The following is a 144,179-nucleotide window of genomic DNA, read 5'->3' on the forward strand; positions in this document are numbered from 1 at the left end:
GAAAACAAATAAAACAAAAAAAGGCTTTCTATGGCCCACTGAGTGAGAGATGACGCACACAGGAGTCAGGAGTGGCACACAAGCCCAGAGGCCAATATTTATCTCCCACTTTTTTTTTTTTGTTCCAGGGAAAATTTATAAACCCAATAAAAAAAATAATAAATAGGCTTTCTATGGCCCACTATCTGAGAGAGAGAGAGAGATGGCACGCTTAGGACTGGCACACAAGCCCAAAGGTCAATATTAATCTCCCTTTTTTTTTTTCAGGGAGAATTTATAAAACCAAAAAAAAAAAAAAATAAATAGGCTTTCTATGGCACACTATTTGTGAGAGAGATGGCACGCTCAGGACTGGCACACAAGCCCAGAGGCCAATATTAATCTCCCACTTTTTTTTTTTTGGTTCCAGGGAAAATTTATAAACCCAATAAAAAAAAATAATAAATAGGCTTTCTATGGCCCACTATCTGAGAGAGAGAGATGGCACGCTTAGGACTGGCACACAAGCCCAAAGGCCAATATTAATCTCCCACTGATTGATTTATTGATTTTTTCAGGTAGAATTTAGAACCCAAATAAAGCAAAAAAAAAAAAAAAAAAAAAGGGCTTTCTATGGCCCACTGAGTGAGTGATGATGCACACAGGAGTCAGGAGTGGCACACAAGCCCTGAGGCCAATATTTTTCTCCCACTGATTGATGTAGTGATTTTTTCAGGTACATTTTAGAACCCAAATCAAGCAAAAAAATAAATAGGCTTTCTATGGCCCACTATTTGTGAGAGAGATGGCACGCTCAGGACTGGCACACAAGCCCAGAGGCCAATATTAATCTCCCACTTTTTTTTTTTTGGTTCCAGGGAAAATTTATAAACCCAATAAAAAAAAATAATAAATAGGCTTTCTATGGCCCACTATCTGAGAGAGAGAGATGGCACGCTTAGGACTGGCACACAAGCCCAAAGGCCAATATTAATCTCCCACTGATTGATTTATTGATTTTTTCAGGTAGAATTTAGAACCCAAATAAAGCAAAAAAAAAAAAAAATGGGCTTTCTATGCCCCACTGAGTGAGTGATGATGCACACAGGAGTCAGGAGTGGCACACAAGCCCTGAGGCCAATATTTTTCTCCCACTGATTGATGTAGTGATTTTTTCAGGTAGATTTTAGAACCCAAATCAAGCAAAAAAATAAATAGGCTTTCTATGGCCCACTGAGTGAGAGATGGCACACACAGTGATGGCACTCTAGCAGAAATGTCAATCTTAATCTCCCACAAAAAAAAAAAAAAAAACAGGGAGTGTCCTTCAATTACTATCTCCCTGCAGTAATCTCAGCCAGGTATGGCAGGCAGCAATAAGGGGTGGACTGATGCACAAATTAAATAAAAAGTGTGTACAAACAAAAAAGATAGCTGTGCAGAAAGGAAGGAACAAGAGGATTTGCGCCTTGAAAAAAGCAGTTGGTTTGCACAGCGGCATACACACAGCAATGCAGCTATCAGGGAGCCTTCTAGGGCAGCCCAATGAGCTACAGCGCTGAGGGGAAAAAAAAAAAAAAAAATGTAGCTTCCACTGTCCCTGCACACTGAAGGTGGTGTTGGGCAGTGGAAATCGCTACAGCACAAGCGGTTTGGTGGTTAATGGACCCTGCCTAACGCTATCCCTGCTTCTGACGAAGTGGCAGCAACCTCTCCCTAAGCTCAGATCAGCAGCAGTAACATGGCGGTCGGTGGGAACGCCCCTTTATAGCCCCTGTGACGCCGCAGACAGCAAGCCAATCACTGCAATGCCCTTCTCTAAGATGGTGGGGACCAGGACCTATGTCATCACGCTGCCCACACTCTGCGTTTACCTTCATTGGCTGAGAAATGGCGCTTTTCGCGTCATTGAAACGCGACTTTGGCGCGAAAGTCGCGTACCGCATGGCCGACCCCGCACAGGGGTCGGATCGGGTTTCATGAAACCCGACTTTGCCAAAAGTCGGCGACTTTTGAAAATGAACGACCCGTTTCGCTCAACCCTTGTCAGTACGATTGATACCTCATTTATATAATTTTTTTATGTTGTGAAGCTTTTATACAATAAAAATAATTTTATAGAAAAAATAATTATTTTTGCATCGCTTTATTCTGAGGGCTATAACTTTTTTATTTTTTTGTTGATGATGCTGTATGGTGGCTTATTTTTTGCGGGACAAGATGACGTTTTCGGAGGCACCATGTTTATTTATATCCGTCTTTTTGATCGCATGTTATTCCACTTTTTGTTCGCGGTATGAGGATAAAAGCATTGTTTTTTGCCTCGTTTTTTTTTTTACGGTGTTCACTGAAGAGGTTAACTAGTGGGAAAGTTTTATAGGTCGGGTCGTTACAGATGCGGCGATACTAAATGTGTGTACTTTTATTTATTTTTTTTATCTACATAAAGAAATGTATTTATTGGAACAGTATTTTTTTATTCATTTAGGATTTTTTTTTTTTTTTTTTTTACACATAATATTTTTTTTTTACTTTGTCCCAAGGGTGGGACATCACTATGTAGTGTCAGATTGCTGATCTGACACTTTCCAAAGCACTGTGTCAGATCAGCGATCTGACATGCAGTGCTGGAGGCTTGCCGGCGCCTGCTCTCAGCAGGTGCTTGCAAGCCACCTCCCTGCAGCACCCGAAGGCCCCCCGCGGCCATCTTGGATCCGGGGCCTGCAGGGAGGAGGACAGAGGAGACGCTCGGAACAATGCAATCACATAGTGCCGGATGTCAGCTGTGATAATCAGCTTACACCCGGCTGCGATCGGCCGCGCTTCCCCCTTGAGAGCGGCCGATCGCCTATGACGTACTATCCCATCCCTGGGAATTAAGTCCCAGGTCACCTCAATGGGATAGTACGTCATATGGCAGAAAGGGGTTAAGCATAAAATGACATATTCTCTAGTCACTCAGGTTGGAATATGATCATTTAGGCTGTATTCACATCTGCTTTGGGACTTTGTAGCAGATTCCAGCAGGTTTGATAGGAAAATTAACATTACATGTGTGGCGCCCTGCAAAGTCAGGTATCACAATTGTGTATGAACTCTGATGGTGCAAGAAACCAGCTATTCAGCCATTTTAACACACACACATGTAATTAGGGTAAGGCCTATTGTGAATGGTGTTTGGCACCCCCTACAGGAGACCTACCGAGCCCAGTAGATGCAACCCTGCGCCCCTGGGATTGAGTGGTGGTGGAGATCAAGGAGGCCAGCCAGTGCCTTTGCTGTTGTCGCTGTCGGAACTCCAGCGAAATCTGTGCAGATGCATGGGACACAGTGTCCTGCTCGGTTCAAGAAGTGCCCAACTGTCAGACGTCACCAGGTAGAGATCAGACGATGGATGTCTTGATATGATCCTTAGTTGTCAGTGGTGGGTAGAGAGCTGAGGTACTTTTCTATAAACCTAAGGTGCCGTGGAGGCCAAGGTTCAGGCTGAGAGAAGAAGTTTTAGTGCATGTATAATGCTATATGCAGCGGGAGTGAGGAGAGCTGCTATACATTGCCAGAAAAGAGCGGGGTTCATCACACTATGAGGGGCTGTGGTCTCAGTCTATTGAATATTGTATTTTTTGGACTATAAGACACACTTTTTCCCCCCAAATTTGGGCGGGAAAATGTGGGTGCTTCATATAGTCAGAATATACTTACAAGTAGTGTGGCGGCAGCTGATGTCGGGCAATTCTGCAGTGGTCTGACGCTGCAGGGTGATGATCACACTCCCATCCCAGGCTGGTGCGGCAATATTTGGCGGTGCTCTGTAGTGTTGGGGCTCTGCCGACATTTTGTGAAAGCCCGGAGCCCCCGCACTTCCATTGCCTCAATGCCGTGGCTTCTGGGAAAGTGCCCGTTGAAGGTGGCTCATGCGCAGATTGCGCACATTTTCCTGGAGGCCAAAGCATGGAGGCAATGGGCTTTCACAAATTGTCGAAGGAGCCCCCACACCACAGAGCTCTGATGAACCTGCCCCACCAGCCTGGGATGGGATTTCCCAGAGGCCACAGCATTGAGGCAATGGATGTGCGGGGTTCCAGGCTTTCACAAAATGTCGGTGGGGCCCCCGCACTGCCGAGCACCGCCAAACCTGCTGCACCATTCTGGGTCATATCATCTCTGTGTTTTTCATTATAATCTTTGGAGCTATTTACATATGGTGTATTTTATCGATCACCCATGACAGCACCACAAGAGAGAGGATCCACCCTTCAAGGACAGGAAACCTACAAGATAAAAAGGATGGCACCTCTCCCTTTCATCAGTTAGTCTCCTGTCCTCAATGGGGGAACCTCTTACAGGCATATCTGAAGACAAAGAACCAAAGATTATCTTTTTCCCAAGTCCAGTGGGTCAGCTCAGGCAGCAGTATCTTCCCTGTCTTGGTCAGAGCTGGGTTCCTGGAAGTGTCACAGTAAATCCAGGGGAACGTTCACGTTGTGCGTGGGTGCAGGTGAGTGGCATCTCAGGCGGGGATGACCTGCTCTGGTGCGGCTCGTCGGGTGCTGGCATGTGCAGGGAGGCATGGTGGATGCACACTAGCATGTTTGGAAGTCCAGAGACGTGCTTGGCTGATAGGCGCATGGAGGCAGGTCAGGATGACGTGGGCCTAGGGGCGTTTAGGATTATGCGGCCAAGGTGCACCCAGATGACGCGGGCGCCGGGGGCGTGACTGGAAGTGTGCAAGAGCCTGATGACCCGGAACTTATAGGGGTACCAGAGAGGCCTGGAGGGGCGGACAATAGCATTGCTCTGGCATTTAAGTGCGGCAGGAGCTTGGGTTCAGTATTTCCTTGCTCAGTGTCCCCTCCAGGATAATGGATATCACCAAGCAGCTGCAGCATATGCAGCAGCAGCCTGATGAGATGCTCCAGAAGTAGGTAGAATGGCGGTGTCCCGTGTCAGTGGTGGCGAGAGATAGTGTTCTGCGAGAAGAAGCTGATCCAGTCAGAGAAACTTATGAGCGCTATGTCCCTCTTACGTTCTCTAACAGCGTGCATTTCGGCAGTCCTGTGGGCCCAGTTTAATTCTAGACCCTTGCAGTGGGATGTGCTAAAAAATTACATTTCCCTTGAAGGGAGCTTGGAAGGATTTACTTGCAGTAGAGCTGGCAGTATGAAGATTCCTTTTGTCCTTATAAAGTCATTATGTCAGAATCCTCTCTGACCCAATCCAAACCCTTAATGGAGGTGACAGATCGCTTATTCCAATTAGCGGAAGGTCATATCTTTTGTTTGACAGCTCTTCACGTAAGAGGAAAAGAAAACGTAAGGATGGACTCCCTAAGCAGCAATCATCTAAGACAAGGGGGCGGGAACAAAATCAGTCCATCTTCAGCCAAATAGAACAGATGTGGGACCGTCCGGACATAGATCATTTTGCAACCAGGTTGAACAGGAAGGTGAAAAGATTCTTTTCCCTGAATCCCAGAGAAGGTCTCCAGGGGATAGATGCCTTCTTAAGGTACCGTCACACTAAGCGACGCTGCAGCGATACCGACAACGATCCGGATCGCTGCAGCGTCGCTGTTTGGTCGCTGGAGAGCTGTCACACAGACAGCTCTCCAGCGACCAACGATCCCGAGGTCCCCGGTAACCAGGGTAAGGGTAACTAAGCGCAGGGCCGCGCTTAGTAACCCGATGTTTACCCTGGTTACCATCGTTAAAGTAAAAAAAACAAACGCTACATACTTACCTACCGCTGTCTGTCCCCGGCGCTGTGCTTCTCTGCTCTGGCTGTGAGCACAGCGGCCGGAAAGCAGAGCAGTGACGTCACCGCTCTGCTTTCCGGCTGCCCGGCGCTCATAGCCAGAGCAGAGAAGCACAGCGCCAGGGACAGACAGCGGTAGGTAAGTATGTAGCGTTTGTTTTTTTTACTTTAACGATGGTAACCAGGGTAAACATCGGGTTACTAAGCGCAGCCCTGCGCTTAGTTACCCGATGTTTACCCTGGTTACCAGCGAAGACATCGCTGAATCGGTGTCACACACACCGATTCAGCGATGTCTGCGGGGAGTCCAGCGACGAAACAAAGTTCTGGACTTTCTTCCCCGACCAGCGACAGCACAGCAGGGGCCTGATCGCTGCTGCCTGTCACACTGGACGATATCGCTAGCCAGGACGCTGCAACGTCACGGATCGCTAGCGATATCGTCTAGTGTGACGGTACCTTTAGTTCCGTGGGATTTCGACCTGAGTTATGCATTTCCACCAATAGCCCTAATCCTATTAGTTTTAAGGAAGATCAGGGAAGACAGAGAAAGGGTTGTTTAGATTGCTCCCATTTGGCAAAAAAAGACCAAAATAAAAATGTCAGTTTGTCCCGTAAAAAAACAAGCCCTCACATGACTCTGTTGGCCGAAATATGAAAAAATTATAGCTCTCAAAATATGGTGAGGCAAAAAGGAGTTTTCGTAATAAAAAGCATTTTTTAGTGTGTGACAACTGTCAAACATATAAACCCGCTATAAATCTGGTATCGCAGTAATCTCACCGACTCGAAGAATAAAGTCGCCTAATCACTTATACTGCATGAGAAACGGCATCAAAAATAAATAAAACCAATTCTTCACATGCTGTTGAGTTTTTCATTCTGCCTCCCAAAGATCGCAGTAAGGCACACATTTATCCTGCGCTCTGCGCTGAGTGCTTCCACTGGGGTTTCCGTGTAAATCTCTGAAATACGTGATTCAGACAGAACCTATTGCGGAAGATTCTCTATAATGAGGCAGATGGAGACACTGTGGGTGCCATAGGACCTGTGATCCGACGGTGTTCATCTTTTTATGATTGCATAAAAGTGCCGTCGTCCACAGTTTTGTGCACTTCTGGAAAAAAGGAAATTGTGGTCCAGAGGCCAGATGGAGTCCAGAGTAACTCTGCTGCCTCACTACTGTGAATGGATCTGCAACACCTGCTAGAGCCGTGGGGTATTCGGAACCGGGTCAGAGGGTTCTTAAAGGGGTGGTCACAGCAGCGATGACCCGGTCCGTGGCCCTGGGCGCGCAATGAAATAGGGATGGATGATGGAAAATAAAGTTTGTAGGGGATAAATGGAATGTTCGTGACGCCATCTGTGGTACTCGGCCAGGGCTGGCTGACGCTGCTTAAAGGGACCGCTGGGGATGATGGTAATGCAGCTGATATGGTTTGGCTCCCCACAGGTGGAGCGGGGGCCCCAGGGCTACCAGAACAGTCTATGAGGGGTTTTGGATGTTGGGGTGCCGGAATGATTGGAGGACACAGTAACTGTAGTTTCTTTACCTTTAATTGCAGATACAGTCCGGGGCACTGTTGACAGGTGATCTTGGAGATCCGGGCAGCCTGGAAGCAGTTCAGAATCCCCCTAGCAAGATGGGGTTGAAGGCTTCCCTACTGCGCTGATGTTTAGGTCCTTGATGCCTTAAGCTCTCTTCAAGTCCCTCTCTCATTCTGTCCCTTAAGTGGAACACTACCCGCATGGCAGGCAGCTCGATCCTTTTCCAGGTGTCACATTCTCGTGGTGACTCCGGGCTCTAGTTTGCTGCTGTGCCTTTGGGTGTTAGTTGTGGCCAGGAGACCTGCAATCTCCTGCCCTCCAGATTCGGTTGCTGGGCATGTAGTCCTCACACAACCACGGACTCCGGTGTCCGGTCTTTTACGCTCAGTCCTGGGGTGAGCTCAGTCATAGCTCCACTCTCAGGCTCTCCTCACTTGCTTCCTCCTCCACTGTCTCCCTCAGACTGACTAACTAACCCCCGCCTCCAGACCAGAACTTATAGGGAAGCTACCCTGAAACCGGATTCAGAGATCCCCCTTCTGGTCTGGAGTCAGGAAAGTGTTGTATGCCAGTGTTACCTGCTAAGGGGATCCCTTCTTGCTTCCAGGAATAACATCACCCCTTGTGAGGGAGGCACTGTGGCAACCGGACCCCCGGGGTGCCACAGATCCATCGGGGGTTTCATCTGAATCACGTCATTCAGAGATTTAGATGGAAACCGCAAAGTGATCAGCGCAGAGCGCCAGATAAATGTGATCTCAAACATTATGTAAAATGTTCCCAATAATAGCTTCCACTTAATCCACAAAAAAAAGCAAGTCCCCACTTAGATCTGTCATCTGTAAAGGGAAATATAGGGGCTTCCATGTTACTGGTAGCACAAAGGCTCTGGAAAAGCGAAATGGCTCCTCACCCGCCAAAAGAAATTCAGCAAATTCTCCACTCCCAAATCCAAATGCCGCTCTCCCTTCTGAGACCCAGTGTGCCTAAACCACATTTAGCGCCCACATGTTTGGCATTTCTGTAGTGATGAGACCCCACCTAATTTACAGGTGCGTGTCTCCAGAAGCATGAGCTGGGCATAATGTAATGGTTACTACAGCGGCAGTTTGTAATTTTCACTCAGCAACATCCACTGCTGTCTATCCCGAGTCACTCCGTATGGCAAAGTAGCACTGTACAACCACATATGGGGTATTTCTACATTCAGAAGAAATTGTGGGACAAATTCTGATGCCATTTTTACCCATTTCCCAGGATGAAAGTGTAAAACTTGGGGCTAACACACTATCTTGGTAAAAATGTAAATTATATTTTTTTCACTTCCCAATGGTATAAAAGTTTGTGACACACCTGTGGCGTCAATATAAGCACTGCAGCTCTAGGTGAATTGATTGAGAGGTTTAATTGGTAAAATGTGGTCACTTATGGGGAGTTCTGCTGTTCTGGCACCTCGGTGGCTCTGCCAATGTAACATGGCACCCTCAAACAAGTGCAGCAACATCTGCACTGTAATATGGCGCTACTTCTGAGCTTTGCACTGTGCCTCAAATACTGGGAAATAGTTTTTGACCACATATGGGGTTTCGGTGAACTTAGGAGAAATTGTACATCAAACGTTGGGGTCCATTTTCTCCTTTTGCCCTTGTGAAAATACAAAATTTGTAGCTAAAAAAGTTTTTTGTGGGAAAAATTTTATTTTTTTAATTTTTACCGCTTAACATTATAAACTTCTGTGAAGCACCTGTGGGTTCAAGGTGCTCAGTACACAAGTAGATAAGTTCCATAAGGGGTATAGTTTCCAAAATGGGGTCACTTGTGGGGGGTTTCCACTGTTTAGGCACATCAGGGGCTCTCCAAACATAACATGTCGTCCGCTAATTATTCCATCAAATTTTGCATTCAAAAAGTCAAATGGCGCTCCTTCCCTTCCGAGCCCTGCTGTGTGCAAAAACAGTAGATTTTCCCCACATGTGGGGTATCGGTATGCTCAGATAGAAATTGCACAACGAAATGTATGGTCTATTTTTTCCTGTTACCCTTGTGAAAGTAAAAAAAATTAGGTGTAAAGGAAAATGTTTGTGAGAGAAAAGTAATGTTTATTTTTTTCCTTCCACATTCCAAAAATTCCTGTGAAGCACCTGAAGGGTTAATAAACTTCTTGAATGTGGTTTTGAGCACCTTGAGGGGTGCAGTTTTTAGAATGGTGTCATTTTGGGGCATTTTCTGTCATATAGGCCCCTCAAAGTCACTTCAAGTGTGAGGTGGTCCCTAAAAAAATGATTTTGCAACTTTTGTTGTAAAAATGAGAAATCGCTGGTCAACTTTTAACCCTTATAACTTCCTAACAAAAGACAGTTTCCAAAATTGTGCTGATGTAAGGTAGACATGTGGGAAATGATATTTATTAAACTATTTTGTGTGATATGACTCTCTGATTTAAGGGCATAACAATTAAAAATTGTGAAATTTTCCACATTTTCGCTAAATTTCAGTTTTTTTCACAAACGCAAGTCATATCGAATACATTTTACCACTATTATAAAGTACAATATGTCACGAGAAAACAGTCTCTGAGAATCACCGGGATCCGTTGAAGCGTTCCAGAGTTATTACCTCATAAAGTGACAGTGGTCAGAATTGTAAAAATTGGCCTGGTCAGAATGGTGAAAACAGGATAGGTCTCAAAGGGGTTAATTTGCTGCAAAGTATTTACACTTTTTTAGCTAATGGATAATAAATGTTGCATGTCTTTACGCTTGTTTTCTCCAGATCACAATGGCATCTCGCAAATTTGGAAAGAGTTTATTAGCCTGCCTGTTAATTGTTTCCGAAGCCAGAAATAAAAATAATGTTGAGAAAATAGCAGAAGCTGCTTTATGTAATAGTTGTGGTAAGTACAGTATGACAGTGTCATTTACAATATCTCTACAGGAAGGGAACCATACGAATCACTCAGGTTTCCTGTTGGTCGGTGTCTTTTAGCTTCTAACTGACCTGGTATTACTCATCTAATCAGATATGGAGAAATCCAGCAAATAATCTTTTCAGCTAAATTACTGTACTTTGCAGGCCATGTACCTGTGTTTTCACAGGTATAGATCATATTGGCCTTATGTCCCCTTATGAAGATCTGAAGTTGTGGGATATAATAATCACCTAGGCAGGTTAACAATGAAACTATTTTTTATTCCATACAACCATGGTTGTACAACAAATCCAGGTAGATGGCAAAAATACAATGTCCTCAGTTCACAAGTTCCCAATCTGAGATCAGTAGTTCCACTGGCCCCGTACCAGGTGATACCCACTGTCTCCCAACTTTAGGTTGGCCCACAGCTTTTGGTATCTTCAGCCGGTATAGTGTGCAATCACAGCCTGTGTTCCTCCAGATGATGGATATCACGACCGAAGCTCATGGATACCCCCTCCAGCCATCAATCCATCTCCAAAAATCCACAGTCCATCCATCCATCCCAGCTCAGATCTTCTCACATGGAAGTCACTCTCACAACTGCCTGATTCAACCCATGTGCCTTTTTCTCCCGCCCTCTTAAACAGAATAAAGCATATTCCATCATCTGAGGCTGATGTGAGACCCCCTGTGGTGACAGCTCCCCTGCGTCTACTATCTCCATCCACACAATGGGCCTAGGCTGGTAGAACAATGGATGGATAGAATGATTGCTTTACATCTATACTTAAGGTACCGTCACACTAAGCGACTCTGCAGCGATACCGACAATGATGTCGATCGCTGCAGCGTCGCTGTTTGGTCGCTGGAGAGCTGTCACACAGACAGCTCTCCAGCGACCAACGATCCCGAAGTCCCCGGTAACCAGGGTAAACAACGGGTTACTAAGCGCAGGGCCGTGCTTAGTAACCTGATGTTTACCCTGGTTACCGTTGTAAATGTAAAAAAACAAACACTACATACTTACATTCCGGTGTCTGGTCAGGTCCCTCGCCTTCAGCTTCCAGCACTGACTGAGCGCCGGCCGGAAAGTACAGCGGTGACGTCACTGCTGTGCTCTGCTTTACGGCTGGCAGGCGCTCACCAGTCAGTGCGGGAAGCTGACGGCGAGGGACCTGACAAGACACCGGAATGTAAGTATGTAGTGTTTGTTTTTTTACATTTACAACGGTAACCAGGGTAAACATCGGGTTACTAAGCGCGGCCCTGCGCTTAGTAACCCGATGTTTACCCTGGTTACCAGTGAAGACATCGCTGGATCGGTGTCACACACGCCGATTCAGCGATGTCAGCGGGAGATCCAGCGACAAAATAAAGTGCTGGACTTACCCCAGCGACCAACGATCTCCCAGCAGGGGCCTGATCGTTGGTCGCTGTCACACATAACGATTTCGTTAACGATATCGTTGCTACGTCACAAAAAGCAACAATATCGTTAATGATATCGTTATGTGTGACGGTACCTTTAGAAATCTACTGACTGGCCTTAGCTATACATAAGATCTAGCCTGCTCGTCCTCCTCTACTTTCTGTCAGTGTATGTAAACCTTGATTCCTGAGGATTAATTGACGAGCAAGCAAATCACTAATAAAACACAGCAAGAAAATATAAAATAAAACACAACAAAACCGGAGCTCCATGCTGGAAAAAGTCACCGCTCTACGTCCATTTGTCCTATAGTCTTTAGTAAGCGGCCATATCCTCACACCCCCATATAGTCTCAGAATGGAAATCTATCTGCTTCTGTGCAGGCAGCTGCTTCTGCAAGGTGGTGACTGCCCATGATAAAAACATAACGGTAATATGCATGTAACAGTCCTGACTGTGGTAGACATAAAGCACCTATTCAGCTTCAGCTCCTTTGGCTCTGATCATATCGTATCACGACCTTATGCTTGGCATATAAACGTGTGGCCAAAAAGTTTGAAACTGACACAAATTTTCTCTTTCACAAAGTTCTTTTAGTCAGATGTTTCTGTGGTTAGTGAAGTACAATTATAAGTTTTGAATAGAGTTGAGCGACCTTGACCTTTTTAGAGTCGAGCCGGGTTTCGCGAAACCCGACTATCTCAAAAGTCGGGTCGAGTGAAATCGGCCAATTATGGCAAAAAGTCGGGATCGACCGAAACACGAAACCCAATGCAAGTCAATGGGGCAGCATAGTCGGCAGTGAGTGGGGGCCAGGAAAACACCTAGAGTGCCCATTTTAATGTCAAAACCATCCATTCTTCTTAATGAAGCTTGTCAAGCGTAATTTACCTTATAATAATTGGAAGGCATTTGAAATTGGGGGTCATTTGGCTAAAGTTGTGTGGGGTAGGGCTGGTTCAAGTAATTAGTGGGCCCAGGAAATCTGGACCACGTCACGGCAGTGGAGCAGGGAGAGGTAAGTATTTCAACTTTGCAAGTGATGTGATCCTGAGCAAGCAGGGGGGGCCCACTTGTTGGCATTGGCACTGGCACAGGGCCCCTCAAAGTACAGCGGTCTGTTTGCACGGCGGGGGCGCCTCCCACCGGCAGCAACACTTTTGCGTACTATGAGAGGCCCTGTGCCAGTGACGTCGCCAACTAGTATTCCTCCCCCCACCTGATGAAGGAACCTGCACTTTCATCTGCACCTTCCTCTTTGTCCCCGTGTAAGGTGGTATGGTATGCGGGAAGAGCAACCTGACTTTCAGCAGGGTCACAATGTTGTTGTGTAGCATGCACGGGGAATGTTGCGTTATGGGTCAATGTACCAGCAGACTCATCTATCACTGGCTGGGCAATGGGCACGATGAAGTGGAAACACAGATATAGGCCCAAAGAATAAAGTGGGCCAAATGCAGTTCAAAATTGGTAACACAGGAATAACCAGGGGGCATTGCAGTGGAGGACAACTGGAATGAGAGGCTGACACAGAGAGTAGGGCCAAATCAGTAAGTAGTCGAAATGCAGTTCAAAATTGGCAACCGTAGTAAACAGGCGGCACAGCTTTGTTCAGTGGAGGAGAACAGCAAGGAGTGGCAGACACCGATAGTAGGCCCCAACCCAACTAGTAGGCCAAATGCAGTCTAACATTAACAACTACTTAACGAGAGCCTGAAAATGGAATTTCAGGACAGGAAACCAGGAGAACAGCAAGGAGTGGCAGACACCGATAGTAGGCCCCAAACCAACTAGTACGCCAAATGCAGTTGTTCCATTTAACCACAATTTAATGAGAGCCTGAAGATAGAAGCTCAGGAAAGGCAACCTGGGGAACACCTTGGAGTGTAACACACCATCTCTCTCCACCCCATACCCATTTTGTAGGCCTAATGCAGTGTACTTTTCTACAACTACTAAACGAGAGTCGGAAGACCGAAGCAATGGCAAGGAAACCTGGGGAACACCTTGGAGTGTAACACACCATCTCTCTCCACCCCATACCCAATTTGTAGGCCTAATGCAGTGTAGTTTCCAAGAACTACTAAACGAGAGCCGGAAGATCGAAGCTCAGGAAAGGCAACCTGGGGAACACCTTGGAGTGTAACACACCCTCTCTCTACACCCCATACCCAATTTGAAGGCCTAATGCAGTGTAGTTTCCAAGAACTACTAAACGAGAGCCAGAAGATCGAAGCTCAGGAAAGGCAACCTGGGGAACACCTTGGAGTGTAACACACCCTCTCTCTACACCCCATACCCAATTTGAAGGCCTAATGCAGTGTAGTTTCCAAGAACTACTAAACGAGAGCCGGAAGATCGAAGCTCAGGAAAGACAACCTGGGGAACACCTTGAAGTGTAACACAACGTCTCTCTACACCACGGAAGGGCTGATTCTTAGGAAGGAAGGCTGTTGGAAATAAGCATTGCGCGTCCGAGGGTGATTATCTTCTTATTAGGTATATACTCACCCTCGGACGCGCCCTGCTTCTTTATTTGGAATGAATGTTTATTTGCAATGTGGTGTTGACTTTCTCTATTATTTTGGTAATTAATGATTTTATTATTTTCATTGTTTTGCATCTTCTCGGCAATAATATAAAGAAGACGCGACAGGACAACACTCGGTGGATGCCATATCTGTGTTTTCAATTTAAAAAACCTTTCAGTTAAATACTTGCAGGATAAAGTAATTGTAGCTGGTGGCCATTTTTAGTACTGTACCAGATTTTAGTTGTGTGTTTGTTTTTAATGTTAAAATGTCTGCATTTGATATCTCACCAGTATTTTCTTTTTTATAAGCAAAATACTTTTTTTTTTATTTTATGATGTTGGTTCAAGGGGTACACGGGCAGCAGTAGACAGGTCAGTGGAGGCCTAGTGGAAGGAGGGACCGCAGACAGGCTTCGAAGCCCTAACATAATAAATTGGGCTGCCTGTAGGCAGTTTAAAATTGGTTCCAGGGGAACACGGGCAGCAGTAGACAGGTCAGTGGAGGCCTAGTGGAAGGAGGGACCGCAGACAGGCTTCGAAGCCCTAACATAATAAATTGGGCTGCCTGTAGGCAATTTAAAATTGGTTCCAGGGGAACACGGGCAGCAGTAGACAGGTAAGTGGAGGCCTAGTGGAAGGAGGGACCGCAGACAGGCTTCGAAGGCCTAACATAATAAAATGGGCTGGCTGTAGGCAATTTAAAATTGGTTCCAGGGGAACACGGGCAGCAGTAGACAGGTCAGTGGAGGCCTAGTGGAAGGAGGGACCGCAGACAGGCTTCGAAGGCCTAACATAATAATATGGGCTGGCTGTAGGCAATTTAAAATTGGTTCCAGGGGAACACGGGCAGCAGTAGACAGGTAAGTGGAGGCCTAGTGGAAGGAGGGACCGCAGACAGGCTTCGAAGGCCTAACATAATAAATTGGGCTGCCTGTAGGCAATTTAAAATTGGTTCCAGGGGAACACGGGCAGCAGTAGACAGGTAAGTGGAGGCCTAGTGGAAGGAGGGACCGCAGACAGGCTTCGAAGGCCTAACGTAATAAAATGGGCTGGCTGTAGGCAATTTACAATTGGTTCCCTGGGAACACGGGCAGCAGTAGACAGGTCAGTGGAGGCCTAGTGGAAGGAGTGACGGCAGACAGGCATCAAAGGCCTAACATCATAACATTGGGCTGTTGGCAATTTAAAATTGGTTCCAGGGGTACACGGGCAACAGTGGTCTGGTCAGTGGAAGTCTAGTGGAAGGAGTGACGGCAGACAGGCATCAAAGGCCTAACATAATAACATTTGGCTGTTGGCAATTTAAAATTGGTTCCAGGGGTACACGGGCAACAGTGGTCTGGTCAGTGGAAGTCTAGTGGAAGGAGTGACGGCAGACAGGCTAAGAAGGCCTAACATAACAAAATTGGGCTGGCTGTAGGCAAGTTTAAATTGGTTCCAGGGGAACACGGCCAGCAGTGGCCTGGTCAGTGTAGTAGTTGTAGAAAGAACGGACCGCAGACAGGCTTCGAAGGCCTAACATAACAAAAATGTCAAAACAATGGTATTGTCAGTGCCAGGCATTGAAGGATGTCAGCGCATAGACTAAACATTGGTGAAGCTGTGAGAGATAATTTTGCTAGTGGTAGAGCACTGTTTGAGCTGGGGGGGGGGAACTGTCTTGTGGCCGGCGGTACAGGCCCAGGGCCCCTCATATTACAATGGTGTGTCTGACGTTGGGTGCGCACCACCACCGCCAGAGACACTTTATTGTACTATGAGGGACCCAGTGGCAGTGCCGTCGACCAAAAGCGGGCACACCCACCTCTTCAGACAAACAGCACTCTCACGGGTGCTGGCGCAAAGTGGCGATACCACGGCCCCGTGTGGGGAGTTTGGCCATGTTGTTAGGAGTAAACATGTCGTATGCTGGACAATCAGGTGCAGAAAATTACGAGATTGGAAAAGTCATTCAGAAGAGTCCACAGGCAAGACCTTTTCATAGGAAAGTTAGGTGTCAGCCGGGCAAGGTGGGGCAAAAGATTTCGAAATCCAGTTGTGGTTCATTTTAATGAAGGTTAGATCATCTACATTTTGGGTAGCCAGACGAGTCCTTTTTTCAGTTAGTATTGAACCTGCAGCACTGAATACTCTTTCTGATAGGACACTAGCTGCCGGGCAAGCAAGCTCCTGCAATGCATATTCTGCCAATTCTGGCCAGGTGTCTAATTTGGATGCCCAGTAATCAAATGGGAATGACGGTTGAGGGAGAACGTCGATAAGGGATGAAAAATAGTTTGTAACCATACTGGACAAATGTTGTCTCCTGTCACTTTGAATTGATGCTGCAGTACCTGTCCTGTCTGCGGTCATAGCAAAATCACTCCACAACCTGGTCAGAAAACCCCTCTGGCCAACGCCACTTCTGATTTCTGCCCCTCTAACACCTCTGGTCTGCTGGTCCCTGGAGCTCGTGTGAGAACGATCACGGGCGCTGTGTGCAGGGAATGCCAGAAGCAAACGGTCAACAAGAGTTGATTGTTTTGTTGCTAATATTAGTTCCAAGTTCTCATGTGGCATAATATTTTGCAATTTGCCTTTATAGCGAGGATCAAGGAGGCAGGCCAACCAGTAATCGTCATCGTTCATCATTTTTGTAATGCGTGTGTCCCTTTTGAGGATACGCAAGGCATAATCCGCCATGTGGGCCAAAGTTCCAGTTGTCAAATCTGCGGTTGTGCTTGGTTGAGGGGCAGTTGCAGGCAAATCTACGTCACTTGTGTCCCTCAAAAAACCAGAACCCGCCCTTGCCACGCCACCAATTTCCAATGACCCCGGGAAAGCTTCCTCATTAAAAATATACTCATCCCCATCATCCTCCTCATCCTCCACCTCCTCTTCGCCCGCTACCTCGTCCTGTACACTGCCCTGACCAGACAATGGCTGACTGTCATCAAGGCTTTCCTCTTCCTCTGGTGCAGACGCCTGATCCTTTATGTGCGTCAAACTTTGCATCAGCAGACACATTAGGGGGATGCTCATGCTTATTATGGCGTTGTCTGCACTAACCAGCCGTGTGCATTCCTCAAAACACTGAAGGACTTGACACATGTCTTGAATCTTCGACCACTGCACACCTGACAACTCCATGTCTGCCATCCTACTGCCTGCCCGTGTATGTGTATCCTCCCACAAAAACATAACAGCCCGCCTCTGTTCGCACAGTCTCTGAAGCATGTGCAGTGTTGAGTTCCACCTTGTAACAACGTCTATGATTAGGCGATGCTGGGGAAGGTTCAAAGAACGCTGATAGGTCTGCATACGGCTGGAGTGTACAGGCGAACGGCGGATATGTGCGCAAAGTCCACGCACTTTGAGGAGCAGGTCGGATAACCCCGGATAACTTTTCAGGAAGCACTGCACCACCAGGTTTAAGGTGTGAGCCAGGCAAGGAATGTGTTTCAGTTGGGAAAGGGAGATGGCAGCCATGAAATTCCTTCCGTTATCACTCACTACCTTGCCTGCCTCAAGATCTATAGTGCCCAGCCACGACTGCGTTTCTTGCTGCAAGAACTCGGACAGAACTTCCGCGGTGTGTCTGTTGTCGCCCAAACACTTCATAGCCAATACAGCCTGCTGACGTTTGCCAGTAGCTGCCCCATAATGGGAGACCTGGTGTGCAACAGTGGCAGCTGCGGATGGAGTGGTTGTGCGACTGCGGTCTGTGGACGAGCTCTCGCTTCTGCAGGAGGACGAGGAGGAGGAGGAGGAGGAGGGGGTGCGAACGGCTACAGCCAACTGTTTCCTAGACCGTGGGCTAGGCAGAACTGTCCCAAACTTGCTGTCCCCTGTGGACCCTGCATCCACCACATTTACCCAGTGTGCCGTGATGGACACGTAACGTCCCTGGCCATGCCTACTGGTCCATGCATCTGTTGTCAGGTGCACCTTTGTGCTCACAGATTGCCTGAGTGCATGGACGATGCGCTCTTTAACATGCTGGTGGAGGGCTGGGATGGCTTTTCTGGAAAAAAAGTGTCGACTGGGTAGCTCGTAGCGTGGTACAGCGTAGTCCATCAGGTCTTTGAAAGCTTCGCTTTCAACTAACCGGTAGGGCATCATCTCTAACGAGATTAGTCTAGCTATGTGGGCGTTCAAACCCTGTGTACGCAGATGCGAGGCTAAGTACTTCCTTTTTCTAACCATAGTCTCATGTAGGGTGAGCTGGACTGGAGAGCTGGAGATCGTGGAACTAGTGGGGGTGCCGGTGGACATGGCAGACTGAGAGATGGTGGGAGATGGTATTGTTGCCGCCGGTGCCCTAGATGCAGTGTTTCCTACTACGAAACTGGAGATTCCCTGACCCTGACTGCTTTGGACTGGCAAAGAAACCTGCACAGATACTGCAGGTGGTGCAGAAAATGGTGGCCCTACACTGCCGGAAGGGATGTTGCGTTGATGAGTAGCTTCATTGGCCGAGGGTGCTACAACCTTAAGGGACGTTTGGTAGTTAGTCCAAGCTTGCAAATGCATGGTGGTTAAATGTCTATGCATGCAACTTGTATTGAGACTTTTCAGATTCTGCCCTCTGCTTAAGGTAGTTGAACATTTTTGACAGATTACTTTGTGCTGATCAATTGGATGTTGTTTAAAAAAATGCCAGACTGCACTCTTTCTAGCATCGGATACCTTTTCAGGCATTGCAGACTGAGCTTTAACCGGATGGCCACGCTGTCCTCCAACAGGTTTTGACTTTGCCACGCGTTTTGGGCAAGATACGGGCCCGGCAGATGGAACCTGTTGCGATGTTGATGCCTGCTGCGGCCCCTCCTCCTCCGCTTCAGAACTGCTGCCGTCTGCACCCTGTTCCCCCAATGGCTGCCAATCGGGGTCAAGAACTGGGTCATCTATTACCTCTTCTTGTAGCTCGTGTGCAACTTCGTCTGTGTCACCGTGTCGGTCGGTGGTATAGCGTTCGTGATGGGGCAACATAGTCTCATCAGGGTCTGATTCTTGATCAGCACCCTGCGAGGGCAATGTTGTGGTCTGAGTCAAAGGACCAGCATAGTAGTCTGGCTGTGGCTGTGCATCAGTGCACTCCATGTCAGATTCAACTTGTAATGGGCATGGACTGTTAACTGCTTCACTTTCTAAGCCAGGGATGGTATGTGTAAAGAGCTCCATGGAGTAACCCGTTGTGTCGCCTGCTGCATTCTTCTCTGTTGTTGTTTTTGCTGAAAAGGACAAGGAAGTGACTTGTCCCTGACCGTGAACATCCACTAACGACGCGCTGCTTTTACTTTTACCAGTTTCACGAGAGGAGGCAAAAGAGCTAGAGGCTGAGTCAGCATGATAAGCCAAAACTTGCTCTTGATGCTCCGGCTTTAAAAGCGGTTTTCCTACTCCCAGAAAAGGGAGGGTTCGAGGCCTTGTGTAGCCAGACGACGAACCTGGCTCCACAGCTCCAGACTTAGGTGCAATATTTTTCTTCCCACGACCACCTGATGCTCCACCACTACCACTACCCTCATTACCAGCTGACAATGAACGCCCCCGGCCACGACCTCTTCCACCAGACTTCCTCATTGTTTTAAAAACGTTACCAAACGAACGGTATTTGTTGCTGTCACACAACTTACACGGTGAGCTATAACTTCAGTATGATTTATCTACCCCTTTACAGGTGGGTGAGACCACAACGAAAATCAGCCACAATGTTACACACTCTGTTGTTGTTGGCAACAAATGAGATGGCACACACGCAGGACTGTCACTGAAGTGCAAATGTAAATATTTATCTCCCACTGATTTGTGTTTGTTTTTTTTAAAAGGGAGACTTCAGAAAAAAAAAAAATTAAAAAAAAATTATTTTTTACAGAAGAATTTATAAAACAAATAAAATGAAATGATTGTTTCAGGGAGAATTTAGGAAAAAAAAAAAAAAAAAAGGCTTTGTAGGGCCCACTGAGTGAGAGAGGACGCACACAGGAGTCAGGAGTGGCACACAAGCCCAGAGGCCAATATTAATCTCCCACCGATTGATTTAGTTATTTTTTTTGGTAGATTTTGGAACCCAAATCAAGCAAAAAAATTAATAGGCTTTCTATGGCCCACAATTGGGGAGAGAGAGAGAGATGGCACACCCAGGAGTCAAGACTGGCACACAAGCAGAAGGGGCAATATGAATCTCCCACAGATTTTTTTTTTTTTTTTTTTTTTCAGGGAGACTTGAGAGAAAAAAAAATACAAAAAAAATGATTTTTTTCAGGAATAATTTAGAAACCAAAGAAAATAAAATGATTGTTTCAGGGAGAATTTAGAAAACAAATAAAACAAAAAATAGGCTTTCTAGGGCCCACTGAGTGACAGATGACGCTCACAGGAGTCAGGAGTGGCACACAAGCCCAGAGGCCAATATTAATCTCCCACTGATTGATTTAGTTATTTTTTTTGGTAGATTTTGGAACCCAAATCAAGCAAAAAATTTAATAGGCTTTCTATGGCCCACAATTGGGGAGAGAGAGAGAGATGGCACACCCAGGAGTCAAGACTGGCACACAAGCAGAAGCGGCAATATGAATCTCCCACAGTTTTTTTTTTTTTTTTTTTTTTTTCAGGGAGACTTGAGAGAAAAAAAAATACAAAAAAAATGATTTTTTTTCAGGAATAATTTAGAAACCAAAGAAAATAAAATGATTGTTTCAGGGAGAATTTAGAAAACAAATAAAACAAAAAATAGGCTTTCTAGGGCCCACTGAGTGACAGATGACGCACACAGGAGTCAGGAGTGGCACACAAGCCCAGAGGCCAATATTAATCTCCCACTGATTGATTTAGTGATTTTTTTTGGTAGATTTTGGAACCCAAATCAAGCAAAAAAATTAATAGGCTTTCTATGGCCCACAATTGGGGAGAGAGAGATGGCACACCCAGGAGTCAAGACTGGCACACAAGCAGAAGGGGCAATATGAATCTCCCACAGATTTTTTTTTTTTTTTTCAGGGAGATTAGAGAGAAAAAAAAATACAAAAAAAATGATTTTTTTCAGGAATAATTTAGAAACCAAAGAAAATAAAATGATTGTTTCAGGGAGAATTTAGAAAACAAATAAAACAAAAAATAGGCTTTCTAGGGCCCACTGAGTGACAGATGACGCACACAGGAGTCAGGAGTGGCACACAAGCCCAGAGGCCAATATTAATCTCCCACTGATTGATTTAGTTATTTTTTTTGGTAGATTTTGGAACCCAAATCAAGCAAAAAAATTAATAGGCTTTCTATGGCCCACAATTGGGGAGAGAGAGAGAGATGGCACACCCAGGAGTCAAGACTGGCACACAAGCAGAAGGGGCAATATGAATCTCCCACAGATTTTTTTTTTTTTTCAGGGAGACTTTAGAGAAAAAAAAATACAAAAAAAATGATTTTTTTTCAGGAATAATTTAGAAACCAAAGAAAATAAAATGATTTTTTCAGGGAGAATTTAGAAAACAAATAAAACAAAAAATAGGCTTTCTAGGGCCCACTGAGTGACAGATGACGCTCACAGGAGTCAGGAGTGGCACACAAGCCCAGAGGCCAATATTAATCTCCCACTGATTGATTTAGTGATTTTTTTTGGTAGATTTTGGAACCCAAATCAAGCAAAAAAATTAATAGGCTTTCTATGGCCCACTATTTGTCAGAGAGATGGCACGCTCAGGACTGGCACACAAGCCCAGAGGCCAATATTAATCTCCCATTTTTTTTTTTTCCAGGGAAAATTTATAAACCCAATAAAAAAAATAATAATAAATAGGCTTTCTATGGCCCACTATCTGAGAGAGAGAGATGGCACGCTTAGGACTGGCACACAAGCCCAAAGGCCAATATTAATCTCCCACTGATTGATTGATTGATTTTTTCAGGTAGAATTATGAACCCAAATCAACCAAAAAAATAAATAGGCTTTCTATGGCCCACTATTTGTGAGAGAGATGGCACGCTCAGGACTGGCACACAAGCCCAGAGGCCAATATTAATCTCCCACTTTTTTTTTTTTCCAGGGAAAATTTATAAACCCAATAAAATAATAAAAAAAATAGGCTTTCTATGGCCCACTATCTGAGAGAGAGAGAGATGGCACGCTTAGGACTGGCACACAAGCCCAAAGGCCAATATTAATCTCCCACTGATTGATTTAATGATTTTTTCAGGTAGAATTTAGAACCCAAATCAAGCAAAAAAATTAATAGGCTTTCTATGGCCCACTGAGTGAGAGATGGCACACACAGGAGTAAGGAGTGGCACACAAGCCCTGAGGCCAATATTTTTCTCCCACTGATTGATGTTGTGATTTTTTCTGGTAGATTTTGGAACCCAAATCAAGCAAAAAAATAAATAGGCTTTCTATGGCCCACTGAGTGAGAGATGACACAGACAGAGATGGCACTCTAGCAGAAATGTCAATCTTAATCTCCCACAAAAAAAAAAAAAAAAAAAAAAAAGGAACTGTCCTTCAATTACTATCTCCCTGCAGTAATCTCAGCCAGGTATGGCAGGCAGCAATAAGGAGTGGACTGATGCACAAATTAAATAAAAAGTGTGGACAAACAAACAAGATAGCTGTGCAGAAAGGAAGGAACAAGAGGATTTGTGCTTTGAAAAAAGCAGTTGGTTTGCACAGCGGCGTACACACAGCAATGCAGCTATCAGGGAGCCTTCTAGGGCAGCCCAATGAGCTACAGCGCTGAGGAAAAAAAAAAAAAAAGGAGCTTCCACTGTCCCTGCACACCGAAGGTGGTGTTGGGCAGTGGAAATCGCTACAGCACAAGCGGTTTTGTGGTTAATGGACCCTGCCTAACGCTATCCCTGCTTCTGACGAAGCGGCAGCAACCTCTCCCTAAGCTCAGATCAGCAGCAGTAACATGGCGGTCGGCGGGAACTCCCCTTTATAGCCCCTGTGACGCCGCAGACAGCAAGCCAATCACTGCAATGCCCTTCTCTAAGATGGTGGGGACCAGGACCTATGTCATCACGCTGCCCACACTCTGCGTTTACCTTCATTGGCTGAGAAATGGCGCTTTTCGCGTCATTGAAACGCGACTTTGGCGCGAAAGTCGCGTACCGCATGGCCGACCACGCACAGGGGTCGGATGGGGTTTCATGAAACTCGACTTCGCCAAAAGTCGGCGACTTTTGAAAATGTTCGACCCGTTTCGCTCAACCCTAGTTTTGAAACTTGAATTGACAAATACATAACACTTGTGTAAAGACTAAATATACAGAGTTGACTTGTTTTAGGCTATGTGCACACGTCAGGATTCTTTGCAGAATTTTCCTGAACAAAGCCGGACTTTTTCTGCATTAAATCCGCACACGTTTTTATCGCATATTTTTCGTGTTTTATTCGCGCTTTTTTATTCGAATTTTTCCAGAGCTTTCCACTACTATATTATATAGTGGCAAATCCGGAGATTTTCCTCAACATTAACCCCTTAAGCCCCGAGGGTGGTTTGCACGTTAATGACCGGGCCAATTTTTACAATTCTGACCACTGTCCCTTTATGAGGTTATAACTCTGGAACGCTTCAACGGATCTTGGCGATTCTGACATTGTTTTCTCGTGACATATTGTACTTCATTTTAGTAGTAACATTTATTCGATATAACTTGCGTTTATTTGTGAAAAAAACGGAAATTTGGCGAAAATTTTGAAAATTTCGCAATTTTCCAACTTTAAATTTTTATGCCCTTAAATCACAGAGATATGTCACGCAAAATACTTAATAAGTAACATTTCCCACATGTCTACTTTACATCAGCACAATTTTGGAACCAAAATTTTTTTTTGTTAGGGAGTTATAAGGGTTCAAAGTTGACCAGCAATTTCTCATTTTTACAACACCATTTTTTTTTAGGGACCACATCTCATTTGATGTCATTTTGAGGGGTCTATATGATAGAAAATACCCAAGTGTGACACCATTCTAAAAACTGCACCCCTCAAGGTGCTCAAAACCACATTCAAGAAGTTTATTAACCCTTCAGGGGTTTCACAGGAATTTTTGGAATGTTTAAATAAAAATGAATATTTAACTTTTTTTCACACAAAATTTATTTCAGCTCCAATTTGTTTTATTTTACCAAGGGTAACAGGATAAAATGGATGCCAAACATTGTTGTACAATCTGTACTGAGTACGCTGATACCCCATATGTGGGGGTAAACCACTGTTTGGGCGCATGGCAGAGCTCGGAAGGGAAGGAGCGCCATTTGACTTTTAAATGCAAAATTGACAGGAATTGAGATGGGACACCATGTTGCGTTTGGAGAGCCACTGATGTGCCTAAACATTGAAACCCCCCACAAGTGACACCATTTTGGAAAGTAGACACCCTAAGGAACTTATCTAGATGTGTGGTGACCACTTTGACCCACCAATTGCTTCACAGAAGTTTATAATGCAGAGCCGTAAAAATAAAAAATCATATTTTTTCACAAAAATGATCTTTTCGCCCCCAATTTTTTATTTTCCCAAGAGTAAGAGAAGAAATTGAACCTCAAAAATTGTTGGCCAATTTGTCCTGAGTACGCTGATACCCCGTATATGGGTGTAAACCATTGTTTGGGCGTATGGCAGAGCTCGGAAGGGAAGGAGCGCCATTTTACTTTTCAATGCAAAATTGACTGGAATTGAGATGGGATGCCATGTTGCGTTTGGAGAGCCCCTGATGTGCCTAAACATTGAAATCCCCACAAGTGACACCATTTTGGAAAGTAGACCCCTTAAGGAACTTATCTAGAGGTGTGGTGAGCACTTTGACCCAACAAGTGCTTCACAGAAGTTTATAATGCAGAGCCGTAAAAATAAAAAATCATATTTTTTCACAAAAATAATCTTTTCGCCACCAATTTTTTATTTTCCCAAGGGTAAGAGAAGAAATTAGACCACAAAAGTTGTTGTGCAATTTGTCCTGAGTGCGACGATACCCCATATGTGGGGGTAAACCACTGTTTGGGCGCATGGCAGAGCTCGGAAGGAAAGGAGCGCCATTTGACTTTTCAATGCAAAATTGACTGGAATTGAGATGGGACGCCATGTTGCGTTTGGAGAGCCCCTGATGTGCCTAAACATTGGAACCCCTCACAAGTGACACCATTTTGAAAAGTAGACCCCTTAAGGAACTTATCTAGATGTGTGGTGAGCACTTTGACCCAACAAGTGCTTCACAGAAGTTTATAATGCAGAGCCGTAAAAATAAAAAATCTTATTTTTTCACAAAAATGATCTTTTCGCCCCCAATTTTTTATTTTCCCAAGGGTAAGAGAAGAAATTAGACCACAAAAGTTGTTGTGCAATTTGTCCTGAGTGCGACGATACCCCATATGTGGGGGTAAACCACTTTTTGGGTGCATAGCAGAGCTCGGAAGGGAAGGAGCGCCATTTGACTTTTCAATGCAAAATTGACTGGAATTAAGATGGGACGCCATGTTGGTTTGGAGAGCCCCTGATGTGCCTAAACATTAAAAACCCCCACAAGTGACACCATTTTGGAAACTAGACCCTCTAAGGAACTTATCTAGATGTGTTTTGAGAGCTTTGAACCCCCAAGTGTTTCACTACAGTTTATAACGCAGAGCCGTTAAAATAAATTTATTTTTTTTTCGCAAAAATTTTTTAGCCCCCAGTTTTGTATTTTCACAAGGGTAACATAATAAATTGGACCCCAAAAGTTGTTGTCCAATTTGTCCTGAGTACGCTGATACCCCATATGTGGGGGGGAACCACTGTTTGGGCGCATGGCAGAGCTCGGAAGGGAAGGAGCGCCATTTGGAATGCAGACTTAGATGGATTGGTCTGCAGGAGTCACGTTGCATTTGCAGAGCCCCTGATGTACCCAAACAGTACAAACCCCCCACAAGTGACCCCATATTAGAAACTAGACCTCCCATGGAACTTATCTAGATGTGTTGTGAGAACTTTGAACCCCTAAGTGTTTCACTACAGTTTATAACGCAGACCCGTGAAAATAAAAATTCTTTTTTTTTTCACAAAAATGATTTTTTAGCCCCCAGCTTTGTATTTTTACAAGGGTAACAGAATAAATTGGACCCCAAAAGTTGTTGTTCAATTTGTCCTGAGTACGCTGATACCCCATATGTGGGGGGGAACCACTGTTTGGGCTCATGGCAGAGCTCGGAAGGGAAGGAGCGCCATTTGGAATGCAGACTTAGATGGATTGGTCTGCAGGCGTCACGTTGCATTTGCAGAGCCCCTGATGTACCCAAACAGTAGAAACCACCCACAAGTGACCCCATATTGGAAACTAGACCTCCCATGGAACTTATCTAGATGTGTTGTGAAAACTTTGAACCCCCAAGTGTTTCACTACAGTTTACAACGCAGAGCCGTGAAAATAAAAATCCTTTTTTTTCCCACAAAAATGATTTTTAGCCCCCCAAATTTTTATTTTCCCAAGGATAACAAGAGAACTTGGACCCAAAAAGTTGTTGTCCAATTTGTCTCGAGTACGCTGATACCCCATATGTTGGGGTAAACCCCTGTTTGGGCGCACGGGAGAGCTCGGAAGTGAAGGAGCACTGTTTTACTTTTTCAATGCAGAATTGGCTGGAATTGAGATCGGACGCCATGTCGCGTTTGGAGAGCCCCTGATGTGTCTAAACAGTGGAAACCCCCCAATTATAAATGAAACCCTAATCCAAACGCACCACTAACCCTAATCCCAACTGTAACCCTAACCACACACCTAACCCAGACACACCCCTAATTCTAATCCCAACCCTAATCCCAACCGTAAATGTAATCCAAACCCTAACCCTAGCCCCAACCCTAGCCCTAACCCTAACCCTAACCGGAAAATGGAAATAAATACATTTTTTTTAATTTTATTATTTTTCCCTAAGGCTAGGTTCACATTGCGTTAGGGAAATCCGTTTAGCACTAGCGGATTGCGCTAACACAATGTCTTTTTAGGTGTCGTGTTTAGTGGTCGCGTTAACGTCCCCGCTCTGGAAGATCGGGGATCGGACCTCGGGCGCGCCGCGGACGCTGCAAGCAGCGTCTGAGGCGCGCCACAAAAGAATGGCACCTTGCTAGCGCGAGCCGAAAATGGCACGCTCTAGCGATGCGCTACACCTGAAAATCACATTGCTGTCAATGGTTGTGCTAACGGACCCGTTGCACGGCGTTAATTGTGACATTTTCGCCGTGCAACGCTGTCCGTTAGCGTTAACCCATTAACGCAATGTGAACCTAGCCTAACTAAGGGGGTGATGAAGGGGGGTTTGATTTACTTTTATAGCGAGTTTTTTAGCGGATTTTTATGATTGGCAGCCGTCACACACTAAAAGACGCTTTTTATAGCAAAAAAGTTTTTGCGTCTCCACATTTTGAGACCTATAATTTTTCCATATTTTGGTCCACAGAGTCATGTGAGGTCTTGTTTTTTGCGGGACGAGTTGACGTTTTTATCGGTTACATTTTCGGACACGTGACAGTTTTTGATCGCTTTTTATTCCGATTTTTTTGTGAGGCAGAATGACCAAAAACCAGCTATTCATGAATTTCTTTTGGGGGAGGCGTTTATACCGTTCCGCGTTTGGTAAAATTGATGAAGCAGTTTTATTCTTCGGGTCAGTACGATTACAGCGACACCTCATTTATATCATTTTTTTTATGTTTTGGCGCTTTTATACGATAAAAGCTATTTTATAGAAAAAATAATTATTTTGGCATCGCTTTATTCAGAGGACTATAACTTTTTTATTTTTTTGGTTATGATGCTATATGGCGGCTCGTTTTTTGCGGGACAAGATGACGTTTTCAGAGGTAACATGGTTATTTATATCCGTCTTTTTGATCGCGTGTTATTCCACTCTTTGTTCAGCGTTATGATAATAAAGCGTTGTTTTTTGGCTCGTTTTTTTTTTTTTTTTCTTACGGTGTTCACTGAAGGGGTTAACTAGTGGGCCAGTTTTATAGGTCGGGTCGTTACGGACGCGGCGATACTAAATATGTGTACTTTTATTGTTTTTTTGTTTTTTTTTTATGTAAAGAAATGTATTTATGGGAATAATATTTTTTTTTTTCTGCTTTATTTAGGAATTTTTTTTTTATTTTTTTTTTTACAAGTGTGGAAATTTTTTTTTTTACTTTTTCACTTTGTCCCAGGGGGGGACATCACAGATCACCGATCTGACAGTGTGCACAGCACTCTATCAGATCGGTGATCTGACATACAGCCGGGCAGGATTAGAGCTGCAGCTGCAGCCTGATCCTGACCCGGAAGTGCTCCCTGCAGGACCCGGATGCAGCCCGGCGGCCATTTTGGATCCGGGGACTGCAGGGAGAAGATGCTCGGTACACGGTGAGCACATCACCGTGTACCGATCGTCTCAGGGAAGCCCGCAGGGAGCCCCCTCCCTGCGCGATGCTTCCCTGCACCGCCGGCACACCGCGATCATCTTTGATCGCGGTGTGCCGGGGGTTAATGTGCGGGGAGCGGTCCGTGACCGCTCCTGGCACATAGTGCCGGATGTCAGCTGCGATAGGCAGCTGACACCCGGCCGCGATCGGCCGCGCTCCCCCCGTGAGCGCGGCCGATCGCATATGACGTACTATCCCGTCCATGGGAATTAAGTCCCAGGTCACCTGGACGGGATAGTACGTCATATGGGATTAAGGGGTTAACCCCTTCATGACCTTGGGATTTTCCGTTTTTCCGTGTTCGTTTTTCGCTCCCCTCCTTCCTGGAGCCATAACTTTTTTATTTTTCCATCAATATGGCCATGTGAGGGCTTATTTTTTGCGAAACAAGTTGTACTTTTGAACGACATCATTGGTTTTACCATGTTGTGTACTAGAAGACCGGAAAAAAATTCCAAGTGCGGTGAAATTGCAAAAAAAGTGCAATCCCACACTTGTTTCTTGTTTGGCTTTTTTACTAGGTTAACTAAATGCTAAAACTGACCTGCCATTATGATTCTCCAGGTTATTACAAGTTCAAAGACACCAAACATGTCTAGGTTCTCTTTTATATAAGTGGTGAAAAAAAATTCCAAACTTTACTAAAAAAAAAACAATTGCGCCATTTTCCGATACCCGTAGCGTCTCCATTTTTCGTGATCTGAGGTCGGTTGAGGGCTTATTTTTTGCATGCCGAGCTGACATTTTCATTGATACCACGTTTGTGCAGATACTTTCTTTTGATCGCCCGTTATTGCATTTTAATGCAATGTCGCGGCGACCAAAAAAACATAATCTGGCGTTTAGAACTTTTTTCTCGCTATGCCATTTAGCAATCAGGTTAATCCTTTTTTTTATTGATAGATTGGACGATTCTGAACGCGGCAATACCAAATATGTGTAGGTTTGGTAGGAGGTCTGGGAGGAGATTCCTCAGGAGACCATCTGCCGCCTCATCAGGAGCATGCCCAAGCATTGTAAGGAGGTCATACAGGCACGTGGAGGCCACACACACTACTGAGCATCATTTCCTTGACTTGAGGCATTTCCACTTAAGTTGGATCAGCCTGTAACTTCATTTTCCACTTTGATTTTGAGCATCATTCCAACTCCAGACCTCCGTGGGATATTAGTTGTGATTTATGTTAATCATTTTTAGATTTTATTGTTCTCAATACATTCCATTATGTGATGAATAAAGATTTACAACTGGAATATTTCATTCAGTGATATCTAGGATGTGGGATTTTAGTGTTCCCTTTATTTCTTTGAGTAGTGTATATATAACACTACACTGCCTTGCACCCACTGTGAAATTTATTGAAGGATCGGTGATGATCTGGGGATGCTTCAGCAAGGCTGGAATTGGGCAGGTTAATCTTTGTGAAGGACGTATGAATCAAGCCGCATACAAGGTTATCCTGGAAAAACAGTTGATTCCTTCTGCTCACACAATGTTCCCCAACTCTGAGGACTGGTTTATCCAGCAGGACAATGCGCCATGCCACACAGCTAAGTCAATCAAGATGTGGATGAAGGACCACCACATCAAATCCCTGTCATGGGCAACCCACTCTCCAGATCTGAACCCCATTGAAAACCTCTGGAATGTAATCAAGAGAAAGATGGATAGTCACCAGCCATCAAACATAGAACTGCTTACATTTTTTGTAAAAGGAGTGACATAAAGTCACCCAAAAGCATTGTGAAAGACTGGTGGATGCATGAAAGCTGTGATTAAAAATCATGGTTATTCCACAAAATATTGATTTCTGAACTCTTCCTGAGTTAAAACATTAGTATTGTTGTTTCTAAATGATTATGAACTTGTTTATTTTGCATTATTTGAGGTCTGAAAGCACTGTTTTTTTTGTTATTTTGACCATTTCTCATTTTCAGAAAATAAATACAAAATGTATTGCTTGGAATTTCAGAGACATGTTGTCAGTAGTTTATAGAATAAAAAAACAATGTGCATTTTACTCAAAAATATACCTATAAAGAGAAAAATCAGACAAACACAGTTGCACATGCCACTGTGATCTGCCTGTGGAGTCAGACCCTGCAATACAGATTAAGTATACAGAATTCTCCCCCTGACATCACTAGAGGCTGTGGCTTAGTAGCTTTAGGTCTTGTCTGTAATGTTGGAGATTTTGAGTTCGAGACCTTGAGAGACTCGCAAAAAATAGATAAGATAACATATTTTTATTGCTTTTTATTATTTTTAGTAGTTTTACACGAACAAAAAAATCTTACTTTTTTTCACCTCAGTATACAAGTGCAAAGAAATACAATATGCATGTATAATCTGCATTTGGGTTGACTGCTGCAATACGTCTCAAGATTACCAAAGTCTCGTGTGTTTATTGTTATGTGCTGTGACTCATAGCTAGAGCTGCTGCCTGAGGGTATGGAGATGTGAGTTTGCATCCTGGGGAGACCTGATCATAGGAGAAGTGTGAATATTATAATTGAAGTTATCTCAGTACAGAGATATGTGGCCACGCTCCCCGAGGAGGAGCTATGGAGTAATGAAGACACAAGAGTGAGTAGTGGAAGCTGGAACTGAGCCCTCAAATTGGCACAGATCTAAGATCAACTGTTCTGATTTTTTCATTACAGATCTTTAGTGCTTATTTCCACCACAATATGGTTTATTATCAAAATTGTGTTCCATATATTTATTGCCTCTAATATTCAATTTTTTAATATACAGACTATATTGTTTGTTATATTAAGGTATGTTTGCAGGGCCAGATTTTTGTTTATTGCTTGCCAGTTTATACATTGTTTGTAACTGGCACTTACAGGTCCTTTGGATCAGTACTTCACTTAAAGGGGTATTCCCATATCCAAGATCCTATCCCAATATGTAGTAGGTGTAATAATAATAATAATAATAATATTAGCAAATGCTTCCAATTAGAAATGTAGTATAGTTTTTCTGATTCGCTATGTCTCTTTCCTCATGTGCAGGCATTGCAGGACCTTAGGTGTCCATGGTAACGACCACTGATATAGTGACAGTTAGCTAGTTACTAGTGGTTGTAACCATGGCTATCTAACGTCCTGCAATGCCTGCACAGGAGGAAAGAGACATAGCGAATCAGAAAAATGATACTACATTTCTAAAATTGGAAGTATTTGCTTATATTCAGTAGCATAGCTACCAGAGGGGCAGAGGGTGCGGTCGCCCCGTGCCCGGAGCTCAGAGGGGGCCCACCTGGAGCTAGGCTACCCTTAACTATATACAGTGGGGCAAAAAAGTATTTAGTCAGTCAGCAATAGTGCAAGTTCCACCACTTAAAAAGATGAGAGGCGTCTGTAATTTACATCATAGGTAGACCTCAACTATGGGAGACAAACTGAGAAAAAAAATCCAGAAAATCACATTGTCTGTTTTTTTATCATTTTTTTTTGCATATTATGGTGGAAAATAAGTATTTGGTCAGAAACAAACAATCAAGATTTCTGGCTCTCACAGACCTGTAACTTCTTCTTTAAGAGTCTCCTCTTTCCTCCACTCATTACCTGTAGTAATGGCACCTGTTTAAACTTGTTATCAGTATAAAAAGACACCTGTGCACACCCTCAAACAGTCTGACTCCAAACTCCACTATGGTGAAGACCAAAGAGCTGTCAAAGGACACCAGAAACAAAATTGTAGCCCTGCACCAGGCTGGGAAGACTGAATCTGCAATAGCCAACCAGCTTGGAGTGAAGAAATCAACAGTGGGAGCAATAATTAGAAAATGGAAGACATACAAGACCACTGATAATCTCCCTCGATCTGGGGCTCCACGCAAAATCCCACCCCGTGGGGTCAGAATGATCACAAGAACGGTGAGCAAAAATCCCAGAACCACGCGGGGGGACCTAGTGAATGAACTGCAGAGAGCTGGGACCAATGTAACAAGGCCTACCATAAGTAACACACTACGCCACCATGGACTCAGATCCTGCAGTGCCAGACGTGTCCCACTGCTTAAGCCAGTACATGTCCGGGCCCGTCTGAAGTTTGCTAGAGAGCATTTGGATGATCCAGAGGAGTTTTGGGAGAATGTCCTATGGTCTGATGAAACCAAACTGGAACTGTTTGGTAGAAACACAACTTGTCGTGTTTGGAGGAAAAAGAATACTGAGTTGCATCCATCAAACACCATACCTACTGTAAAGCATGGTGGTGGAAACATCATGCTTTGGGGCTGTTTCTCTGCAAAGGGGCCAGGACGACTGATCCGGGTACATGAAAGAATGAATGGGGCCATGTATCGTGAGATTTTGAGTGCAAACCTCCTTCCATCAGCAAGGGCATTGAAGATGAAACGTGGCTGGGTCTTTCAACATGACAATGATCCAAAGCACACCGCCAGGGCAACGAAGGAGTGGCTTCGTAAGAAGCATTTCAAGGTCCTGGAGTGGCCTAGCCAGTCTCCAGATCTCAACCCTATAGAAAACCTTTGGAGGGAGTTGAAAGTCCGTGTTGCCAAGCGAAAAGCCAAAAACATCACTGCTCTAGAGGAGATCTGCATGGAGGAATGGGCCAACATACCAACAACAAAGTGTGTCAACCTTGTGAAGACTTACAAAAAAAGGTTGACCTCTGTCATTGCCAACAAAGGATATATTACAAAGTATTGAGATGAAATTTTGTTTCTGACCAAATACTTATTTTCCACCATAATATGCAAATAAAATGTTAAAAAAACAGACAATGTGATTTTCTGGATTTTTTTTTCTCAGTTTGTCTCCCATAGTTGAGGTCTACCTATGATGTAAATTACAGACGCCTCTCATCTTTTTAAGTGGTGGAACTTGCACTATTGCTGACTGACTAAATACTTTTTTGCCCCGCTGTATGCCTACTGTGCATGCCAATATAGTTGAGCTCTGGGTACAGCAGGGACAGAATCTCCCTGCACTGCTGCGGTCTGTTCTGTAGAGGAGCATGTGTCCTCAGACGCTGGGTGCCGGCACTGTACCTGCTGCCTCCAGCAGAGCATACTGCAGACACGCACACATTGCCGGCTGTGTGGTGTCTGCTGAAGAGACTTCAGGACGCTGCTTCTTCCCTCCCTGAGCCCTGCATACAGGAGCAGGACAGGAGGTAGGATGATGTAGGAGCTCAGGCTGCAGGGGGCTGGAGGTGACAGTGCAGTGCGGAGGAGGCAGGACACTGTTCCCCTCCTGACAAGTCCCTGAGGTTTCTTGCATCCGTTTTGCTCTCTCTCTGTCTGTCTCGCTCTCTCTCTGTCTGTCTCGCTCGCTCTCTCTCTGTCTGTCTCGCTCTCTCTGTCTGTCTCGCTCTCTTTGTCTGTCTTGCTCTGTCTGTCTCGCTCTCTCTCTCTGTCTGTCTCGCTCGCTCTCTCTGTCTGTCTCGCTCGCTCTCTCTCTCTGTCTGTCTCGCTCTCTCTGTCTGTCTCGCTCTGTCTGTCTGTCTCTCTCTGCCTGTCTCGCTCTCTCTCTGCCTGTCTCGCTCTCTCTCTGTCTGTCTCGCTCGCTCTCTCTCTGTCTGTCTCGCTCTCTCTCTGTCTGTCTGTCTCGCTCGCTCTCTCTCTGTCTGTCTCGCTCTCTCTGTCTGTCTCGCTCACTCTGTCTGTCTCGCTCAGTGTCTGTCTCGCGCTCTCTCTGTCTCGCGCTCTCTCTGTCTCGCGCTCTCTCTGTCTCGCGCTCTCTCTGTCTCGCGCTCTCTGTCTCGCGCTCTCTCTCTCTGTCTCACGCTCTCTCTCTGTCTCTCGCTCTCTCTCTGTCTGTCTCGCGCTCTCTCTCTATCTGTCTCACTGTCTCTCTGTCTCTCTCTGTGTGTCTCTCTCTGTCTCTCTCTGTGTGTCTCTCTCTGTCTCTCTCTCTGTGTCTCTCGTAATGTGGTCCTGTAGCTGGGGTCAGGGTCCTATCAGTCCAATGTGTCTCATCTCATATCAGTAAATACAAGGTAACAAACATGAAAATGCCATTTATATAAACAATAAAAATCCCCATAAAGTTGAGGATACATATATATGACTAGATGGTGGCCCGATTCTAACGCATCGGGTATTCTAGAATATGCATGGCCACGTAGTATATTGCCCAGTGACGTAGTATATTGCCCAGCCACATAGTATATTGCCCAGCCACATAGTATATTGCCCAGTCACGTAGTATATTGCCCAGCGACGTAGTATATTGCCCAGTGACGTAGTATATTGCCCATCCATGTAGTATATTGCACAGCGAAGTAGTATACAGCACAGAGCCACGTAGAATATTGCCCAGCTACGTAGTATATTGCCCAGTCAGGTTTGTCACAGGTCAAAAAATAAAAAATAAACATATACTCACCTTTCCGAGGGAGCCCTTGTAGTCCACGGCAGGTTTCGGTCCCAGGGTTGGTATTAGCGCAGGACCTGTGATGACGTTGCGGTCACATGACCGTGATGTCATGGCAGGTCTTTGTAGTGCAGGCGCGCAGGGCCTGTGATGATGTCGCGGTCACATGACCGTGATGTCATGGCAGGTCTTTGTAACGCTGGCGCGCAGGGCTTGTGATGACGTCGCGGTCACATGACCGTGACGTCATGGCAAGTCCTTCTGCCCCCGGAACCTGCAACAGAAGATGGTTAGATTGGTCACGGCAGCCATGACAGGCAGCTGGCGAGACCAATCAGCGAATGAATACCCGTGACAGAAGGACAGACAGAAAGACGGAAGTGACCCTTAGACAATTATATAGTAGATGAAGAGCCAAATAGAATAAAAATGGGAACAGCCAGTAGGTGAGTGTAGATAATCACAATCACATATAGATGCATATGTATACTCAGTCTGAATAACATGGCCCACAAATGGGGAGAAGGGAAAAAAAGAAGAGATGAAATACAGGGGGGCGCACTTTCTTCTTTCATTGTGTGATATTTTACCTCCTCCCTTTCTTCTGTTTTCCTCTTTCTATCCATTCACCTCTTTAGGCTCTTGTCCAGACAAGAGTATTCCTTTTAGGGTTACCTGGATTCATTCAGGGACCTATTCCCATATGGTGGACTCTATACGCATTTACTGGTTGTTTTTATTTTCTGCAATTTGCAGTCCACAGAAAGGGGCAGAGACCAGAATCCAAGGGAGATACAACGTGGGGGCTAATGCGGGGGCCATTATACATTTTCGATTACAGCAGGATCATCTGCTGAGGTTCCCCCTATACCCATGATTAAAGTGTGCCACCATAGTTGTAATCAAGGTTTAGGGGCCCACTCAGATGGTTCGCCCCCCCTGAGCTGAACCCTTAGCTACGCCTCTGCTTCTATTATTATTATTACTACACCTACTACATATTGGAATAAGATCTTGAAGATGGAAATACCCATTTAGTTTTAAAGGGTACTCTATGTGATACATTTTTGGCATGGGGTAGGTTATCTTATTGAGGGTAAATTGAACTGATTGCTGCATATGGGCTTTTTAAGTGTTTTTATATTTGTCCTTTTTGTACTTTTTCTTAATAACATTTTTACTTATGGAGATCCCTTTTGCACTTGCATACTCCTTTTTCTCTTAAATGGTTAATTACTAAGTATGCGTTAGGTTGATCTTCTTAATAGTGGTGCTTCCTTAGTTTGCATTTTTCTGTACCCTTACCCCATAGTGAAACATGTGTGAGCTTTTCATAGTCACCATTCCTACAATTTATATCCACTTAACAACCTGCAGAAGGTCATGTGACTAGAAGGTCCCGCTAAAAGTAATATAATGCTATCCATAATATAGTTTGACCACTGGGTGGCAGTGCAACATAAGGAATATGCCCTATAGACAAAAGTATTGGGTCACCTTCACAGTATGCCGACAAGACTAGCGATGAGCAGATCTTTTGAAATTTAAATTTGCCGCCTTTGCAAAACTTTCAGAAAAAAATTGATTTACCTAAATCTTAATACTGCATTGAGAACCAGAGCCACCATCAGGGCATTACTGGTCTTAGTGTTGTATGGGACCCAGTGAGCAGAAGAGAAAAGGGAGGACCTCAACCAGTCTGGGTTCTGCTCACCGGGCCCCAGGGTATAACAAAGCATTGTGTATCGGCGTGCCATCATAGGTAGTGCACATCTCAATGAAGGGAACTTTCCTGGAGCTCCATGGATAGCCGTGCATCTGCAAGGGAGTCCCTTCACCTCTTCTGTGACGTGCTGGTGATGGCGCATACGTGATGACATCATCACGTACGTGCCAGCATGTACTCCCCACTCGCTAGAAGTGGCACTGCTCCTGTAAGGGATCGTATGAGAATTAAGTATGAAAAACTTTTTTTTTTTAATAAAATGAATTAAATGGGCTTGGGGGAGCAAATTATGATAAATTGATGGTGGGGACAGCAAATAATGACTTGAGGTTGGTGAGTGGGGAGAGAAAATAATGATTAATTTAGGGTGGGGAGAGCAAATGATGATGAATTGAGACTGGGTGATGGGATATGCAAATGAAAATGAGCTGAGGGTGGAGAGAGTACATGATGATGTATTGAGGCTGGTGGTTGAGGGACAGTAAATGATAATGAATTGAGGGTGGGGGACAATAAATGATTATATATTGGGGGTGGGTGAGAGTAAATGATACATTTGTAGGAGAGACCAAATGATGATGAATTGAGGGTCTGGGTGGCTGGGAGAGAGGACATGACATAATGAATTGGGGTGGAGGGGGCATGTAAATATAATGAATCGGGGGAGCAGGAGTGGGGAGCATTGAGGCTGCAGAAGTAAGACTGGTAGTGAATTGGGGGAAAGAGTACAGGTTCTAATTAATTTATATATTTATTGGGTGGGGAAAGTGGCTAGTTAGTGAGGGCAGAATGGTGAATTACAATTTACATTTGGAATGGTGGGTTGCATAACAACTAATTAAATCTAATTAAATATTAATGGTGGATGCAAGTCTGTTACCAGCTGCATAGTGTACAGGTTGGGGAAAAAGTGGGGAATGTGCTCTGGAAGCAGTGCTATAGATCAGGGGTCCCCAACTCCAGTCCTCAAGGCCCACCAACATGTCATGTTTTCAGGATTTCCTTAGTCTTGCCCAGGTAATAATTGCATCACCTGTGCAATGCAAAGGAAATCCTGAAAACATGACCTGTTGGTGGGCCTTGAGGACTGGAGTTGGGGACCTCTGCTATAGATAACTGTGTGTCTTTGTTACACCCAACAGTGGCGCATGTAGATTTGTCGACCCACTGTGCCAGAGGGCAGGGCATGCCCAGGAAGGGGATTAGCTAAGGGACTTCCTGGTGTTCACTGGAGCTCCTGATGGTGGGTACAGACTGGGCTGCAGGTAGCCACCAGGTACGACTCTAGGGCAGAGCCAAGCTGCTTACTCCAGGGTATGATGACACCGATTTGGGCTAGGTCTCCATTCAGACTAGTAAGTTCTGGCAACTCTATTGACATGGCTTCGGACTCAGTTCACACATGCCAGACTAGGATACTGGATCAGGGTTTGGCTGCATATGGACCAGTGAACAATGTTGAGGCACCTGCCGCTCCGGGAGCGGGGGACAAAGTTGAGGCCCTGTCCACTCCAGGACCAGGGGACGAGGTCGGCATTGGCCACCCAGGGACCAGTTGACTTAGGAAATATGACTGGCTGATCTGGGACCGGGGGATTTCAGATACAGGACTGGTCACACCGGGACCAGGGGCCTGCAAATATACAGGACACCGGGACCAGGAGACCTCACACCTCACTAGTAGTACACATTACTTACTAATCATTCTACACATTGCTTGGCGACTCCCTAAGGGAGTCTTTTAGCTATTGGCTGGGAGACATCTTGCAGGGGTACGCATTATGCAAAATGCCTCTCAGCAACAGGCTGAGGGCATTTAGCAAAATGCGTGCTGCCCCTTCAAGAGCACGGGAGTGTGCCCTCGTGTGTACTAGGCACGCCGCTGGGATCTGTGGTGAGCACACACAGATCAGGAACAAACAGGAAGCAGGAGCACGGCGGGACCGCACCGATAGCCAGGGCTGTAAGTCGGCATCCCTGCATGGAAGGAGAAGGGGGCAGTATGCAGGGGTACCAGTAATAACGCTACAGTACCCTCTCATTATGCCCCCTCTTCAAGTCCACAAAGACTTTCTGCAGAGAAGTTGGAGGCCGACACCTCTTAACGAACTTTCACGACTTCTCTTCAGAACAACGACTTCTGTCCACTAGAAGAAAAGTGACACCTCTCACCATCTTCATGACTAGGATGCTGCTTCTCTCCATCAAGCTATCCTCAGCATAGGACAAAGCAGGCATAGTACCAGGAAGTGAGCACTGGAAAGTCTCTCCCTGTATGTTGAGGTTAGCTACCACCCTGGAGGATTCAAGGACCAACTGGAGTTCCTCCACCAGGTTGGTGGACTGCAGAGCCTTGACAGATGACACTGCCCTGATGTTCTCTTCTCCACATCACCTAGAGACTGAAAATACCCCCTGTGGTCCTGTCTTGTCTGGTCTCCAAGATGACACATCCACAAAGTGGGGATGTTCCTCTGGGCAGATCATTAGTACAACAATTGCCAGTACTGTGTGGGAACATTGCCTCCACTTCCCTTTCCTCAGAGACACCAGCGCACAGCGACTCAGTGGCTAGCAGACTTAATGGAGAAGGTGGCCACATAGCTGGCTGACCTAGATGTATGGGGACACCTATTGTGACTCGGCTGTCTCCAACGAAGCACCTTGCAGGGTCTCCAGTCTAGGACTTGCATCTATGTTCTCCGAACTGGATGGCCAATGGGAATACCAGACCGTACATGGAAGGCGATCTTCTCCAAGTATAACTGTGATGTTTCTGTTGTCTGATAACCTGGTTTGGAACAGTAGAGTTTGGGAGACTATGTGCCTCTGCACCCAAGGACCCCTCTTTGTAACTTAACATGGCCTGCACTTCATGGATGAGTTGCTGTGGTTTCAAAACACTTCCACTTTCTAATAATACCAATCATAGTTGATCATACTGGGCATCCTATAACTGTTCTTTGCTCGAACTTGATGAGCTCTTTAGAGTAACCTATTCTTTCATAAATGTTTGTGCAGGCAAACTGCATGGATAGGGAGTGGATTTTATACACATGTGGCAATGGGATTTAATGAAAAATCTGAATTAATTGATTAAGACATTTGTAGATACTTTGGGAAATGCTCTGAGTGTGACAGAGCAATTCCCAAGTCTCTGTATTTAACTCCTAATTTGCATATGATTAACAATGCTTATTGGTTTAAGTGTTTTTATTAAACTTTTAAACATAACAACAAACTTTATGCATTAATTGTGTGTTGAAATATGCTTCATCCATAGATACATATAAAGGAACATGGGGGACGGGAGTGGTGAGGTGGGGGAAGGGGAAGAGAGGGGGAAGGAAAGGTAAAAGAAATTAACCATAGTGTAGACAGATTTGTTATTGCTTGTAAAGATTTGTCTCCTAATCTGTCTTGTTGTCACTAGCTTCAATTTCCCTATATTAAAAGTAAACTATATACACACAAGGAATGTCTCAACATTCCGTAACTCCACATTTAACAATTAACTTTGGTAGATGGTGGTCCAAATATTCCACTTCTTTTCATATTTATGTATACAATCGTTCATTATAGCAAATTTAAGATCAAGCGCATTGTGTGTTTGTAACCTGTCCACAACGTCAGGGAGTTTTGGGGGATCAAGTCTCCTCCAGAACGCAGCAATCAGATTTTTTGCTATTAACAGGATGTGGATGATGACATGTCTTGTGGAAGGGTGGATGTCCTCCAAGTTCAATGAGAACAGTAGATTTAGCGAAGAGAAAACAAAGTCTCTGCTGATAAGTTTGCTGATGTAATTAACAATGCTTATTACTCGGGAATGCAACAACAGATAAAATATTTAAAGGTGTTGGTGGATTTACTTTACAAAGACCTGCATGCCCATATGTGCTGTTTGGGGGCTTGATCTTACTGACAGATTCCCTTTAAGGTTGTTACACTTCTAAAGGAGCCCGCAGAGAGAACATTTTAAGATTTGGTGTCACACAGTCACATAGTTTGGGGGAACTACAGGAATGGTTGCCCTGAGCATTAATCTTTTAGGGGAACAACATTTCATAAGAAAAAAGAGAACGTATTTGTTTTTTGTTTTTCCTTTTGAAATTTTTGCACATATAAGAATTGGAATTGCTACTGCCAAGGTTCAGTACGTACGGTATGTCTCGGCTCTCCGGTCAGAGTCACTTTTATATAGCTGGATCCTATGGTGTAACAGACTTTCTGCTCCACCTCTCTCTGTCTGGAGAAGAGGATGTGGAAAGTTGGATTAGATGAGTATAAACTCTACTTATTTATGGGTAAGATGGCATAAATATAGCATAATGATGATTGGAGGAGGCACTCTGGCTAGCATTACCACTTTCTAAATGCGACATTGTTTTAAGGGCATTCATGGGCATTATTATTAGGTTAGGTAGGTGCAATGCCTACCTTGTCCTGGGCACCGACAAACCGTATCATGACACTGGGGTCATTTTTCCAGTTCACATATGACGAAAAAATCATTGTGGAATGGCTGATGTCATAAAATTTTGATGCAATTTTATCTCTATAATGTAGTAGTGACTTCCTTCCTCAGAAAGCGATTGCTATTGTGTTGAACTTTTGTATTGCCCATAAGTTTTTATGGAAGCCAGATTGACAGAATCATTGCCTCATCACTCACAAATTAGATCCTCTCATTTAGAACATAAAGAAACATCATAAAGAATATTTGCTGCAAAACGCCTCAGGCTCTTAATTTTTAGAATTTAACAATTTTTTTAATGGTGCAAATTCCTGCTCACTGGTAGCAGACTGCTTTTTTTTCGCTGAGCTGGGGACTACAAAGAAGCTAAGAAGTCAATTTGGGTTGTGTTACATTTGGATGTTAAATTCCCAAAGTCTGGAGATATCTATTTTTCCATTTAGTCCTGCACAAATGTAGAATTTCTATGGTGAATTAACATATAGTTAGATATCTTGATATACATTAGTTGTAGGATGATGAGTTATGTTACTCTTTTCACAATCAGCCTCCTGACACTAATTTAGAAATGTACAGAATATCTATTTATGCAGAAAGCAGGGCGACTCTGGGGTTTTGAGTTTAGATCTGACTACAGAAGTATCTGCTTCTCATAAGTCATAAACATTTGACTGTAATTTTTTCGAGAAATGCATAAGATACATTTATTAATGCAGCACAGGGTTCATAGTGATACCTCTCTGGAGTCTTTCTATTTTTATGTAATTTTGCAATTCTGGCATTTCCTATTACATAACAAACTCTGACTCAGCTCTGACCTGTGCTATGCTGATCTTATGTGGGGCACATCTTCAACCATGAAACACCCATTTTAAAAAGACAAAGGTATCTTAATTATTTGGTAAATATATTGCCAAGATCATACTTTGCTCTTTTATCTGTGTAGTTTTTTGCAAAGATAGAAGTAGAGTTCACAGGGTGAAGAAGCCTCATAGTTGGATCCATTTCCAGCTTCGCCTACAAAAAATTGTCTCAAAATAAAAAAGAAGGTAGGTCTAAAAATCTGATGGTGGTCATGGATCATTGAGATAGATACTAAGGTATTTTTTTTTTAAGAACAAGGCCAACTTTAGTCATTCCAGTTTCCTGTTCTTTGTATGGGCTTGAATTTTTTATTCCAGCTGCAGTTCTCTTGACCCAAAGTAAACAGCCTCATATATTCTTACAAAGAAGAATTGCCCTACGGTCACTTCCCTACAGCTTCTATTACCCCCTCAACCCCTGAAACAGGACATCATCAGGGTGCGGCACTGCGATTACTTACCACAGCTACTGTGTCTCTACATTCCCCTAATGATGTTCCAAATCAATAGTGGTGATGAAGTTGGAGGCATCGTCAGTCACCAGTGACACACAGCTTCCGCCACCACCACCCTGCAGCTTTAGCCCTCACTGCCATATCGTCTCTTTCACTGCTGCCATTCTTCTCCTGCCACCACTGCTATTTTCACTGAAACAGAATTTCATCAGAAGGCGGTCATAGAAGCACCTAAGTGAAGCTAATCGTCATCATGGGGCACTGCTAGTGTCACTGACACTGCTTCTATCACCGCACCCTGATGACAATTTGTGCAGCTGTCACTAACACTGCTTCAATCGCTGCTCCCTGATGAAGTCTTATTTCAGTGAGCAAGGTGGCAGGAACAGAAGCTGTGGAAAGGCTTTAGGGGGTGATGGTGACAGTAACTGGGGTATGTGACCGCAGCGTGGCCCCTGATGTTCTGCAGGAAAGTGACAGCAGGGCCATCCTCCTTTGACGTTTCATTTGAGACTATCCTCATATGGAACGTCACAGGAAGTAAAGTAAATAAAACAGTTATAGGGATTAGCACGATAGGAAGAATACTAGGGAATTTTAAGATAAAGCAAATTGGAGAAGTGGCTAGAACTTAAAGGTATTCATACATGGAATTCTATGTGCCGGTGTGTCGGACAACACCTTTAATAATAATAGGTAAACAAAGAAAAACTGTGTATGTGGACCTACTCTAAAGCGCGCCACACATTAGAGATTTTGAATCACACAAGTGAACAAAGCATATGAAAGTAGATATGTGTTAAGAAGGATTTTTGGCTGATATCAGGTTCTATGGTTGCAATGATGTCTATGCAAAATAACAGCTCTGTATCACATCAATGGAAGCCTAGACCAGCCAAAGATCATGGCAAAGATTAAAAACAGCATACCATTATCTTCCAAAAATAACCTTTACAACCATAAAAAACATTTAGAAAATGGCTTTATATCTGAAATCACTTACAATGAATTCATGCCTCTCAACATTTTCCAACCTTATCAGAATAAGGATAGGGTAGGCAAAGAACCCATATATCACCAAAAGGACACATATACACATGGGCCTGTCTTTTTATGCACTAAAGACCTTATACACATTATATAGCTGTTAGCCAAATATTGATTGAACGATGGTTTAGCCAGCTGCTATCTCGCCCAATTCTCCCACACAAGGGCGCTCTGCCGTGCGCTCCCATGTTCTGTATGAGAGAATGAGAGATCGCAGGTGCTGGTGACGTCACGAGAAAGAGAAGAGGTGCATGGAGGACAGAACTGGATGATGGACGGCTGCGAGGCGGTTGAGTCAGGGGGAGAAAACATACCTCCCTGACTCAACAGAGGTATGGCAGGAAATTTATAAAATCATTATTTCAGTGTTCCTAGGGATAATAAACATAAGAGCCACCTTCACAGAACGCAGCCTTAGTGCTGCTGAAGGTGGCTATTTTACTTTAATAGGCCCTGGGGGGTGACAGGCTCCCTTTAAATAGCTGGTGAGATGAGAATTATTTTGGTCTTGGACCCACAAGGACAGGCTGTTTTAAAAGCTAAAAATATCTCACTTGAAAGGTGAAAACAGGTCCTAAAGCTCCAGAAACAATTTACCAGAACCTTATATTCTACTTTTAAATCTGCTCATTGGAAAACACAATTTTCGTTGAGTTAGATCTGACACTTGTTTTTGACTAACTTTTGGCTTCTGAATCCAAAACCTTTTAAAGCTACAGGATACCCTCCCTTTGTCTCCAAAACCACACAAGAGGTACATACAATGGAAAATAATATAAAAATTACCTGAATGTAATGTTTATTTAAAGCTTTTTTGTTCATAAAAAGAATATATTGTTACTGTAATTCAAATTGTGTGCAAGTAGTAGAGGTCAATATGAACAAAATCATCAGAACAGAAACCATATTTCTGAAAAATAGTAATAATCAAGTTGAGGACAAAGCTGAATAGTAAATATCACAGGTGTAAGACACAGAGTCCACCTTTATTTAAGTGGAAGGGATGGGCAAAGTATAGCAGCGGGTAAAGTGAAGTGCAAGTGCAAAAACTGGAGGTTCCCAACTATGAGCAGTTTTCACTAAGGGCTCAACCAATCACCATCACATACTATGTGAGTAATCAAGGGGTAACCAAGCGTATTACAGGATGTAGATCATTGAAACAATGAGTGGCGTAATCAACACTAGAAGATCATGTATAATCGGTTATCAGGAAAAGGGGTGTATACCACTTTAAGAAAACGAAAAAAGCTGCCCTTACCCATAGTTTCCACTTTGGGACCCAATGTACGCAGCCCCAACGCGCGTTTCGTGTGGGCTTCCTCTGAGGGCTGCAATGAATATACACCCTTTTTTCCCCTTCATCCACATCCATATAGTCTCGACACGCTGCTTGCACACCCTGTGAGGGGCCCAAGACTTTATCACCACGTTTTACTTTTAAATATGCAAATTAGGCTTGCTTGACAAGCGTGCTGATGTTCGTCCTTTAACTAGTAATGGCGAAATTGCCACAGATATAACTAAAGGAATCATGGCTGTTTAGGCACTTATTACGAAAAAATAGCAGACAGGCATGATCTGAAAGAAAGGAATTAAGTGTGTAAATAAAGAAATAAATTATGCTAACCCCCTGTATACAGAAATTCTGAATATTTTGCAGTATGAAGAGGAGCACACAATCTCGCCACACTGTCTCAAATGTAACTGAATAGCCAAGACAAATAACAATCTGATGTCGTTTGCCAAAGTCATCCTCCACCCATCCCCAGTCAAGGGCGTTTCACTTTCGGCTAATAGGAGAAGGGAAGGAAAACATACATTTTTGCCAAGGTTTTGACATGCGTTTTTGTTGAGGATTTTTCCCCACTCATTGGGATGGGTCAAATTTGTGGCAAAAACGCTGAAAGAATTGACATGCATTAGATTTAACCCCTTCCTATATTCAATTTTTTTGTTTTTGTTTTTTCTTGTCCTTCTTCCAAGACCCATTTTTTTCTGTCTACATAGCCATATGAGGGCTTTTTTTGTGGGACATGTTGCACTTTTGAATGACACCATTCATTTTATCATGTGATGCACTTGAAAGTGGGGAAAAAATCCAAATGCACTGAAATTGCAAGGAAAAGTGCAATTGCACAATTGCTTTTTGAGTTTTTATTTACCATGTTCACTATAAAGTAAAACAGACCTGACATTATGATTCTCCAGGTCAGCATGATTACGCAGATACCAAACATGTATAGTTTGTTTTTTTAACTGGTGAATAAAATTTGGAAATTTGTAAAAAAAAAATAATAATTTGCTTTTGTTGCCATTTTCCGTGACCTGTAACATTTTCAATTTTCAGGAAATGGGGCTGTATTAGGGCTTAGCTTATTTATTTTATATTTTAATACATCGGACTTTTATTCATGCAGAGATACCAAATATGTGTATTTTTTATTGTTTTATTTTTAAAGGGAATCTGTCACCCCAATTTTCACCTATAAGATGCGGCCACCGCCATCAGGGGCTTATCTACAGCATTCTGGAATGCTGTAGATAAGCCCCACGATGTAACCTGCAAGATAAGAAAAACAGGTTATATTATACTCACCCAGGGGCGGTCCCGGTTCGGTCCGGTCCGATGGGCGTCGCGTTCCGGGTCCAGCGCCTCCCATCTTCATTCAATGAGGTCCTCTTCTTTGCTTCCTGCCATGGCTCCTGCACACGTGTACTTTATCTGCCCTGTTGAGGGCAGAGCAAAGTACTGCAGTGCGCAGGCGCCGGGCCTCTCTGACCTTTCCCGGAATGCTGTAGATGAGCCCCTGATGGCGGTGTCTGCATCTTATAGGCGAAAATTGTGTGTGTATATATATATATATATATATATATATATATATATATATAAAGAAAAAAAAACAACCAGCACTCCCAATGTGAACACATGCAAGCTGCAAGCTGTATCATATAGATATAAAGAAACACAGCAGCACATGTATATGAATCTAGGCCATGTGAAAACACAGACAAATATTCGATATGAATCATACTACTCAAAAATATTTTTTCATAAAAAATTTTTTCAAAATTTTTTTTTCATAAAACTTACAGTTATAGATAAAATGAAGATTCTTAGCGCATAAATTGGCCAATTCATGTGTGCCCATCAACCGCGGCAAGGTGATCTCCCTCTGATGGGTCCTACTCTACTGTGCATGCCACCCTGCTTGTGAATCCCAGCCCCGCACTGTGCATAATGCATAACACACTGCGGGGCTGGGATTCACAAGCTGGGTGGCCGCACAGGCGCAGTCTGCGAAACTGCATCTGAGGTCAGACGGGCAGCGCTCACTGCGCCTGCCCCAGGCAGAACAAAACAGCGCAGGCGCCGGATTTGATTTGAAAACAGCACGGAGGGGGCGGTGCCCGGCGCCGAGGAAGCCTTGAGTGACGGCAGTGTGGCGTGTGCAGCAGGGGGGTTAACACCTGCCTCCACGACTAAAGACAGGTATTTTTGCGAAATTATAAAACGCTTTATTTCTGCTTTGACTGCACCAATAACTACAAGAGCCACCTTGTCAGAATGCAGCATTACTGCTGCACAAGGTGGCTCTTTTAGTTTCTAACGGCTGGAGGGGGTGACAGAGTCCCTTTAAGGTGCTCAAAACCACAATCAAGAAGTTCATTCACCGTTCAAGTGCTTTATATGAATTGATGGAATGTGGAAGGAAAAAGTAAACATTTAACTTTTTCCCACAAAAATCTTACTTTACCCCAAATTTTTCATTTTCTCAAGGGTAGCAATAAAAAAATGGACCGGAAAATTTGATGTGCATATTCTCCTTAGTACGCCGATACCACATACAGTTATATGAAAAAGTTTGGGCACCCCTATTAATCTTAAGCTTAATGTTTTATAAAAATTGGGTTTTTTGCAACAGCTATTTCAGTTTCATATATCTAATAACTGTTGGACACAGTAATGTTTCTGCCTTGAAATGAGGTTTATTGTACTAACAGAAAATGTGCAATCTGCATTCAAACAAAATTTGACAGGTGCATAAGTATGGGCACCCTTATCATTTTCTTGTTTTAAATACTCCTACCTACTTTTTACTGACTTACTAAAGCACTTTTTTGGGGTTTTCTAACCTCATTGAGCTTTGAACTTCATAGCCAGGTGTATACAATCATGTGAAAAGCTACTTAAAGTGGCCACTTTTAAGTTGTTCTCCTGTTTGAATCTCCTCTAAAGAGTGGCGTCATGGGCTCCTCAAAACAACTGTCTAATGATCTGAAAACAAAGATTATTCAACATAGTTGTTCAGGGGAAGGATACAAAAAGCTGTCTCAGAGATTTAACCTGTCAGTTTCCACTGTGAGGAACATAGTAAGGAAATGGAAGAACACAGGTACAGTTCTTGTTAAGGCCAGAAGTGGCAGGCCAAGAAAAACATCAGAAAGGCAGAGAAAAATAATGGTGAGATCAGTCAAGGACAATCCTCAGACCACCTCCAGAGAGCTGCAGCATCAACTTGCTGCAGATGGTGTCACTGTGCATCGGTCAACTATACGATGCACTTTGCACAAGGAGAAGCTGTATCGGAGAATTATGTGAAAGAAGCCGTTTCTGCAAGCACGCCACAAACAGAGGCGGCTGAGGTATGCAAAAGCACATTTGGAGAAGCCAATTTCTTTTTGGAAGAAGGTCCTGTGGACTGATGAAACCAAGATTGAGTTGTTGGTCATACAAAAAGGCGTTCTGCATGGCGGCCAAAAAACACAGCATTCCAAGAAAAACACTTGCTACCCACAGTAAAATTTGGTGGAGGTTCCATCATGCTTTGGGGCTGTGTGGCCAATGCCGGCACCGGGAATCTTGTTAAAGTTGAGGGATGCATGGATTCCTCTCAGTATCAGCAGATTCTTGACAATAATGTTCATGAATCAGTGACAAAGTTAAAGTTACGCAGGGGATGGATCTTTCAGCAAGACAATGATCCAAAACACCGCTCCAAATCTACTTAGGCATTCATGCAGAGGAACAATTACACTGTTTTGGAATGGCCATCCCAGTCCCCAGACCTGAATATCATTGAACATCTGTGGGATCATTTGAAGAGGGCTGTCCATGCTCGGCGACCATCAAACTTAACTGAACTGGAATTGTTTTGTAAAGAGGAATGGCCAAAAATACCTTCATCAAGGATCCAGGAACTCATTAAAAGCTACAGGAAGCGACTAGAGGCTGTTATTTTTGCAAAAGGAGGATCTACTAAATATTAATGTCACTTTTCTGGTGGGGTGCCCATACTTATGCACCTGTCAAATTTTGTTTGAATGCAGATTGCACATTTTCTGTTAGTACAATAAACCTCATTTCAAGGCATAAACATTACTGTGTCCAACAGTTATTAGATATATGAAACTGAAATAGCTGTTGCAAAAAATACAGTTTTTATAAAACATTAAGCTTAAAGTTAATAGGGGTGCCCAAACTTTTTCATATAACTGTATGTGGAGGAAAACTAGTTTTTGGGCACATGCTAGGGCTCGGAAGGGAAAGAGAGCCATTTGACTTTTGGAATACAGAATTGGCTGGAATCAATAGCGGACACCAATGTTGCATTTGGAGAGCCCCTAAGGTGCCTAAAGAATGGAAACAACCCACAAATTACACTATTTTGGAATCGACACCCCTAAATTTATCTAAATTTGTAATTGAGCACCTTGAACCCTCAGGGACTTCACAAAATTGTATAACGTTGAGCCGTGAAAATTAAAAAACACATTTTTCCCACAAAAAATTATTTTAGCCCCAATTTTTTTATTTTCACAAGGGTAGCAAAAAAAAAATGGACCCCCAAATTTGTTGTGCAATTTCTCTTGAGTATGCCGATACCACAAATGTGGAGGAAAACTAGTTTTTGGGCACACTCTAGGACTCAGAAGGGAAGGAGCGCCATTTGAATTTTAGAATACAAAATCTTCTGGAATCAATAGCCGATGCCATGTCGTGTTTGGAGTGCTCCTGAGGTACCTAAACAGTAGATACCAACCCCACAAATTACGGTGCCCTATTTTGGACACTAGACCCTTAAGGAATTTAGCTAGATATGTGTTGAACTCTCAGGGGCTTCACAGAATTCTATGATGTTGAGCTGTAAAAATAAAAATCACACTTTTCACAAAAAATTTTTTGTTTTAGCCTCAGTTAATTTATTTACACAAGGGTAACAGGAGAAAATATATGCCAAATTTTGTTGTGCAATTTTTGCTGAGTAAGCCCATACCCCATATTTGTTGGAAAAAGACTGCTTGAGCACACAGCAGGGCTGGATAGGCAATGAGCCCTATTTTGGCTGCAGATACCATGTCATATTTGAAGAGCTCCTGACATGCCAAAACAGTAGAAACTCCCACAAGTTATCTCATTTTGTAAACTATACCTCTCAAGGAATTCATCTAGGGGAGTAATGAGTATTTTTAACCCTCAGGCGATTCACAAACTTGAATAACATTGGGCTAAGTAAATTACATATTACTATTTTTCCACTAAAATGTTGCTTTGATCTCAAGTTTGCAATTTTCAAAAGGGGTAATGGGAGAAAACGAACAGTATAATTTCTTACGCAATTTCTCCTAAGTACATCAATAAGAGGTCGAAAACTACTTTTGAGGCACAGTGCAAAGGTCAGAAGAGAAGGAGCGCCATATTACAGTGCAGATTTTGCTGCACTAGTTTGAGGGTGCCATGTCACATTGGCAGAGCCCCTGAGGTGCCAGAACAGCAGAACCCCCCATAAGAGACAGAATTTTACAAACAAAACCTCTCAATGTATTCATCTAGGGGTGGAGTGATCATATTGACACCACAGGTGTGTCACATAATTTTATACCATTGGGCAGTGAAAAAAAATAATTACACTTTTACCACACAAAAATTGTTTTAGCCCCAGATTTTACATTTTCTCACTGGGAAATGAGTAAAAATGATGCCAAAATGTGTCACACAATTTCTGCTGAACTTATCAATACCCCATATGTTGCTGTACAGTACTGTTTAGCCACACGGCGAGACTCGGGAGGGAAGGAGCACTATTTGACTGTTGGAGAACAAATTATTATACAATAGTTTACGGACTCCATATACAGAACCCCTATGTGCCAGAAGAGCAGAATCCCCTCTCAAGTGACCCTATTTTGAAAATTACATGCCTCTGGGAATTTACAATTTTGACTCTATAAGTGTTTTCCAGAAACATACAGCAGTGTATGTGGCTGAGTGAAAATTTCAAACTGCCATTGTGACCAGCAGTGACATCATTGAGGCCAGGCTGAACTGCGGTGACCTCAGGACCATGGGAAAATGGCAGTCATGATGTCACCGCTGGTGAATGATGCTGTGCTCTCAGCAGCTCATTCACCAGTGGTTTTCAGCCTGGACGGTCGCATCTTGGCACCATCCAAGCTGAAAACTATTTAGCCCTCAGACATGGATTATGGCATGGGACAGAACGATGGACAGGTATGGTATATTGTTGTTTTTTTTATTTTATTTTTATTACAGGAGATCAAGGGCTTTGGGGAATTAGGCATTGCAGTAAGTATGGTTTAATTTAGAATATTAAAGGAGTCTGTGTCATTTTTCAAATAAAGGATTTTTTTCTGGCCGTGTTTTTATTTAACATATAACTATAGGATTCGTAATGGAGAGGTGTCTTATAGACGCTTCTCCATTACTAAGCCGTGGGCTTGATGTCACCTGTCATTACAGAGGTGACATTAACCCCACAAATATTACCCCACTTGCCACCGCTACAGGGCAAGTGGGAAGAGCCGGGGAATTCTCCAGAATTGGTGCATCTAATAGATGCTCCTTTTCTGGGCAGTTGAGAGCTGCTGTTTTTAGGCTGTGGGGCCAATATCCATGACCCCTTTGCAGCCTTAGAATACCAGCCCCCAGCTGTGATCTTAAACAATGCTGGTTGTCAAAAATGGGGGGCCCCATGCCGTTTTTTTAAATATTTATTTAAATAATTTAAAAAACAGCATTATGGAGACCTCTTTATCTTGACAACCAACTTTGCAGAAGTTGCAGCCCCCTTTTGGGAGCTTTGCCTGGTTGGTTCAAGAAAATAGGGGGGGACCCACGTCTGGCTTTTCATTCATTAATTTCATTAGATCGCAGGCAGTGGCTGAGGAATACCCCGATCACCCGCTCCTGTTGTCACAGTTATTAGCGACAGCAGGTGTCGGATGATGGGTGTAAGAGTCCCAACAGCTCCCACCTGCTGTCATCGTTCAGACTTTATTATATCTCTCATTATTCTCCTCTGCTTGTGCCGATTGCCGGTAGAGCAGGGGAGAATGATGAGAGCCGGCTTCAGCACCAGCTTCTTTCCCCGCCGATGCGTGTCACATGGAGGACATCAATGTGTGTTCTCAATGTGCATGTGTGCGGGATGTTTTGCCGTCCATGCTGACGGTAAAAAACGGACATGTCTATGTGTGGCGCACATGGACACACGGTCTGTGGAAAGACACAGATGTGTGCACAGACATTCAAATGAATGGGTCTATGTGTGTACGTGTCTCCGGTATGTGCAAAAACTGTCACCACCCGTACCAGACACACTGACATGTGAAAGAGGCCTTACACTGGCAGATCACCTGTTAGACTCAGTGGCATCTAGAAGATAGCAAAGGTTTTAAATAATTGGGGCCTGATCCAATCAGGTCCCGATGATGTCACTTGTCAGAGCTACCAATCTGCACCGGAATCGCAGCGCTTGCAGAATTCTGGGGGGGTCTACAGTGAGAGGTCGGGAACTGGTTAAATGCCACTCCACCCATGACTGTTAAAGGCACATGATGGCTGATTAAATACGCTGGGAAAGATGTGGAATCGGCGTGCGACCCGGCATCAAAGGCACAGAGCCGGTATATGACGCAGCAGAACGTCATTTGTCAATAAGGGGTTAAATCTCTTGCAAATGTGCGAGAAAAAAATAAGCAAAGTGTGGATGAGATTTCCGAAATCTTTGCTGGTACGGTAAACCGCTGTGTATTTTCGGCAACAATTACGTGCAAAAAAAACCCATAACTTGTGCACTTAACCTAAAAATGGAACATGTGGTTAAAATGCCTTGAGGAATGTATGACAAAATCACAAAACTGAATTATTAAAATTGGGCAAGGTACGCAAAGGTTTCCATTATGTTCACCATGTGGATTTGGTTATATACGTGCTTAGACTGCATTGGTAGGTAACATGAAAAAATATTATGGAAGGAATAATAGCCAAGGACATCTTTTTCTGTGAGTGTGGTTGGCAGCAGAAAACATGTTGGGTATTCGACAATACGACTTATTATTCATTACACTTAGTAGTTTACTTAACACAACTTCACTGCCTGGCAAAAGCAGTGGAGGCCAATCTTTTATTTCCTTGGCTCCTTAGTGGTTTTATGGGATTAGGTTATCAGCCTAGTGATTAAGCGATTGCACCCAGCAATCTGCCAGCCGTGTGCTGGTGGGATACCCTGGGCCTTAGATAAACGGTTTGCAGTCTTATTAGTGGCTTTGGTTCAAGTGAAATTACAGCTATTATACTCCATTACGCAGACAAAACAATTTACTTCTGCAGAGGATCACGCTGACAGCACATTCCGCCTGCAGTTCTATTCATTCTTGTTCTTTTTCCTGGATGGAACCTGAAGACATTGTCAGAAAACGTGTTTTCTTTTCTGAGAATTACTCTGAGCACATCATAAACTGAAGTCATGTGGTTCATGAGTATCTATATTCGTCTTCAGTGTTCTTGGTGGTCAGGATGCCGTGTTCACGTTTTCTAGTAATATATATCTGATACAGGTACATGCCGCGATCACAAGTGTGGGGTCTCACGCTGATACCACATACTCAATTGCTGCTCATCTTTTTTTTTTTACCAATCTTCTAAGTAAATATATTTCCAAGGGTGCTATTGACATGACATTTTCACCAGATGTTGGAAACAACCCATCCAATCCACGCAGGCAGAAATCAAACCATAGATGTCAATAAACTAAATTTTGTGTAATAATGAGAAACGACAGGGATAAAGTATTGAACAAACTTACTAAAATTTATTTACTACTTCACACAAAATCCTTTGTTGGTGATGACAGCTTCAAGACGCCTCCTGTATGGGGAAACAAGACACAGGCATTGCTCAGGTGCGATTTTGAAACACTCTTCAAATCCTAAAGGTTCTGTCGGCTCCTTCTATGAACTCTGAGCTTTAGTTCCTTCCATAGATTTTCTGTTGTATTCAGGTCCGGTGATTGGTGGGGCCATTCCAGCAGCTTTATTTTCTTTGAACTCAATTGAGAGTTTCATTGGCAGTGTGTTTGGGATCATTGTCTTGCTGAAATGTCTATCCTCGTTTCATCTTCATCATCCTAATAGATGACAGCAGATTTTTTTCAAGAATGTCTTGGTACATTTGGGATAAGGTTTCTCCTTATGGAGAGTGACATACTAGCTCTGGCTTGTCAAGGTAAGGAGGCTTATTCGCTGTGCAATGCTCCTCTGGGAAATTTAATATGCAAATTGCCTCTTCAGAGAAAAAGAGAACTTGAAATCTATAGCGCCACCTGTTGGAAGTAGCAATCCTACCAGTCACAATCAACCCTTTAGCGAGTCTTGCAATATGACTTAGGATAAAAGCCAAATCAGTATCTCAAATTGCAGACACGGTGTTTCAGGCTGTTGACCTAAAAGCAGCACACCATGTGGTCGCTATGGGGCCCATGAGTAAGAGGGGCCTGGCACCACCCCCTGTGCATTCAACTTATTGACATCATAGATATGGATACAGTTAAAAGCAGTGATTGAGGAGAGAGCATCAGATGTGGCTCCCTCTCCCATCACTCCCCTGTTACCTCTGACTCAGCGTGTGCCACCAGTGGAGCTGATGAGATGCTCTGCAGAAGCCAGAGCAGCAGAGGAATGAGGAGGAGAGTTAAGTATTGTGTGTGTATGCATTATAATGTGTGTGTGTTATGCACTATACTGTGTGTGTGGGGACTGCACTATACTGTGTATGTGGGGTGGCTGCATTATATTGTGTATGGGGGGCTGCATTATATTGTGTGAGGGGGCTGCATTATACTGTGTGTTGGGGGACTGCACTGTACTGTGTTTGTGGGGGAGTTGCATTATACTGTGTGTGGGGGACTGCACTGTACCGTGTGTGTGGGGAGGGTGCATTATACTGTGAGTGGGGGGCTGAATAATACTGTGTGTGTATTTGTGTGGGGGCTACATTATATTGTGTGTGTGGGGCTTCATTATACTCTGAGGGGGACTATATTATACTCTATGAGGGGGCTGCAGTATACTTTGAGGGGGCTGCAGTATACTTTGTGGGGCTGCATTATACTCTATGAGGGGGGCTGAATTATACTCTGAGGGGGGCTGCATTACACTCTATCAAGGACATTGGGTAGAGCATTCTACTATAAGTACTATATGGGACCTGCATTATATTGTATCGAGGACTATCTGTACCCATCATTCTTCCTCAGCCGGAGTAAAGAGGCTGGGAATAAAGTGTTGAACGACCTCAATATTGTATATCACACTCGTTTAGCTGCCTGAACTCAGCGCATGTAAATACAATTGAAATGTTTGTGTGATGGTGCAATATGTTAGCATTTGGGGCCCCACTTTAAACTTTTGCCCATGGCCCCACTTTGTCTAAAACTACCTTGACCATAAGAATGATATCATTAGGCCATATGGAAGAGAACAAAGTAGGAAAACTAAGTCACAATGTTATTGCACAAGAACCCCTGTAATATTACGCTCCATGAAATGCCTTTGTCTATGAATGGATTAGATAATATTACAGCACCTTGTTCTGCTCCATGTCTCCAGTGTCTGTTCTTCGCAGATCTGAAAAATGTACACTAATTTACCAGCTAATGATTGCACACATGATTTACATGATTAAGTATCATTATTGGAAATTTTTAGCAGGAGAAAAGTAATTTATTTTCTCATGACATGTCAGAAACATCCAGATACAACTGTGTTGAATGTGATTTCCAACTATGACTACAACAGGTCGGTTCTTACCATCGTTTCTACCACTGAACAGATATCTAAGTTCTTTAAATAATTTATATCTGCGCTGAAGAACGCTCCTCCCTTAATATGTAGGTCGATAGATAGTGCCAGTATTAGAAATATTTTAAAAGCAAAAAAAAAAAAGGGGGGGGGAAGCAGCTAGAAGCAATGTATAATTAAACTAATAAGTGAATACAGGACCTTGCGTGACATCACGGTCACGGGATAGATCACGTGACTGGCTAAGGAGGAAGGAATACGTCTATTCTGAAATGCGTAGGAATTGGTCCACTGCGCTCTACTTAGCCAGTCACGTGACGTCACGCAAGGTCCTGTATTCACAGTGCACCGAGCGGCTGTACAGCGCAACGTGCATTCACTACACACCGGCAGACACTACAGCGGCATCCTGTCACCGGCCGGGGCAGAGGAAATCAGTGCCACTACCTGAAGTACTTAAACCGGACCTCCAAACAAAAGACATTCAATAAAGGCAAGCAGCAGACAAGAGTAAGACAGCACGCAACACCATCAAACACATCAGGTAAACCGCCTTCATCTATACCTGAAGTTGTTGCATGATCATGTATGCTTGATGCCTTTATGATTTTATCTCATACTACTGGGTGCCCCTACCATAATAACTTTTTCGGTAATGGCATTCATCTTATTAGGTTAATTATACCCTGCTTCTAGCTGCTTCCCCCCCTTTTTTTTGCTTTTAAAATAGTTCTAATACTGGCACTATTTATCGACCCACATATTAAGGGAGGAGCGTTCTTCAGCGCAGATATAAATTATTTAAAGCATTTATAGATATATACGCAGTAGAGTGGTACTGCGCTACTATCTGCTGCAGGAACATTGGTGCTGTTAGCGCCACTTGATCTGTATTTTTATTGTGTTAGATATCTAAGTTCATCAAGTATTAACTTGAAGTACAAAATTAAAGAAGCAGTCCATTCAAAGATTTTATCCTCTTAATGTATTGCAATCATCATATTATATAGCACTGTGTACTTACTATTGCTCATTTTGCTCTTCTACCCAGATAATTATTATTTTTTCTCTCTTCTATGTAGAATCATGAAGTCTCTTTTCCTGCATTTATCTTGGACGTACTGAGTATGTTTTGGTGATTTTACATGCACAGGAGCATCATAGCTAACACCCAACTCTCACTGCCAGGAGCGATGCCTGCGCCACTCTTGGTAGTTTAACCCCATAAATGCTGCAATCGCTATCGATCGCGGCAGTTAGAAGTCAGTGAGAGTGAGGGGGCTTCCTCTGCCCTCTATGGGGGAACCCTTAAAAAAATGACTTTGGGTCTCCCTAAAAATTAAAATTAGCAAAAGTCTAAACAGATAGCTGTGGGTTGATATTAATTACCTGGGAAGGGTCCAGATATGGTGCCCCCTGTGCTACCAAAATCAGCCCTCAGCTGCCCCAGAAATGGCGCATCTATAAGATGCGCCAAATCTGATGTTTAGCCTCGCTCAGTTGCCTGATGCTGGTGGCAGGTGGAGTAATAGGGTTGGGGTTGAGGTCAGCTTTGTATTGTCAGCTAGTAATGAAGAGGCGTCTATAAAATTTGAAATCAACAAACAGCAGTAATAAATCCTTTATTTGAAATAAAAGTCAACACCCTGTTTTAAAAAAAGTCCAAGTGCAGTGAAATTACCATGTTCACTAAATGCTAAAACTGACCTGCCATTATAATTCTTCAGGTCATTACGAGTTCATAGATACCAAACATGTACAGGTTCTTTTTTAATTTAAGTGGTGAAAAAAATTCCAAAGTTTCTTTAAAAAAAAATTTGTGCCATGTTCCGATACCTGTAACGTCTCCATTTTTCATGATCTCGGGTTGGGTGAGGGCTTATTTTTTTGCGCACCAAGCTGACATTTTAATGATACCATTTTGGTGCAGATACGATCTTTTAATTAGCCCGTTATTGCATTTTAATGCAATGTAGCGGCAACTAAAAAAATTTAGTTCTGGAGTTTTGTCTTTTTTTCTTGTGACACCATTTAGTGATTGGGTTAATTCTTTTTTTATATTGATAGATTGGGCTATACCAAATATGTGTATGATTGATTTCTCTTTTATTGTTTTATTTTTAATGGGGCAAAAGAAGGGTGATTTGAACTTTTATATTTTTTACGGGCGGGTTGTACTCATAGCAATCCGGCCGTGACAACCATAAAGGTCTGCTGGAGATCTCTGGTTGTCATGCCAACCCATCGGTGACCCGTGATCACGTGACGGGTCACCGATGGGTGGGATATCCAGCGTGCTTGCCGGAAGCGCATGTTAAATGCCTTTTTCAAAGATTGACAGCAGCATTTAACTAGTTAAGAGCTGCGGGTGGATTGTGATTCCACCCACGGCTGTTGGAGACACATATCAGCTGTTCAAAACAGCACCAGAGGGAGTCCAACATCAGCGTACTATTACGACAGATGTCAGAAAGGAGATAAAAGCAAAGTTATACTCACCTTTATATCTAAAATCCATTGAAGCCTATGTCCCCTGTAAAAAACATAAATAATAAACAACCATATAAATCACCGATCTGTTGTGAAGATAATCCTCCGATGCCCATTTCCTCTCTAAAAAAGTAAAAATAATAGACAACCATATTCCTCACCTGTCCGATGTGAAGATAATACATAATGCCCCACTCCGCAATCCATTTGTGCGACAAACTAAGCTGTGGCATGATGCGACCATTCAGGCTGAAAACCAGGAGACAATGAGCTGCTGAGAACGCAGCTTCAGTGACGAGCAGTGACATTATAGAGGTTACTGCCGGTCACTGAAGCTGCATTCCTACGCTCAGTTAACTGTGAGCCAGGAGGATGAACTACAGTGACCTCATTAAAATCACTGCTAGCACCATTAGAAAATTAATTGAGGTCACCGCAGTTCATCAGGCCGCTCACAGTGTACTACCTGTGGGAACTGCATCTTCAGTGACCGGCGGTAACCTCTATGGCATGGGACAGTATGGATTATCTTATGTCGGACAGGTGAGGGATGTGTTTGTTGTGAACATTTTTTATGGGTTTAATAGAGAAAAAATATCAATCATGCAATTCTTGATATGTCAATTGCCAATTACAATTACAGGGACACCAAATATGTCCATTTTATTTGCTGATTTGTGATGTTTATTATTTTTTAGTAAATTTATAGGAAGAAAAAAAACTTTTACTCTCTCTCTAGAATAGAGACATAAAAACACACTGCTATGTACAGATGTTTCTCTGTGCAGTGGCATGTAAAAGTTTGGGCACCCCTAGTCAAAATTGTTATTGTGAACAATTAAGCAAGTTGAAGATGACATGATCTCTAAAGGCCTAAACGTAAAGATGACACATTTCCTTTATAATTTAAGCAAACAAATAAATATATATAAAATTACAAAAAGGAAAAAGGGCCGATGCTAATGTTTGGGTACCCTTGGAGATTTTTGTGCTCAGATAACTTTGGAAAAAAAAACATCTCGCAACCATTAAGCATGGGGGTGGATCAATTATGCTTTGAGATTGTGTTGCATCTAAAGGCACAGGGAACATTTTACAGGTAGAGGGAAGAATGTATTCAATTAAATTTCAACAAATTCTTAATGCAAACATAACCCCATCTGTAAAAAAGCTGAAGTTGAACAGAGGATGGCTTCTACAAATGGATAATGATCCTAAACACACGGCAAAATCCACAATAGACTGCCTCAAAAAGTGCAAGCTGAAGGTTTTATAATGGCCGTCACAATCCACTGATCTGAACATCATTGGAAATCTGTAGCTAGACCTCAAAATAGCAGTGCATGCAAGATGACCCAGGAATCTCACAGAACTGGAAGAATTTTCCAAGGAAGAATGGATGACAATTCATCAAACAAGAATTGAAAGACTTTTGTCTGACCACAAAAAGCTGTGATACTTTCAAAATCGGGTGCTTCTAGGTACTAACTATGTAAACTTTTAAATCTGGCCATTTTCTTTTTTGTAATTTTTAAAATATCAATTTTATGAAATGTAAAAGATGAAAAGAAAAATTAATAAATGAAAATATATATATGTGTGTGTGTGTGTATATATATATATATATATCTATAATATAACGCTGGGAGCGTCACTCTGTCTGAAGCCTTTATAGACTGCACAGGCGCAAGCGCCGGCGCAGTCTGGCCCCCACAGAGTAACGCTCCCAGGAGATCGCGGTATGCATATGCACTGAACGCATACTGCGATCTCCACCGGAGTGTCAGGGACCGCCAGGAGGGTAAGTATATTCACCTTTCCCCGTTCCAGCGCTGCGTGCGGCTCCGTCTCCTGGCTCCTCTGCTGTGACAGTTCAGAGGGCGCGATGACGCGCTTAATGCGCGCCGGCGCCGCCCTCTGACCAGTCACAGGCAGAGGAGCCGGAGTGTGTCTTCAAGAAAATGGCGCCGGAAAGCGCAGACTGCGCAGGCGCCGATTCCGGCAGCAGGAATCGGCGCCTGCGCAGTCCACGCTTTCCGGCGCCATTTTCTTGAAGACACTCCGGCTCCACTGCAGGTGTGTCTTCAAGAAAATGGCGCCGGAAAGCGCGGTCTGCGCAGGCGCCGATTCCGACAGCAGGAGGACGAAGAAAATGGGCAGAAAGGAATGGCGTAAGTAACAAATTGCTGTGGTATGAAGCTGTGACACTTCATGCCACAGCAATTTGTTATTTACGCCACCTGATTCCTTTCCGCCGCCATTTTCTTGGTCCTGCTGCCGGAATCGGCGCAGGATGGGAGCAGCACATGACAGAACTGGGGCGCAGGATGGGAGCAGCACATGACAGAACGGGGGCGCAGGATGGGAGCAGCACATGACAGGATGGGAGCAGCAAATGACAATGGAGGCGCAGGATGGGAGCAGCACATGACAGAACGGGGGCGCAGGATGGGAGCAGCACATGACAGAACGGGGGCGCAGGATGGGAGCAGCACATGACAGAACGGGGGCGCAGGATGGGAGCAGCACATGACAGAACGGGGGCGCAGGATGGGAGCAGCACATGACAGAACGGGGGCGCAGGATGGGAGCAGCACCTGACAGGATGGGAGCAGCAAATGACAGAATGAAGGCGCAGGATGGGAGCGCACATGACAGAACGGGGGAGCAGGATGGGAGCAGCACATGACAGAACGGGGGCGCAGGATGGGAGCAGCACATGACAGAACGGGGGAGCAGGATGGGAGCAGCGCATGACAGAATGGGGGCGCAGGATGGGAGCAGCACATGACAGGATGGGGATGCAGGATGGAGCAGCACATGACAGAATGGGGGCGCAGGATGGAGCAGCGCATGACAGGATGGGGACGCAGGATGGAGCAGCACATGACAGGATGGGGACGCAGGATGGAGCAGCACATACCAGGATGGAGACCATATACCAATATAAATGCTCGCCACCCGGGCGTAGAACGGGTTCAATAGCTAGTATTTATATATATTTGCCTAAAATACAAAGAAAATGTGTCATCTCTATCTTTAGGTCTTTTCTAGATCAGTTCATATTCAACTTACTTAACAACTGTTCATAAAAACAGTTATTTTGACCAAGGGTGTCCAAAGTTTTATATGCCAATGTATGTAGGTAAACTAAGAATTTTAAACAATAAAGAAGCTGCAAGGGGCCACATAAATAGCTGTGATTGTTACGGAGGGCTAAACATTAAGATGAACTTAAAGGAGTACTCCCATCTCCAAGATCCTATCCCAATATGCAATTGGTGTAATAATAATATTAGCAAATACCTTCCATTAGAAATGTAGTATAGTCTTTCTGATTTGCTAGCAATTAGCTAACTTTAACTTCATCAGTGGATGTAACGATGGATACCTAAGGTCCTGCAATGCCTGCACATAAGAAAAGTGACATAGTGAATAAAAAGAGATGTTTGCTAATATTATTATTATTACACCTACTACATATTGGGATAGAATTTTGGAGATGGGAATACCCCTTTAAATCCTGTCAATATTAATTTTGTCATTTATTATTGAGCAAAATTAAGAATATGGGTTAGCTGCTACTACTAATACATGGCCCCCTCGAAGAAGCCTACACGAAACGTGCGTAGGGGCTGGCTTTCTCCTTCCACACTACGACCATAATGGGTGAGGTCCTGTCCTATACATGCAATTATTATGGGGTTTTCTAGTGGGACATTTAGTGCTTAATATTACATGAACTACATGAACTATATACTCTATTGAACCTGGGACATCGGGTCGGACTACAATTTAGTGTGGATTTGTGGATATGTTACTGGTATCCTTTGCCTATGTAGTAACCCTTTATTGACTGTGCATTTTTTACTAATAGTCTATATGGTGACTTTAATATTGATATCTAATAAATGTTACAATTTTTTATACCAAAAAAGACAGTTTTCTGACTCCATTTCTAATTATTTATATTTACAATAATCCTAATGTGTTATTACCAGTGGCAGCTAAAGAAAACCATATAATTTACTGTGCTTTATACAGTTTATAGAAAACAATAAATCATACTGCTCATATTATTGAGCCTTATGTATAACTATGACTATTTATTATGTTTGCATATTAAGTGCCATTAATTTTCACAGCAGTTTACAGACGTCATCATCATGACTATCTCCATTGGGGCTCACAATGTAAATTCCCAATTAGTATTGTGGTAGATTGGTTCACTTGGCTGCACACGTAGGTAGAAACAGGTACATTGTCTCTTTAAATCTTCTGTTAGTTTATTATACATAAACCAACTCAACACAAAGTGAAAATAAGCACAGTCCTTTTGGCAAAACAAGAAAACAAGCCAAAGTATATACAGTCTCCACATCTGCGGGGATCCGCCTGCTCAGGATAATAACCACTCACCGATTCCGTTTTTCTTTCTCAGGACACAAAGCACTGGAGATCCTCTCTACAACCCTACTGAACACTGAATGCCTCTGGCGGCTGACTAATTAAGCCCCAGACCACACCCCGGGGTGGAGATAAGATGGAAAACCTCTCACCCGCTCTATTGTTGTCCAGAAAAGCCCAGCCCTTAAAATGGCCGATTAACCCCTCTCAACACATAGTTTGCTGGAGGAAACTTCGGGGTTTCAAATCACTGAAGCTAATAGCCTCAGTGAAACGTATCTTCCCTCCAACATTTTGCCAAAGACTTTGTCACAGTATGTTTTTGGAGTGGGGTGAAAACCAGGACCCTTGTGCCAAAAAGCAACAGTGTTAAAGGGAATCTGTCAGGTCATTTTTGCCCACCTTACTAATAGTATCTTGAAATAAGCTTGGGCAGCTCTTTCAGGATATGTAACTTTTGTTCATGTATGTTGATCCTTTGTGTTGATGTAAGCTCCTGAAAATGTATTGTCTCGCATAGGCTAGTCAAACTTATGTTAATGCCAAATGAATATTCACCCCTCCCCCATAATCCTTCCCACTCCTGCCATTGTCAATGATTAAGTCAGACTGCCATAGACTCCTGAATCACATCCCAATCCTTGGACTGGTTGTCTGCTCCCCTGACCTGAGTGTGACTGCTTCATAGAAATACATGCTATCACACTCATGTCAGGAGAGCAGAGAGCTAGTCTGAGGATTGTGATACGATTCTCAGGCAACTAATATGGCAGTCTGACTGAATCGGTGATGCCGGCCCAGAGGGGTGGAGAGGATTATGGGCGGGGTAACGATGAATATCCATTTGGCATTTACATACTGTATACTTGAATAGATGGCTCTTGACAATAAATTTTCTGGGGCTTACAACAACACAACGGGACAAGGTACATAAATTAAAGTTACCGTACATATCTTGAAAGAGCTGCGCAAGCCTTATTTCAGGATACTGTTAGTAGGGTATGCAAAAAAAACCTGACAGATTCCCTTTAACCACTGAGCCACCAAGCTGCCAATACACTAAGCACAGACATACCTTGATTGGCTGCAATTCTTACTATGATCTGTCCGACGATCTGAATCCTTGGCACGATCTCTGTCTCTAGCATGGTACCAATCTTTTTTCTTTGTCTCTGTTTTTGTTACTGTCAAAATCCCGCTTATTGTTTTCCTTCTCCAATGCTTTGACTTAGGCCATGTTCACATGTTCAGTACTTGGTCAGTATTTTACATCAGTACTTGTAAGACAAGATCGGGAGTGGAACAATTAGAAGAAAATAATAAAAGTCACCACTTCTGCATTTATCACCCACTCCTTGTTTTGGCTTCAAAATACTGATGTAAGATACTGACCAAATACTTAACATGTGAACGAGGCCTTATTCTCATTCTTGCTCACTTATCTCTTTTGCTCAGGTCCCCTCTGCTTTTTCCTGCCGGTCTCCATCGTTTGTTGTGCACCTGACCTGCCCTTACTCTGTGCACAGTACATCTGAGCAGCCAAAGCAACATATCTGGTCTGGAGATGGAAATTTACCTAGTTCTGGTATAGGCGATCAGTATTACAATCCTAGGAAAGAACATTTAATTCACTAAATGAAAAGGTTATCCAACCTTCACAGTTTAATAAAAAAACATATATATTTATTAAAAAAATAAAAAATAATAAAACTAATAAAATAAAAAATAATAATAATAATAATCTTTAATAAAGATTATTATTATTATATTATTATTATTATTAAAAAAATAAAAAATAATAAAACTAATAAAAGAAAAACACTATTACCTGTTATATCATAGTGAATCTATTCATCTGTATGTTCTCTGCATGGTGACCATAGAGCTATAGATCATTACAGGATTTCTACAGTTAATTAGAAATATAGAATATAAATGTACGATTTCCAGCCAAATATGTAGGAGAACCTATGCCGCGTCTTCCAAGATACAATGGCATTGTACAATTTGTAGAATAAAGGCTTTTGCTTACTGTGCAGCGCTGAACCAAAAGTCACGAGATGTAATGAATAGGCCATAAAAGGCCTCATGACATCCCATGATTTAATAAATATTTCCGCTGTTGCTTTAAGATCTCAACATCATTTGTGAACATTATTTTAGCTGAGCAAGTAAAAAAGAGATCCCAAGGGAATTAAAAAAAGCTGTTAATTAAATTACTTCATTTGCTAGGGAAATGAGGAGCCTATAAAATGCTTAACGCTTTGTCTGGACCCATGAATTTGTGCATGTATTTGTTTAATCCAAAATACATTTTTTGTTTAACCCTAATATTGGCAAGAATAAAGAATTATATTGTCGTGTATAAATTAATTATATGTGCATAGTATACAGTGTTTTATTATCTTAGGCTTGTTAGATAGCTTATACAGTAAATCACAAAAGTGAGTACACCCTCACATTTTTGTAAATATTTTATTATAGCTTCGCATGTGACAACACTGAAGATCTGACACTTTGATACACTGTAGAGTAGTCAGCGTACAGCTTGTATAACAATGTACATTTGACGTGCCATCTATATAACTCAACACAGCCATTAATGAAAACCACTGGTAACAAAAGTGAGTACACACCTAAATGAAAATGGACAAATTATGCCAAATTATCCATTTTCCCTCCCCGATGTCATGTGGCTCAATGGTGTTACAAGGTCTCAGGTGTGAAAGGGGAGCAGGTGTGTTAAATTTGGTGTTATCGTCCTCACATTCTCTCATAATGATCACTGGAAGTTCAATATAGCACCTCATGGTAAAGGATGGTCTGAGAATCTGAAAAAAAAGAATTGTTGCTCTACTTAAAGATGGCCTAGGCTATAAGAAGATTACCAGCACCCTGACACTGAGAAGCAGCACGGTGGCAAACACCATAGAGCTGTTTAACAAGACAGGTTCCACTCAGAACTGACCTTGCCATGATCGACCAAAGAAGCTGAGTGCGCATGCTCAGCGTCATATCCAGAGGTTGTCTTTTCAAAATAGACATATGACTGCTGCCACCCTTGCTGCAAAGGTTACAGGGGTGGGGGATCTGCCTGTCAGTGCTTAGACCATACGCCACACACTGCATCAAATTGGTCTGCATGGCTGTCATCCCAGTAGGAATCCTCTTCTAAAAATGAAGCACAAGAAAGCCCTGATACACTTTGCTGAAAACTAGTAGTTTAAGGATATAAATTGCTGGAGCCGTGTCCTGTGGTCTAATGAGGCCAAGATAAACTTATTGGTTCAGATCGTGTCAAGCGTGTGTGGTGGCAACCAGGTGAGGAGGACAAAGACAAATGTGTCTTACCTACAGTCAAGCATGGTGGTGGGAGTGTCATGGTTTGGGGCTGCATGAGTGCTGCCAGCTGTTATGAGCTACAGTTCATTGAGAGAACCATGAATGCCAACATGTACTGTGACATACTGAAGCACAGCATGATCCCCTCCCTTGAGAAACTGGGCTGTAGGGCAGTATTCCACCATGATAACGACTCCAAATACACCTCCAAGACCAGCACTGCCTTGCTAAAGAAACTGAGGGTAAAGGTGCTGGACTGATCAAGCATGTCTCCAGACCTAAAGCCTATTGAGCATCTATGGGGCATCCTCAAATGGAAAGTGGAAAAGCACAAGGTCTCTAACATCCACCAGTACTGTGATGTCATCATGGAGAAGTGGAAGAGGATTCCAGCGGCAACCTGTGAAGCTCTAGTGAACTCCATGCCCAAGACTGTTAAGACAATGCTTGAAAATAATGGTGGCCACACAAAATATTGACACTTTGGACACAATTTGGCCATTTTCAGTTAGGGGTGTACTCACTTTTGTTGCCAGCGGTTTAGACGTTATTTGCTGTGTATTCAGTTATTGAGAGGACACACCAAATTTAGACTGACTGCTAAACAAGCTGTACACAGACTACTTTACATTATATCAAAGTGTCATGTCTTTAGTAGGGTTGAGCGAAACGGGTCGAACATTTTCAAAAGTCGCCGACTTTTGGCTAAGTCGGGGTTTCATGAAACCCGATCCGACCCCTGTGCGGGGTCGGCCATGCGGTACGCGACTTTCGCGCCAAAGTCGCGTTTCAATGACGCGAAAAGCGCCATTTCTCAGCCAATGAAGGTAAACGCAGAGTGTGGGCAGCGTGATGACATAGGTCCTGGTCCCCACCATCTTAGAGAAGGGCATTGCAGTGATTGGCTTGCTGTCTGCGACGTCACAGGGGCTATAAAGAGGCGTTCCCGCCGACCGCCATCTTACTGCTGCTGATCTGAGCTTAGGGAGAGGTTGCTGCCGCTTTGTCAGAAGCAGGGATAGCGTTAGGCAGGGTCCATTAACCACAAAACCGCTTGTGCTGCAGCGATTTGCACTGTCCAACACCACCCTCGGTGTGCAGGGACAGTGGAAGTTTTTTTTTTTTTTTTTCCCCTCAGCGCTGTAGCTCATTGGGCTGCCCTAGAAGGCTCCCTGATAGCTGCATTGCTGTGTGTACGCCGCTGTGCAAACCAACTGCTTTTTTCAAAGCACAAATCCTCTTGTTCCTTCCTTTCTGCACAGCTATCTTTTTTGTTTGTCCACACTTTTTATTTCATTTGTGCATCAGTCCACTCCTTATTGCTGCCTGCCATACCTGGCTGAGATTACTGCAGGCAGGGAGATAGTAGCTGCCTGCCATACCTGGCTGAGATTACTGCAGGCAGGGAGATAGTAATTGTAGGACATTCCCTGTTTTTTTTTTTTTTTTTGGTGGGAGATTAAGATTGGCAATTTGGCATTTCTGCTAGAGTGCCATCCCTGTGTGTGCCATCTCTCTCACATAGTGGGCCATAGAAAGCCTTTTCATTTTTCTGTATTTTTTTTTGTGGGGTGTATAAATTCTCCCTGATAAAAATACAGTGGGAGATTAATATTGGCCTTTGGGCTTGTGTGCCAGTCCTGAGTGTGCCATCTCTCTCACAAATAGTGGGCCATAGAAAGCCTATTTAAATATTTTTTTGGTTTTATAAATTCTCCCAGAAAAAAAGGGAGATTAATATTGGCCTCTGGGCTTCTGTGCCAGTCCTGAGCGTGCCATCTGTGCCAGTCCTGAGCGTCCCATCTCTCTCACAAATAGTGGGCCATAGAAAGCCTATTTTTTTTTTTTTTTTGGGTTTTAGAAATTCTCCCTGAAAAAAAAGGGAGATTAATATTGCCCTTTGGGCTTGTGTGCCAGTACTAAGCGTTCCATCTCTCTCTCTCTCTCAGTCAGTGGGCCATAGAACGCCTATTTTTGGTTTTATTTGTTTTCTAAATTCTCCCTGAAAAAATCATTTTATTTTATTTGGTTTCTAAATTCTTCCTGATAAAATCATATTTTTTTTATTATTTTTTTTTCTAAAGTCTCCCTGAAAAAAAAAAAAAAAAAAAAAAACAGTGGGAGATTAATATTGGCCTTTCTGCTTGTGTGCCAGTCTTGACTCCTGGGTGTGCCATCTCTCTCTCTCTCTCTCTCTCTCTCTCCAATTGTGGTCCATAGAAAGCCTATATTTTTTTTCCTTGATTTGGGTTCCAAAATCTACCAGAGAAAATAACTACATCAATCATTGGTAGAAAAATATTGGCCTCTGGGCTTGTGTGCCACTCCTGTCTCCTGTGTGCTTCATCTCTCAGTCAGTGGGCCATAGAACGCCTATTTTTGTTTTTATTTGTTTTATAAATTCTCCCTGAAAAAATAATTTTATTTTATTTGGTTTCTAAATTCTTCCTGATAAAATCATATTTTTTTTATTATTTTTTTTTCTAAAGTCTCCCTGAAAAAAAAAAAAAAAAACAACCAAAAAAAACAGTGGGAGATTAATATTGGCCTTTCTGCTTGTGTGCCAGTCTTGACTCCTGGGTGTGCCATCTCTCTCTCTCTCTCTCTCTCTCTCTCCAATTGTGGTCCATAGAAAGCCTATATTTTTTTTCCTTGATTTGGGTTCCAAAATCTACCAGAGAAAATAACTACATCAATCATTGGTAGAAAAATATTGGCCTCTGGGCTTGTGTGCCACTCCTGACTCCTGTGTGCGTCATCTCTCAGTCAGTGGGCCATAGAACGCCTATTTTTGTTTTTATTTGTTTTATAAATTCTCCCTGAAAAAATCATTTTATTTTATTTGGTTTCTAAATTCTTCCTGATAAAATCATATTTTTTTTATTATTTTTTTTTCTAAAGTCTCCCTGAAAAAAAAAAAAAAAAAACAACAAAAAAAAACAGTGGGAGATTAATATTGGCCTTTCTGCCTGTGTGCCAGTCTTGACTCCTGGGTGTGCCATCTCTCTCTCTCTCTCTCTCTCTCTCTCTCCAATTGTGGTCCATAGAAAGCCTATATTTTTTTCCTTGATTTGGGTTCCAAAATCTACCAGAGAAAATAACTACATCAATCATTGGTAGAAAAATATTGGCCTCTGGGCTTGTGTGCCACTCCTGACTCCTGTGTGCGTCATCTCTCAGTCAGTGGGCCATAGAACGCCTATTTTTGTTTTTATTTGTTTTATAAATTCTCCCTGAAAAAATCATTTTATTTTATTTGGTTTCTAAATTCTTCCTGATAAAATCATATTTTTTTTATTATTTTTTTTTCTAAAGTCTCCCTGAAAAAAAAAAAAAAAAACAAACAAAAAAAACAGTGGGAGATTAATATTGGCCTTTCTGCTTGTGTGCCAGTCTTGACTCCTGGGTGTGCCATCTCTCTCTCTCTCTCTCTCTCTCTCTCTCTCTCCAATTGTGGTCCATAGAAAGCCTATATTTTTTTTCCTTGATTTGGGTTCCAAAATCTACCAGAGAAAATAACTACATCAATCATTGGTAGAAAAATATTGGCCTCTGGGCTTGTGTGCCACTCCTGACTCCTGTGTGCGTCATCTCTCAGTCAGTGGGCCATAGAACGCCTATTTTTGTTTTTATTTGTTTTATAAATTCTCCCTGAAAAAATAATTTTATTTTATTTGGTTTCTAAATTCTTCCTGATAAAATCATATTTTTTTAATTATTTTTTTTTCTAAAGTCTCCCTGAAAAAAAAGAAAAAAAAAAAAAAGAAAACAAACCCCCCCAAAAAATGGGAGATTAATATTGGCCTTTCTGCTTGTGTGCCAGTCTTGACTCCTGGGTGTGCCATCTCTCTCTCTCTCTCTCTCTCTCTCTCTCTCTCTCTCTCTCCAATTGTGGTCCATAGAAAGCCTATATTTTTTTTCCTTGATTTGGGTTCCAAAATCTACCAGAGAAAATAACTCCATCAATCATTGGTAGAAAAATATTGGCCTCTGGGCTTGTGTGCCACTCCTGATTCCTGTGTGCGTCATCTCTCACTCAGTGGCCCATAGAAAGCATATAGTTTGTTACATTTGTTTTCTAAATTCTCCCTGCAAAAATCTATTTTTTTTTTTTGGGGGGTTTCTAAAGTGTTCCTGAAAAAAAAAAAAATAAAAAAAAAATAATAGTGTGACATTAATATTAACATTTGTGCTTCAGTGACAGTCCTGCGTGTGGGGCATCTCTCTAATTTGCAGCCACCAAAAAAAGAGTGTGTAACATTGGGCCTGATTTTCGCTGTGGTCTCACCAACCTGTAAAGGGGTAGCTAAATCATACTGAAGTTATAGCTCACCGTGTAAGTTGTGTGACTGCAACAAATAACGTTAGTTTGGTTACGTTTTTAAAACAATGAGGAAGTCTAGTGGAAGAGGTCGTGGCCGGGGGCGTTCATTATCAGCTGGTAATGAGGGTAGTGGTAGTGGTGGAGCATCAGGTGGTCGTGGGGAAAAAAATATTGCACCTAAGTCTGGAGCTGTGGAGCCAGGTTCGTCGTCCGGCTACACAAGGCCTCGAACGCTCCCTTTTCTGGGATTAGGAAAACCGCTTTTAAAGCCGGAGCAGCAAGAGCAAGTTTTGGCTTATCTTGCTGACTCAGCCTCTAGCTCTTTTGCCTCCTCTCGTGAAACTGGTAAAAGTAAAAGCAGCGCGTCGTTAGTGGATGTTCACGGTCAGGGACAAGTCACTTCCTTGTCCTCTTCAGCAAAAACAACAACAGAGAAGAATGCAGCAGGCGACACAACGGGTTACTCCATGGAGCTCTTTACACATACCGTCCCTGGCTTAGAAAGTGAAGCAGTTAACAGTCCATGCCCATTACAAATTGAATCTGACATGGAGTGCACTGACGCACAGCCACAGCCAGACTACTATGCTGGTCCTTTGACTCAGACCACAACATTGCCCTCGCAGGGTGCTGATCAAGAATCAGACCCTGATGAGACTATGTTGCCCCATCACGAACGCTATACCACCGAACGACACGGTGACACAGACGAAGTTGCGCAGGAGGTACAAGAAGAGTTATTAGATGACCCAGTTCTTGACCCCGATTGGCAGCCATTGGGGGAACAGGGTGCAGGCGGCAGCAGTTCTGAAGCAGAGGAGGAGGAGGGGCCGCAGCAGGCATCAACATCGCCACAGGTTCCATCTGCCGGGCCCGTATCTTGCCCAAAACGCGTGGCAAAGCCAAAACCTGGTGGAGGACAGCGTGGCCATCCGGTTAAAGCTCAGTCTGCAATGCCTGAAAAGGTATCCGATGCTAGAAAGAGTGCAGTCTGGCATTTTTTTAAACAACATCCAATTGATCAGCGCAAAGTCATCTGTCAAAAATGTTCTACTTCCTTAAGCAGAGGTCAGAATCTGAAAAGTCTCAATACTAGTTGCATGCATAGACATTTAACCACCATGCATTTGAAAGCTTGGACTAACTACCAAACGTCCCTTAAGGTTGTTGCACCCTCGGCCAATGAAGCTAGTCATCAACGCAACATCCCTTCCGGCAGTGTAGGACCACCATTTAGCGCACCACCTGCTGTATCTGTGCAGGTACCTTTGCCAGGCCAAAGCAGTCAGGGTCAGGGAATCACCAGTTTCGTAGTAGGAAACACTGCATCTAGGGCACCGGCGGCAACAATACCATCTCCCACCGTCTCTCAGTCTGCCATGTCCACCGGCACCCCCGCTAGTTCCACAATCTCCAGCTCTCCAGTCCAGCTCACCCTACATGAGACTATGGTTAGAAAAAGGAAATACTTAGCCTCGCATCCGCGTACACAGGGTTTGAACGCCCACATAGCTAGACTAATCTCGTTAGAGATGATGCCCTACCGGTTAGTTGAAAGCGAAGCTTTCAAAGACCTGATGGACTACGCTGTACCACGCTACGAGCTACCCAGTCGACACTTTTTTTCCAGAAAAGCCATCCCAGCCCTCCACCAGCATGTTAAAGAGCGCATCGTCCATGCACTCAGGCAATCTGTGAGCACAAAGGTGCACCTGACAACAGATGCATGGACCAGTAGGCATGGCCAGGGACGTTACGTGTCCATCACGGCACACTGGGTAAATGTGGTGGATTCAGGGTCCACAGGGGACAGCAAGTTTGGGACAGTTCTGCCTAGCCCACGGTCTAGTAAACAGTTGTCTGTAGCCGTTCGCACCCCCTCCTCCTCCTCCTCCTCCTCGTCCTCCTGCAGAAGCAAGAGCTCGTCCACAGACCGCAGTCGCACAAACACTCCATCCGCACCTGCCACTGTTGCACACCAGGTCTCCCATTATGGGGCAGCTACTGGCATACGTCAGCAGGCTGTATTGGCTATGAAGTGTTTGGGCGACAATAGACACACCGCGGAAGTTCTGTCCGAGTTCTTGCAGCAAGAAACGCAGTCGTGGCTGGGCACTGTAGATCTTGAGGCAGGCAAGGTAGTGAGTGATAACGGAAGGAATTTCATGGCTGCCATCTCCCTTTCCCAACTGAAACACATTCCTTGCCTGGCTCACACCTTAAACCTGGTGGTGCAGTGCTTCCTGAAAAGTTATCTGGGGTTATCCGACCTGCTCCTCAAAGTGCGTGGACTTTGCGCACATATCCGCCGTTCGCCTGTACACTCCAGCCGTATGCAGACCTATCAGCGTTCTTTGAACCTTCCCCAGCATCGCCTAATCATAGACGTTGCAACAAGGTGGAACTCAACACTGCACATGCTTCAGAGACTGTGCGAACAGAGGCGGGCTGTTATGTTTTTGTGGGAGGATACACATACACGGGCAGGCAGTAGGATGGCAGACATGGAGTTGTCAGGTGTGCAGTGGTCGAAGATTCAAGACATGTGTCAAGTCCTTCAGTGTTTTGAGGAATGCACACGGCTGGTTAGTGCAGACAACGCCATAATAAGCATGAGCATCCCCCTAATGCGTCTGCTGATGCAAAGTTTGACGCACATAAAGGATCTGGCGTCTGCACCAGAGGAAGAGGAAAGCCTTGATGACAGTCAGCGATTGTCTGGTCAGGGCAGTGTACATGACGAGGTACCGGGCGAAGAGGAGGTGGAGGATGAGGAGGATGATGGGGATGAGTATATTTTTAATGAGGAAGCTTTCCCGGGGGCACGGGAAATTGGTGGCGTGGCAAGGCCGGGTTCTGGTTTTTTGAGGGACACAAGTGACGTAGATTTGCCTGCAACTGCCCCTCAACCAAGCACAACCGCAGATTTGACAACGGGAACTTTGGCCCACATGGCGGATTATGCCTTGCGTATCCTCAAAAGGGACACACGCATTACAAAAATGATGAACGATGACGATTACTGGTTGGCCTGCCTCCTTGATCCTCGCTATAAAGGCAAATTGCAAAATATTATGCCACATGAGAACTTGGAACTAATATTAGCAACAAAACAATCAACTCTTGTTGACCGTTTGCTTCTGGCATTCCCTGCACACAGCGCCCGTGATCGTTCTCACACGAGCTCCAGGGGCCAGCAGACCAGAGGTGTTAGAGGGGCAGAAATCAGAAGTGGCGTTGGCCAGAGGGGTTTTCTGACCAGGTTGTGGAGTGATTTTTCTATGACCGCAGACAGGACAGGTACTGCAGCATCAATTCAAAGTGACAGGAGACAACATTTGTCCAGTATGGTTACAAACTATTTTTCATCCCTTATCGACGTTCTCCCTCAACCGTCATTCCCATTTGATTACTGGGCATCCAAATTAGACACCTGGCCAGAATTGGCAGAATATGCATTGCAGGAGCTTGCTTGCCCGGCAGCTAGTGTCCTATCAGAAAGAGTATTCAGTGCTGCAGGTTCAATACTAACAGAAAAAAGGACTCGTCTGGCTACCCAAAATGTAGATGATCTAACCTTCATTAAAATGAACCACAACTGGATTTCAAAATCTTTTGCCCCACCCTGCCCGGCTGACACCTAGCTTTCCTATGAAAAGGTCTTGCCTGTGGACTATTCTGAATGACTTTTCCAATCTCGTAATTTTCTTCACCTGATTGTCCAGCATACGACATGTTTCCACCTCACGAAATGGCCAAACTCCCCACACGGGGCCGTGCTATCGCCACTTTGCGCTTGGACCCTTGAGAGTGCTGTTTGTCTGAAGAGGTGGGTGTGGCCGCTTTTGGTCGACGGCACTGCCACTGGGTCCCTCATAGTACAATAAAGTGTCTCTGGCGGTGGTGGTGCGCACCCAACGTCAGACACACCGTTGTAATATGAGGGGCCCTGTGCCTGTACCGCCGGCCACAAGACAGTTCCCCCCCCAGCTCAAACAGTGCTCTACCACTAGCAAAATTATCTCTCACAGCTTCACCAATGTGTAGTCTAGGCGCTGACATCCTTCAATGCCTGGCACTGACAATACCATTGTTTTGACATTTTTGTTATGTTAGGCCTTCGAAGCCTGTCTGCGGTCCCTTCTTTCTACAACTACTACACTGACCAGGCCACTGCTGGCCGTGTTACCCTGGAACCAATTTAAAAGTGCCTACAGTCAGCCCAATTTTGTTATGTTAGGCCTTCGAAGACTGTCTGCCATCACTCCTTCCACTAGACTTCCACTGACCAGACCACTGCTGCCCGTGTACCCCTGGAACCAATTTAAAAGTGCCTACAGCCAGCCCAAGTTTGTTATGTTAGGCCTTCGAAGCCTGTCTGCGGTCACTCCTTCCACTAGACTTCCACAGACCAGACCACTGCTGCCCGTGTACCCCTGGAACCAATTTAAAAGTGCCTACAGCCAGCCCAAGTTTGTTATGTTAGGCCTTGGAAGCCTGTCTGCGGTCACTCCTTCCACTAGACTTCCACTGACCAGACCACTGCTGCCCGTGTACCCCTGGAACCAATTTAAAAGTGCCTACAGCCAGCCCAAGTTTGTTATGTTAGGCCTTGGAAGCCTGTCTGCGGTCACTCCTTCCACTAGACTTCCACTGACCATACACTGCTGCCCATGTACCCCTGGAACAAATTTAAAAGTGCCTACAGCCAGCCCAAATTTGTTATGTTAGGCCTTCGAAGCCTGTCTGCGTCCCGTTCTTTCAACTACAACTACACTGACCAGGCCACTGATGGCCGTGTTCCCCTGGAACCAATTTTAACTTGCCTACAGCCAGCCCTATGTTATTATGTTAGGCCTTCGAAGCCTGTCTGCGTCCCGTTCTTTCAACTACAACTACACTGACCAGGCCACTGATGGCCGTGTTCCCCTGGAACCAATTTTAACTTGCCTACAGCCAGCCCAATGTTAGGCCTTTGATGCCTGTCTGCCGTCACTCCTTCCACTAGGCCTCCACTGACCTGTCTATTGCTGCCCGTGTACCCCTTGAACCAACATCATTAAATATAAAAAAAATTAATTTGATTATAAAAAATAAGATCGTGTTGAGATCTCAAATGCAGACATTTTAACAATCAAAACAAACACACAACAAATATCTGGAACTGTACTACAAAGGTCCAACAGCTACAATTTCTTTCTCCTGCAAGAAGTTAACTGAAAGTTTTTTGGAGTTGTTAACACAGATATGGCATCCACCGAGTGTTGTCCTGTCGCGTCTCCTTTAAATTATTTCCAATAAGATGTTAAACTATTAATTTAATAAAATCAATAATTAAAAAAATAATTGAGTAAGTCAAAAGCACATTGCAAATAAACATTAATTACAAATCAAGAAGCATGGCGCGTCCGAGGGTGAGTAGATACCGAATAAGAATATAATCACCCTCGGACGCGCAATGCTTATTTAAAACAGCCTTCCTTCCTAAGAATCAGCCCTTCCGTGGTGTAGAGAGAGGTTGTGTTACACTCCAAGGTGTTCCCCGGGTTGCCTTTCCTGAGCTTCGATCTTCCGGCTCTCGTTTAGTAGCTGTTGGAAACTACGCTGCATTAGGCCTACTAATTGTGTATGGGTGAAACAGTGGCGCATCTGCGGTCCCTCCTTCCACTAGGCCTCCACTGACCTGTCTACTGCGGCCCGTGTACCCCTTGAACCAACCTAATAAAATATTTAAAAAATTAATTTGATTATAAAAAATAAGATCGTGTTGAGATCTCAAATGCAGACATTTTAACAATCAAAACAAACACACAACAAATATCTGGAACTGTACTACAAAGGTCCAACAGCTACAATTTCTTTCTCCTGCAAGAAGTTAACTGAAAGTTTTTTGGAGTTGTTAACACAGATATGGCATCCACCGAGTGTTGTCCTGTCGCGTCTCCTTTAAATTATTTCCAATAAGATGTTAAACTATTAATTTAATAAAATCAATAATTAAAAAAATAATTGAGTAAGTCAAAAGCACATTGCAAATAAACATTAATTACAAATCAAGAAGCATGGCGCGTCCGAGGGTGAGTAGATACCGAATAAGAATATAATCACCCTCGGACGCGCAATGCTTATTTACAACAGCCTTCCTTCCTAAGAATCAGCCCTTTCGTGGTGTAGAGAGAGGTTGTGTTACACTCCAAGGTGTTCCCCGGGTTGCCTTTCATGAGCTTCGATCTTCCGGCTCTCGTTTAGTAGTTGGTGGAAACTACGCTGCATTAGGCCTACAAATTTGGTATGGGGTGTAGAGACAGGTTGTGTTACACTCCAAGGTTTTCACCAGGTTGCCTTTCCTGAGCTTCGATCTTCATGCTCTCGTTTAGTAGTTGTAGAAAAGTACGCTGCATTAGGCCTACAAAATGGGTATGGGGTGGAGAGAGATGGTGTGTTACACTCCAAGGTGTTCCCCAGGTTGCCTTTCCTGAGCTTCGATCTTGATGCTCTCGTTTAGTAGGTGTCGGAAAGTAGGCTGCATTAGGCCTAAAAAATGGGGAATGGGGTGGAGAGAGATGGTGTGTTACACTCCAAGGTGTTCCCCAGGTTTCCTTGCCATTGCTTCGGTCTTCCGACTCTCGTTTAGTAGTTGTAGAAAAGTACACTGCATTAGGCCTAAAAAATGGGTATGGGGTGGAGAGAGATGGTGTGTTACACTCCAAGGTGTTCCCCAGGTTGCCTTTCCTGAGCTTCGATCTTCATGCTCTCGTTTAGTAGGTGTCGGAAAGTAGGCTGCATTAGGCCTACAAATTGGGTATGGGGTGGAGAGAGATGGTGTGTTACACTCCAAGGTGTTCCCCAGGTTGCCTTTCCTGAGCTTCGATCTTCATGCTCTCGTTTAGTAGGTGTCGGAAAGTAGGCTGCATTAGGCCTACAAATTGGGTATGGGGTGGAGAGAGATGGTGTGTTACACTCCAAGGTGTTCCCCAGGTTTCCTTGCCATTGCTTCGGTCTTCCGACTCTCGTTTAGTAGTTGTAGAAAAGTACACAGCATTAGGCCTACAAAATGGGTATGGGGTGGAGAGAGATGGTGTGTTACACTCCAAGGTGTTCCCCAGGTTGCCTTTCCTGAGCTTCGATCTTCATGCTCTCGTTTAGTAGGTGTCGGAAAGTAGGCTGCATTAGGCCTAAAAAATGGGGAATGGGGTGGAGAGAGATGGTGTGTTACACTCCAAGGTGTTCCCCAGGTTTCCTTGCCATTGCTTCGGTCTTCCGACTCTCGTTTAGTAGTTGTAGAAAAGTACACTGCATTAGGCCTAAAAAATGGGTATGGGGTGGAGAGAGATGGTGTGTTACACTCCAAGGTGTTCCCCAGGTTGCCTTTCCTGAGCTTCGATCTTCATGCTCTCGTTTAGTAGGTGTCGGAAAGTAGGCTGCATTAGGCCTACAAATTGGGTATGGGGTGGAGAGAGATGGTGTGTTACACTCCAAGGTGTTCCCCAGGTTGCCTTTCCTGAGCTTCGATCTTCATGCTCTCGTTTAGTAGGTGTCGGAAAGTAGGCTGCATTAGGCCTAAAAAATGGGGAATGGGGTGGAGAGAGATGGTGTGTTACACTCCAAGGTGTTCCCCAGGTTTCCTTGCCATTGCTTCGGTCTTCCGACTCTCGTTTAGTAGTTGTAGAAAAGTACACTGCATTAGGCCTAAAAAATGGGTATGGGGTGGAGAGAGATGGTGTGTTACACTCCAAGGTGTTCCCCAGGTTGCCTTTCCTGAACTTCGATCTTCATGCTCTCGTTTAGTAGGTGTCGGAAAGTAGGCTGCATTAGGCCTACAAATTGGGTATGGGGTGGAGAGAGATGGTGTGTTACACTCCAAGGTGTTCCCCAGGTTTCCTTGCCATTGCTTCGGTCTTCCGACTCTCGTTTAGTAGTTGTAGAAAAGTACACAGCATTAGGCCTACAAAATGGGTATGGGGTGGAGAGAGATGGTGTGTTACACTCCAAGGTGTTCCCCAGGTTGCCTTTCCTGAGCTTCTATCTTCAGGCTCTCATTAAATTGTGGTTAAATGGAACAACTGCATTTGGCGTACTAGTTGGTTTGGGGCCTACTATCGGTGTCTGCCACTCCTTGCTGTTCTCCTGGTTTCCTGTCCTGAAATTCCATTTTCAGCCTCTCGTTAAGTAGTTGTTAATGTTAGACTGCATTTGGCCTACTAGTTGGGTTGGGGCCTACTATCGGTGTCTGCCACTCCTTGCTGTTCTCCTCCACTGAACAAAGCTGTGCCGCCTGTTTACTACGGTTGCCAATTTTGAACTGCATTTCGACTACTTACTGATTTGGCCCTACTCTCTGTGTCAGCCTCTCATTCCAGTTGTCCTCCACTGCAATGCCCCCTGGTTATTCCTGTGTTACCAATTTTGAACTGCATTTAGCCCACTTTCTTCTTTGGGCCTATATCTGTGTTTCCACTTCATCGTGCCCATTGCCCAGCCAGTGATAGATGAGTCTGCTGGTACATTGACCCATAACGCAAAATTCCCCGTGCACGCTACACAGCAAGATTGTGACCCTGCTGAAAGTCAGGTTCCTCTTCCCGCATACCATACCACCTTACACGGGGACAAAGAGGTAGGTGCAGATGAAAGTGCAGGTTCCTTCATCAGGTGGGGGGAGGAATACTAGTTGGCGACGTCACTGGCACAGGGCCTCTCATAGTACGCAAAAGTGTTGCTGCCGGTGGGAGGCGCCCCCGCCGTGCAAACACACCGCTGTACTTTGAGGGGCCCTGTGCCAGTGCCAATGCCAACGAGTGGGCCCCCCCTGCTTGCTCAGGTTCACAGCACTTGCAAAGTTGAAATACTTACCTCTCCCTGCTCCACTGCCGTGACGTGGTCCAGATTTCCTGGGCCCACTAATTACTTGAACCAGCCCTACCCCCCACAACTTTAGCCAAATGACCCCCAATTTCAAATGCCTTCCAATTATTATAAGGTAAATTACGCTTGACAAGCTTCATTAAGAAGAATGGATGGTTTTGACATTAAAATGGGTACTCTAGGTGTTTTCCTGGCCCCCACTCACTGCCGACTATGCTGCCCCATTGACTTGCATTGGGTTTCGTGTTTCGGTCGATCCCGACTTTACGTCATAATCGGCCGATTTCACTCGACCCGACTTTGGACATAGTCGGGTTTCGCAAAACCCGGCTCGACTCTAAAAAGGTCAAGGTCGCTCAACTCTAGTCTTTAGTGTTGTCCCAGGAAAAGATGTAATACTGTAAAATATTTACCAAAATTTGAGGGGTGTACTCACTTTTGTGATATACTGTATGTGTTACAATCTTAGACATACCTAGTGTTTACACAGCATGGCGAAATATCCCACTTAATTCTTATATGGAGTATGAAAAATATTCTTATCTAGGGGTATGTTCCTTTTTTCACTATCTATAAACATATTGCGGCTTGTCTATGTAACTTTTACAATGTCCAGTTGCACTTAATTTGTTTTTCTTTAAAGGGATTGTCCACTACTAGGACAACCGCGTCTTTATTTAAATGTTTGACCCCGATAAAATAAAAACACTTATACTCACCTCCCATGCTGGTGCCTTTCCAGCACTCACGGTCCCGGGCACTTGTGCAGTTGTTATGACACGTGAGCCCGGCGCCCAACCAGTGCTTGCATCACTGTTCCCACCTTCTTATGAATTGAACATGAAGAGGAAGTCAGAGATCAGCTTTAGCCCTGACTTCCTCTTCATGTTAAATTTGTACGAAGATGGAGACAGTGATGTCAGTGCTGATTGGGCGTCATGCTCACTTGCGGCTGTTATGACGGGACCGTGATTGCCGACACCGCTGGAACGTGGTCGGCACGGGTGGTGAGTATAGGCTTTTTCACTTTTTTGGGGCCAAACATTTAGCTCAATAAGAGGTTGGCCTAGTAGTGGAAAACCCCTTTAAGCAATGGTGTTGTCTTTGACCTTTGCTCATAGACTCCTGATGTCTCTAGCTAAGTGTGAAGTTCATTGGGCGTTGTTCTTGGCATCTTTGCCATATTTCAAACCTGTTTGCTTAGGGACTTCTCATCAATCCCCCTCTGTTTTCACTATAACTTGAATGGTGCTTGACTGTACCATGAATGGCAAATTTCTTGATAACATTTCGAGCTCTTGAAGCCAAATGGGGCCAGACATCTCTATTTCGATCTCATCTGTCCAAACAACATTGTTCTAGAAGTCTAGAGTTTGTTCAGATGCCACTTTACAAACCTTAGGTATGCTGCCACAGCTGGCCAGATGCTGTGTATCCATTCAGCTTCAGGGGGCACTTATAAAACCTTTCCCGTTTTAGGTCAATTAGGATTACCATAATTATTAATATTTACCAAATGGAAGAATAAGGAGAGAGAGAGAGAATGTTTTAAGGCATTTTTATTACTTACTGCAAAGTTAAAAGTTTACATACATTTCATTAGTATTTGGTAACATTGCCCTGAAACTGAATGGGTCAAACGTTTGGGATATCCTTCTACAAGCTTCTCACAATAGTTGGTCACACTTTGTGCGCGTCACCAGTGCGTTCCATGGTGGCGTGCACAGGATATGATGTCCTCGCGCACCGGATATGATGTTCATACCACCCTATTTGGAGGTCTATTTAATACCGGCATACTGCTGGTACAACATACAGAACTATCCCCTGCATTTATGATGGGTTTATATCTTTAACAACAGATGAATATCCCCCTCTCTGCACAAAGTCTACTTTCCCCGATGCATCTGACCAATGAAACACGTCTGGAGGCAGAAATTCTGGGGTAATGGTATGAAGGGTCCTAAATGATGTCCTTTGGTGGGGTAATGTATGGATGGAAGTAAATACTTCCCCCTCTGTCAACAGGAATCATGGTCCCACTAAATTTTGATAAATAAGGAATAGTATGAAGTGAGATCCTTCCTTTATATGTATTCTATACTGTATTGAATTTTTATACCAGAGCATTAGATTTGATTGGTTTTGTGTCCTGCTCTTTGGTTTTTTGATGGGTCTAACTCTATGAATTGGCATACCCTGACATTTGTCTGGTCATCACCTCGGCTGAGTGATGTTTCATGTGAATTTTTTTTGTTGTCTATAAATTGTATCTTTTCTCTTATGTGATACTATAGGGCTATTTTAAATTTACCATTGAAAGTTATATTTTAATAAGTAATCATACCCTGCTTTTCCATATATCACTTTAGATTGGTGGTCATTGTGTTTTGAAAGTCAAAAGTTTACATACACTAAGATTACACTGTATTTAAACAATTCTGGACTGTCCATATGATGATGTCATGTGTTTGGAAGTTTCTTATAAATTTTTTGGGCTACATCTGAGTTAATTAGAGACACACCTGTAGGTGTATTTTAAAGCACACCTGAAAGAAACTGCTTCTTTGTGTAGCATCATGGGAAAGACTAAAGATATCAGCCAAGATATCAGGAAGAGAATTGTGGTCTTGCAGAAGTCTGGCTCATCATTGGGTACAATATTAAGATACCTGAAGGTGCCTCGTTCATCTGTGCAAACAACTATATGCAAGTACACACAAGATGGGAATGTCCAGCCATCATACCGCTCAGGAAGGAGATGGGTTCTGTGACTTTGTGAAGATGATGGCGGAAGCTGCTAAGATTGTGTCAATATCCACAGTGAAACGAGTACTGTATCAACATGGGCGAAAAGGCCACATTGCCATGAAGAAGCCATTACTCCAAAAGAAACATAAAAAAGCCAGATTCGTGTTTGCAAATGCACACAGGAACACAGACCTTAATTTTTGGAGACCTGTCCTGTGGTTTGATGAAACTAAAATTAAACTTTTTGGGCATAATTACCATCGTTATGTTTGGAGGAAAAAGGTATGCTTGGAAGCCTAAGAACACCATCCCAACTGTGAAACACGGGGGAGGCAGCATCATGTTGTGGGATTGTTTTCCTGCAGGAGGGACTGGTGCACTTCACAAAATAGATGGTATAATGAGTAGTGATGAGCGAGTGTACTCGTTGCTCTGGTTTTCCCGAGCACACTCAGGTGACCTCCGAATATTTATGAATGCTCGGAGATTTTGTTTTCATCCTGGCAGCTGAATGATTTACAGCTACTAGCTAGGCTGAGTACATGTAAATCACCACATGTAAATCATTCAGCTGCCGCAATGAAAACTAAATCTCCGAGCAGTCATAAATACTCGGAGGTCACCCGACCGTGCTCGGGAAAACCCAAGCAACGAGTGTACTCGCTCATCACTAATAATGAGAAAAGAAGATTATGTGTTAATACTGAAGCAACATCTCAAGACATCAGCCAGGAAGTTAAAGCTTGAGCGGAAATGGGTCTTCCAAATGGACAATGATCTGAAGTATACTGCCAAAATGGTAGCAAAGTGGCTAAAGGATAACAAAGTCAATGTTTTTGAGCCCTGATCTCAATCCTATTGAAAAGTTATGAGCAAAGCTGAAAAGGCAGATGTGAGCAAGGCGACCTACAAACCTGGATTAACTACACCAATTTTGTCAGGAGGAATAGACACAAATTCTGACCAACTATTGTGAAAAGCTTGTGGAAGGATATGCCAAACGTTTGACCCATTCAGTTTCAGGGCAATGGTACCAAATACTTATGAACTGTATGTAAATTTTTGATTTTGCAGTAAGTAATGCAAATGCCTTAACCCCTTAGTGACCGCCAATGCCTCTTTTAACTGACCTGAGATAAAAGAGAATAGCATCCTCAAACAGGTGACAATCCAGCAGCTGTCGGCTGTGCACTATAGCTGACAACTTGCTGTATCAGCCATGATCAGTGTTAGCCCCGTCCATATCTATTTAACCCCTAAGATGCTGCTGTCAATAGTGACTACATAATATAAATGGTTAACAGTGTGTGGGAACTTCCTCTTTATCCCCATCAGCACCCTGAGACCATGATTGTGTGGTCCTGATATTTGCCATGGCAATTCACGACCAAATAGCGGCCTTAGGCTGCCATCACACTAGCAGTATTTGGTCAGTATTTTACATCAGTATTTGTAAGCCAAAACCAGGAGTGGGTGATAAATGCAGAAGTGGTGCACATGTTTCTATTATACTTTTCCTCTGATTGTTCCACTCCTGGTTTTGGCTTACAAATACTGATGTAAAATACTGACCAAATACTGCTAGTGTGACGGCAGCCTTAGAGTCTGACGGGTATAGTGACCTGTTCAGAAGTTAGCGGCCTTTAGGTGGTAAAAATACACATTTTCATTTCTGTCATGCCCCTTTGCATTAATTCCTGAAAATCACCTGAAGGGTTAATAAACTACTGCAGTCTTCAATATGTCTGGGGGTACTGTGTTCAAAATGGTATAATTTTGGGGGGTTTCCCAATATATGGGACCCCTAAAGTCTCTTCAAACATGGATAGGTCCCTTAAAAAATAAATGTTGTAAATTTCCTTGAAAAAATGAAAAATTGCTGCTACATTTTTAAGCCTCCTAAAACGCTAACAAAATAAAATAACATTTTACAAATGCTGATGTAAAGCAGAAATGAGAGAAATGTTATTTATTAATGGTTTGCTGTGGTATGGCTATCTGGATTAAAGGGATAATCATCCAAAGTTTGAAAATTGCTATTTTTTTTAACAATTTCTGATATTATAAATAAACACTAAACATATTGATCTAAATTTACAATTATCATAAAGTATAATATGACACTTAAAAACAACCTCAAAATCACTGGGATTTGTTGAAGCGTTCCAGAGTTCTTACCACATAAAGTGACACTGGTCAGATTTAAAAAAATTGGCTCCGTCATTAACCCCTTTACCCCCAAGGGTGGTTTGCACGTTAATGACCGGGCCAATTTTTACAATTCTGACCACTGTCCCTTTATGAGGTTATAACTCTGGAACGCTTCAATGGATCCTGGTGATTCTCACATTGTTTTCTCGTGACATATTGTACTTCATGACAATGGTAAAAATTATTTGATAGTACCTGCGTTTATTTGTGAAAAAAACGGAAATTTGGCGAAAATTATGAAAATTTCGCAATTTTCCAACTTTGAATTTTTATGCAATTAAATCACAGAGATATGTCACACAAAATACTTAATAAGTAACATTTCCCACATGTCTACTTTACATCAGCACAATTTTGGAACCAAAATTTTTTTTTGTTAGGGAGTTATAAGGGTTAAAAGTTGACCAGCAATTTCTCATTTCTACAACACCATTTTATTTTAGGGACCACATCTCATTTGAAGTCATTTTGAGGGGTCTATATGATAGAAAATACCCAAGTGTGACACCATTCTAAAAACTACACCCCTCAAGGTGCTCAAAACCATATTCAAGAAGTTTATTAACCCTTCTGGTGCTTCACAGGAATTTTTTGAATGTTTAAATAAAAATGAACATTTAACTTTTTTTCACAAAAAATTTAATTCAGCTCCAATTTGTTTTATTTTACCAAGGGTAACAGGAGAAAATGGACCCCAAACATTGTTGTACAATTTGTCCTGAGTATGCCAATACCCCACATGTGGGGGTAAACCACTGTTTGGGCGGATGGGAGAGCTCGGAAGGGAAGGAGCGCCGTTTGACTTTTCAATGCAAAATTGACAGGAATTGAGATGGGACGTCATGTTGCGTTTGAAGAGCCACTGATGTGCCTAAACATTGAAACCCCCCACAAGTGACACCATTTTGGAAAGTAGACCCCCTAAGGAACTTATCTAGAGGTGTGGTGAGCACTTTGACAGCACCAAGTGCTTCACAGAAGTTTATAATGTAGAACCGTAAAAATAAAAAATCATATTTTTTCACAAAAATTATCTTTTTGCCCCCAATTTTTTATTTTCCCAAGGGTAAGAAAAGAAATTGGACCCCAAAAGTTGTTGTACAATTTGTCCTGAGTACGCTGATATCCCATATGTGGGGGTAAACCACTGTTTGGGTGGATGGGAGAGCTCGGAAGGGAAGGAGCGCCGTTTGACTTTTCAAAGCAAAATTGACAGGAATTGAGATGGGACGCCATGTTGCGTTTGAAGAGCCACTGATGTGCCTAAACATTGAAACCCTCCACAAATGACACCATTTTGGAAAGTAGACCCCCTAAGGAACTTATCTAGAGGTGTGGTGAGCACTTTGACCCACCAAGTGCTTCACAGAAGTTTATAATGCAGAGCCGTAAAAATAAAACAAAATTTTTTTCCCACAAAAATTATTTTTTTAGCCCCCAGTTTTGTATTTTCCTGAGGGTAACAGGAGAAATTGGACCCCAAAATTTGTTGCCCAATTTGTCCTGAGTGCGATGATACACCATATGTGGGGGGAACCACTGTTTGGGCACATGGGAGGGCTCAGAAGGGAAGGAGTGCCATTTGAATGCAGACTTAGATGGAATGGTCTGCAGGTGTCACATTGCGTTTGCAGAGCCCCTAATGTACCTAAACAGTAGAAACCCCCCACAAGTGACACCATTTTGGAAAGTAGACCCCCTTAGGAACTTATCTAGATGTGTGCTGAGCGCTTTGACCCACCAAGGGCTTCACAGAAGTTTATAATGGAGAGCCGTAAAAATAAAACAAAAATTTTTTCCCACAAAAATTATTTTTTAGCCCCCAGTTTTGTATTTTCCCGAGGGTAACAGGAGAAATTCGACCCCACAATTTGTTGTCCAATTTGTCCTGAGTGCGCTGATACCCCATATGTGGGGGGGAACCACTGTTTGGGCGCATGGGAGGGCTCGGAAGGGAAGGAGCTCCATTTGGAATGAGGACTTAGATGGAATGGTCTGCAGGTGTCACATTGCATTTGCAGAGCCCCTAATGTACCTAAACAGTAGAAACCTCCCACAAGTGACACCATTTTGGAAACTAGACCCCCTAAGGAACTCATCTAGATGTGTTGTGATAGCTTTGAACGCCCAAGTGTTTCACTACAGTTTGTAACGCAGAGCCGTCAAAATTAAAAAAAAAAATCTTTCCCCCCAAAATTATTTTTTAGCCCCCAGTTTTGTATTTTCCCGAGGGTAAGAGGAGAAATTCGACCCCAAAAGTTGTTGTCCAATTTGTCCTGAGTACGCTGATACCCCGTATGTTGGGGGAAACCAACGTTTGAGCGCATGACAGAGCTCGGAAGGGAAGGAGCGCCATTTGGAATGCAGACTTAGATGGAATGGTCTGCAGACGTCACATTGCGTTTGCAGAACCCCTAATGTACCTAAACAGTAGAAACCCCCCACAAGTGACCCCATATTGGAAACTAGACCCCCCAGGGAACTAATCTAGATGTGTTGTGAGAACTTTGAACCCCCAAGTGTTTCACTACAGTTTATAACGCAGAGCCGTGAAAATAAAAAATCTTTTTTTTTCCCACAAAAAATATGTTTTAGCCCCGAGTTTTGTATTTTCCCAAGGGTAGCAGGAGAAATTGGACCCCAAAAGTTGTTGTCCTATTTGTCCTGAGTACGCTGATACCCCATATGTTGGGGTAAACCCCTGTTTGGGCACACGGGAGAGCTCGGAAGGGAAGAAGCACTGTTTTACTTTTTCAACGCAGAATTGGCTGGAATTGAGATCGGACGCCATGTCGCGTTTGGAGAGCCCCTGATGTGCCTAAACAGTGGAAACCCCCCAATTATAACTGAAACCCTAATCCAAACACATCCCTAACCCTAATCCCAACAGTAACCCTAACCACACCTCTAACCCTGACACACCCCTAACCCTAATCCCAACCCTATTCCCAACCGTAAATGTAATCTAAACCCTAACTGTAACTTTAGCCCCAACCCAAACTGTAGCCCTAGCCCTAACCCTAGCCCTAGCCCTAATCCTAACCCTAGCCCTAACCCTAGCCCTAACCCTAGCCCTAACCCTAACCCTAGCCCTAGCCCTAACCCTAGCCCTAACCCTAGCCCTAACCCTAACCCTAGCCCTAACCCTAGCCCTAACCCTAACCCTAACCCTAACCCTAGCCCTAACCCTAGCCCTAACCCTAGCCCTAACCCTAACCCTAGCCCTAACCCTAGCCCTAACCCTAGCCCTAACTCTAACCCTAGCCCTAATGGGAAAATGGAAATAAATACATTTTTTTAATTTTTCCCTAACTAAGTGGGTGATGAAGGGGGGTTTGATTTACTTTTATAGCGGGTTTTTTAGCGGATTTTTATGATTGGCAGCCGTCACACACTGAAAGACGCTTTTTTGCGTTACCACATTTTGAGAGCTATAATTTTTCTATATTTTGGTCCACAGAGTCATGTGAGGTCTTGTTTTTTGCAGGACGAGTTGATGTTTTTATTGGTAACATTTTCGGGCACGTGACATTTTTTGATCGCTTTTTATTCCGATTTTTGTGAGGCAGAATGACCAAAAACCAGCTATTCATGAAATTCTTTTGGGGGAGGCGTTTATACCGTTCCGCGTTTGGTAAAATTGATGAAGCAGTTTTATTCTTCGGGTCAGTACGATTACAGCGACACCTCATTTATATCATTTTTTTATGTTTTGGCACTTTTATACGATAAAAACTATTTTATAGAAAAAATAATTATTTTTGCATCGCTTTATTCTCAGGACTATAACTTTTTTATTTTTTTGCTGATGATGCTGTATGGCGGCTCGTTTTTTGCGGGACAAGATGACGTTTTCAGCGGTACCATGGTTAGTTATATCTGTCTTTTTGATCGCGTGTTATTCCACTTTTTGTTCGGCGGTATGATAATAAAGCGTTGTTTTTTGCCTCGTTTTTTTTTTTTTTTTTTCTTACGGTGTTTACTGAAGGGGTTAACTAGTGGGCCAGTTTTATAGGTCGGGCCGTTACGGACGCGGCGATACTAAATATGTGTACTTTTATTGTTTTTTTTTTTTTATTTAGATAAAGAAATGTATTTATGGGAATAATATTTTTATTTTTTTTTTCATTATTTTGGAATATTTTTTTTTATTTTTTTTTTACACATTTGAAATTTTTTTTTTTTACTTTTTTACTTTGTCCCAGGGGGGGACATCACAGATCAGTGATCTGACAGTTTGCACAGCACTCTGTCAGATCACTGATCTGACATGCAGCGCTGCAGCCTTCACAGTGCCTTCTCTGAGCAGGCTCTGTGAAGCCACCTCCCTCCCTGCAGGACCCGGATCCGCGGCCATCTTGGATCCGGGGCTGGAGGGAGCAGGGAGGGAGGTGAGACCCTCGCAGCAACGCGATCACATCGCGTTGCTGCGGGGGGCTCAGGGAAGCCCGCAGGGAGCCCCCTCCCTGCGCGGTGCTTCCCTGTACCGCCGGCACATCGTGATCATGTTTGATCGCGGTGTGCCTGGGGTTAATGTGCCGGGGGCGGTCCGTGACCGCTCCTGGCACATAGTGCCGGATGTCAGCTGCGATAAACAGCTGACACCCGGCCGCGATCGGCGGCGCTCCCCCCGTGAGCGCTGCCGATCGCATATGACGTACTATTGCGTCCTTGGGAAGTAAAGCCCACCCCACATGGACGCAATAGTACGTCTAATGGCAGAAAGGGGTTAAGGGATTAAAACATTCTTTCTCTCATTATTCTGGCATTTGGCAAATATTAATAATTATGGTAATCCTAATTGATCTAAAACGGGAAAGATTTAGTCAGATTTTTTGTCAGATATTGAGAAAAACATGCATATGTATCTTCTTATATAGTGTATGTAAACGGTTGCAACTGTATGCGTTGAATGATAAACTTAGGGATCCACCTTTGACCTAACAACCCCTCTCACCCAACTCTATTTGTTAAGCTATTTTTGAGTTGGGGAGGCTCGGGTGGCCTTTGCTTGGTCAATGCACGCACGGTGGGCAGCACGGTGGTGCAGTGGATAGCACAGCAGCCTTGCAGCGCTGGAGTCCTGTGTTCAAACCCCACCAAGGACAACATCTGCAAAGAGTTTGTATGTTCTCCCCGTGTTTGTGTGGGTTTCCTCCGGGTTCTCCAGTTTCCTCCCACATTCCAAAGACATACTGATAGGGATTTTAGATAGTGAGCCTGATCGGGGACAGCGATGATAATGTGTGCAAACTATAAAGCGCTGCGGAACATGTTAGCGCTATATAAAAATAAAGATTATTTATTATCAATGCGGATCCAAAAGGTATCCTGACGTCTGCGGGATTTCTTCTTTGATGTCATCTGCCTCTGTACCATTGTGTCACCCATTTCTTCTAGGACCTTACGGTCCTTCCCAATTGGCATCCCATGGTCCAGATTGGGCCAAAGATTTTCACCATTACCGTTTTCCATAAAGAGGGCATAGGTGTCTTCCCTTGTAGGCACAGTTTGTCTGTAAAGCTGCATGAGGCAGTAACTACTTCAGGTTCTGTTGAACCTGTTGGAGGAGCATGTCTCTGCAATGGCATTCTTCATTGACTCATTGGCTCATTTTGTAGACACAGTGGTGTTTTGCTTCCTGTAATCAGCTCAATTAGAGTGATACCGATACTGGTCGCCTCTGTCTCTTGGATACCCATCAGCATTGCAAAAAGGGACGTTCAGGAAAGAGAAGGAGATCCAGCTCAACAAAATAGTGAAAAATCCATAGTTTATTTCACTTAAAATATAGTGAAAGGACAAAACATCAGCATACAAAAAAATATTTTAAAACCAAGGTCAACGCGTTTCCGGTGACTAAGCACCCTTAATCATGATACCTGGTACAAGACATGTCTATACTTTTAGGCTATGTGCACACTTTGCAGATTCCACTGCGGATTTTTCCGCAGCGGAATTGCAAAATCCGCAGTGAAAACCCATCGCGGTTTTTACTGCGGATTTATCGCGGTTTTTACTGCGTTTTCTTCTGCGGATTTTCAACTGCAGTTTTCTATTGGAGCAGCTGAAAATCCGCAGAAAAGAAGTGACATGCTGCGGAATGTAATCCGCAGCGTTTCCGCGCGGATTTTTCTGCAGCATGTGCACAGCGTTTTTTGTTTCCCATAGGTTTACATTGAAATGTAAACTCATGGGAAACTGCTGCGGATCCGCAGCGGTCAAATCCGCTGCGGATCCGCAGCAAAATCCGCAAAGTGTGAATATAGCCTTATACTAGTATCCGGTTATCGCTCCGGTGCTGCAATTGGTGGAATTGTCTAATCAAGCAAAAATAGACACACATGATAATGGAAGCAAGACAAGCTTGATAGAAGCACAAAAACAAATGTTTAAGTTATACAAAAAAGCAGAGAAAACAGAAATAGCATAAGATACAAAAACTATATACAAAATGAAAAATGAAATAACATTACCATAATCATTGAATAAATCCAAAAATATAATGGTAAAATAATATGTACAGTGTCATATGTTGTGAACCCACATAACAATATAAAGCTTGAGTTGCTAGATATTATTTGTAAACCCTCGGAATACTAATAAAAATGCCCTAGTACCTTTATAAATAGCGGGTTCACAAACAACTATGAAAACAGCCAAAATAGGTTGGAGCAAGTAGGTAAAAGCACAGCTGCAGACGCCGTGACAATGTAACAGCAGTCGGCAAACAGGGGGAAACAAAAGGGCAGATTGATAACTATTAGCCTCACAAAAGAGTCGATAATTATGTGGGAAATATAAACTACAAATTTAGTAACTAGATGTCAAAAAAGCGACTTAATTGTTTGCAAACCCTCGGAATACTAATAAAATTCCCTGATACCTTTGAAAGTAGCAAGCTCACAGACAACCATGGATGGAAAATAAAACAATCAATGGCAGAGATCTCCCAAACAGGGAGTTGAAACAGCCGAAATAGGTAGGAGCAAATAGGTAAAAACACAGCTGAAGACGCCGTAACAATGTAACAGCGGCCGGCAAACAGGAGGGAACGGAAGGGAAAATAGATAGCTATTAGCCTCACAAAAAAGTTATTGATTATACAGAAAGTATAAACTACAAATTTGGTTACTAGATGTTAGAAAAACAACATCCTTATTTGTGAACCCTCAGAATACTAATAAAATTCCTTAATATCTTTGAAAGTAGCGGGCTCACAAGCAGCTATGGATGAAAAAGCAAAACAATCTATGGCAGAAATCTCTCAAACAGAGAGCTGAAACAGCCAAAGTAGGTTGGAGCAAAATGGGTAGAAGCACAGCTGAAGACGCCGTGACAGTGTAACAGCGGCCTGCAAACAAGGAAAAAAAAAAAAAAAGGGCGAGTAGATAGCTATTAGCCTCAAAAAAGAGTCATTTATTATACGGGAAATATAAACTACAAATTTAATTATTAGATGTCAGAATAGTAACTTCATTGTTTGTGAACCCTCAGAAAACTAATAAAAGAGCATGAGATCTTTCCGTTTATTTAGACCATGTGGAATTCTTGTACCAAGTTTAAAGATCCACCATGATTCCCTGTTTCTCAGGGTCACCTCAATGTCTCCTCCTCTAAATGGTTTATGAATTTTTTCTATCGCATAAATTTTAAGTGACTCAAGGTTAGAGTGATGATAATTAATAAAATGTTGTGAAACTTGTGAGGTGTTCCTATTTGCACTAATATTTTCAACATCATTAATATGTTCACGAATACGTGTTTTTAAAGACCGTATGGTACTCCCCACGTACTTAAGATGGCATGCCATGCACTCCATGATGTATACCACATTTTTGGTGTTACAGTTCATGAAAGTCTTAATGGGATAAACATTTTGATTACTGGCATCAGTGAAATTATGGCATTTACCCGAAAATTTGCAAGTTTTACATGCCATCGCACCACATTTAAAAAAGCCTTTCGTGCTGAGCCAATGAGAGGGTTGCGCAGAGTGGGCATGAAGAGAACTCGGAGATAAGCTCGAGCCTAAAGAGGGGGCTCTTCTGGACACAATTCTGTATCCATTACTCAAAATTTGAGCTATATCAGCATCCTCCTTCAGAATAGTCAGATTATTAGTCAAAATTTTCCTGATTGTATTAAATTGATTACTAAAAAGGGACGTTACCCATGAGAAACCGCTCTCCAACAGTGCTGTAGAAAGCTGTGTTTTGAGGGTATGATTCAATCGCTCCACAATGCCCGCTGACTTAGGGTGATATGGGACATGAAACCTGTGCTTTATGTCTAGAAATCCACAAAGCACTTTCATGAACTTATCCGAGAAGTGTGTCCCTCTGTCAGATTCTATCACTCTGAGGATACCCCATCATGACAGAACTTGTTCCTATGGATCCCAGACAGTAGTGGTAGCTGAATCATTGACCATGGGAATGGCTTGTACCTATTTGGAGAATACATCCACCACCACCAGTGTGTTACGGCGGTTACGGCTTGCTGTTAGTAAAGATCCAATGAAATCAATCTGGATTGCAGACCATGGACCCTCTGCTGGCGGAACTCGCTGCAACACTGGCTTCAGGCCGATTTACTTGGGTTAACCTGAACGCATACCATGCATTGTTGGGTGACCATTTTGAACATTCTAAACCAGTATAGTTTTTTTCTCAGGAGGGACAGTACCTTGTCCCAGCCAAAGTGTCAAAACAATTGATGGTTTAGTTTTGTCAGCTCTGCCTGCTGATGCTGCCTGACTACTGGTACAGGAAGTTTTTGTGTACCCATATAATAACACAGGATGCCCTTGCTTATTGTCCAGGGATGCTGTGGAGCTGTGATGTTTGTCAATAGAAAGGGATATTTTGCCTGTTCCTCTTCAAATGACACAGGGCCATCTTTGAACTTTGTCTTTGTTACTGCAATCTGGAATGCAGGAATCCGTTCAGTTCCTTGGATACCGAAGGACCCCAGAAACTATGGGAAACTTGGCCAGTTCATCAGCCTTGTTGTTCCCTAAGGTCAAAGTCTGTTCTCTTCTCTGGTGTGCTGAGACTTTAATGATTTCAGCCTCAGCCAGACATGCCATGCCACATTACCACAATTCCTTCAGGACCATTATGTGGGCCAGGGATTTATTCTGGCCGTCCATGAATCTTCGTCTCTTCTATGTGTCCAGGTGTAGTATGAGAGATCGAACTACATATGGTCTGTCACTATATATAGTTAGATTCCCTGAAGGTCAAAGAAGAAAAGCCTCCTTGAGAGCCTCCAGTTCAGCACATTGTGCTGACATGTGACCTGGCAACTTGACAAGACTCTGGATGCCTGTGGTCTCATTCAGCATTGCAAATCTTGTCACATAGGTGCCATCCAGACAGAATGGAGAGCCATCAACAAATATGACTTTGTCTTCCAGATAGCTGTCAGTCCTGACCATTTGTGATGTGGAGTGATGCAGTGGTGACATCGAATTTGTGCCAGGACTCTGATGTGCTGTGCGTTCTCTGCTGTTTGTAGGCTGAAGGTCAAAAGTGACCTGAGCCTACAAAATGAAGAGTGGTAGGGCAGGGAGACCAATGCTCCCTGTGCTAAAGCAGGGTTGAAAGTGTTGTTCCCAAGTAATTAAATTGCTTTAATTAGTTAGACAACATGAAAATAAATTTGCAATTGACTTGCTTTTTCTTCCTGCTGTCATTCTCCTCTAATGAGAGCTTTTATCTTACATAGTATGCAGTTGGTTCCATGTAACTCAGCCACCAGTGCCTGCCCAGATCTTGACCAAGTGTGTGCAGTAGCTACATTCCGCGAGAGGTGTTAACGCTTAACATACCAGCCACTTCTCTCCAGCCCAATGATTTACATACAGTAGTTAGGAGCTCATGTACCTCCCCCTCCCTTTCAGTTCACGACAAGCTGTTGTTATCAATATTGCAAAATCCCTAGCCCAGTAGCACTGACTGTTTTCAGAGCAAGTCTCTTAATTATGGATCTAACTTTCCTGAGCCATGTGCTTGTTTAAATGTCCTGTTATCTCTATGTGTAAATATAGTGATATCAATGTAGACTCAGAACTAAACACTGACAGCTGAATGTGCTGACACAAATAAAAGTGATGGTCCCTCTGAGTAGGCCCTATCATGCAAGTACAGTGAGTGGGCCCAGGGCAACTTCCCCCTCTCCAACACCAATAGCTACACTACTGTGTACAACGGATGTATGAATGCAGCCTTTAAAGGGTTAAATGGTCAGCAAGTCTGCAGCATTTCCACAGTTAAATACTGGATCACTCTGGACTTTTTGAGACTAAAATTTCACAATAGAATTGTCACACAGCAACATACCCTTAAACTGAATGTGAGTGTATTCATATAGCTCCGACTGGTAAATGGCACACAGTTTATTAAGCCATATGGGCTGCAATATAATCAGAAACTCTCTGCTTCTTGCCTCATGTCTTTCTACAGATAATAGGAGAGATTCGTGTATATAAAATATTGATTACATTTATGCTACTTTATTAGTTGAAGCACGTGTTAATGCACTAGTAATGAAATCAATCTTGTGATTTATTCTACCATTTATTAAGGTACATCTGCTGTGGCTTCCTGCGTGCATTGACTATTCCCAACATGATGGTGTACACCCGTCTTGGAGCCATTGACCTGGTATCCATCTATCCGTCATCAGGAGTTACATTAGATCAATGTGGTTAAATTGCGAGAGGTATGTCCTCCTAAACTTTAGATAACAGCATTGAGATTTTAACATTTGTACTATTTTAAGATGATGACAAATAGTAATGCCAGGTAAAGTTGTATGAGCTTATTGTCAGAACCTGGCAGCAGCCAGTCAACAGAGCTTTAGTGTTCTCTTTGTACACTTCATACATCCGGCCATGGCTGGAGCTGCTAGCAGCTGATTGGTGGTGTTACGGGGATCGGATACTCCCCAATAAAATATTGATACCTAGCCTAATGAAAGGTCATCAATATTATAGTAGTAGAAACACAATTGAAGTTTTTATTCAGTTATTTTATCTTACACAATACCAAAACAGCAACCTCCATTATTTAGCTCTAATGGAAGTATCATTGTTGTGGCATATAGCTAGTGGAACATCAGACAGACAGAGCGGGTGGACCAGCAGACAGACAGAGCGGGTTGGCCAGCAGACAGACAGAGCGGGTGGACAGCAGACAGACAGAGCTGGTGGACCAGCAGACAGACAGAGCTGGTGAAGCAGCAGACAGAGCTGGTGAAGCAGCAGACAGGCAGAGCTGGTGGAACAGCAGAAAGGCAGAGCTAAAGGGACAGCAGACAGACAGAGCTGGTGAAACAGCAAACAGACAGAGCTGGTGGACCAGCAGGCAGACAGAGCTGGTGGACCAGCAGGCAGACAGAGCTGGTGGACCAGCAGGCAGACAGAGCTGGTGGACCAGCAGGCAGACAGAGCTGGTGGACCAGCAGACAGACAGAGCTGGTGGAACAGCAGACAGACAGAACTGGTGGAACATCAGACAGAGCTGGTGGAACAGCAGATAGACAGAGTTGGTAGAACACAGAGTTGGTGAAACAGGAGACAGTTGGTGGGACAACAGATAGAGTTGGTGAAACAGCAGACAGGCAGAGCTGGTGGAAGTGCAGACAGGCAGAGCTAGAGGGACAGCAGACAGACAAGGCTGGTGAAACAGTAGATAAGCAGAGCTGGTTGAACAGTAGAAATACAGAGCCTGTTGGACAGCAGACAGACAGAGCTGGTAGAATAGCAGACAACAGAGCTGGTGGAACAGCAGGCAGACAGAGCTGGTGGAACAGCAGTCAGACAGAGCTGGTGGAACAGCAGACAGACAGAGCTGGTGGAACAGCAGGCAGACAGAGCTGGTGGAACAGCAGGCAGACAGAGCTGATGGAACAGCAGATCGACAGAGCTGGTAGAACAGCAGACAAAGTTGGTGGGAAAACAGATAGAGTTGGTGAAACAGCAGACAGGCAGATCTAGTGGGACAGCAGACAGACAGAGCTGCTAGAACAGCAGACAGACAAAGCTGTTGGAAGAGCAAACAGGCAGAGCTGGTGGAAGAGTAGACAGACAGAGCTGGTGGAACAGCAGAAAGGCAGAGATAGAGGGACAGCAGACAGACAGAGCTGGTTGAACAGTAGATACGCAGAGCTGGTAGAACAGTAGAAATACAGAGCCTGTTGGACAGCAGACAGACAGAGCTGGTAGAATAGCAGACAGAGCTGGAGGGAAAGCTTACCATTTTTTTTAGCTGCTGAACTGAAAATCATCTAGTCTAAGGCTAGGGTCACATTGCGTTATGTGACCCAGTTTAACGGACTACATTACACCGCGGCATAACGCGGTATAACGTAGTCCGTTAATGCCGCCATTGATTGTAATGGCGAACGCATCGCTAGCGCACGCCCACATTGGGCATGCACTAGCGATGTGCCGTCATTTGAGTGACGGACCGCGAACGCTGCTTGCAGCATTCGTGGTCCGTTCCTCACTAGCGCAGATCGGGGATCTGTGCTAGCGGGATCAGCAAACGCGATCCCTTTTGGGACATTGCGTTAGCGCAGTCCATAGCGCTATGCACTAAACGGACTGCCCTAATGCAATGTGACCCTAGCCTAACGCTGCTTACACACATCAGTTTTTTGCCGTCAGTCACAATTCGGCGAATTTTTAAAAAAAACGATCCAGCAAAAGTTGCCGCCGGATCCTTTTTTTCACCTAGACTTGTATTACCGACGGATTGTGACAGATGGCCTCACGTTTCATCCGTTTTTCAACGGATCCATCGAAAAGGTTTATCTGGCGACCGGAGAAAATGGACATAGTAACGTTTTTTGTGTACGTCGAAAATCCGTCGTAGTCCATCATTTGCTAGAATTGAAGCCTATGGGCGCCGGATCCGTCAAATGACGGAATCCGGCGACGTTTTTTTTTTTTTTTAACTGAGCATGCTCTGATTTTTTTAGGATCCAATTAGCTGGATCAGCTAGTCGGATCTGGCGAAAAAACAAATCCGTCGCATGAGTTTTGCACAATCTGTGACGGATAGGTTTTTTTCAAAATTCGACAGATTGTGACTGATGGCAAAAAAACTGATGTGTGAAAGCAGCCTAAGCCACAATGCATTACAATTAGTGATGAGCGAAAGTGCGGGTAAGACTCTGGTGTTATCCGAGCATCTGGGCATATTTGTATATTATGTTCAAGTCCCTGAGGCTACATGATTTGTGGCTGTTAGACAGTCTGAACACGTGGGGATTGCCTGTTTATTAGGGAATCTCCACATTTGATCAGGCTGTCTAAGGCCGGCGTCACACCTAACATATCAAAATACGTTCCATTTTTTACGGACCAAATACGCAGAAATGTTCCCTGAACAGTGATCCGTATGTCATCCGTAGGCAACGTGTGGCTGCCTATTTTGTGCATGTAAATCTCTGTATGTCATCTGTATGGCTTCCGTATAGCATTTTTTTCTCACAACCTTGCAAAATGGACATATAATGCATCCATGGGCTCAAATATTCGTGAAAACATATATACAGTTATATATATATATATATATATATATATATGTATATATATATATACAGTTATATGAAAAAGTTTGGGCACTCCTATTAACCTTAAGCTTAAAGGGACTCTGTCACCTGAATTTGGAGGGAACAATTTTCAGCAATAGAGGCGGGGTTTTCGGGTGTTTGATTCCCTCTTTCCTTACCCGCTGGCTGCATGCTGGCTGCAATATTGGATTGAAGTTCACTCTCTGTCCTCCATAGTACACGCCTGCGCAAGGCAAGATTGCCTTGTGCAGGCATGTACTACGCTCAGGTCTCCTAACCATCATAGGTACCCTTGAGATAAGGGAAAGCCATTATAGTGGCAGCGACAGGTGCGGGTCCAGGTATGCCGTCCTGCCCCTTTATAGCTGTTATTGGCGTGACAGTGCAGCTTCGATGATGGCACCGCAAGTCCCCAAAGCTCCGTTACCTGCATTCCATTCATTCCCCAGTCTTTTACAGCCATGAGCAGTTGCATTAGCACCGCTCCTGGTTGTAACTGTATTTAACCCCTTCAGATCGATTTACAGTGTGGGACAGGTATGGGATATTGTTGCTTTTTTATTTTGGAATTTTTTTCAGTAGAACGAGGGTCATCAGTTAGATTGAGCATACAATAAAGAATAATAAAACCCTATAGTAAGGTGACATTAACCCCTTATTACCGCAAATCCCACCGCTACAGGGGAGTGGGAATAGAGTGGCTAAGTGCCAGAGAAGGCACATCTTACAGATGTGCCTTTTCTGGGGTGGCTGGGGGCAGATGTTTTTAGCCAGTGGGGGGCAATAACCATGGTCCCTCTCTAGGTTATTAATATCTGCCTTCAGTCACTGGCTTTCCCACTCTGGCGGAGAAAATTGTGCTGGAGCCCACGCCAGTTTTTTCTGTGATTTAACCCTTTATTTTAACACCTAGAGCTCCCAAATTTTGCACACACAAGCTACTAACATTATTAGTGAGGGATATGTAAAATATAATGTATATGAAATGGTTCACTGTATGTAAACCATGTCTCATATACTGTTGGGTTTGGTAAGCAGTTAGCAAAGCCGACAATTGAATTACCGACTTTTATGCTATCTAGCTCTGTATTAAATATATATATATATATATGTGTGTGTGTGTCAATGACATATATATATATATATATATACCTATTCTATGTGTAGATATTTATTCTATCTATTCTTTTCTAACCTGTCAGTTTGATTTTACTGTACACTGCACTGTATTGCCAGCTTTTCTGTAGAACACCGCTGCGTATTTCTCGCAAGTCACAAGTGTGGACCATGTGTAATCCATATTTTTCTCGCCTTCATTGACTTTCATTGGCGGATTTTTCTCAGAATACGCTGACAATCGCATTCTGTTTTTTTCTCAGCCCGTAAAATACGGCCGAGAAATATACAGCAGATAGGAGCTGCCCCATAGAGAAACATTGGTCCGTGTGCAATGCGTTGTTTTTCTGCCTCTCATACGTCCATATTTCTCTCTAGTGTGACGCCAGCCTAGCAGCCACAAATCATGTAGCCTCAGGGACTTGAACATAATATAAAAACACGTCCAGCTACTCGGATAACACCCGAGTGTGGATAAGACCTTATCTTATCACTAATTAGCATTGGCTTAGGCCTCTTTCACACTTCCGTCTTGAGACGGCCGTCATAATGCGTCAGAGCGATGCATCGACGGACGTTGTGAAAAGATCGCCAAACGGATTAAACGCATCCAGTAACCTGATGGATACATCGAATTTGTCAGTATTTGAATTTCAATGCATAAAATTCTGAAATTCTGGGGAGAGAGAGAGAGAGACAGAGAGATTTTTTTTTTTCCGGACTTGGAAAATGGTTCCAGGCATGCTCAGAATGAAAAAACGTGATACATCACTGGATTCCTGTGTTTGACGGTCAGCGATGGATCCTGCGTCCATAGGCTTCCTTTATAGCCAACGATGGACAGTGCAGAACCCGTCGCTGAGCGATTTTCCAATGTGCACAAAAAACGTTGCTCTGAAGGTTTTCTCCGCACGACGGACTGCTATTTTCCGACGGATGAAACGGATGGCCACCCGTCACAATCCATCGCTAAAACAAGTCTATGGGAAAAAACGGGATCCTGCAGAAAAATTTGCAGGTTCCTGTATTTTCAAAACTTGACGGATTTCGACGGGAGGAAAGAGACGGAAGTGTGAAAGAGGTCTTAACCTGAAGGACACGTTCAGTATTTGGTCAGTATTTTGCATCAGTATTTATCAGCCAAAGTCAGGAGTGGAACAATCAAAGGAAAAGTATAAGGTCGGGGTTACACTTGCGAGTTCAATGCGTGAATCTCCCGTATCAATTCCCGGCACTGCCGTCGGCACTCGGGACCGGAGCGTTCAGCTGAATAGAAAACCATGCAGCCACACGCTCCGGTCCACAGTGACGGCGGCAGTGCCGGGAATTGATATGAGAGACTTGTGCGAGTTTATCGTCTTGAACTCGCGAGTGTGACCTCGGCTTCATAGAAACACGTGCACTACTTTTACATTTTTCACCCATTCTTGGTTTTTGGCTTACAAATACTGATGTAAAATATTGACCAAATACTGAATATGTGAATGTGGTCTAAGGCTCAGTTGCACAGACTGATAATCTGCAAATGAGCGCTCATAAGAATGTTCATTGTCGATCATCCTCCCACATCAACATGCCATTGATCAACTATAGAACAAGCAAAATACAAGGTTGTCAGGTGATCAGACTGGTTATGTCCTCATAAAAATCATCATTGTTGGCAGAACATTGCCCCATCTAATCAGGAGATGTGCTGCCGACTTCATGCATGTTGTATGGGGACAGAATGATCGTACTAACAAATGTTTTGCCCCCATACAGATTTGTTGGCCCGTGTGAATGGGTTATTCATTGAGCAATGGTTGGCTTATATAAAGCTAATAAGCAGGAGCTGAATCCGGCATGCACCTATAGGAAAACGCATAGAAAGTGATTACAATAGAAAATACATTTTTTTACTTTTTTATTGTATGCAGCTCGTAGCCACAAGATGTCAGTGTCGTTTCTCTGTTTCATCTGCTTTGTATATAGTTACTTTTAATGTCTTGCAGGGAGGCAATTACATACAGAATTAACCCAGACATAACACAAGGCCAAGTGTATTAATCAGCACTGGTAGTTAGTACTTACTAGCTCTAAGAGCCAGCATAAAGCCAGAGCTCAGCTAGTCAAAGAGTTGCTGGCTGCACTCTAAGTCAAAATAATTATGATAAAAATAGCACATACTGAAATGATTTGTAGAAATAAATATAGAAATACATTTTACCTGCAGTAATAAAAAACTAAGACTTTGGAATTTTGGAAACTAGTTACCTAAACAGCTAAGCAGTTTGTTTGGAAATGTTGTCACTTTGTTTCCTTTAATTTTCCCTATGTACAATAGAAACAGTAATCTCTCAGGTCTTAGCAAGTTGTGAGCACAGGGGCTGAAGATGGCAAATGCAGCCCCCACGTACACTTTATACCATATATGCTTCCCAAGAAGAAAAATTTCTAGAGCAAAATGAATACCTTAATAATATGGCGTCTGTTGTATCATGACTAGTAATGAGCGAACGTGCTCGGATAAAGTGTTATCTGAGCATGCTCAGGTGCTAACCGAGTGTATTCCGCGTGCTTGAAAAATATGTTTGATTCCCTGCGGCTGCATGGGTCACATCTGTTCAACAGCCGAACACATGCAGGGATTGCCAGTATGTTAGGAGATCCCTGAATGTGTTGCGGCTGTCAAACAGCCTCGGGACATGCAAATGAAGGGACTCGAACATATTATTAGAGTACGCCGAAGACTAAGGCCGCCGTCACACTTGCGAGTTTTACGGATGTAAAACAAACGTCCCAATTATTCTCTATGCCTCTGCTCCTATCTGCCGTATTTTACTGATCAGCATTATACGGCTTTCTACGGCCGTAGAAAATCGCAGCATGCTGCGTTTGTCACCGTATTGCGCAAATAAAACGTCAATGAAAGTCTATGGAAGCCCCAAAAATACGGATTACACACGGACCAGCAGTGTGACTTGCGAGAAATACGCATCGGTGTTAGCGAGAAAAGCCGGTAATTCAGTGCGGTGTACAGTAAAATCACACTGACAGCTTACAGTAGAATAGGTAGAATAAATGTGTACACATAGAATAGGTATATATATATATATATATATATATATATATATATATATTGTAGCATGGCTAAAGGGTTTGTAGTCGATGGGAGGTATGTGCCACATAAGTGCCTGGTTGCTGTAATGTAGCCCGGAGTATTCCTTTCTTGCACATAATCTTGTATATGTGTTTCAGGACCTGTGGAAATGTCAGACCACATGGCTAATCATGTGATGGGTTACTGGGTGGGGTTAGCTCTTTATAAGACTGGCTAATCCTTTACACAGCAGATATGTGTGGAGGTGAAACCCTCCTGAGTGTGTTACGGCTTCAGGACTGAGCCGGATGAACTGGACACTTGCTTTTCTTTGCCTGAACCAAAGGCCCATTTTGCTTTCTGTTATTTGCCACATGGTTTATGAAGCAATAAACCCAGTGAACTTTAAAGGAACACGTCTCCTGAGTGTCAGCCGTCGCAGCTGAGTGAGTGAAATCCTTACAATTGGTGGTAGACGTGCGAGCAGCGTTCCCAGCGGAGATGTGAGTTTATTTTTGAATGTCCTGGGTCAAGGCTGTTGCAAGCCAGCAAGCATTGCCGGAGAAAATGGAGGACCTGCTGAAACACTTGGTCCAGATGCAGTCACAGCAGGAGCATAGGCAGCAAGAGACCAACAGGCTGTTGATGCAGTAGATACAACAGAGCCAGCAGGAGCAACGGCAGAGTCAGCAGGAGCAACGGCAGCAGATGCAGCAGAGCCAGCAGGAGCATCAGCAGCAGATGCAGCTTCTGGCAACCGCCATCCAGGGCAAGGCGAGCGCCCCAACCCCAGGTTTGGCTGATGACACCCACGTCCGGAAGACGGTAAGACGCGCATTGCAGAAAATGACTCCCGGGGATGATGTTGAGGCCTTCCTGACGGTGTTTGAGAGGGTCGCTGAGAGGGAAAAACTTCCGCCAGAGCAGTGGGCAGAGGTACTTGCGCCATACCTGACGGGAGAACCCCAGAAGGCGTACTATGATTTGACCTTGCAGGATGCCAAAGAGTATCACAAATTGAAAGCCGAGATTCTCGCACGTTTGGGGGTGACACTGACTGTCAGGGCACAGCGAGTTCACTCCTGGGGCTATCACCGGGACAAACCACCTCGTTCCCAAATGTTTGATCTGTTGCACCTGGTCCAGAAATGGCTGCAGCCAGAATCCTCTGCGCCTGCACAGATGGTAGAACGGGTGATGATGGATCGGTTTGTCCATTCCCTCCCGAGGCCTATACAGTCTTGGGTTGCCCAGGGTGATCCCCAGAATGCCGACGAGCTGATCGGACTGGTTGAGAGATACCAAGGGTTGGAAGGCTCCTTCGGGAGGCAGCCCATGCCGTACTGGGGGTCCCAGAAGGCAGCTGAGTCCCAAAAAGGGGTGGTGCGTCCAAGGTCACAAAGGGCGGGGGAGGTGGTGCCCAAGGTCCCCACGGGTGATATTATTTGTTGGAGGTGCCACAAGCCAGGACATATAGCTGCCCGTTGTTCCCAAACCACTGAGCAGATGGACTGCAGCATGGGACGCCGTTGTTCATACTATGCGTATCCAGCCTGTAGTGTGAACTCTCCATCCAACGAGGGACCTCAAGCGTGTCCCGTAAAGGTGAACGGTCGAGCAGTAACGGCACTGTTAGACTCGGGGAGCCTAGTGACCCTGGTGAGGGCCACTTTTCCTCTCCACCTGCTCCCAGGAAAGAAGGTCGGAGTGCGGTGCATACATGGTGATGCAAAGGACTACCCTATGGCCAGGGTGGACATTGAAACGGCATGTGGCACTGAGTCCCACATAGTCGGCGTGGTTCAGGACTTGTTGCACCCTATAATTATTGGCCGGGATTTCTGTTTGTTTTGGGATTTGTGGGGAAATGGTTCTGAGCTCCCTGGCAGGGAACCAGTGAACCCTGGAAGAGTATCGCCACACCCAGAGGCAGACAGTTTTCCTTTTTGTGTTCTGGTTGGGGATGAGGAGGAAGTATCCCCTACATCTGACATTCTGGAGTTAGAAGTTACCGGTGAAAATTTTGGGACTGCCCAACATAGGGACCCCACTCTGAGGGAAGCCTTTAATAATGTCACAGTTATTGACGGGGTGGTACAGGAGCCGGGGGCAGACACAAGATTTCCCCATTTTCTGTTGAGGGGGGAGTTGTTGTACCGTGTCACGAAAATACGGGAGGAGTTGGTAGAGCAGTTGATAGTGCCGGGTCCGTATAGACGGAAAGTGTTGGACATGGCCCATTCACACATCTTGGGTGGACACCTGGGGGTGGAAAAAACGCAGGAACGGGTTGTGCAGAGGTTCTATTGGCCTGGGTGTCACCGGGAAATAGTGAACTATTGCAGGTCCTGCCCTACATGTCAGCTAACTGCTCCTACTCCTCATTTCCGGAACCCCCTTGTGCCACTGCCCATTATTGAGGTACCGTTCGAGAGAATTGCCATGGACTTGGTCGGTCCCTTAGTTAAATCAGCTCGGGGCCATCAGTATATATTAGTCATCCTGGACTATGCCACACGCTATCCTGAGGCAATTCCCTTGAGAAATTCTTCCTCAAAAAGCATAGCCCGCGAGTTGGTCCATGTCTTTTCCTGGACAGGTCTGCCAAAGGAGATCCTGACTGACCAGGGTACACCTTTCATGAGCAAGGTGATGAGGGAGTTATGCAAAGCCCTGAAGATCTCCCAGTTGAGGACCTCGGTGTACCATCCCCAGTCAGATGGCCTTGTTGAGAGGTTTAACAAGACACTAAAGAGCATGCTGAGAAAAGCTATAGAGAAAGACGGTAGAGACTGGGATTGTCTCTTACCCTATCTGATGTTTTCCATTCGTGAAGTTCCACAGGCCTCCACAGGGTTCTCACCGTTTGAGCTTCTATATGGCCGACATCCACGAGGACTCCTGGATATAGCCAAGGAAACCTGGGAAGCCGAAGTCACGCCCCACAGAAGCGTCATTGAGCATGTGGCCCTGATGCAGCAGAGGATTGCAAAGGTGATGCCTATCGTGAAAGAACACCTTCTCCAAGCACAAGAAGCTCAAGCCAGGGTCTACAACCGGTCTGCAAGAGTGAGGCAGTTCAATCCGGGAGACCGAGTTCTTGTGTTAGTTCCAACGGTGGAAAGCAAGTTCTTGGCCAAATGGCAAGGGCCATATGAGGTTGTTGAGAAACTTGGTGAGGTAAATTATAATATTCACCAACCAGGAAGACGGAAACCATTCCAAGTTTACCATGTCAACCTCATCAAGCCATGGCAAGATAGAGAGCCGACAGCAACTCCATCATTGTTAAGCAACCCAGAAGGTGAGGTTGGAGCGGTTACTATAGCAGAGACGCTATCAAAGACCCAGAAACAGCAGTGCCGGGAGTTACTCCAGAAAAACAGGGACCTGTTTTCAGAATTGCCAGGATACACGAAGGTCATAGAGCACGAGGTCCTAACAGAGCCACATGTGCGGGTGAATGTGAAACCTTATCGTATTCCTGAGGCTCGTCGAGAAGTTATCTCCAAGGAAGTGGAGCGTATGTTGAGGCTTGGGGTCATTGAGGAATCCAAGAGCGGTTGGTCGAGCCCAATTGTCCTGGTCCCAAAACCTGATGGAGAGTGGAGGTTTTGCAACGACTATCGGAAGTTGAATGAAGTCTCCAAGTTCGACCCTTATCCCATGCCCCGTATTGATGAGCTCATCGAAAGGCTTGGGCATGCCAGATATATATCCACCTTGGATTTGACAAAGGGGTATTGGCAGATCCCCATGGCACAGGAAGCCAAGGAGAAGACGGCCTTTTCGACACCTGATGGATGCTTCCAATATGCCCGGATGCCGTTTGGCCTACAGGGAGCTCCGGCGACCTTCCAGAGGGCTATGGATAGAGTCCTTGCACCCCATAAGGCCTACGCTGCTGCGTACCTAGATGATATCGTCATCTTTAGCCCGGACTGGGAGAGTCATCTGGAGAAAGTCCAAGCGGTGTTGGATGCTATAAGAGAGGCCGGATTTACTATAAACCCGAAGAAGTGTGCCTTGGGTAAAGAAGAAGCTAAGTACCTTGGATACATAGTGGGTCATGGAGAAATAAAACCCCAAATCAATAAAGTGGAGGCAATCCAAACATGGCCAAAACCAGTTTCCAAGAAACAAGTTAAAGCCTTCCTGGGAATCGTGGGATATTACAGGAGGTTCATCCCAAACTTCGCCACGATGGCTGCGCCTCTGACTGACCTGCTAAAAGGGACAAAATCAGTAATGGTTAAGTGGTCCGAAGAAACAGAGTCAGCCTTCCAAGAAATGAAAAACGCTTTGTGTAAGCAACCCGTTCTGATGGCCCCAAACTTCAAGAAAGAGTTTATTCTTCAGACAGATGCCTCAGATGTTGGGGTGGGAGCAGTCCTTTCCCAAGAACTACATGGGGAGGAGCATCCTGTTCTCTATCTGAGTAGGAAGCTGTCCTCATATGAAAAGAACTACTCAGTCGTTGAGAAGGAGTGCTTGGCCATAAAATGGGCAGTGGACACATTGCGGTACTATCTGCTGGGACGTAAATTTAGACTGGTATCTGACCATGCCCCGCTTAGGTGGATGAGAGAAACGAAAGGAAGAAATGCTAGAGTCACCCGTTGGTTCTTAGCCCTGCAGGACTTCAGTTTCCATGTGGAACATAGGGCCGGAAAGCTGCACGGTAATGCGGATGCCCTATCGAGAATCCCTTGTTTAGTGGGGGAAAGTGCCAAGCCCCACGGCTTTAGGCAGAGGGGGGAGGTATGTAGCATGGCTAAAGGGTTTGTAGTCGATGGGAGGTATGTGCCACATAAGTGCCTGGTTGCTGTAATGTAGCCCGGAGTATTCCTTTCTTGCACATAATCTTGTATATGTGTTTCAGGACCTGTGGAAATGTCAGACCACATGGCTAATCATGTGATGGGTTACTGGGTGGGGTTAGCTCTTTATAAGACTGGCTAATCCTTTACACAGCAGATATGTGTGGAGGTGAAACCCTCCTGAGTGTGTTACGGCTTCAGGACTGAGCCGGATGAACTGGACACTTGCTTTTCTTTGCCTGAACCAAAGGCCCATTTTGCTTTCTGTTATTTGCCACATGGTTTATGAAGCAATAAACCCAGTGAACTTTAAAGGAACACGTCTCCTGAGTGTCAGCCGTCGCAGCTGAGTGAGTGAAATCCTTACAATATATATATGTCAGTGAGACACATATATGTATATATATTATTACTTCATACAGCGCTAGATAGCTTTAAAGCCAGTAATTCAATTACCGGCTTTAAAGCTATCTAGCGCTGTATGAAGTAATAATATATATACATATATGTGTCTAATGACACAGACAATATATATATATATATATATATATATATATATATATATATATATATATATATATATTTTTTTTTTACACATGGATCGCTTGTATAGCCGTGTGTTGGTTTTGCAAGCCTGCGATAAAAACACGCAGTACGGATGCCATACGGATTACATACGGAGGATGCCATGCGCAAAATACGCTGACACACCCTGCCTACGGAGGAGCTACGGACCACTTTTTTGGGGACTTTTGAGCGTATTACGACCGTAATATACGGACCGTATTGTCTTACGCCAAGTGTGACGCCGGCCTAAGATGACACCCGATCAAGTTCGGATTAACACCTTACCCGAGCACGTTCGCTCATCACTAATCATGACACTTTTTTTTTTTCTTATAAAGCCTAACTTTATTGCAGTTATTGACCTGACTTAATATGGATTACAACTGTATACCGCAAACATGCTGGAAGAGAAGATTTAGAAAGGCTGAGAATCAGTGAAATGGTGTTCATAAGGGTACGTGCACAAGAACACACAAAAAATCGTGCAGCGTTTCATCCAGATAAGTGATGAAAATACTAATCTTGTAGTTATGATACCTTTTAATGGATAACAAAATAAATTAAATGATGTTAGAAAGCAAGCTTTCGAGACTTCTTAGGTCTCTTCATCAGACATGGGTATAACAAAGTATGTGAAAAAACTCAAATATATGCAGAAAAAGAGCACAAAGCATGGCATAATAAATGGACACTTAAATGAACAAATAATCTTTTTTCAACTGGCTAAGGAAGGTTTCACACTAGCGTTCGGCAAGCTCTGCGGACGGCAGCCTTCTTCCTCTGAAGCCCTGCCCACTGCCGCGCCTCTTCCTTCAGCTCCGTCCACTTCGGCATGCGTTCTGCATATCCTATCTTTAACATTAAGTACGCAGGCCATGCGGATGTATGCGGATGGCTCCGCATGCGTCGTCTTAACGCTGCGCTGACCTGCGTCAAACGCCACATGTTAGGATTTTGTTGTGGTCGGCGCATCTTCAAAACAATGCATGCAGAGGCATCTGCATACATCCGCATGGCCTGCATACCCAATGTTAAAGATAGGGTGCGCAGAACGCATGCACACATAGGCGGAGCTGAAGGAAGAGGCGCGGCAGTGGGCCGGTCTTTATGGGGGAAGAAGGCTGCCGTCCCCAGCCCTGCCAAACGCTAGTGTGAAGCTAGCCTAAGGACGGTTTGACACGTCCATATATTTCTTGTACTGTAAAAATCGGTACCAGAGATATCCGTGTCCGTGTGCTCATGTAGTACATCCGTGTGGCACACATACGGCAGCTGTGGGCCACCCGTGTGCTGCATCAGGACTACAGAAAGCACTGTTCCCCTGCTTGTGGTACTGAATCCGGCGGTCATCCGCTCTCCCCTTCCTCAGCTGAAAGCAGCGCAAGAAGGGGAGAAGGGATCAAAGAAAATCTGATTTGCGGTCCCCCCTATATTTTCCAACCAACCCGGCAAAACTCACAGGTGCTGGCTGCTATTCTCAGGCTGGTAAGGGGCCATGGCTATGGGCCCCCCAGCCTTAAAACAGCAGCTGCCCAGAAAAGGTGCATCTATTAGATGTGCCAATTCTGGAGCTTTGCCCAGTTCTTCCCACTGCCCTGTGGCATTGGCATATGGAACAATAAGGGGTTAATGTCACCTTGCTATTGTAAGGTGACATTAAGCCGGCTTAGTAATGGAGAGGTGTCAATAACACACCAATCCATTACTTATCCCACAGTTGTAAAAGAGTTAATAAAACACACACACTTAGAAAAAAGTTCTTTAATGAAATAAAGGAACACACAGGTTTTATTACCTTTATTGGACGCTCAATCCAACCGAAGCCCTCATTCTCCTTTAATAAATTTAAAAAAAAGCAACAATATCCCATACCTGTCCGCCGTACAGTCAAGTCCCAAGCTGTAAATCCATCTCAAGGGGTTAAATCCATTTACAACCAGGAGCACTGCTAATGCAAGCGCTCCTGGCTGTAAAAGACTGGGGAATGAATGAAATGAAGGGAGCGGAGCTTCGCTGACTAGCGGTGCCATCACCAAAGCTGCGCGCCCTGGCGGCATGAACTCATTTGAACTCTGTAGCGTGGGAAAGTATTCAGAAACTTTCCCAGGCTGAAGAGTTCATTTGAGTTCAAATGAATGTCGGGTCTTCTTTGATCCCGTCTCCCCTGCTCGCGCTGCTTTCAGTAGTAGTAGTGCTTACTGTAGCGCTGTTTCTCCCGCAGCCGTCCGTGCACACGGAGGAGAGTGTACACTGTTCTCCGTGTGAACGTGACGTACTAAGGTACATGCTGCCTGTAAAAAAATGGACATGTTTCCATGTTTTGCACACGGACACACAGTCCATGAAAACCCGCTGACATGTGCATAGACCCATTCATTTGAATGGGTCTACGTGTTTCAGTGTGTCTGGTACGTGGGAAAACTGTCACTACACGTACCGGAGGCACTGACGTGTGAAACTGGCCTAAGACAGTTCCAAAACATTTTTTTACTTTCATCCAGATAAGTGGGACGATTTTTTCCTGCTTGTCATTCATGTGTTGTCCGTAGTCAATCTGTTTCTTTGCAGCAGCAGCTATTGATCATTTGCAGTTTCCTATTTTACAGAATTGCAATATCTGTAAAAATCAGATGCTATACTGTCTACCTGTTTGGCATCCAATTTTTTTTATACACTCATAGACTTGAATGGGCGAGTCTCATCTGATTCACGTTAGAAACTAGTGCACGCTGCGATTTTTTTTCACGCGCAGATTCGGTCAGTGAAAAAGATCGCTCATCACACTGCCCCATTGAATCACATTTTTTCATGGACAGCAGTCAGACCGAAAATACGGTTGTGTGAACAAACCCTTAGGCCATGTGTACATCTTCACTATTTGGTCAGTATTTTACCTCAGTATTTGTAAGCCAAAACCAGGAGTGGAACAAACAGAGGAAAAGAAAAGTATAACAGAAACATATGCACCACTTCTGTATTTATCACCCACTCCTGGTTTTGCCTTATAAATACTGATGGAAAATACTGAACATGTAAATGTGGCCTTAGACTGCTTTTACCTGATTGTCATCCCATGTAAACCTACTTGCGATTGGGTGATTGGATCTTTGATTCCGACGTGAAAGTCATTGTTATCGGCAGCACATCGCCCAGTGTAAGGTCTCATTCAGACATCCATGCTGCACGCATTTGTGTTCTAGCTGTGGTTTTCACCGATAGAACACATATCCATTACTAGTCTATGGGGCTATTCACATGTCCATATTTTTTTGACAACAGTGTGTCAATGCAAAGTAATGGAGATGGCCATCTTTTATCAGCGTCACATATGAAAAGTATCAATACAAGGGTACAGTCTGTGAAAATCATGCACACCACAGAGATGCATGGGCTGTGTTATATACTGCATGGGCTGTGCTATATACTGCATGGGCTGTGTTATATACTACGTGGGCTGTGTTAGATACTACATGGGTTGTGTTACATACTGCATAGCTGTGTTATATACTGCATGGGCTGTGCTATATACTGCATGGGCTGTGTTATATACTGCGTGGGCTGTGCTATATACTGCATGGGCTGTGCTATATACTACGTGGGCTGTGTTAGATACTACGTGGGCTGTGTTACATACTGCATGGGCTGTGTTATATACTGTGTGGGATGTGCTATATACTATGTGGCTGTTATATACTGCATGGGCTGTGTTATATACTGCGTGGGTTGTGTTATATACTATGTGACTGTGTTATATTTTGCGTGGGCTGTGTTATATACTATGTCTCTGTGCTATATACTATGTGGGCTGTGCTATATACTACGTAGCTGTGCAATATAAGTGGCTGGGCAATATACTACGTGGCTGTGTTATATACTACATGGGCTGTGCTATATACTATGTGGGCTGTGCTATATACTATGTGGGCTGTGTTATACACTGCGTGGGCTGTGTTATATACTATGTGGGCTGTGTTATACACTGTGTGGGCTGTGTTATATACTACGTGGGCTGTGCTATATACTATGTGGCTGTGCTATATATTACGTGGCTGTGCTATATACTGCGTGGCCTGTGCTATATGCTACGTGGCTGTGCTATATGCTACGTGGGCTGTGTTATATGCTACGTGGACTGTGTTATATGCTACTTGGCTGTGGTATATTTCTCTGGTGTATCTGTGAATCATGAATTGTGGTATGTGTTAAAGAGGGGGTCCCATTGAGACTGTTTCGCCCGGGGCCCTAAAAACCTGGAGCAGGCCCTGGCTTCACTGATTGGTCACGCCCGGCCGGGCGTGACCAATCAGCGGTAGGCGTAGTCTGTCCGCGAATTGGCGTGAAATTTGAACCATTCTTCGCTAATTGGTCGCGCCTGGACTGCCGAATTCTGTGTATAAATTGCATTATTCTGAAAACTTCATAAATAAACTACATACATATTCTAGAATACCCGATGCGTTAGAATGGGCCACCATCTAGTGTACTACAAAATGAGTTGTGGATTAGTATATGTTCACACTCAGCGTTTTTTTTTACACTGGCACTAGGTCACTAATAATGATTCTGTTTTTAGTTATTGCTGGCAGCTGGTCAATCAAGTGCCAGGGTGCAGTATGTTTCTTTTTGGATATGCAGATGTACCTGAGATGAGAACTCTAGCAGATAAAATGCGATCTCTGGGTTGGTTTAGAAAAAAATTGGATGTGGATACAATAAAAGCTGATGTTGGAATGACACCATCTAAAAAATATGGAATAACAGGTTAGTATGCACTGATACAACAGTGATTATGTGACTGAATACATTCTGTGTGACCTACAGAAGACTTTATTTAAATATATGGGAATAGAAATCACAGTAAGGTGTTAGAAGCTCCCTGCACATCTCATTTTACTAGATAATTTAATTTCCCATAGCATTTCTGCATCATAGTTCCTTGGAAACTCTACTATTTCATTAGCCTTTGACCTTAGTATAGATACATGTATTAGCCCTGATTCATCAAGAACCGTGATTTTCTCGAAAGTCTTGATGACGGAACATGGCAGAGTCAGAAACTACTGATTCAGAGACGCTCAGTAAGTACACTCGGCGTTGAATGTGGTCAAAATATAAAATTATTGGAAATATAAAAAATTTAAATAAATGAAACGATATACATTCATTAGAACTGTCACAAGATACACAATTGCATAACTCCTCACTTCCCACCCCTGAAGTGTAAACCATATTAGTTATAAAGGTCACCAGAATACAGATTTGTGGAGTAGACTCCACCCTCTGGACAGGAATGGGTTACCCTCTGGACAGGAATGGGTTAAGCACTTAGACAAATAATGATTAGATCTGGATGCTTGAAACATTGTTTACAAGTGTTTCTTCAGAAAGAATACCAATATGGGCTGTTCTACTATTAACATCTATGTTGAGGATGTTTGCGGTGCAGAATATTATTGGAGTCATATACACAGAATCAGAGGAAGACAAAACAAAGATGAAGAACACAACGAGAAACAGAAGGCTGGAAGTGGGGCCCGGAGACATATAAATAGGCTGTTTTATTGTCCCCTCATAACAAATTCTCCCACTATCAAAATCAATTGTACATCAGGGCTAAATAAATAAAAGAATAAGCAACTTTTTCTCCATAGAAGATGATGAGATTAGCTCCACATGCGTGCTCTGTTTCTGTGCCACCACACAGGAAGGATGTGAGCTTATTTACAGTTGGGAGGAGGACACGCTGTTTTTTGACTAGCCATGGAGAAAATGATTAGGACACGCCAGGGACAGATTAGATCAAAAAGACAGATTTTGGAAGTTTCAAGGTGTCTATTATTCTTTAGTAGCAAAACACCATAAAAAAGTAACAAACATCCACTCATCTGTGGCTACTAGTGATGAGAGAGTGTGCTCGTTACTCGAGTTTTCCGAGCACGCTCGGGTCGTCTCCGAGTATCTTGGGCGTGCTTGTAGATTACGTTTGAGTCCCCGCAGCTGCATGGTTTGCGGCTGCTAGACAGCCTGAATACATGTGGGGAATCCCTAGCAAACAGGTAATCCCTGCATATGTTCAGGTTGTCTAACAGCCGCAAATCATGCCAGCTATGGGGACACAAACATAATCTACTAGATGGTGACCCGATTCTAACGCATCGGGTATTCTAGAATATGCATGTAGTTTATTTATGAAGTTTTCAGAATAATGCAATTTATACACAGGATTCGGCCGGCTGGCCGTGACCAATTAGCGAAGCATGGTTCAAATTCCGCGCCAATTTGCGGGCGGACTGCGCCTGTCACTGATTGGTCACGCCCGGCCGCGAACAATCAGTGAAGCCAGGGCTGGCTCCAGGCTTTTGAGGGCCCCGGGCGAAAGAGTCTCAGTGGGCCCTCCTCTTTAACACATACCACGATTCATGATGCACAGATACAGCAGAGAAATATAGCACAGCCAAGTAGCGTATAACACAGCCCACGTAGTATATAACACAGCCCACGTAGTAAATAGCACAGACATGTAGTATATTGCCCAGCCATGTAGTATATTGCCCAGCCATGTAGTATATTGCCAAGCCACATAGTATATTGCCCAGCCATGTAGTATATAGCACAGACATGTAGTATATTGCCCAGCCACTTAGTATATTGCCGAGCCCACATAGTATATTGCCCAACCCACATAGTAAATAGCACAGACACGTAGTATATTGCCCAGCCACTTAGTATATTGCCCAGCCCACATAGTAAATAGAACAGCCACATAGTATATTGCCCAGCCACGTAGTATATAGCACAGCTATGTAGTATATTGCCCAGCCACGTAGTATATAACACAGCCCACATAGTAAATAACACAGACACATAGTATATTGCCCAGCCATATAGTATATTGCCCAGCCAGGTAGTATATTGCAAAGCCACGTAGTATATTGCCCAGCCACATAGTATATAGCACAGACACGTAGTATATTGCCCAGTCACGTAGTATATTGCCGAGCCCACGTAGTATATTGCCCAGTCCACATAGTAAACAGCACAGCCACGTAGTATATTGCCCAGCCACGTAGTATATTGCCCAGCCCACGTAGTAAATAGCACAGCCACGTAGTATACTGCCCAGCCACGTAGTATATAGCACAGCCATGTAGTATATTGCCCAGCCACGTAGTATATTGCCCAGCCACGAAGTATATAGCACAGACACATAGTATATAGCACAGACACGTAGTATACAGCACAGACACGTAGTATATTGCCCAGCCACGTAGTATATAGCACAGACACGTAGTATATTGCCCAGCCACGTAGTATATTGCCAAGCCCACGTAGTATATTGCCGAGCCCACATAGTAAATAGCACAGACACGTAGTATATTTCCCAGCCACGTAGTATATAGCACAGCCATGTAGTATATTGCCCAGCCATGTAGTATATTGCCCACCCGCATAGTATATAGCACAGGCATGTAGTATATAGCACAGACACGTAGTATATTTCCCAGCCACGTAATATATTGCACAACCACATAGTATATAGCACAGCCACGTAGTATATAGCACAGAGACGTAGTATATAACACTGCCCATGCAGTATATAACACAGGCCACGTAGTATAGAACGCAGCAGCGATGTAGTATATTGCCCAGCCACGTAATATATACCTGTTATGACCTGGTGGTCAGGACAATAATGGACCTGGTGGTTAAGAGCACACGGAATGACCTGATAGTTACTGATAATAAAGGACGAGCTCTGGGACGTGGGAACTCTGCTGACCGCAATCCCTAAACCTATCAACCACACTAGAAATAGCCGTGGATTGCGCCTAACGCTCCCTATGCAACTCGGCACAGCCTAAGAAACTAGCTAGCCCTGAAGATAGGAAAATAAAGCCTACCTTGCCTCAGAGAAATTCCCCAAAGGAAAAGGCAGCCCCCCACATATAATGACTGTGAGTAAAGATGAAAATACAAACACAGAGATGAAATAGATTAAGCAAAATGAGGCCCGACTTACTAAACAGACCGAGGATAGGAAAGGTTGCTTTGCGGTCAGCACAAAAACCTACAAAAAGACCACGCAGAGGGCGCAAAAAGACCCTCCGCACCGACTCATGGTGCGGAGGCGATCCCTCTGCGTCCCAGAGCTTCCAGCAAGCAAGACAACAAATTAAATAGCAAGCTGGACAGAAAAATAGCAAACCAAAGAAATACAAGCTGTAACTTAGCTTCTGATGGGAAGACAGGTCACAAGAACGATCCAGGAGTGAACTAGACCAATACTGGAACATTGACAGGTGGCGTGGAGCAAAGATCTAAGTGGAGTTAAATAGAGCAGCAGCTAACGAATTAACCTCGTCACCTGTGAAAGGAAACTCAGAAACACCCACCAGAGGAAGTCCATGGACAGAACCAGCCGAAGTACCATTCATGACCACAGGAGGGAGCCCGACAACAGAATACACAACAAGTACCCCCCCTTGAGGAGGGGTCACCGAACCCTCACCAGAGCCCCCAGGCCGACCAGGATGAGCCAAATGAAAGGCACGAACCAGATCGGCAGCATGAACATCAGAGGCAAAAACCCAGGAATTATCTTCCTGACTATAACCCTTCCACTTGACCAGGTACTGGAGTTTCCGTCTCGAAACACGAGAATCCAAAATCTTCTCCACCACATACTCCAACTCCCCCTCAACTAACACCGGGGCAGGAGGATCAACGGATGGAACCACAGGCGCCACGTATCTCCGCAATAACGACCTATGGAACACATTATGGATGGCAAAAGAAGCAGGAAGGGCCAAACGAAATGACACAGGATTAATAACCTCAGAAATCTTATACGGACCAATGAAACGAGGCTTAAACTTAGGAGAGGAAACCTTCATAGGAACATAACGAGACGACAACCAAACCAAATCCCCAACACGAAGTCGGGGACCCACACAGCGCCGGCGGTTAGCGAAACGTTGAGCCTTCTCCTGGGACAATGTCAAATTGTCCACCACATGAGTCCAAATCTGCTGCAACCTATCCACCAGAGTATCTACACCAGGACAGTCTGAAGACTCAACCTGCCCTGAAGAGAAACGAGGATGGAAACCAGAATTGCAGAAAAACGGCGAAACCAAAGTAGCCGAGCTGGCCCGATTATTAAGGGCGAACTCAGCCAACGGCAAAAAGGACACCCAATCATCCTGATCAGCAGAAACAAAGCATCTCAGATATGTTTCCAAAGTTTGATTAGTTCGTTCGGTTTGGCCATTTGTCTGAGGATGGAAAGCCGAGGAAAAAGACAAATCAATGCCCATCCTTGCACAAAAGGATCGCCAAAATCTTGAAACAAACTGGGAACCTCTGTCAGAAACGATGTTCTCCGGGATACCATGTAAACGAACCACATGCTGGAAAAATAATGGCACCAAATCAGAGGAGGAAGGCAATTTAGACAAAGGTACCAAATGGACCATCTTAGAAAAGCGATCACAAACCACCCAAATGATCAACATCTTTTGAGAGACGGGGAGATCCGAAATATAATCCATAGAAATATGCGTCCAGGGCCTCTTCGGGACCAGCAAGGGCAAAAGCAACCCACTGGCACGAGAACAGCAGGGCTTAGCCCGAGCACAAGTCCCACAGGACTGCACAAAAGAACGCACATCCCGCGACAAAGATGGCCACCAGAAGGATCTAGCCACCAAATCTCTGGTACCAAAGATTCCAGGATGCCCAGCCAGCACTGAACAATGAATCTCAGAGATAACTCTACTAGTCCATCTATCAGGGACAAACAGTTTCTCCGCTGGGCACCGGTCAGGTCTATCAGCCTGAAATTTTTGCAGCACCCGCCGCAAATCAGGGGAGATGGCAGACAAAATTACCCCCTCTTTGAGAATACCCGCCGGCTCAGGAACACCCGGAGAGTCAGGCACAAAACTCCTTGACAGGGCATCAGCCTTCACATTCTTAGAGCCCTGAAGGTACGAAACCACAAAATCAAAATGGGAGAAAAATAACGACCATCGAGCCTGTCTCGGATTCAACCGTTTGGCAGACTCAAGATAAGTCAAATTCTTGTGATCTGTCAAGACCACCACGCGATGCTTGGCTCCTTCCAGCCAATATAAATATAGAATCACTGCACTCAATGGAAAAATATGCTTTCAAGTGAATCAATTTTATTTACGGTGGTAGGTGAAGCGACAATTTTGACGTTTCGGCCGGACCCCGGCCTTTATCACATAGTCGCTGGAAAAAATATAAAACAATATATACAATCAGGATGTTTCATATATAAATATACAAACTATTTACAAAAATACAAGAAAGCCAGCATATCCAAGTTTGTGTGGGCGTAAACATGCAGATGCATTTGGGCTGGCGACATCAAAGAACAGAAAATACTGGGTATCAGTAGTACAAGCAAATGGCATAGAACATAAATTTCAAGACGGAAATAATAAAATAGACATGGAGCATACCCTTTAAGGTCACCGAAAGATTGTGGGCACCGTTTTTTTGGGATATCTCAAATCGGTGATGTAAATCCTAGAGGTAAAATGATAAGGGGAAGAGTTGTTAAGAGGATGGCTTAGATATCCCTAGCAAAGTGTAACACTGGGGACAGGATCTATGCTGTAGTCTGTGTGGTGCATCCATCAATGATGGAATGTAACGTGACCAAGGGTAAGGATAGAAGGAAGGAAAGAAGAAGGGAAAAAAGGAAAAAAAAGAAAAAAAAGGGGGAAATTTTTTTTTTTTATAAGATATATATACCAGTTTAATGGATGGTCCCGGGGGGGAGTTTTTTCGGTAAGTCAAGGGAGCACTGTCCTGACTGAGACAACTGTGCTACAGTGGATGAAATGGTCAGGGTGAGAATATGGCATATAATAGTGCTGCACATCCCTAGCAGGGACATCAAGACGAAAGACTGGGAAAAGGAAAGAAAGAGACTGATAGCATACGATTTACATTGCGCGACTCTGGGAGAATACCACAGACAGGGCAAGATACCTCGGGGATTAAGGTGCAATCTACGACCAACTCTGTTTTCTGATAATAACAAATATTGTGCTACTTTTCAGAAAATCCTGAACAAGTGCTCTTTCGATATTATTCTACTCACAATCGAATATCTTCAAGAAGCCATTAAAGAGACTGAGGAGAAAATTTCCACCATCGAAACACAACTCACTTCAACCTTGAGCACTACAGACTTTAATACCCTGAAAAGTAAGATCGATTCAGCACTCGTAACACATCAAAAGACCTTAGAAGACAGGAAGAGGTCTAAATTTCAACGCGACACTGAAGATTACCTCAATAATAGAGTGTATAGATGGGAGGATACAGCTCAGAGACGCTATCGTCAGAGACCCCGCTACCAACAGGGGGGATACACAGCTTCAGGGGGCTCCTCTCCTGCCGGGGGTTCATCTCCAGGATCCAGGAGCGACACTGGCAGAGCTCCCCCCTCCAGACCGGCTTTTTTAGGCCAAAGCATGCACCAACGAGGCGGTCGAGGAGGAGGAGACGAGAATCGGCAGATGGTCCTTCGCTCTCAGGTAGGAGTCCAAACATAGTTGTCAACATTTCTGACTATTCACTCTCTCCCCTAGAGCTTAAAGTTCTTAATCTTGGTCTCTCCTTCTGTCCAACACCTAAATGGAATGCCTTCCAATTAGAGAAAGATCTCCAGCAATTCTACCGCAACATCAGATTGAAGGTACACTTCGAAAACATCTCACCACACGTACCCAACTCCTTAGGTTCTATCCCTGATAGTGAATCTAGTCCGTCCATCTCAATTAGCTCCTTGGGTCTAAGGAATCCAAGCAACTTTATTCCCCCCAGATCCAATCATGCCGTTGAGACATTTGTGGACCTGGTAGATAGAGACATCAAACAAACCATCCATACTCAACGGTTGGGCCTACTCCCCATCCGCCATAACTTATCAGCACTAGAAAAACAAACATTGAAATCCTTACAGGACAATACGAATATCATTATTAAGGCAGCAGACAAGGGAGGGGCCCTAGTAGTCATGAACAAAAGCCAGTATGTGGGTGAAATTAGGAGACAATTAGCTGACACCAAAACTTATAGAAAAATCCAATCTGACCCCACATTCACCATACGTAGAAAAATTGACAATATCCTCAATAAACATCTAGAAAACAAGACAATTGATAGTAAAACAAAAACTTTCTTAATCAACCAACACCCGGTTACCCCAGTGCTGTATACTCTACCTAAGATTCACAAAGACTTACATAACCCACCTGGTCGTCCTATTGTTGCCTCAACGGACTCAATTCTGAACCCTCTGTCAATATTTCTCGAAAAAATACTAACACCATACACTCACAATACCAAATCCTTCATTTTAGACACAGGCGATTTTTTTTGAACAAAATCCGCACTCTTGACACAGTTCCATCCACCAGCATCCTCTGTACTCTCGATGTGAACAGTCTGTACACATCTATTGCTCACGATAAGGGTATACAAGCGGTTTCACAAACTCTTGAGGAAAGAAACACTGACACAAGGTCACAAGAACTATGCCTTGACCTTCTCAACATAGTATTGAGGGAAAATTTCTTCCGTTTTGAGGACGACTTTTTTGTCCAGACGTGCGGGACTGCCATGGGCTCAAATGTTGCCCCCGCCTACGCCAATTTATACATGGACAGATTCGAACGTGACCACATCTACTCCAATACATCATTCCAGCAACATGCCATCACATGGCTCCGCTATATTGATGACATTTTTTGTATCTGGCTTGGAGACCTTAATAGCCTATTCACCTTTTTCAATACCCTCAATAGCATCAGGGAGGAACTCAAATTCACACTCTCTCATAACTTAGAGACTATTACCTTTCTAGACACACGGGTTCAGAAGGACTCCCAGGGCAAATTGACTACCGACATCTACACCAAGCCCACTGACTGTAATAATCTTCTTCGTTATGACAGTTGCCATCCCAAATCCACAAGGGACAGTCTTCCACGGTCGCAATTCAAAAGGGTTACGAGAATTGTATCCGATAGTGCCACAAGAAAAACCAGATTGCAGGAAATGTCAGACAAATTCAAGTCTAGGAATTATCCATCCACACTACTAGCCACGGAAATGTCCAGGGCCCTTGAGGATACGGAAATCAATACTCCCACCACTAAACCACCCAGGTTACCTTTTGTTCATGACCATCACCCATCCATGAACAAAGTCCACAATCTGATTCAGAAACACTGGCCTCTCCTTACGAAAGCATACCCCAATATCACCGTATTCAGAAATCCACCTTTAATGTGTCTCAGAAGACCTCAAAACATCAAAGATAGAGTGGTCAGAGCTGACGTAGGACATACCAACAAAACATCCACACGTACCCTCACAGGACTTCGCAGAACTGGCACTTTTCCGTGCCTTAACTGCATGAGTTGTTCAAACATCATTAAAGGCAATGAAGTTGTACACCCCCGAACAGGCAAATCATACCCTATTAGGGATTTCTTCACATGTGAAACAAACTTTGTTGTATACATCATAAAATGCCCATGTGGATTGCTATACGTGGGAGAGACCACCCAGGCCATACGTGACCGTATTTCTGGACACAAGTCCAATATTCGATGTGGTAAGACATGGCTACCCATACCAGCACATTTTAAAGAGGCAAAACACAATATATCTCAATTAAGGTACCAGATTATTGAAAAAGTGCCAAGACCAAAGAGAGGTGGAAACCATATCCGCTTATTGAAACAAAGGGAAACATATTGGATTTACACCTTAGATACCCTACACCCCAGAGGGTTAAATCGAGAAATAGATTGGCTAATCTGATATATTTCTTTCCCTAGACCCATTGAGAAATCATGTGAAAAAAGTCGTTTGTCTCAGTCTCTTCATTCTTCTTCTGGGGCGGTAAGACCAACCTGCATCCTTCTTGTTGCCCTTCCCCCTTCCCCCCCCCCCCCTTTTTTTACTTTATGTTCCTTTTTCCCCCTTTTTCCCTCTTTTGGTTTTCTTTAATTTGTTTCCTTTACCTCCCATGTTTTTCTTTTGTTTGGACTCCTACGAATGCCGATTATTATTATTGTTTATTTATTTATTCATTTGTTCAATTGTCTATTGTATCATTCCCATTGTACTGACTGCCGATTGTACTATAGATAGTCATTTTAGATACACTATCAACATTTACATATTTGTACGGACCGCTGATTGTGCTGTATATTGTTACCATTGTTACACTACCAGCATTTTCCTCATATGGATAAGGGGATTCTACTTCCATCTCTAGCTACTAGTGCCTCTCTCTCTCTGGTATAGTACTAATGCGGCCCCGTCGCCCACGCAGGCGCAGACATTGCTTGCTAGTGCGGTCAAAGTGGCGTGTGCGCTTTATCGTCAGTTATCAGGCCCTCCCTGACCGCAAACTGCCATGGTATTTTGTATCATGGCAGGGAGCGGTCTCACACCCTATACGCAGGCGCAGGGGTACATAGACACCATGCTATGGGCTTGCGCAGGCGCAGTGGCTCCGCACTCACTTCCGGTCACATGACCGGACGGCGCGATATGAAAAGGGCTCCCCCTCCGATGCAGCACACACACGCTGCACCGGCACGCTGTTGTTCCCGCAGGACTACTGCGCCACCAATCCTAGTAAGTACGATTCTACTATTCACTCAAACTCTAGCGGTTTGGTATACCATATTTTTACCCTTACCACTCTACCCTCCATAGCTCATTTGCCACTGACAGGACAGCGCTCCCCTAGCTGGCTACTCCTGTTCCTCCTCCCGTGCAGCACACATATACTGCACGAGCACGCCATTGCTCCCGCAGGACTACTGCGCCATCAATTCTTGTAAGTACTACTTTGCACATTTACCGCTCACTTGGACTTCAGCACTATTATATGCCATATTCTCACCCTGACCATTTCATCCACTGTAGCACAGTTGTCTCAGTCAGGACAGTGCTCCCTTGACTTACCGAAAAAACTCCCCCCCGGGACCATCCATTAAACTGGTATATATATCTTATAAAAAAAAATTTTTCCCCCTTTTTTTTCTTTTTTTTCCTTTTTTCCCTTCTTCTTTCCTTCCTTCTATCCTTACCCTTGGTCACGTTACATTCCATCATTGATGGATGCACCACACAGACTACAGCATAGATCCTGTCCCCAGTGTTACACTTTGCTAGGGATATCTAAGCCATCCTCTTAACAACTCTTCCCCTTATCATTTTACCTCTAGGATTTACATCACCGATTTGAGATATCCCAAAAAAACGGTGCCCACAATCTTTTGGTGACCTTAAAGGGTATGCTCCATGTCTATTTTATTATTTCCGTCTTGAAATTTATGTTCTATGCCATTTGCTTGTACTACTGATACCCAGTATTTTCTGTTCTTTGATGTCGCCAGCCCAAATGCATCTGCATGTTTACGCCCACACAAACTTGGATATGCTGGCTTTCTTGTATTTTTGTAAATAGTTTGTATATTTATATATGAAACATCCTGATTGTATATATTGTTTTATATTTTTTCCAGCGACTATGTGATAAAGGCCGGGGTCCGGCCGAAACGTCAAAATTGTCGCTTCACCTACCACCGTAAATAAAATTGATTCACTTGAAAGCATATTTTTCAATTGAGTGCAGTGATTCTATATTTATTTTGGACTTTACGGAACTTATTGTTCCTTTTCACTGGCACCTTTTCTCTACGTGGTCGAGTGCTAACCATCTATACTAGAATTCCTTCCAGCCAATGACGCCACTCCTCGAACGCCCACTTCATGGCCAACAATTCACGATTACCAACATCATAGTTACACTCAGCAGGCGAAAACTTTCTAGCCGAGCCATCACCGAGCCATCAGAACTTCTTTGCGACAAAACAGCCCCTGCTCCAATCTCAGAAGCATCAACCTCAACCTGAAACGGAAGCGAAACATCTGGCTGGCACAACACAGGGGCAGAAGAAAAACAACGCTTCAACTCCTGAAAAGCCTCTACAGCCGCAGAAGACCAATTGACCACATCAGCACCCTTCTTGGTCAAATCAGTCAACGGTTTAGCAACAGTAGAAAAATTAGCGATGAAGCGCCGATAAAAATTAGCAAAGCCCAGGAACTTTTGCAGGCTCTTCACAGATGTCGGCTGAGTCCAATTGTAAATGGCCTGGACTTTAACAGGGTCCATCTCGATAGTAGAAGGGGAAAAAATGAACCCCAAAAATGAAACCTTCTGAACTCCAAAGAGACACTTTGACCCCTTCACAAACAAGGAATTCGCACGAAGGACCTGGAACACCATTCTGACCTGCTTCACATGAGACTCCCAATCATCCGAAAAGACCAAAATATCATCCAAATACACAATCAGGAATTTATCCAGGTACTCTCGGAAGATGTCATGCATAAAGGACTGAAATACTGATGGAGCATTGGAAAGCCCGAATGGCATAACCAGGTACTCAAAATGGCCCTCGGGCGTATTAAATGCTGTTTTCCATTCATCGCCTTGTTTAATACGCACAAGATTATACGCCCCTCGAAGATCTATCTTGGTGAACCAACTAGCCCCTTTAATACGAGCAAACAAATCAGACAGCAACGGCAAAGGATACTGAAATTTGACTGTAATTTTATTAAGAAGGCGGTAATCAATGCAAGGTCTCAAAGAACCATCCTTCTTGGCCACAAAAAAGAACCCTGCTCCTAACGGTGATGACGACGGGCGAATATGGCCTTTCTCCAAGGATTCCTTTATATAACTCCGCATAGCGGCGTGTTCTGGCACAGATAAATTGAACAATCGGCCCTTAGAAAACTTACTACCAGGAATCAAATTAATTGCACAGTTGCAATCCCTATGAGGAGGTAGGGCACTGGCTTTGGGCTCATCAAATACATCCCGATAATCCGACAAAAACTCTGGAACTTCAGAAGGAGTGGAAGACGAAATAGACAAAAATGGAACATCACCATGTACCCCCTGGCAACCCCAGCTGGACACAGACATAGATTTCCAGTCCAATACTGGATTATGAACCTGTAGCCATGGCAACCCCAAAACGACCACATCATGCAGATTATGCAACACCAGAAAGCGGATATCTTCCTGATGTGCAGGAGCCATGCACATGGTCAATTGGGTCCAGTACTGAGGCTTATTCTTGGCCAAAGGCGTAGCATCAATTCCTCTCAATGGAATAGGATACTGCAAGGGCTCCAAGAAAAAACCACAGCGCCTAGCATACTCCAAGTCCATCAAATTCAGGGCAGCGCCTGATCCACAAATGCCATAACAGAATAGGATAACAAAGAGCAAATCAGAGTAACAGACAATAGAAATTTAGACTGTACCGTACCAATGGTGGCAGACCTAGCGAACCGCTTAGTGCGCTTATGACAATCGGAGATAGCATGAGTGGATTCACCACAGTAAAAACACAGCCCATTCCGACGTCTGTGTTCTTGCCGTTCAGCTCTGGTCAAAGTCCTATCACATTGCATAGGCTCAGGCCCATGCTCAGATAGTACCGCCAAATGGTGCACAGCTTTACGCTCACGCAAGCGTCGATCGATCTGAATGGCCAAGGACATAGACTCATTCAGACCAGCAGGCATGGGAAACCCCACCATGACATCCTTAAGGGCTTCAGAGAGACCCTTTCTGAAGATTGCTGCCAGGGCACATTCATTCCACTGAGTGAGCACAGACCACTTTCTAAACTTCTGACAATATATCTCCGCTTCAGCCTGACCCTGACACAGAGCCAGCAAGATTTTCTCTGCCTGATCCACTGAATTAGGTTCATCATAAAGCAATCCAAGCGCCAGGAAAAACGCATCAACATCACGCAATGCCGGATCTCCTGGCGCAAGGGAAAATGCCCAGTCTTGAGGGTCCCCACGTAACAAAGAAATAATGATCTTTACTTGTTGAACAGGGTCACCTGAGGAGCGAGGTTTCAAGGCAAGAAACAATTTACAATTATTTTTGAAATTCAAGAACTTAGATCTATCACCAAAAAACAAATCAGGAATAGGAATCTTAGGCTCTGACATCGGATTCTGAACCACAAAATCTTGAATGTTTTGTATCCTTGTAGTGAGATTATCCATCCAAGAGGACAGACCTTGAATGTCCATGTTTACACCAGTGTCCTGAACCACCCAGAGGTACAGGGGAAAATTGAGACAAAACACACTGCAAAGAAAAAAAAATGGTCTCAGAACTTCTCTTATCCCTCTATTGAGATGCATTAGTACTTTGGGCCACCTGTACTGTTATGACCTGGTGGTCAGGACAATAATGGACCTGGTGGTTAAGAGCACACGGAATGACCTGATAGTTACTGATAATAAAGGACGAGCTCTGGGACGTGGGAACTCTGCTGACCGCAATCCCTAAACCTATCAACCACACTAGAAATAGCCGTGGATTGCGCCTAACGCTCCCTATGCAACTCGGCACAGCCTAAGAAACTAGCTAGCCCTGAAGATAGGAAAATAAAGCCTACCTTGCCTCAGAGAAATTCCCCAAAGGAAAAGGCAGCCCCCCACATATAATGACTGTGAGTAAAGATGAAAATACAAACACAGAGATGAAATAGATTAAGCAAAGTGAGGCCCGACTTACTAAACAGACCGAGGATAGGAAAGGTTGCTTTGCGGTCAGCACAAAAACCTACAAAAAGACCACGCAGAGGGCGCAAAAAGACCCTCCGCACCGACTCATGGTGCGGAGGCGATCCCTCTGCGTCCCAGAGCTTCCAGCAAGCAAGACAACAAATTAAATAGCAAGCTGGACAGAAAAATAGCAAACCAAAGAAATACAAGCTGTAACTTAGCTTCTGATGGGAAGACAGGTCACAAGAACGATCCAGGAGTGAACTAGACCAATACTGGAACATTGACAGGTGGTGTGGAGCAAAGATCTAAGTGGAGTTAAATAGAGCAGCAGCTAACGAATTAACCTCGTCACCTGTGAAAGGAAACTCAGAAACACCCACCAGAGGAAGTCCATGGACAGAACCAGCCGAAGTACCATTCATGACCACAGGAGGGAGCCCGACAACAGAATTCACAACATATACCACAGCCACGTAGTATATAGCACAGCCCACATAGTATATAGCACAGAGATGTAGTATATAACACAGCCCACGCAGTATCTAACACAGCCCACGTAGTATATAGCAATGTGGGCACCATAACCCTGTTAAAAGCAGAATGAAAATAAAAAGATAGTTATATACTCACCCTCCGTCGGCCCCCCGGATCCAGTCCAGGCGTTTACCGATGCTCCTCGCGACACTCCGGTCCCAAGAGTGCATTTCGGTCTCGCGAGATGATGATGTAGTGGTCTCGCGAGACCGCTACGTTATCATCTCGCGAGACCGCAATGCATGGACTGGTCACCGGAGCGTCGCGAGGAGCGGGAAAAGCCTGGGCTGCATCCGGGGGGAGGGGGCGACGGAGAGTGAGTACATAATGATTTTTTATTTTTTTATTATTTTTAACATTAGATATTTTTACTATTGATGCTGCATAGGCAGCATCAATAGTAAAAAGTTGGTCACACAGGGTTAATAGCAGCGTTAACGGAGTGCGCTACACCGCGGCATAATGCGGTCCGTTAACGCTACCATTAACCCTGTGTGAGCGCTGACTGGAGGAGAATATGGAGCTGGTGCCAGGCACTGACGGCAGGGGAGAAGGGAGCGGCCATTTCACCACCGGACTGTGCCCATCGCTGATTGGTTGTGGCCGTTTTGCCTCGACCAATCGGCGACTTGGGATTTCCATGACAGACAGCAGACAGACAAACAGACGGAAGTGCCCCTTAGACGATTATATATATAGATGAGCACACCCAAATACTCCCAGAACACCCGAGCATGCTCAGAAAACCCGAGTAAAGAGCACAGTCGTTCATCACTAATGGCCACTAATCAATGGTTGGGGCTCCTGAGTTCATGGCTTAATTTTGGCTACTGCCGGTCAGTTTACAGCTGATCAGTGGGTGTACCAGGCGTCAGATCCCACCAATCTCATATTGATGACCCGTCCAATGAATATGTCATCAATCATCAAGACCTGGAGAACTGCATTAAATAGTTTCTCCCCTCTCCAGCAGTTCCATACATAATGACACTAACTCGTTTGGGTATGCTGTGGGGTTCAGAAGCTGGCCCATTAGCTATGAGAGTGTGATTTTACTGGACTGGATTTTGGAAACTATGTTGATTTTCTAGAGCCTTTGAGCTTTTAGGAGCATAGAAGACATCTATTTTTCCATTTTCCAAATAGGGACTTTTTGTGAGATGAGTTGAAGTTTTTATGGACACGGCTTGGGGCTACAAAATATATTTATTCCTATTTTTTAATGATGTTCACCTTATGGTAAAAATTATAACCTTTACTTTTCAGATCAGTATGATTACAGCAAAATCTGTATTATATAGTTTTTTATATTTTGGTATTTTTGCACATAAAAACACTTTTTTTTCTAAAACGTATTTGCTTTTGCATCACGATATTCTGAGATCTATAACTTTGTTATTTTTTCATCCAAAGTGCTATGTGACTACATAACATTTTAGCTTTTTTTAAGATTTTTTTGTTTCAAAGTAACTAAAAACTCGCAATGCATTATTCTTTTTTCTACGCCATACACCACGTGGTAAAAGTCATAAGACAGCTTTATTCTTCTGGTCACATACACACCATAGGGATATCCAATTTAAAGATCAGCTGTCACTAAGTCAAAAGTGGCTAGTTTTTTCTCTTACTTCAATTCTATACCTCTGGAATCGTATATACCGTATTTAACCGGAACTTGTCACCCAGGCGAGAGAATTGGACCTTATGTGCCAGTGACCCTCAGCTCAAATTCTGCTGCGAGTGTGAGTAGACTGTCATTTTACTTTGAACCCATTCTTTTGCATGTGAGAATCGGATTACAGCTGCGGAGAAGATGAAGAACTTAATTTCAACTTCTTCTCTATTCTGTGACTCGGTGTACAGTGGGGAAAAAAAGTATTTAGTCAGCCGCCAATTGTGCAAGTTCTCCCACTTAGGCTGCCGTCACACTAGCAGTATTTCGTCAGTATTTTACATCAGTATTTGTAAGCCAAAACCAGGAGTGGAACAAATAGAGGAAAAGTAAAACAGAAACATATGCACCGCTTCTGCATTTATCACCCACTCCTGGTTTTGGCTTACAAATACTGATGTAAAATACTGACCAAATACTGCTAGTGTAACGGCAGGTTTATAAAGATGAGAGAGACCTATAATTGACATCATAGGTAGACTACAACTATGAGAGTCAAAATGAGAAAACAAATCAAGAAAGTAATCTTGTCTGATTTGGCAAGATTTATTTTGCAAATTATGGTGGAAAATAAGTATTTGATCACCTAAAAACATGCAAGATTTCTGGCTCTCACAGACCTGTAACTTCTTCTTTAAGAGGCTCCTCTGTCCTCCACTCATTACCTGTAGTAATGGCACCTGTTTGAACTTGTTATCAGTATAAAAGACACATGTCCACACCCTCAAACAGTCACACTCCAAACTCCACTATGGTGAAAACCAAAGAGCTGTCGAAGGACACCAGAAATAAAATTGTAGCCCTGCACCAGGCTGGAAAGACTGAATCTGCAATAGACAAGCAGCATGGGTGTGATGAAATCAACCGTGGGAGCAATAATAAGAAAATGGAAACCATACAAGACCACTGATAATCTCCCTCGGTCTGGGGCTTCACGCAAGATCTCACCCCGTGGGGTCAAAATGATCACAAGAACGGTGAGCAAAAATCCCAGAACCACATGGTGGGGACCTAGTGATTGACCTGCATAGAGCTGGGACCACCGTAACAAAGGCTACCATCAGTAACAAAACCTTTATTAAAAATTAATGACATAAAAGGCAATATAAAAATCAATGTGTGACAGGGGCCCAGAATGTCAGATGGACCAAAATTTTTTTTTATATATGCTGTATCTGAGAAAGTCTCACTGAAATAATTATTATAAAATTGATATGGTACAAAATGAAAATAACACCAAAAGCAACTCCATACCCAGTGATTATAAAAATATTGTGTCACAATATATAATGAATAAAAAATACCACGTGGTAACTGTTGTGATCAAAAAAGTGCACCCACAGCCATGATTCTTCAATTCATGAAGTAAAATTTATATAATAAAAATCAATCAATAATAAATATAACCATAAAGTGAAGCAGTGCAATTAATAAAAAGTAAATGAAGTGAGCATATTTAAGTGGCCATATGGCAAACATAGAAAGCTATCTAAGGTGAATACAATGGAAATGCAATGGAGGTCACATACCAAGCAGTCTGACACTGTACTGTCCTCTGCACACACCACTCCAACGCTTCGCTTCCACTTAATCAGGGAGTTTTATATTGCCTTTAATGTCATTATTTTTAATAAAGGTTTGATTACATAAATTTTCCTGTAATATAATGTGCTTTTAGGCATTTTTGTGTGTAATCATGTAATATTAATTGTAAATAAAATAAAAAAAATTTCCATTAAAAAAAATGTTTTTCAATGAATACTTTTTTGGGTGATATATTATGCTTGGTATTCTTTGCTTTTTATGATCAACTAGATGGTGGCCCAATTCTAACGCATCCGGTATTCTAGAATATGTATGTAGTTTATTTATGAAGTTTTCAGAATAATGCACTTTATACACAGGATTCAGCCGGCCGCGACCAATTAGCGAAGCATGGTTCAAATTCCGCGCAAATTCGCGGCTGGACTGCGCCTGTCGCTGATTATTCGCGGCCGGGCGTGACCAATCAGTGAAGCCAGGGCCGGCTCCAGGTTTTTGAGGGCCCAGGGTGAAAGAAGTCTCAGTGGGCCCCCCTCTTTAACACATACCATGATTCATGATGCACAGATACAGCAGAGAATTATAGCACAGCCAAGTAGCGTATAACACAGCACACATACTATATAACACAGCCCACGTAGTATATAACAGAGCCCATGTAGTATATAACACAGCTACGTAGTATATAGCACAGCCACGTAGTATATAACACAGCCATGTAGTATATAGCACAGTCGCATAGTATATAGCACAGCCATGTAGTATATAACACAGCCACGTAGTATATAGCACAGCCACGTAGTATATAGCACAACCCACGTAGTATATTGCCCAGCCACATTGTATATTGCTCAGCCACATAGTATATTGCCCAGACATGTAGTATATAGCACAGACACGTAGTATATTTCCCAGCCATGTAGTATATTGCACAGACACGTAGTATATTGCCCAGCCATGTACTATATTGCCCATCCATGTAGTATATTGCCCAGCCATGTAGTATATTGCCCAGCCACGTAGTATGTAGCACAGACACGTAGTATATAGCACAGATACGTAGTATATTGCCTAGCCACGTAGTATATAGCACAGGCATGTAGTATATAGCACAGACACGTAGTATATTGCCCAGCCACGTAGTATATTGCCCAGCCACGTAGTATATAGCACAGACACGTAGTATATAGCACAGACACGTAGTATATTGCCCAGCCACATAATATATTGCAGAGCCACGTAGTATATTGCACAGCCCATATAGTATATAGCACAGAGATGTAGTAAATAGCACAGCCCATGCAGTATCTAACACAGCCAACGTAGTATATAGCAATGTGGGCACCATATCCCTGTTAAAAAAAGAATTAAAATAAAAAATAGTTATATACACACCCTGCGTCTGCCCCCCGGATCCAGCCGAGGCATTTACCAATGCTCCTCACGATGCTCCGATCCCAAGAGTGCATTGCGTTCTTGCGAGATGATGACATAGCGGTCTCGTGAGACCGCTACGTCATCATCTCGCGAGACCGCAATGCATGGACCGGTCAACGAAGCATCACGAGGAGCGGGAAAGGCCTCGGCTGGATCCGGTGGGCCGACGGATGGTTAGTATATAATGATTTTTTATTCTTTAATTATTTTTAACATTAGATCTTTTTACTATTGATGCCGCATAGGCAGCATCAATAGTAAAAAGTTGGTCACACAGGGTTAATAGCAGCTGTAACGGAGTGCATTACACCGGGGCATAACGCAGTCCGTTAACACTGCCATAAACCCTGTGTGAGCGCTGACTGGAGGGGAGTATGGAGCGGGCACTGACGGCAGGAGAGTAGGGAGCGGCCATTTTGCCGCTGGACTGTGCCCGTTGCTGATTGGTCGTGGCCGTTTTGCCGCCACCAGTCAGAGACTTGGGATTTCCGAGACAGACAGACAGACAGAAGGACAGACAGAAAGACGGAAGTGACCCTTAGACAATTATATAGTAGATATTTATGGTATTTCTTTTCTATATAGGTTTTTTAGCGTCAATAACACACTACGCTGCCTGGGAATCAGATCCTGCTTAAGCCAGAACATGTCTGGGTACATCTGAAGTTTGCTGGAGAGCATTTGGATTATCCAGAAGTGTATTGGGAGAATGTCATATGGTCTGATGAAACCAAAGTAGAACTGTTTGGTAGAAACAAAACTCGTCGTGTTTGAAGGAGTCAGAATGCTGAGTTGCATCCAAAGAACATCATACCTACTGTTAATCATGGGGGTGACAACATCATGCTTTGGGGCTGTTTCTCTGCAAAGGGACCTGGACGACTGATCCATGTACATGAAAGAATGAATGGGGCCATGTATCATGAGATTTTGAGTGCAAACCTCCTTCCATCAGCAAGGGCATTGAAGATGAAATGTGGATGGCTCTTTCAGCATGATAATGATCCCAAGCACACCACCAGGCAACAAAGGAGTGTCTTTGTAAGAAGCACATGAAGGTCCCGGAGAGGCCTAGCCAGTCTCCAGATCTCAACCCCATAGAAACCTTTGGAGGGAGTTGAACGTCCATGTTGCCCAGGGACAGGTCCAAAACATCACTGCTCTAGAGGAGACCTGCATGGAGGAATGGGCCAACATACCACCAACAGTGTGTGCCAACCTTGTGAAGACTTACAGAAAATGTTTGACCTCTGTCATTGCCAACAAAGGATATATAACAAGATATTGAGATTAACTTTTGATAATGGCCAGATACTTATTTTCCACCATAATTTGCAAAATAAATCTTGCAAAATCAGACAAGGTGATTTTCTGGTTTTGTTTTCTCATTTTGACTCTGACAGTTGTGGTCTACCTATGATGCCAATTACAGGCCTCTCTCATCTTTTTAAGTGGGAGAACTTGCACAATTGGTGGCTGACTAAATACTTTTTCCCCCATTGTATATCGGACATCTGAGTGCAGTCCGTTGTTTTGCATGCATCCGTAGACTTGCATTGGTGCGCACTGTCCAATATACGTTGCCAATCACAGCATGCAGCAATTTTTTTCACATGCTGACTTCGCATGAGAAAACAAGTGTTAGTCTGCACTGCTCCATAGTATGAGCATAGCATAACTGACCAAATTTCATCAGTTTTTTGGATCAGATTTTTATCAGCGGTTGGTCAGTGTGTCCTTTTTTTTCCATCAGTGACTCATCATGAAGTTGAATGATTTTCATCAGTGTGTCATCCATGTGTCTGTTTTTACGTCCGTGTGGCATTATTGTGCCGTTTTTCACAGATCTACATTGAAAAATATACATGATCCTAAGTTAATAATGGAAATGTATCAATAAAAATCAGAGGTCACATTGATGCACTGCATAGGATCCTATTTTTTTATGCACCATAGGTTGGAATGGGTGGGTCTCATCCAAGACTGAGAAAAGAATACTACATGCTACAATTTTTTTTTTCTCGCGAACAGGATAGTTTCACACTAGTATAAAAATCATTGTAAGTTTCAACCAGAAAAGTGGGACGATTTTTTTTCTCACTTTTCATCTGTATCATTTAAAAGATCATTTACAGTTTCCTATGTTACAGAATTTCAATGTATATGTAAAAATTGGATGCTGTACTGTAGGTCCATATGTTATCCAAAATTTTCAATGTACCGTTAGACTTGTTTGGGTGAGTGTTAAGGGTCGAGTTCCCGCCTCTGCACAGGGGGAATCTCGGGCCATCTCCGCTGCGGTCTCCCATTCCTCTCCTGCCGCAGTTGTGCCTGCTCAGCGGAGACGTCAGGTCAAGCGTCTTGCTCAGTCCCACTCTGTACAAAGAGTTACTGCTGCCTTTCCTGCTTCTGCCATTGAAGTCAGTGCTGGGCAGCGGCGAGCAGACGCTTCTGCGACTAAGTCCTGCTTTTCTCATTCTGAGCATGCCCTGAGTAAGATCTCTCAGTGGAGATCGAGGGTCACATGGTAGGAAGGTCCTATTGCTGCTAGGACTAACTCCTGCTTTTCACACACTGAGCATGCCCAGGGTAAGATCTCTCAGTGGAGATCTAGGGTCACATGCTCAGTTATGGCAGTCTCTCATTGGTCCTTCTAGGAAGGTCTTTTTCTTGCTGCAGCTATATAATGCTCGCATGGCCGCACGGCCATGCGCTAGTATCAATGCATGACATGAGTTTTGCGCCACTGTGGTCACACTTGTGTGTATTCAGGGACCCGGCTGAAATAAGCCACTAGAATACCGGCACCTCCGGTGAGGAGATTGTGTGTTTGGTTACAGGGCCCCGGCTGAAATAAGCCACTAGAATACCGGCTCCACCGGTGAGGAGATTGTATGTTTGCCTCCTGGACTGCGTGACCACAAGCTGCTATCTGCTCAGCAGTTACTGTGTATTCCTGTGGAGTTTAACAGGACACAGTCCTTTCCTTATAGCGACTCTGTGAAGCAACAGAGTTCGATTCTACCGCCATATCGTGCCGCTGTTTGCCAGCAGCAGGTTCTATTCCTGCACGGTGGACCCCGGGCTGCAAACGCACCAAATAACATCTCTATATTTACTCGGTGCGTTCCGCCAGCCCTAACAGTATACTAGCGCCAGGGTCTGGCTGGTAAATGGCGGACGATCAGCGTTTACAGCGGTACATCCAGCAGCTGGAGGGTAGGTTGACGGCTCTCGAGCGCACAACCTCAGCTGTGGATGTTACCGCAGTCGCTGTTCAGGCTGCAAGTGTAGCTGCAGCCAGTTTGTCCTCTGCCACCTCTGCTCCGACTTTATCCCGTCTCCCGCTTCCAGACAAGTTTGCTGGTGACAGTATGCTATGTCGGGGATTCGTGAGTCAGTGCTCCATACATCTTGAGCTTCTGGCTGCACGTTTTCCTACGGAATGGGCAAAAGTGGGATTTATTTTATCCCTTTTGTCGGGCAGGGCGTTGGAGTGGGCAACGCCGCTATCGGAGCGCAATGATCGTGTGGCGCAGAGTGCTCCTCTTTTCCTGGACGCTCTTAAACAGGTCTTTTTGGGACCTCGTGTCACCCACGATACCGCGCTCCAATTGTTGGCAACAACACAGGGTTCGTCCATGGTCAGCCAGTTCGCCGTCCAATTCCGGACTCTGGTCTCTGAGCTGGAATGGCCGGATAAAGTCCTTATTCCGGTGTTCTGGAGAGGACTGGCAGACCATGTGAAGGACGCCTTGGCCACCAGGGAGATTCCCGCCACACTGGAGGAGCTTATTTCTATATCTACCCGCATCGACCTCCGTTTTAACGAGCGGAAGTTGGAGCGGGCCCAGTGTAGGCAGAGGTTTCGCCTGGCTCCCACCCTCGCCAGACCTCTGGAATCTTCCGTTCAGGCGTCCGACTCCCATGAGGCCATGGAGGTTTCTCGAGCGGGACCTAAGTCTCGGACCGCTCGAGTACCCGTGGTTTGCAGAAATTGCCAACAAGAAGGACATTATGCCAATAAATGTCCACGGCGGTCGAGTAAACGATCGCGTCTAGTAACCCTTGGAGGAGGTTCACTAGACACAGCGGCATTTTCCTCCAAGCTGTCCTTCAAAGGGACAATCATATTAGGCTCTTACTCTCTAACAGTCGAGCTTTGTGTGGATTCTGGAGCTGAGGGGAATTTCATCTCCTCAGCTTTTGCTCTGCGCCATGCAATACCTCTGGTGATGCTCGCCAAACCGGTGACTGTTAGAGTAGTGAATGGGTCAACACTTCCATCTCAGATAACACACCAGACTGTCCCTTTCCCGTTAGCTATGTCCCCATCCCACCAGGAGATAATTTCCCTTCTTGTCCTTCCCGAGGGAATGGATGAGATTCTGCTGGGAATACCCTGGCTCCGTTTCCACTCCCCACATATTGAGTGGTCCTCTGGGAGGATATTGGGTTGGAGTGATTCATGTAAGGGCAGATGTTTGAGAGAGTGCGTTCAGGTTTCTACCACCGAGATACCTGCAGATCTTTCTTCCCTTCCCAAATGCTATTGGTCCTATGCAGACGTCTTCTCCAAAAAGGCTGCGGAGACTGTTGTGAATTCTGTGGCTGAATTCACTCCTGTGGTCACAAGTGGTACTGCAGCTTCTGAGCTTCCTCCCTCAGGTGTTCTGGTGAGCTCGTTGGCTGCTTTGTTATTTAACTCCACCTGATTCTGTCTTCCTTGCTCCTTGACAATGTTCCAGTGTTGGACCTGAGCTTCTGGATCTTTCCTGTGGCCTGCTGCTCTGCTTAGATAAGTGCTTCTTTGCTTTTGTTGCTACTTTTTCTGTCCAGCTTGTCTATTAGTTTTTGCTGGAAGCTCTGAGACGCAAAGGGTGCACCGCCGTGCCGTTAGTTGGGCACGGTGGGTCTTTTTGTCCCCTTTGCGTGGTTTTTTGCTTTAGGGTTTTTTGTAGACTGCAAAGTTCTCTTTGCTATCCTCGCTCTATCTAGAATATCGGGCCTCGCTTTGCTGAATCTATTTCATCCCTACGTTTGTCTTTTCATCTTGCTAACAGTCATTATATGTGGGGGGCTGCCTTTTCCTTTGGGGTATTTCTCTGAGGCAAGTCAGGCTTGTTTTTCTATCTTCAGGCTAGTCAGCTCCTCAGGCTGTGCCGAGTTGCATAGGTAGTGACAGGCGCAATCCACAGCTGCCTTTAGTTGTGTTTAGGATAGGTTCAGGTATTGCAGTCTACAGAGATTCCACGTCTCAGAGCCTTCTTCTTGGCTACAAAAAAGAACCCTGCTCCCAATGGTGACGACGATGGGCGAATATGTCCCTTCTCCAGGGACTCCTTCACATAACTGCGCATAGCGGTGTGTTCAGGTACGGACAAATTAAATAAACGACCCTTAGGGAATTTACTACCAGGAATCAAATCGATAGCACAATCACAATTCCTATGCGGAGGTAGGGCATCAGACTTGGACTCTTCAAATACATCCTGAAAGTCCGACAAGAACTCTGGGATGTCAGAAGGAATGGATGACGAAATAGACAAAAATGGAACATCACCATGTACTCCCTGACAACCCCAGCTGGTTACCGACATAGAGTTCCAATCCAATACTGGATTATGGGTTTGTAGCCATGGCAACCCCAACACGACCACATCATGCAAATTATGCAGTACCAGAAAGCGAATAACTTCCTGATGTGCAGGAGCCATGCACATGGTCAGCTGGGCCCAGTACTGAGGCTTATTCTTGGCCAAAGGTGTAGCATCAATACCTCTCAACGGAATAGGACACCGCAAAGGCTCCAAGAAAAATCCACAACGTTTAGCATAATCCAAATCCATCAGATTCAGGGCAGCGCCTGAATCCACAAACGCCATGACAGAATACGATGACAAAGAGCACATTAAGGTAATGGACAAAAGGAATTTGGACTGTACAGTACCAATAACGGCAGAGCTATCGAACCGCCTAGTGCGTTTAGGACAATTAGAAATAGCATGAGTAGAATCACCACAATAGAAACACAGTCTGTTCAGACGTCTGTGTTCTTGCCGTTCTACTTTAGTCATAGTCCTGTCGCACTGCATAGGCTCAGGTTTACTCTCAGACAATACCGCCAGATGGTGCACAGATTTACGCTCGCGCAAGCGACGACCGATCTGAATGGCCAAGGACATGGACTCATTCAAACCAGCAGGCATAGGAAATCCCACCATTACATCCTTAAGAGCTTCAGAGAGACCCTTTCTGAACCAAGCCGCTAGTGCAGATTCATTCCACAGAGTGAGTACTGACCACTTTCTAAATTTCTGACAATATACTTCTATATCATCCTGACCCTGGCATAAAGCCAGCAGATTTTTCTCAGCCTGATCCACTGAATTAGGCTCATCGTAAAGCAATCCGAGCGCCAGGAAAAACGCATCGACACTACTCAATGCAGGGTCTCCTGGCGCAAGAGAAAACGCCCAGTCCTGTGGGTCGCCGCGCAAAAAAGAAATAATAATCAAAACCTGTTGAATAGGATTACCAGAAGAATGAGGTTTCAAGGCCAAAAATAGCTTACAATTATTTCTGAAGCTCAGGAACTTAGTTCTGTCACCAAAAAACAAATCAGGAATCGGAATTCTTGGTTCTAGCATCGATTTCTGATCAATAGTATCTTGAATCTTTTGTACATTTACAACGAGATTATCCATTGAGGAGCACAGAGCCTGAATATCCATGTCCACAGCTGTGTCCTGAAGCACTCTAATGTCTAGGGGAAAAAAAAGACTGAAGACAGAGCTAAGAAAAAAAAATGATGTCAGGATTTCTTTTTTCCCTCTATTGGGAATCATTGGTGTGGCTCCTTGTACTGTTATGGCTGGCAATCAGGCAACACAGCGTGCAGTAATCAGCGCACATACAGAGATCTGGCAATAACCAAAAACAATAGGACAAGCTCTGAGATGTGGAATCTCTGTAGACTGCAGTACCTGATCTATCCTCACACAACTATAAGCAGCAGTGGATTGCGCCTATAACTACCTATGCAACTCGGCACTGCCTGAGGAGCTGACTAGCCTGAAGATAGAAATACAAGCCTGACTTACCTCAGAGAAATACCCCAAAGGAATAGGCAGCCCCCCACATATAATGACTGTTAGCAAGATGAAAAGACAAACGTAGGAATGAAATAGATTCAGCAAAGTGAGGCCCGATATTCTAGACAGAGCGAGGATAGCAAAGAGAACTATGCAGTCTACAAAAACCCTAAAACGAAAACCACGCAAAGGGGCAAAAAGACCCACCGTGCCGAACTAACAGCACGGCGGTGCACCCCTTTGCTTCTCAGAGCTTCCAGCAAAAGTTAATAGCAAGCTGGACAGAAAAAACAGAAAACAAACTAGAAGCACTTATCTAGCAGAGCAGCAGGCCCAAGGAAAGATGCAGTAGCTCAGATCCAACACTGGAACATTGACAAGGAGCAAGGAAGACAGACTCAGGTGGAGCTAAATAGCAAGGCAGCCAACGAGCTCACCAAAACACCTGAGGGAGGAAGCCCAGAGACTGCAATACCACTTGTGACCACAGAAGTGAACTCAGCCACAGAATTCACAACAGTCATGGTGGGTTTTCCTATGCCTGCTGGTTTGAATGAGTCTATGTCTTTGGCCATTCAGATCGGTCGACGCTTGCGCGAGCGTAAATCTGTGCACCATTTGGCGGTATTGTCTAAGATTAAACCTGAGCCTATGCAGTGCGATAGGACTATGACCAGAGTTGAACGGCAAGAACACAGACGTCTGAATGGTCTGTGTTTCTACTGTGGTGATTCCACTCATGCTATTTCTGATTGTCCTAGGTCTGCCGTCATTGGTACTGTACAATCCAAATTCCTTCTGTCCATTACCTTGATATGCTCTTTGTCATCGTATTCTGTCATGGCGTTTGTGGATTCAGGCGCTGCCCTGAATCTGATGGATTTGGATTATGCTAAACGTTGTGGGTTTTTCTTGGAGCCTTTACGGTGTCCTATTCCGTTGAGAGGAATTGATGCTACACCTTTGGCCAAGAATAAACCTCAGTACTGGACCCAGCTGACCATGTGCATGGCTCCTGCACATCAGGAAGTTATTCGCTTTCTGGTGCTACATAATCTGCATGATGTGGTCGTGTTGGGGTTGCCATGGCTGCAAACCCATAATCCAGTATTGGATTGGAACTCTATGTCGGTATCCAGCTGGGGTTGTCAGGCGGTACATGGTGATGTTCCATTTTTGTCTATTTCGTCATCCACTCCTTCTGAGGTCCCAGAGTTCTTGTCTGATTATCAGGATGTATTTGAAGAGCCCAAGTCCGATGCCCTACCTCCACATAGGGATTGTGATTGTGCTATCAATTTGATTCCTGGTAGTAAATTCCCTAAAGGTCGATTATTTAATTTATCCGTGCCTGAACATGCCGCTATGCGCAGTTATGTGAAGGAATCCCTGGAGAAGGGACATATTCGCCCATCGTCATCACCACTGGGAGCAGGGTTCTTTTTTGTAGCCAAGAAGGATGGTTCGCTGAGACCATGTATTGATTACCGCCTTCTTAATAAGATCACTGTTAAATTTCAGTATCCCTTGCCATTGTTATCTGACTTGTTTGCTCGGATTAAGGGGGCTAGTTGGTTCACTAAGATAGATCTTCGTGGTGCGTATAATCTGGTGAGAATCAGGCAAGGAGATGAATGGAAAACTGCATTTAATACGCCCGAGGGTCATTTTGAGTATCTAGTGATGCCATTCGGACTTGCCAATGCTCCATCTGTGTTTCAGTCTTTTATGCATGACATCTTCCGTGAGTATCTGGATAAATTCCTGATTGTTTACTTGGATGACATTTTGATCTTCTCAGATGATTGGGACTCTCATGTGAAGCAGGTCAGAATGGTTTTCCAGGTCCTGCGTGCTAATTCTTTGTTTGTGAAGGGATCAAAGTGTCTCTTCGGTGTGCAGAAAGTTTCATTTTTGGGGTTCATCTTTTCCCCTTCTACTATCGAGATGGATCCGGTTAAGGTCCAAGCCATCCAGGATTGGACTCAGCCGACATCTCTGAAAAGTCTGCAAAAGTTCCTGGGCTTTGCTAATTTTTATCGTCGCTTCATCTGTAATTTTTCTAGCATTGCCAAACCATTGACCGATTTGACCAAGAAGGGTGCTGATTTGGTTAATTGGTCTTCTGCTGCTGTGGAAGCTTTTCAGGAGTTGAAGCATCGTTTTTGTTCTGCCCCTGTGTTGTGTCAACCAGATGTTTCTCTTCCGTTCCAGGTCGAGGTTGATGCTTCTGAGATTGGAGCAGGGGCGGTTTTGTCACAGAGAGGTTCTGGTTGCTCAGTGTTGAAACCATGTGCTTTCTTTTCCAGGAAGTTTTCGGCTGCTGAGCGTAATTATGATGTGGGCAACCGAGAGTTGCTGGCCATGAAGTGGGCATTCGAGGAATGGCGTCATTGGCTTGAAGGAGCTAAGCATCGCGTGGTGGTATTGACTGATCATAAGAACCTTACTTATCTCGAGTCTGCCAAGCGCTTGAATCCTAGACAGGCCCGTTGGTCGTTATTTTTTGCCCGCTTCGATTTTGTGATTTCGTACCTTCCGGGCTCTAAAAATGTGAAGGCGGATGCTCTGTCTAGGAGTTTTGTGCCCGACTCTCCGGTTTCATCTGTGCCGGCGAGTATCCTCAAGGAAGGAGTCATTGTGTCTGCCATCTCCCCTGATTTGCGGCGAGTGTTGCAAAAATTTCAGGCGAATAAACCTGATCGTTGTCCGGCGGAGAGACTGTTCGTCCCTGATAGGTGGACTACTAAAGTTATCTCTGAACTTCATTGTTCGGTGTTGGCTGGTCATCCTGGAATATTTGGTACCCGAGAGTTAGTGGCTAGATCCTTCTGGTGGCTATCTCTGTCACGGGATGTACGTACTTTTGTGCTGTCCTGTGGGATTTGTGCTAGGGCTAAGCCCTGCTGTTCACGTGCCAGTGGGTTGCTTTTGCCCTTGCCGGTCCCAAAGAGGCCTTGGACACATATTTCGATGGATTTCATTTCTGACCTTCCCATTTCTCAAAAGATGTCAGTCATTTGGGTGGTCTGTGATCGCTTTTCTAAAATGGTCCATCTGGTGCCCTTGGTTAAATTGCCTTCCTCCTCTGATTTGGTGCCTTTGTTCTTCCAGCATGTGGTTCGTTTGCATGGCATTCCTGAGAATATTGTTTCTGACAGAGGTTCCCAGTTTGTTTCGAGGTTTTGGCGAGCCTTTTGTGGTAGGATGGGCATTGACCTGTCTTTTTCCTCGGCTTTCCATCCTCAGACTAATGGCCAGACCGAACGAACCAATCAGACCTTGGAGATATATCTGAGATGTTTTGTTTCTGCAGACCAGGATGATTGGGTGTCCTTTTTGCCGTTGGCTGAGTTAGCCCTTAATAATCGGGCCAGCTCGGCTACCTTGGTCTCTCCATTTTTCTGCAATTCTGGGTTCCATCCTCGTTTCTCTTCAGGACAGGTTGAGTCTTCGGACTGTCCTGGTGTGGATTCTGTGGTGGACAGGTTGCAGCAGATCTGGACTCAGGTAGTGGACAATTTGACCTTGTCCCAGGAGAAGGCTCAACTTTTCGCTAATCGCAGACCCCGTGTGGGTCCCCGACTTCGTGTTGGGGATCTGGTTTGGTTATCTTCTCGTCATATTCCTATGAAGGTTTCCTCTCCTAAATTTAAACCTCGTTTTATTGGTCCGTATAGGATTTCTGAGATTCTCAATCCTGTGTCTTTTCGTCTGACCCTCCCAGACTCCTTTTCCATACATAATGTATTCCATAGGTCGTTGTTGCGGAGATACGTGGCACCTATGGTTCCATCTGTTGAGCCTCCTGCCCCGGTTTTGGTGGAGGGGGAATTGGAGTATATTGTGGAGAAAATTTTGGATTCTCGTGTTTCTAGACGGAAACTCCAGTATCTGGTTAAATGGAAGGCTTATGCTCAGGAAGATAATTCCTGGGTTTTTGCCTCTGATGTCCATGCTCCAGATCTTGTTCGTGCCTTTCATGTGGCTCATCCTGGTCGGCCTGGGGGCTCTGGTGAGGGTTCGGTGACCCCTCCTCAAGGGGGGGGTACTGTTGTGAATTCTGTGGCTGAATTCACTCCTGTGGTCACAAGTGGTACTGCAGCTTCTGAGCTTCCTCCCTCAGGTGTTCTGGTGAGCTCGTTGGCTGCTTTGTTATTTAACTCCACCTGATTCTGTCTTCCTTGCTCCTTGACAATGTTCCAGTGTTGGACCTGAGCTTCTGGATCTTTCCTGTGGCCTGCTGCTCTGCTTAGATAAGTGCTTCTTTGCTTTTGTTGCTACTTTTTCTGTCCAGCTTGTCTATTAGTTTTTGCTGGAAGCTCTGAGACGCAAAGGGTGCACCGCCGTGCCGTTAGTTGGGCACGGTGGGTCTTTTTGTCCCCTTTGCGTGGTTTTTTGCTTTAGGGTTTTTTGTAGACTGCAAAGTTCTCTTTGCTATCCTCGCTCTATCTAGAATATCGGGCCTCGCTTTGCTGAATCTTTCATCCCTACGTTTGTCTTTTCATCTTGCTAACAGTCATTATATGTGGGGGGCTGCCTTTTCCTTTGGGGTATTTCTCTGAGGCAAGTCAGGCTTGTTTTTCTATCTTCAGGCTAGTCAGCTCCTCAGGCTGTGCCGAGTTGCATAGGTAGTGACAGGCGCAATCCACAGCTGCCTTTAGTTGTGTTTAGGATAGGTTCAGGTATTGCGGTCTACAGAGATTCCACGTCTCAGAGCTCGTTCTATTGTTTTTGGGTTATTGTCAGATCACTGTATGTGCTCTGATTGCTGGCACACTGTGTCACTGGATTGCCTACATAACAGGAGACCCTTCCACCTCACCGCCCCTATGACTGTCCTATTGATCTCTTGCCTGGAGCAGAACCTCCTCGGGGACGGGTCTATCCCCTCTCCCTCCCGGAGACAGAGGCTATGTCCCAATACATCCAGGAAAATTTGGCAAGAGGGTTCATTAGGAAGTCAGTGTCACCTGCAGGGGCAGGGTTCTTCTTCGTGCAGTAGAAGAACGGAGAATTACGTCCTTGCATAGATTACAGGGGTCTTAACGCCATCACCGTTAAGAATAAGTACCCATTGCCCCTGATTTCTGAGCTCTTTGATAGGCTACGGGGAGCAAGGGTATTTACCAAATTAGATTTGCGGGGTGCTTATAACCTGATTCGCATCCGTGAGGGGGATAAATGGAAGACGGCGTTTAATACCAGGGATGGGCACTATGAGTATCTGGTGATGCCCTTCGGGCTCTGTAATGCCCCAGCCGTCTTCCAAGACTTTGTCAATGACATCTTCCGGGATATGCTCTCCACCTCGGTTGTAGTCTATCTGGATGATTTTCTCATCTTCTCTCCAGATATTGACTCCCACCGGAGAGATGTTGGCAGAGTCTTCGACCTCTTACGGTCAAATTTCCTCTATGCAAAGTTGGAGAAGTGTATGTTTGAGCAGGAGTCTTTACCTTTCCTGGGCTATATCATTTCCGCCCAGGCATTGGCTATGGATCCTGCCAAACTACAGGCTGTGATGGACTGGCAAGAACCCCATTCTCTTAAAGCGGTGCAGCGCTTTATGGGGTTCATTAATTATTACCGCCAGTTCATTCCACACTTCTCAACTTTGGTAGCTCCCTTGGTAGCCCTCACCAAGAAGGGAGCAAATCCCAAATTGTGGTCTGAAGAGGTCTCCAAGGCCTTCTCTTCTATTAAGTCTCATTTTGCTAGCACTCCCATCCTACATCGTCCCGATGTGGATAAGCCGTTTATAATGGAGGTGGATGCCTCATCCGTTGGTGCAGGAGCAGTCCTCTTCCAAAAGGATGCTCAAGGTCGGAAGCATCCTTGCTTCTTCTACTCCAAGACCTTCACACCAGCGGAGAGGAATTATTTCATCGGGGACAGGGAGTTGCTAGTGATGAAGTTAGCTTTCTCGGAGTGGAGACATCTCTTGGAGGGGGCTCGCTTTCCCTTTCAAGTCTTCACGGACCACAAAAATTTGTTATATTTGCAAACAGCCCAGCGGCTAAATTCTCGCCAGGCCAGATGGTCCTTGTTCTTCTCCCGGTTCCACTTCAC

The 144,179-nt window shown here is 44.1% G+C and overlaps 1 protein-coding gene across 1 annotated transcript; it reads left to right on the top strand.

Annotated features, from left to right (window-relative positions):
* The first annotated feature begins 10,059 nt into the window (after nucleotides 1–10,059).
* FTCDNL1 (formiminotransferase cyclodeaminase N-terminal like) lies at nucleotides 10,060–111,910 on the top strand. Its single transcript, XM_069735563.1, is given in 8 exon segments — nucleotides 10,060–10,168; nucleotides 45,834–45,844; nucleotides 55,530–55,624; nucleotides 81,589–81,691; nucleotides 94,567–94,625; nucleotides 94,627–94,707; nucleotides 99,523–99,532; nucleotides 111,731–111,910. Coding segments are annotated over 8 exon segments (648 nt in total).
* The last annotated feature ends 32,269 nt before the right edge of the window (nucleotides 111,911–144,179 follow it).

Source organism: Ranitomeya imitator, chromosome 7, assembly GCF_032444005.1.
Source record: "Ranitomeya imitator isolate aRanImi1 chromosome 7, aRanImi1.pri, whole genome shotgun sequence".
Taxonomy (NCBI): domain Eukaryota; kingdom Metazoa; phylum Chordata; class Amphibia; order Anura; family Dendrobatidae; genus Ranitomeya; species Ranitomeya imitator.